The following is a 143,692-nucleotide window of genomic DNA, read 5'->3' on the forward strand; positions in this document are numbered from 1 at the left end:
TTACAGTTCACACGGAGGAGAAGTAGGAGGTGGAGGAGGGGCAAAGTTTACGAGATATATTATGCTAAAGAAAAGAAGAGCCATGGCTCAGGGAGGTGCTGGTTAGAGAGATGCGTTAGTTTGCTGAGGTGATCAGTGCCATCATTAAACCTTCGAGAACAGAGTTGTCATATATTAGTGCAATTTTCATTTCTGATTCACAGTCAATACTGTTTGAGTTGTAAATTCCACCTGCCATTGTCAGACCTACAGTACGTCTTTAGCACTGTTTGTTTGTCTGCAGTGTGCTCCCCTGAGAGTTTTCAATGTGAAACACAAGGTTGTTGAGGCACAGAGCTTTATTTGCAGACTTTTCTTTCATAAATGCCTGCTGACGTAACATTTCTACTCAAGTTATGAATTAGTATTGGCTTTATTTCAGCTTGTCTTTTCAGGATGGAGACTACCTTCCTGTTATCTGCAGCACTGAACAGGCATTGAAATCATGACTGATTTTTTTGAAGGTACATTTTTATGTCGGCTCATAATTTCTTGCATTATACATCTATTTATGGCAGGTTTCAGCCCAGGTGGATTAATGATAGTGTCACATTTTTATGTTGATGTATTGTTTTCAGCCAAACCTAACGAGTTTTTGTTTCATTTTATTTTTTGTTGCTTTTTCATCAAATCATCAGTTACATCTGATAGATAAAATCAGATAATTAACATTTAAATGTAGTTTTTTATTAGTGGGGGAAATGTTATTTTTAATTTGTCTAACGGTTGGTAAAGCATCTACGTTATTGTAATAATATGATGACTTGCTACTCTTTTTCTGTTTGTTAGTACATACCAATAGCAAACATAATTTGTAACAGAGACATCACAACTAATCAAGACTAAAATATATTTATTTCATCTAATTATTGCAGTTTCTTTTTTGTTTACTTATTGATCTCTTGGTATATGAAGCCAAGAAGCTCCAGGCAATCCAGCCGGTTGTGATGAGAGCTGTTAATAGTAGAAATAGCAGATCTCTGTCAGCAGCTGCCCGGGTTCGGAGAATGACATGTTTTTATCTCTGAGCTGTCTTAAATATGTTAAGTAGTTAATGTGGTGTGGAAAAAAACATGTTAGACTCTTCATAGTTGGGCTGACTACAGAACATGGGGATATTTTAGGTAGTGAAGAGTATGAGTTTCATCACGTTTTTAGTCCTTGTGTTCTGGTGACATTTTGTCCGATGCTGTGATCGTTTATCATTGTTGACTTTTTTGAATCCATGTAGAGTAAGAAGCTTGTCAGGCATATCCTCTGTGAGCTCAGTGCTACAGGCAGCTCCAAGTAAAATTACTCTAGATTTTTCATACTACTGAATTTGCATATATTATTGCCACACACTTGCAAATTGCCATACATTGTCACGAACTTCCTTGCCACTTTGTCCTTTTCATAAAAGCTAATAATGTGTTTCAATGGTTTACAATTGGTGAGCTCCTGTTGCCCACTCTCTGCTATTAACGGTATGGATGTTGACCTCTGTGGCCCTTGTATGATGTTTCCTGTAACCGTTGATGAAACATAGATGTTCCTGTCATGGCTTTTTCATCAAGATACTGAAAAATGCTACTGTAAATGTTCTAAGTTGAATGCACTGTGTGTTTAAAAGAAAATACTATAATGGATCAATGATCAGGACATGCCTCCACAAAAAGACAATATAGTATATAGTATATAGTTTAACTATAGTGAAATGGTTATATGATGCATTTTTGGAGTTTTATTTATTTCATACTTGATGATGGCTATAATTTTAACTGGTATGGTGTTGTAATGTAACCATTAAATTTAGCAAGGAATGGTTTAATGGTTAAGGTCGCTTGTACATACACTTGGTCCATATAAAGTATACACCTTAACGTTTATGTTGTAGCATGGTAATTGTGTGTCTGGAAGAAAACAAGTGGATCATTGATCTGAGTTGCTGTTGTTGAATAAATGTTCCTGAACATTTTGACTTGTGAGCCTCAGTTTGTATAGTTTGGAGAAGGCTTGAATCTGTGACTGGAGCCAAACGATGGATGGATACACGGATAGAGCATGGTCTGAAGAATGTTAAAAACATTAAACATATATGGATTTAATACAAATGTTACTGAACTCAATGTGGCACTCTTCCCATTTTTAAAAATATTTTTTATTAATCTCTGCTGCATTAATTCTAATTTACACTCACCTAAAGGATTATTAGGAACACCATACTAATACTGTGTTCGACCCCCTTTCACCTTCAGAACTGCCTTAATTCTTCGTGCATTGATTCAACAAGGTGCTGGAAGCATTCTTTATAAATGTTGGCCCATATTAATAGGATAGCATCTTGCAGTTGATGAAGATTTGTGGGATGCACATCCAGGGCACGAAGCTCCCATTCCACCACATCCCTCTCATTCTGTTTACACCAAATTCTGACTCTACCATCTGAATGTCTCAACAGAAATCGAGACTCATCAGACCAGGCAACATTTTTCCAGTCTTCAGCTGTCCAATTTTGGTGAGCTCGTGCAAATTGTGGCCTCATTTTCATATGTTTAGTGGAGATGAGTGGTACCCGGTGGGGTTTTCTGCTGGTGTAGCCCAGCCGCCTCAAGGTTGTGCGTGTTGTGGCTTCACAAATGCTTTGCTGCATACCTCGGTTGTAATGAGTGGTTATTGGAGTCAAAGTTGATCTTCTATAAGCTAGAATCAGTCAGCCCATTCTCCTCTGACCTCTAGCATCAACAAGGCATTTTCGCTCCCCCAGGACTGCCGCATACTGGATGTTTTTCCTTTTTCAGACCATTCTTTGTAAACCCTAGAAATGATTGTGCGTGAAAATCCCAGTAACTGAGCAGATTGTGAAATACTCAGACCAGCCCATCTGGCACCAACAACCATGCCACACTCAAAGTTGCTTAGATCAGTGGTTCCCAACCTTTTTTCCTTGGCGCCCCCCCTACTTATGTCTAAGAAAAGCTGAGTCCCCCCTCCGAAACCAAAGTTGAGGTAACTTTCCCTTACTTTCTTTTTTAATACAGAGGAGTTATCAGCACTTTTACGTTTCTCCGCCATGTTTCGTTCATAAAATAGTGATGCTGTGGCGGCAGGAAAAACAAGGATGATAGCAGCTAGCAGCTGACTTGATGACAGCAAGGGCCACAGGTTAAGAGGTCCCAGAGGTTTGGCCTACTAAGTAGCCTGCCTACAAGTTTAAGCGAGAACAAAAATATGTAGTTTTTATACAGACTTTTGTATACATTATATATTCTAGTGTATTATCATAATTTGTTTAACATGTGCAAATATATATTTTTTTTACCTCAACCTCAAGCCAGATAAAGACTTGCGCCCCCCCTGTGATCTTTGCCGCCCCCCTTAGGGGTCCCCGGACCCCAGGTTGGGAACCACTGGCTTGGATCACCTTTCTTTCCCATTCTGACATTCAGTTTGGAGTTCAGGAGATTGTCTTGACCAGGACCACACCCCTAAATGCATTGAAGCAGCTGCCATGTGATTGGTTGATTAGATAATTGCATTAATGAGAAATTTAGCAGGTGTTCCTAATTATCCTTTAGGTGAGTGTATATTTTGGCGCAGAATACAACTGATAATGACAGTAAGTAAAGCAAATATTGGGTTGCACACACGTTACTAATTTTTTATCCTCATCCTACATGTACATGCTTTCTTGATTTGCTGCTGTTTTGTTATCAGTTCTATATTCTATATTCTATAACCACAGAAAACTAAAAGCTGCCAACTGTTTTGGTCACTTGCTTCTAGAGGAGACTTCAGTGTTGTGGCATGTTTTGCCAGCAGATGGAGACAAGTCTCTCATTTTAACAACCTCTTATGGGATGGGATTTTTGACTCCTTTCACTGTTAACCCAGTTGTCTTGCTGTATGAGGCTAGTGTTATAGTTCTATATCTCAATAGATGTAAGATTAGATGCTTACATAAAAAAGAAACCGTAGTTTTCATATTGGATGTATTGGCCAGTGGTGGAATGTAACTAAGTACATTTATTGAAGTACTTTACTTATGTACATTTTTGAAGTACTACTTTACCTATACTTGCAATTTGTGCTATTTTATTTTTCTTACATTCCAGAGGGAAACATTGTAGTTTTTACATACTTTTGAGTAGTTTATAAAAAATTATGCCATATTATAGATTACAGTACCAGAAATAGTGAACAACTACAAGGTATGAATGAATAGTATATTTTATTTTAGTTATGTATATATAAGGAATAAAGCATAACAATTTGTCCGACTTTGCTTCTGACAAAAACATTATCATACATGTTTACACGGATTCATTTCATACAATATAATTCATGCAATCAAGTCTTATTTTTGCCTATCCTATACAATACAAATTCATTTGTCGTCTGAACGTCTCCCAAAATAGCATTGTTATGCTATTAGTAAATCCTAGGTTTACTGCCATACGATACTAATCATCACTATGGAAACACTGGTATAAGTGTCTCTTATAGAAATGTAGTATTGTTGTTTCTTCTGTTTTTATTTCTTTGTATATGTTTCTATTTCTTTTTAAAGTATGTTGTATGTTATGTCTGTGTCTTTTGAATGGACCTTGAGTCTGGAATAAAAAAAGTTGATGAATCCATAAAATAGCCCAGCATATCAGCAATAAAATCTGCAATAATATGCTTATTCTGATTTAATAATAACTTTATTTATATAGCACTTTTAAAAAAAGATCAATATATCTCTCTCTGTTGATCAATATATCAACAGAGACCTAAACAGTGGGGCCAAGCAATATTACGACAAAACAAGATGACAAAAGACGCAAAACATAGTAAAGAGAAGACAAAATGAAAAACAAATAAAAAATATGCAAATAAAAAAAGGGTAAAAGCAATAAAATCAATAAGCAAAATAATGAACTGGGTCATTCTGCACAATGAGTATAACCTACTTTTACTTTTAGTATTCTAAGTCTATTTTGGTGCTTTTGTACATGACCCAAGTAAGATTTTGAATGCTGGATATATACTTAGCCAACGGTATCGCACACCATCACACATGTGAACATCAGTCCAATGATAGCTCCGTGATCCTCTGTGTGCCCGCCTCCTGTTCGTCTCTGAGTTGACCTGATTGGATGGTGACAGAGGCTTTTTGTAGCTAAGCTAGTGAAAACACTCCGGAGGTGAAAGTGAGGCAGCGATGAACCGACCAGGTAAAACGATTTCACGTCGGTTTTACAGCACCGTGCAATTAATTTTCACAAATATCTCGGTTAGTTTTAGTCGGCAGCTAACGTGTTTAACGTTATTGTGTGTGTGTGTGTGTGTGTGTGTGTGTGCTGCTGTCGACGCTAGCTAACGTTAGCTTAGCTCCGTGAGCAACAAGTCACGTTAGCTGTTCAGTTAGCAGAGTGAAGTTCAGCACTAAGGACAGCTCCGATTGCGTTGACTCAAAAAATATGAAACCGACTGTACTGCTATCTGTTACTGGTATATAACTACTGCAGTTTTTAATTTATTTGACAATAACGTTATATAAAAGTACACAACAATTAAAGATATAGCCTATGTCTAGCTATCTAATATTTATGACTAGGTTATCTAATATTTTCTCCTTGCCTCTGGGAGGTTTCAGAGGGACTCCTGTATCCAATAACTTCTCTACAAATGTATATTTATATTCATATATTCATATTTATTTACCCACACACTGTAATATTAGGGTGTCCTATATGTTGGTGATATAGTGTTCCTATCTATCTATCTATCTATCTATATATCTATATATATATATATATATATATATATATATATATATATATATATATATATATATATATATACAGTTTTTATTCGCCCTTGCTTCTTTGTAAGGTTTTGGTGGGGCTTCACCATCCATTAGCTTCTCCACAAGGATAACAGAAAATGGATGCTCAGCCTCAGATCTAACAGAGGAGGACATAGACAATCTACGTTTTGAACTTGAAAAGGTGATGCAGCTCTTTTAGGCTATTAATCACAAAAAGTAAATATGTTCAACAGCATCTGCTGCTGACTATTGTCTCTCTATTGATTTAACTGGTTTGTGCTTTTCTAGGTGGAGGAGGAAATTCAGACCTTGCGGCAGGTGCTTTTGGTCAGAGAAAAATATGCCGCAGACATCAAGAGGCAGCTTGGTATGAGCCCGCTCAGTAACATCAAACAGAACCTGTCCAAAGGCTGGCAAGACGTCCAGATCTCAGCCCCGTAAGTGCACTGGCACCCTCATAAACATTGCATATTTCAACTGCCATTTTCATTGTGAGGCAAGGTCTGTTGGATGGCTAAAAACTCCACTACATACCTATATAGTCTTACCTGGCTTAAAACACCCAACCTGTGCTGTGACAGACCTGGTTACATAACCATGGAAAGCACACTGATGCCTGTCTTGCTCTCTGTCTTAAGTCGGGGTCATAACCTGTCAACTTGTGCATGTTCTGCTCTTGTTTCAGATATCTCAGAGCCTCTGCCGCTTTGGAGGACATCAGTCACTCCAACATGTAAGTGTTGGTCATCATGTTGCATCCTATCCTGAAAAACTAAAACACTTGTACAGTACTGCATTTTATAGCGCAGGGGTTTCCCAATGTTTTTTTTATGTGCTCACATGTTAAAGAGGATTGTCTTCTAAGAAACAAGTGATGGGATTTTTCAGGTCAAATAGGATCGGTGCTCTGTTAATAGCCTTACAACCAGACTTAGCATAATTAGCAGTAGTATTGAGAGGCAGGGCTAGCCTGAAGCGTTTGTTTGAAACAGCCTTCTGCAGCCACATGGATCATAGCCATTGACGTATATGAGCCTATTGTTAACTGCTTAATTTATGTTGTGAGTGTGTGTGAATTTCAACCTTTGTACTCTCTGTGTGTACTGTACTGTAAGTGTCATATCCATTCACATCCTGACGTCTGCTACTTCTTTCTACCTGTAGATATATGAGGACACGGGAGGGTCTCTCTCATGCAGGCCAGGTGACATCTTCTGCAATGTCCAATATGGGCGTGACCATCACCAGGAGACTGTCACAGATGAGGTACTCTCAGGATTTGCCCAGATCTTGTCTCTTAATTTCTGAAAAGAAAAAGTGTAATCATTTTCCAAATTTAGTTGTTGAGTAATGAGTCATAACAATAAAACAATTGCTTGAGTTCATAATAAAAACACCAAACTGTGCATGTTAATAATACAGAAGCTACCATTGAGATGCCTGGTAGGAAAAGCTGTCTTTGGCTAATTCAGGAAGGCAGATGGACAGCAGATATCCAACAGAGAGCCACAACAAGTAGGCTACATGTCAGGAGGATGCTGTAAAATGCAAATTGAGGTCACTGTTAACAGGTTGGCAGACTCTAAAAGAAAAACTTATTTCAAATTAATTAAACATTTAAAAAATATCCTAAGACATAAGAACATAAGTACTTTTATTTCCAATTATGTTTTTTTCTTTTCTTTTTATCTCTGTCTTCTTGGATCTGCTCTGTCATCTAAACCCCAGCACCAGAAATCAGACACTGGTTTAATGTATTATGAGTGCAGATGTTAGAACAGTACAGTCACTATAATAACTTTCAGTTATAATAACTGACAATAAATGTCATGAATAAATGCAGTGAGATGACTGGACAGGGCCAACAGCACAACAGGGTTTTGAACATTTAACCACCGTATTTCAGATAAAGCACGGACATATAATTTTAGGTTTCATATTATATCTTTAACAAATGACACAAATAACTTAAGGGATAAAGTGAATAATCTTTTTTTTTTTTTATGGTCAGTACATCCCATGAAAAGAGTAAAACCAACAATAAATATATCCGAATAACAAGTATTATCTTTGTATCCACAGCTTGATATATAGCTTTTTCCTCTGTGCCATAGAGCTCCATTGGCACATGTTCCTTCATTAGCATGAACACATACAAACACTGTTTTTTGTTTAGAATTTTAATTCTGCACACTCTGTCCTAGTGGGCTTGTAGCTACAGACTGAGAAGGGAAAGCGCAAAGTATTGCGACACAAATTAATTGTTTGTTTTGGTCAAAAAAATCAAATAATGCCTGCCTTTTAAAGCTGTAAGCACTTGGTGTCAGCCCTCATTGACTCATCATTGCAGGACACATTTTTAAGTGATTCTCCACCCAAAATCAGTCTTTTAAGTATCAAACATGTACCCACTTTATGGTTGAAAAGTGTCTGTAAACGGTTTGTAATTCCTTCATCCAGAGCGTGGGGAATAATGGATCATACAGCAGAAATAGTTTAGGAAGATTCTGTGGACATTTTGATACTTAATCCACTGTAAAAACTCTTCATTATTATAACTGGATTATTGAAACCCACTGAAAACAACACAAATTCAAAATGACCACTTTAAGCATCCATACAGTGATGGACGTACTGAGGCCTATACCACGGTGTAGAAATACTTAAAAACAATTAATATTCTCAACATTATTTGTTTAAATATATTAGATTAATAATCTGAATCTGCAAAGTAACTGCATCTTTAAAATAAATTGAGTAAAAAGTACAATATTTCCCTCTGAAGTTATTAAAAGAATAAAGTAGCATAAAATGGAAAAACTCAAGTTAAGTGTGATGCTCTCTGAAGGATGACACCATTTTCTTTAAAAGTCTACAGGGGATGAGTGTTGTGAATTAAAACAGATTTTTGGAGGATCACCTTAAGTTTGAAGGCCACCATCTTGTGTTTTTGTTCAGCCAGTAAGCAACTGTAATCCAATCCCACTAGTACATCTGGACATGGGCAGCAGTGGCTGACAAGTCTGTTGTTGTCATCCATGTGGAAACAGAAGTTGGTGTGACGTTGTCTGTGTCTGTTTTTATCTCAACAGAGCTCTGCCTCTTCCGAGCCCACCACGGTAAGACTGTGTGTGTGTGTGTGTGTGTGTGTGTGTGTGTGCGTGCGCGTGCGCCCGTGGTAACTGTTAGACAATCATATAGTACATGAATATGGCATCTTCTGTATGTGACACAAAAGTAGGGGTGAAATAAATACTAAACATGTATTGTTTTGTGATTTTCTCAGTTTTATATCCCTTAAATCAAGTATGTTTAGGGTCACTATTGTGAAAGACATTTTTTAACGTCTTAAAATTAAGTGATAGATTAATCAATAATGCAAATAATTTCTTTTCTGAGCCCTACCAAAAGATATATAAGTTATGACTAAATTATAAGGTTTGTACTATAATGCTTTTGCTGAGTATGATGTTTTAAACTTTACTTGTCACTAATAATGTCCATACTCCATTCTCTCTTCTGCCTCTCCAATGTGACACCCAGCACCCTGAGCCACACCATGAGTGTGCCGACTATGAGGTAAAACATCACTGCCATTCCTATATTTACTGCTGACTGTTGTATTTGTGTGCTTAAGCACAAATGGAGCTCATGTTCAGTTAGATATGAGCAGGGCCACACGGAATCCGCGGCCGCAGAATTACGCAAAACTTTGTGCGGAATTTTCAACAGAATTTTGCGCAGAATTTGTCTTCATATTTCTCTTTACATTTTGTAGACATTCCTCTACGTTCAAGTCTTTTGAGGAAATGGTCGGAAATGTGAAGGTGAGTTTGTCCAAACAGCTGTTCTTACTTTTTAGATTTTTATTATTGAGTATTAATCACGTGTTTCCTGTCTGGATCACACAGGACAAGGTGAGTGGCAGTAGGACAATGGATAATGGAAACACCTCTGGGTTTGAAAGACGATCCTCACGCACATGAGAAAGAACCTTCGCACATATAAAAAAAAATATATATATATATATATTTTTTTTTTTTCAATGTTATTTTACTTCCCTGTCTGTGTGAATGTGTTCACTATTATGTTCTACTGTTGTATTAATACAATATGACTAATAGAATCCATTAAATTTGCAATGGAAAATTATTTTAAACTTAAATGTAAAATAGTATTTTAATATGTGAATATGTAATATTTCTGTATGTTGGATAAATGCAATTTAAGAGTTGTGTATTTGGACATGTGAGTGCAGTAAACCCATTATCTTAAAAGTTTATTTACTTGCAATAGACATTCATTGGCATTAATTGTGACATTTACAAAACTGAATATCACAAACAAGAAGTATTTTTGTACTTTACGATTTTTCAATTAAAGTCAATTGAATAGTGTGTGGTCTTGTGTCGCTGATGGTCACATACATACATTTAATTTACTAAGATTGGTGTTAAATACATTTCATACTGCCATTTTTGAGAGAAAATGTCTCTAAGCCTAGACTACTGTCAGTGGTGGCCTTATTCTATATCAAGCCTTTGGGTGGCGCTAGAGGCTTTGTTTTGTTTAGGATATGGAAACTGTGTCCCAACTACTGCATTGAATCTACTTTTTTTTGCAATCAGAAGCTAATACTCCCAGAAGAAAAAGCACTGAATCTCCCAGACCTAATGTTGGACTATATATCATATGCAGTACAACAACATACGAGTTACATTTCTGTTATCTGATTGTAATCGTGTACAACATTTAGTGCAATTGCAACTATTATTGATATTGTTTATAAACGTTTGACATGTTAAAATATAGGTCGTAAAAAACCAAAACCAAACTGGTAAGCAATAAAAAATGCGTTCCCTGACCGGGAATCGAACCCGGGCCGCGGCGGTGAGAGCGCCGAATCCTAACCACTAGACCACCAGGGAAAGACGTATGCTGTTAACTGTATATTCTTCTTAAACGTGAAAGGAGTGGAGTTTAATGTAAAATGATACTGATATTATAGCTAACCTTCTAGCTATATGAGGATTAAATCCATGGGTGTATGGTTAAAACAGATCCTATTTCCCCTGCAAAACAATAGGTTAGCTAGTTTACGGACTAAGCACAGCAGCCGCTCTGACATACAACAACGTTTTGTGACGTTGCTGGAAGAATAAAGTTAAACGCATAAATACGTACGTCGTATTAAAGCCGTTCCATGTTGCTGATTTAAATGTCACTTTATTAAATGACATTTGTCTCTGTCAGTGTGTCTCTTAAAACTCAGCAGCTATCGTAATGTAAGCTAACCTGTCATACGAAGCTTACGATTATGTCCGTCAGTCTTTGACATCATCTGGTTAATTAAACCCTTTCCAAAGCCTCCTTTTGTCTGATGTCACCCAGTACCCGTCCTTAACTCAGCTGAACAACAGCAGAGCATATCCTCCTCGGGCTGCCACAGTCCCCGCCCCGTGCCACTCGGACCAGACCCTATAAAAGCCGGTACTTCTCCTGTCAGCGGAGTCAGCGACAGCAGCAGTGACCACAGCGGTCGCCACAGAGACTTCATCCACAAATGGGCCATTGTAACAACTAGCACCTCGCCTTTTCAAACCATCCGCACCTTAGAACCGCATCACAATCTTTAAGGTATGTAAGAATAATAAGTAGGCTAATAAGTTTTAATAAGTTTTGTAACATTTAAAGTTATTCTCTTGTGTTTTAAGCATAAAGTAAATGTTTTATCTTACATTTGTCTCACAACACCAATTCATTACAAAATACAAAGGTAGCTTTTTGCATCATAAGTGTGCTGGAATGTTCTTTAGTGATGATACCTGCCGGTTATATTCACTCAGGTGTTTTAAAAAAATGATGAACTGAAAGGCCACATAGACCTAGGCTGTTTTTATAAGTACTACATGCAGTAGCCTAAATACTGGTTAATAGGCCTAGGTAAAAGTATTGCGTTTGTGTCAGCTTCTGTGTTTATCTAAGCTATCAAGTGCACACAGGGTTTTTGTCTGCTCCTTGAAATCCCCAAAGCCATCTGCTGCTCATCTGGTGTTAAGCTTTAAAGCCTTCAGCTGGTTCTCAGGCTGATAACATATTCTACTTTTAAGAGTCTGAAATACATATCAAATATGAAATGCATACAAAATAAATAAATAAATGTTTATTCTTGCACATTTTTGTTGCACCGTGAATATATTCTAGGTTCTTTTGGTGGCTTCTTTTGCATTAAAATATTTGGACAGAGACATCTGTAATTCCCTGGCAGAACACAGTAGTGCGCTGGACGTCTACCAGCGATACAAATATAGGCTACCCTCTGTGGCAAGAGCACAAGCACAATCCAATCCACAATGACTTCCATGGCCACGCAACCAGCTCATGCACTAAGCTATCTAGATTTATCTGGACATGTGGACACACACTCCAATTATTTGAGTGATGAGGAAACCAGATTCAAGGAAGCAGCTGCTTTTGCTTTATCACTCTGCAGTGAATACATGTGGATAGAAATGAAGCACAGAGGACATGAATGTATGCAGCAAAAAAAAAAAAAAACACTGAAAATGGTCATGAGTGACTTGCTGTTCTGTGAATGCTGTCAATGGTAGATGTGTTTTCTCACCGCATGTATCCATAAGACTGGGAAGTATCTTTGTACTGTAATGCTTTTTAAAGCAAGAGAACCATTATAACATTATAACAATACGCACACATTTCAAAAGAAATAAAACTAAATAAGATGGAAAATTGAAGGAAATTAAATGATGGTGAAAACATAACGGAAGTAATTTTCTCATTTATAACCACCTATTTTCCTCTTGTCTCTCCTCCAGGTTTCCATTTTCCATCATTGAGGCGTTTTCCACCTAAGGTCGGAGAAAATGGCAGCAATTCCATCAACTGGCTCCCTCATCGCCACCAATGATTACTATAGAAGTGAGTCAGACTTGGCCTCTATGCATTTATATTGGATTCAATTCAGTGAAGCGCAAGATGGCATCTTTGATTGTTTTTCATTCTGCATCTGACAGCAGTATTTTTATTCTTTCTGTGGAAGCCTGTTTTTATTAAGATATATACAGTGTGTATATAAATACGAGTTTTTCACTAAAAATAAGTGTCTTTATCTCTTTATTCCAGGGCGCCTTGGGTCCAACTCCAGCAACAGCTCCTGTGGCAGTGCTGAGTACACAGGGGAGGTCATTCCACACCATCCAGGTATATAAAAAAAAAGGACAATGTTTAGTTTTAAAAGTGTGAAAAAGTAAAGTTTCCCTTCACCAAACTAAGCTCCTGTCTAAAAATGTATTGTGTTTTTTGCAGGACTTCCAAGGCAAGATTCTGGCCACTGGTGGACTTCATTTTTCTTGGCAAAACCGAACCAGCCCGGCATGCAGAATGGATCTGATACTCAAAAGTGAGTGTTGTAATATATGAACATACATAACCAAGTTAATAGGATGCAGTTACAGTTGGTTCTGTGGCGTAGAACTAACCTTTCGTCGTGTTACAGGAACGGAACCTACACAGTGGCTAACGGCCAGGTGACCTGCATTGCCAGAGAAATGGTTATGAACAGACGACTCAGTGAAAGCAGTGACAATGGAAAGTCTGAAATATCCAACCCTTCACCTACTTCCTCCTAGACTCCACCCCCTGCTACTGCCTCCCCTTCCTGCCACCTGCTGCCCCCTCTCACCTTCCTCACCCTCAGCCTGCCATTCATCACATAGTCCATCACTGGAGATCATGATGTCACTGGTGTTTGTTACCTTAGTCAGTGCTTTTTTATTTTTGCTTGTATGTATAGTATATTTTTATCATGACCAAAAGTTTAAAAAAAAAAAAACAAGTATGTAAAACGTTTTTTCATTTATTTTTCTTGTAACTACACTGTTAATAATAATAAATAGCCTAAGATACTTGCAGTCAGCATTCACAATGTATTTTATTGATCCCACACATCTGTTATTAACCTGGCCGCCAAAAGAAACATAGTATGTGCATTATATTTTCATTATTATAATAAACGTAGTAATATCCTCAGGTGATCCACACAGCAGAGCAGCTGTTTTGTAGCCTGCTTGCTAAACTAATCTGTTTAGCTGATATGATTAGCTTATCGTAGCTCAGTTTACATAATGCTGCACCTTAGCTTGAATGTGGGTCGACAGCTTTTGGGAAAATAAAGGTTAATGGTTTTTATAGAACAATTAAAATACATGTTGTATCCATAGTTTTGGTTCTCCAAATGTATAACTGAACAAGGAAACAGGAGTCAAAGTTAGCTGACCCTTTTACATTAATGCAACACGTTTCTGAAAGCAGATCACTGGTCAGTTACCAGTTACTGCCAGCACAAACCTGCTACTGAGTTTGTCACATCCTTCTAGAATAACTGCACGGCATCACAATAAAGCAGTCCACCTGCTGTTTTTAAATACTCGTTGTTTTAAAAGACACTTTTTAAAGGCCTAAGCACATTGTTGTGTGAGATTCAGTCTGGTAACTTTACAAATGCTGCAAGGAGAAAGCTTTTAATGCTCCTCTGTGTGTTCTTATTGAAATACAACATGTTGCGTTGAAAACTTTTGGACTAACCACTGTGCCGAAAGAAATAAAAGTGGGAAAAAAAATCTTAATTCATCAAATATTATTACTACTACTATTGTTACTGTAGTAGGACCAGGTTTCCAAAGCCAGAGCAATACATGTAAAAGCCAATCTCTTTCATATAATTTATTATCATTTTGGACCTTAAACATATTCTAATTACTGTGATGACAGAGTACTGCTAACTGTTAGAAGGATCGATCACTGCACTGGTTCTCTGAATGGACTTTTCCATGAGGTAATAGGGAACATTTTGCAATGTGCACACTGGTGACTAAGAATAGAACAAACTGGTTACAGACCAGTTCTGTTTTAAGATAACCGTTCTGTTAAAACAGGGGAGTCAAATAGTTACAGTGTATGTGCAGCATTTACAGCAATATACTTGGACAAATGTTTTGGCATTTAAAGGACCAAAGACATGATTCATGTCTTCAGACCTCTACCCATTTATGCCTGCCCTCCTAAGCTGCACTATTTCCGGCAACGTATCAGAGAAGCACTTGGGTCTAAAAATGTCCTGTGATCCTGGCCAAGTAGACTCACTCCTGGGTCACTTATCTGACACGTGAGTTTCCCAGCATGCAGGGCTTTCTTTATTACCTCAGAGGACACTCTGGGTTTCTCTGTGCAATGTTCACAGAACACAGTGAAGAATCCCAAAATGTTTATCTCAAAACAACACAGTTGCAATAACCGAAAAAGCACTAGATAGAGAGGAAAAACATGAGTGAATGTATTTCATGATGCCGCTGAACCTTGCAGAAAAAAGCAGGATTTATACAGTTGAATTACAAAAATGTAGTGCAAAAATTTTAAGAAGTTTGTTTTATTTTTTATTTCAGAGTTGATGATTTGCTTTAGCAATCTGCTATTTGTCATGGTAAGTCAAAGATAGGGTACTTAGTGCAAGGACCATATAAAGACTGAAAAACAATAGAACGAGCTTCTGTGACTTTTAACGGTAACAGTTCTACTTGATGCTAGTGCTGTGTTTGATTTAACTAATTACAGATTGTTTTTTAGAGTAATTGAAATGTTACAATTTCATGAGGACTGTGAATCTCTAGCTTGACAATTATTCAACCAATAGGAAACAGACTTTTTAATGGATTATTTTTAAGTGTGTAATCTACTAGTTGGGTAGCCTGACAAGCCAGACCCACATCAAGATGTTGACCCTGGCTGCAAATTACATTTGCTGCCGCTAGGGTGCATCTAGATTTCTAGGCTACTAGTTGGGCTCTTGCGGTATCCCTTAGGGAAGCAGATTTTTGTATATTAACAACCATTAATTCTAGACAACGCAAAATGTTGTATGCATGCTGATGATTCAACAACATATATGGTAAAATCCACTCTTTAGGAACTAGAAAGTGAATTAACAGAGAGAAACATTTGAGGCTGCAGTTCATAATTGTCATGGGGTGAAGGGTGAAACCTAGGTCCGGTCTGTTATACAAAGTAAAATTAATCACACAATAACCCTTTAGATGAGTATCACAATAACTTGTTGAAAATAGCATCATTAGATTGAAGAGTAGTCCTCAATTTGTCTCAAACGTATCTTGTCATGTGATATGCTACTTCAGTCCACAACAAACAAATATTACTGGGACCACTAAAATTGAACATTCATTAACTATATTCACATTATAGACACCACCGCTGACTATGCCTGTATCCCAATATGGCCACAATTAAGCACACTGACCATACACGGTCCAGACATATACTAGGTTTTGACCTAGTCTTGTTGAATGTTGTTCGGACAAAACAAGACATTTAAGTAAAGGATCTGAATACTTCTTCTACCACTGTTCACCACTAGGCGGCGCTGTGTTTTGGTGCTGGTTTCAGTCAGTTAGGCAGGAAACAAACATGGCTGCCTACGCATAGCTGAGAAGCTGTAGAATTTTATGCATTTACAGCTCCTTGATCATGCAAATAGTTGATTTTCTACAATTTTGTGAAATCGGACATGTTCTATGTGAGGTTTGAATGCACTTAGTGTTTTTTTGGCCTAACTTTGGAGCTTTTTTACATAATGGCAGCGCCGTCAACGAGGCGCATTTGTAGGGTAAGTGGTTTTTCTTGAGCAATCTTTTAAACAAAACATGCTTTTTCTTCCCCGCCGGCGGGTTTTGGGGTTAGGAGGGTTAATGGCATTAATGGACATTTTTTAACATTTAATAGACCGAAACTGTAATCAACTATTTGAGAAAATAATCAGTGGATTAATCAATCATAACAAAACAAGTTCATTCTTAATTAATTAATTAATTAATTAATTCTTTGTTCAATAGACCTTTCTCACAGCAGACATTTTGACTTGTCATTGTAGGAAAAGTGCAGGTGTTACTAATAACAGTAATGATGGCTCTGTTGTGTCCCAGTGCACGCGAGCATGCACAAGACCCTGAAACCAAAGCAGCTAAATGGAATTCAGCCATCATTAATTTGTGCTTTTCCTACTGTGATTGGTTAAAATGTCTTCCATGTAAAAGGCCTAATAAGAAAGTTCCAGTTTGTTTGCAAACTCACCCTTGAAGAAATAAAGGTAAACAATAGTTCTGGATAGTTTATTAGATGATTGGTCTTCACAATGTGGAGTTGAATGTACATTAAAATAACTTTATCTTGAATCATATTTCTTTGTGATCAATGAAACTTATCAATTAACTCATGAAATGCAATGTGCTCAATGAAACTATCCTCAGGCTAGAGTCTTTTCTTTTAAACCTTGATCTGCTGTCATAGTGGAAAATGTTGGCCACCAACAGCATTCCTGCGCATGAATTAGCTCAAAGATAATTTGAGAATCTGGGTCAAAGGCATCAGGTCCACGACTTTGACTTAGTGCTGCCCAGGAAGAGTCCAACCCCCGGACTCCAACAAAACACACTGTACAAGTTTATGCTGCACAGATAAGAGAAGAGCAAAGACAACATTGAATTCTCAGTATTAGCAGACAAAGTGCAATGTCTAATGTAATGTTGTCTGTCTGTCTTCTCAGGTAAAGGGGTTCAAACTGGGCAGGGGCTCTGGTGTCATCCTGTTTTAGATCTATATTTGATCAGCAGCATGAGCAGACAGCGTGAACTGCTAAACATTTGTAAGTTCACGTGTCACTGAGGGACTTTCAGTGTCAACACAAAGTCTCACCATGATCGATTATCTCCGCAGGCCACACTTGTTTATGTGCATTTCTTCCCGGAACAAATTGTAAGTGCAGTTACTGTTTAAGGACTTCTGTGACTTTAGTTAATATTATCCCTACAAAACTTGTTTGTTTTTTAAACTGGACATGAAGCGATAAATATGCTTGTTGAACAGCAACATATTAAGTCTAACAAAGGTTATTATTAACATTACATAATAAATGTGTGCAAAATATTCATTCTAGAAATTGGGACATGGTCAAATGATTGGATCAGTGAGCCCCCTATGGCCTCTCTTTTGTCTAAATAAAAATAGTGAGTAGCAGTGAGGGGAAGTAACTATAGTAAGTATAGTATAGTAATTATATTTACTTAAGTACGGTACTGAAGTTTGAGCTCCTTGTACTTACTTGAGTATTTTCATTTCATGCTACTTTATTTCCACTTCACTCCATTTCAGAGTCCAATATTGTATTTTACTCCGCTGCATTAATTTGACAGCTGCAGCCAGTAGTAAAAATTACTCAATTATATTATATATAATAATGCACAGGGGGCATTTTTCTGTATTTTATTTTTGATATTTATAATATTAATACATCCTGCGAATAATTTACTTAAGCACATTTTAATGCAGGACTTTTACTTGTAATTGAGTATTTTTACAGTGTTGCATTACTACTACTGCTAAAAGACCAAAATCATTATAACCTGTATTTTCAAAATATGTTTCAAGCAAACATTGTAACTGTCTCTGAAAGTGTATAGTTGGGAAATGTTATAGACACATGTAAATAAGAGAATAATAAGGTCACTGCTGTTGTGTTTTCACTGTGTGAGAATATTGACTTTAATCTGCTGGAACACAGTGTCCATTTCATCACATGATAATCTATTTTTGAAGCCAGCTGTAAATCTTCGCAGACCTATGAGCTCAGCCAAAATATTTGACTTCATGTATTCATGTCCACTTCAGGATGAATTATAATAACTTCCTGTAGTGCCATCATTAGTTGGAAATGGTTTGGCTTATGACCCAACACCTGCAAAATAATTTACCTTCACATTAGCATAGGCTTAAAAAAAGTTAGCAGCCGATATTTTCCGTCGCTATCCTTGATCAAGCATTTGTGTTTTTTTAATCATTAATTTATTAGCCGTATTCGGTGGGGAGAAAGCTATGCCTCTCCAGCTTCTCCCATAGGCTATATGTCCTGCACTGACTTGAGTGTTAAGTAAACTGTGCTACATCGTGTCTCCCCCATCTGCAGCACTGTTGTCGGCCAGTGTGTCAGCATGCAGACCGTGACGAAGGACAGTATTAATTAGGTGATCGAGACAAGAAAGTCTCCTATATGGTTCCAGGGCTTTAATTATAGCCTCTTTTCGACCAAGTAGTTACAGGAACGTAGTTATAGGAACAGTCCACTTCTAAACAGTTCTACTACTCCCCCAAAACCAGTTTTGCCATTTGCATTCACACTGGCCAAGTGACCATAGGAACTGACCTTTTGTTATTATAACACAGTCATCTAACCACCACTATGCGGAAAAGGGAAAAGACCCTGCCCTGAAGTAGGAGCTGAAAGATTTACAGGAACTGTCAGAGGAACTTAATAATCCACAAATTGGTCCAGTCGGAACACGAGAAAAAAAGGGTTCTAGGCCTTGATGTTTACCTACACTATTTGGCTGAGGAAGCTAGGGTCTAGTTGTTTTTTTTAACGTTTCTTCATTCGGATCCATTTGCGATCCATTCCATTCTGAATAAACAAACAACGCAGTTTGCATGCTTCGTCCTTGTTGCATTATTCATTAAGATAATTCTAAACAGATTTCTGTAGTTCAAACAACTCGGAATTGTAGTTGAGAACGTCAGTTATAACAGCCCACGTATTAAAAAATTGTCGGGTTTAAATCGGGCTCGGACTCATAATTCCAGTTAATGTGTCAGGCCAGGCCGGGCTCGGACACAACGTGCACGGGCTCGGGTAGGGTCGGGCTTGATTTTTTGGGCCTGATCTAAGCTCTAAAATGGCATGAGAAATAGACCTTGTAAAACTTTATTTAGGCTATGCTTTATGCTATACTTTGTTTATGACTTTTTCAATCCATACATAGTTTTCTCTTTCACTACACTTGCATGTTGTGTGTATTTGTATGGATATGTATGTGATTACTTACTTTGCAAGTAACATGAGTAACGCAAATAAAACCTACACATCCCGTGATCAAACTCACGTGTTTAAAGCGACCAGTGTGAACGCAGCATTAGAGGCAGGCATACAAATTTGTATTACTGCCTTTGTATGCCGTTTTATAATTAACCTGTGTATTGCTTACCTTGCACGGCAGCTGGATTCTCGCAATATCAGGAGATCCCAATCACAATCGTCACGGGCGGCACTAAGCTCTGGACGCAGCGGTGATGTATCCCCAAAATGGTCTCAGGAAGAAACTAGTTTTGGAGGAACATTTGCACCCCGCAAAAGAAAACACCACATACAAAATTAAATGAAGTTAACTGTTCACACAATACAGCAACGTGAGCTATTTAAATTAGCTGGATACATGGTTAAATGTAATTTTCTCCTACCAGGTCACTAGTTATTATAATTCATCCTGAAGTGGACATGAATAGACAAAGTCAAATATTTTGGCTGAGCTCATAGGTCTGGGAAGATTGACAGCTGGCTTCAAAAACAGATACTCATGTGAGAAAATGGACGCTGTGTTCCAGCAGACCAAAGACAATATTTTCACACAGTGAAAACACAACAGCAGTCCGTGTGTACTTCGTCCACAGCAATCGATCCAAAAACGTCCCAGTTAGAGAGTAAATGCGGTAAACATATTCTTTGTAAATATTTACAATCATTTCCCAAAAGAACCAAGCAGGCCTGCCTTGTTGCACGATCCAAATTGTCTTCAAACCTCACCATTTTTAGCGTGTAGCTTGCTAGCTCGAAGTTTGTTGTTGTTTCTCGTAGGGAAGGGATTTTGAGAACGGCAACACACGGGGAGCGGGGCTACGGGCGTAGTTTAGATGTCAAGTCAAGTTTATTTATATAGCATGTTTTAAACAACCAGAGTTGACCAAAGTGCTGTACAAATTGAAGTGCACGGCACAACAAGTAAAATCAAAGCATGTGTGTGACAGCCGTGACTGTGTGTTCAAAATCAACAATGGCGGATGTGATAGACAGATAATTCATCCAATCACCTGCCAGGTATTTTTTGAAAGTGCCTACCCTTTCCCAAACTGTTTCGAGTAGTCTATATTGACGGCGTTCCACTTCCGAGATTGTTCAGGTGCCGCCAGAAATTCCGCCTGATGTCCCTCTTTTTAGGCCGGATGTCCCGCTACCTTCCGCTTTCTTTGTGTTGGCATTCTAAACTCCGGTGGATTTATGAGGACTATGGTTAACTGCTCCTCAGATCTCTGCAGGGTAAATCCAGACAGCTAGCTAAACTATCTGTCCAATCTGAGTTTTCTGTTGTTGCACAACTAAAACAACCTTTGAACGTACACGTTCCACCAAAACAAGTTCCTTCCCGAGGCTATTTAGCAGAGGCACCGTTGCGCCGTCCAGAGCTTAGTGCCGCCCAAGGAGATTGTGATTGGTTTAGAGAAATGCCAATAAACCAGAGCACGTTTTTTTCTCCCATCCCGGAATGCTACTACTACTGCTCCTACGCAGCGCTGTGGAGGAAGGTCTGGCAGTGCGAGACTAGTTTGGAGTGACGGCTTCTCAGATGGTTCTGTGAAACAAACCATCTGGCGCGTCAGGTTAGTGTTTTGCTACCTGTATTGAACCTGCTAAATGGAACTTGTGAGCTCATGGTAACGACATGGGAATATGTGTGCGTTCAGGTGGTTAGGTTGTGAGAACGCCGCTGCTAGACAACGGCAACATTAACGTTACTGTCGGCGTCTAGGAGCCAACCGAGGCTAACAATTTAGCAAGCTAGCGAGCGGGTAACATAATGCAGGATATGCTAGGCATAATGACGGAGGAAAACGATGAGGCCGTTGGGAATATCAACATTTTCCTCAGACATGTTTTAAAAATTACAAAGAATAATTCTATACGACCAAAATTACAATATACTAACTTACCGAAAAATGTCCTTTCATGGCCTCGGCCATTTCTGAAAACGTCAGCAAACACTAGGCCTGCACAATATGAGGGAAATATATGATAATGTTATTGAATATGCGACAAGGATATTATTATTTTATTGCAACAATTTGTGCCTTTCTGTTGCTTTCTGTATTTTGATAAATTACAACAAATTGCTTGTTGAATTAAAAAAACTGAACGGAAATAATTTAAAAATTCTTTTATTTAACAAATTGAATATTGAATTGAACACAAAAGGCACCATTAAAAAAAGAATGATAGTGACATTTTATAGTGTAGTTTTCTACTGATACTTTCTTTCAGCTAACTCAAAAATTGTCTTTGGCGATATGTCCCAGTCTCTCACAATGTGTTTATTGCAATTATTGCAATTGATATCGGGATGATGATAAAAAAAGAACTATTTATTTTGCAGCCCTGGCAAACACATCACAAATCGTGAACTTTGAGCATTCAGAAAATGTTCACTTACGAGGTTGTGAATTACACAACAGGGTATTCTTCAGACAACAATGAGAGCATTGCATTATTCATTTATTGTTATTCTGAAAATGTATTTAATAACTGAAATGTGTATGTCCAGCCCAAACAGATTGCAGCCTTACCCTAAAATAGTTTAAATTCATTTTTTCACTTATCAATCTACACTTAATACTCCATAATGTCAAGGCAAAAACTGTATTTTAGAATTGTTGGCAAATGTAGCTATTTTAAGATAACAATGATCACATTGATAGGTTAAGTATTCAGACCCTTTATGACTGCTTATATTTAGCACAGGTGTCTCCCATTTCTCCTGATGATCTTTGAGATGGTTCCACACCTTGATTGGAGTCCACCTGTGCTGAATTCAATTGATTGGACATGATTAGGAAAGGCACACACCTGTCTATTTAAGGTCTCAAAGCTAACAGCTCATATCAGAACAAATACCAAGCCATGAGGCTGAAGGAGCTGCCTGCAGAGCTCAGAGAAAGGGTCATGTTGAGGCACAGATCTTGGGAAGGTTATGAACAATCTGCTACATTGAAGGTTACCAAGAGCACAGTGGCCTCCAAAAATCATTCTGAAATGAAAGTGGCTTGGAACAACCAGGACTTTTTCTAGAAGTGAGCAATCTGGGAAGGATGTCCCTGGTTAGAGCGGTGACAAAGAACCTGATGGTCACTCTAACTGAGCTCCAGAGATTGTGTGTGTGGAGAAAGTTCCAGAAGAACAACCATCACTGCAACACTCAACTGCAGAGTGGCCAGACAGAAGCGTCTCCTCGGTGAAAGCCTGCTTGGAAGTTCCTGTGGTTTGGCCTCAAGCGTCATGTGTGCAGGGAACCAGGCACTGCTTCTCATCTCTGCAATACCTTCCCAACAGGGACGATGCTGGTGGCAGCATACTTGAATGTCAATGTGATATTTCAGTTTTGTCTGTTTTAATAAATTTGCAAAAAAATCTAAACTCGGATTTTTGCTTTATTTTGGGGCAGTGAGTGTAGATTGATGGAATATTTTACTTTTAAATGATGTAAGCATAAGGCTGCAACATAACAGACTGTGAAGGTCTGAATGCTTTCTGTGTACATATCATTTTCTCCTACTGCTTTCTGCTGTCCTCTTGTGGACAAATAACTTCACTCCTAAAATGCTTTGCTGAAAATGTTTGCCACTAAAATTATCCAATAACATAAGGCATCTTGTCCAAATTACTACACACCTAACCTACTGGCAGCTCTACTAATGAAAGCTGCAGCCCTAAAAAGGCCCTCACATTTCAGTTTAGATCATTGTCCACCAAAACCTTACTGATAATGATTTGATTCTTGAACATGGCCTGGATATAATTGGTTTACATGTCTGAAACCAGGACCTATCAAAAAATGTTACCAGTGACTTGAACACAGCTTTCTAGTCTTCTGGATTCAGTTGCACATCTTACAACCAAAAAACTAAACCGTCAAGAGGTCTAATCCGTGCGTTACTGATGAAAGCAGGCCTGCAAGAGATTGGCGTAATGGCATAAATCAAAACTGGAAGTTAATGAGTTAAATTACAAGCATGCTCTGTCCACAGCCAAAGCAGACTATATTCAGACTATTTTATCAGTAATAATAAACACAATCCTTGATTTCTCTTTGACACTGTAGTCAAACGTACCCAAAAATAGTCAACTGTTAGCAGCTTTTGCTTTGCGGCTCATGATCTTTTTTAGATATCTTTTTTAGATTTCTTTTGCAGAAATATAGATAAATAAGATTGAATAGAAAATGAGTTTCTCATCTCCAGCAACATCTATTGTACAGTACATATGTTGAATCCCAGTTAGTATCTGTCCTTACATATGTTGAGTCTCTCTTAACTTTGTCTAAGCTGATGTCAACTTCAAAACCTCCTGCCTCCTCGACCTCCAACCAGCTAAACTTTTTAAAGATCTCTGGCGTTTTCTTGGACCTAGGATGCTGAATATTGTCAACTTGTCTCTTACGACTGCCATTGTTCCCGCTAGCTTTAAGACTGCGGTGGTTAAACCTCTACTTTAAATGACTGTACACACCACATCTATTGCACATCTGTCCTTCCTGGGAGAGGGATCCTTCCTCACTTGCTCTTCCTGAGGTTTCTTCCATTTTTAAAGAGTTTGTTTGGGGAGTTGTTTTCTAATTGGAAGTGAGGGTCGAAAAGGACAGAGGTGTCATAAACTGTATACAGATTATAAAGCCCCTTGAGGCAAAATTGTGATTGTGATATTGGGCTATATTAATAAAATTGACTTGACTTTTCTTTTTGATTTGACACTGACACAGAAATAAAAGAAAGGAAGCCAGGCCTCAGTTAGATAGCTCATCGCACTATTTTATTCAGTTACTGACATCCCAGGCAAAGAGGAAAGCCTTGCAACTCTGCTGTTGGTAAACCACTGGTGTTTTTTTTCTGGGTTTTTTTTTTCATAGCGTTGATGCAACACTGAAAAAGCGCTATTTCCAAACAAACACAGGTCCCTCATCAGTGATATGTAAGAGGCGGAGAGAATCTCACCTGGACAGTTTTGCATGAAACATACAAATGAAACAGGTTCAACCTTTTCTTTTGTCTTTTTGTTTCACATATAATAATAAATATCCATACCTATAAACACTCGGAAAAAATCAAAATATTAAGTCACAGGTACTGGAAAAAGCTCCACTTTTAAATCACAATGATAAATGTACAAAACAATAGACATCTCATATAAATGTTAATGGTTTTCGTTAAGAGATTTAAATCATTTCAGAAGAAATGAGTGGATAAAAACTAAACTTGGAGATTCAGTATTTCCTGAGGTTTATGGGTTCCCCTTAAAAAGGCCAGGAGAGGGGAATGGCTTTTATGTTACCGAGGAGATATAACAACAGGTCAAAGTGTCCCTTCAGGGTACCAGTCAGGTTAAGGACAAGGAGTTTTACCTGACAATACGGCCGGGATATTAAAAGATTCTGAGCACTTAATGTAGGATTGTATAATAAATGTACCTACACCCCCACCAATCTCCATTTAGGCCACAATAGTATTCATAAGCAGTTGATTAAAGTTGATCCTTAATACATCTTTGCTGGTCCACTTTGAGAAGTTGTGAAGCTCCCTTTTTACTTAAGATTTACCTTTTAAAAAATGCTGGAAGCCACCACAACCCCGAGCCGACCACAACCAGCTGTCACGGCACACTTCATGACCGAGTGACCAAGTAGTCAAAGAAGTCACGTCTGCACGTTGATGCAATGAAACAACAAAAAGGAAAATATCTGGGGAAATGTACACATATTTGGAGTATAGGTGAGGAAAAGATAATATAGCCTGAATAAAACGCAAAACTATTCTGAAAAACTGTACATGTAAACATCACACTTTCACTGAGTCCAAAACCAGAGGGGGGGGGGGATACAAAGCTTCACACAGGTTTACATTACAACCTCCTGCACAGAGCTACAGTCTCGTATCAGTGCAGGAGAGGCAACAATTGAAATAATATAAATAACAATAGAAGAAATACAGACCACCACCAAATGATAAGTTAAAACAAGCAAGGGCTAAAACCACTTTGATTTTTTTTTTTTTATAACAGTGCTGAACCCACAGAAAAAAAGGTTTAAAACATCTTTTTATCACTCTTTGTACAGCTATACAGTACATTTATCTGACCACTTTAGCAATCCACAAGCTACCAGGGCATTTTTAATCAACACCAATAGATTACATTGTCCAGTCAATACAAAGAGAAAATCCATTGGGCATTATTAGAAACAACAACATGACAACAAGTGGTTGTCGTTGATCACAGTAACTCCACAGAAATGTTGCTCAGCGTAGACTTAAGACAGTTTACAAACCTGCAAGCTGATGTTTGGTTGTGAGGATGGGACAGCATGACATCACTGAGTTTGACGTGAAGTGTGAATATCTGCTATGGTTGCAGGGACAAACGAGCATGTTGGAAGAGACGAGGAAGACATGTGAGGACTCAGGTCCCTCGTACATCTATGATTACGTCTGTTTGAGCCCAGAGGGGTGCTTCATCAAACCAACAGTACCAGTTCCAGTCAGTTGGGAAATTCTGTTTCATAAAGGAGGTTGGAGAAGTCTGACCTAAGTCAGGCTTAGCTTCAGCTCAGGCTTCAACAGTATCACAATGAATCTGCCAGACTGAAACATGGTGTTCTCTTAAAGCTTTCCTCTTTACTGCTGCACTGGGAGAGTCTGATGCGCTCAAACAACAAATTTAGGTCACATACTGACATGGAATGCACTTAATTGTGCAATTAAAATCTGAGCTCAAGATGCCTAATCTAACAGATAACTTGAACCTGCAAACACTGATTTTTTGTTTTACCACTTGGGGGCAGCGAGACAAGTTGTGAACACAACATTTAATCTATTTATCATCACATTTTAAGTTGATGTGTTGTTAGCAAAAAGTCTATTTACATATCCAGCCGTTATGAAGCAACATTGTGAGCTGTTTTTCTGTTCACCTGGTGAATGTAAGTCTAATATTCCCTCTTCTTTTAACTCTGTTTTGGTCTCCACCAACTCCCAACAGAAATGTCAGGCTCTTTCGCTGCTAAATGCTCCACTATCATTGAACTATATTCACCAGCTAGTCTCTAATTGTGTCTGTCATCTGTTTTGTGCTGAGCAGAAGTGCACAGTGGGTTTTTAGAGATTTTTCTCTGAAAACAGCTGCCTGCTGAAAATGACTTTTATGAGAGTATTGAGAGTAAACCAAAGCAGCCAGACAGCTCAACAATGAGCTGAAACTCACTATAAAGCTCCCGAAAGCACTGGGGAGCTGCAGATTCAGATGTTTATTCTCTGTGGGTTCATATGAGCAACACTTGATGAAATGAAATAAACCTGACTTGACTTTGACTGCTCACATTAAGTCCAAACCAGCTTTATGAAACAGATTTATCCTGGTTCCATTTGTTAGGCTAATTCGAGACAGGAGTTTTACAAAAAGTCCTGCTTTTCTAAGCCTATTTTATAAAACACCTCTCATATGGACCACTGAGGAGTTCACGATGAGCTCTAACAAGGTTTTCAAAAAGAAGCCATTTGCTTTTTTTTAATAATCATCAATAAAGCAGATTGAGCGCTGCTTATGTCCTTTGTCACAACCAGGTCTTAATATGTTTGAACTGAAACTGATATTCCAAATGAGGTAAAGACAAACTCAAATCACTGTGTTATTTTACCTTAATCCTGAGCTATAAAGTGCTTCCAAACTTGCAATAGAAACTATTATTTAAATGTAAATGTAATGCAGCCCAATCATGACATGAGAATTAAAGAAAAAAAAAGTTAAATTTATCATGTAAATCCAACTCTAGACCGGCCTGGTGGTGGTGGTGAGAAATAGACTGATTTGTGATAAATAACTGATGAATTTGATAAAATTTGTGATAAATACAGAAATATATCTCTTTAAACTTTGACAAATCAATAAGGTGCGAGCCACTTTTAGGCTGCTTGAAGAGTCATTGTCCTTGTTTGGAATGTCTCAGCCTCTGAATTAAATCTTCACAGATTGATGTCGTACAAACTGGGTCACTCCACTTATACACAAACAGAAAATTAACATACTGTCAATACCAACACTTACACCAACCAAAGAAAAGGGAATACAAAACACACACACACACACACACACACACACACTTACACGACATGTTTTTGTGCCAAGTGACTCACCATTAAAAGTGTCTGTTGTGAGTGAGACTGTGCTCTAGATTTGCTTTGAGTACTCTTGTGTGCCCTCAGACCACACACACACACACACACACACACACACACACACACACACACACCATAGCAGACAGCTGGGAGAGTAAACTGTGATGCGATTACATCTTTTTCAAAGATTGTCTCTTGCTTCTTTTCAGACAGTGTGTTTTCAGACATGATGGAGATGAGAGAGAGAATTTGACACAGCTGAGGTCAGACGGGGTGATACAGACAGACGGCGTTTTTTTGTCTGAGCAGTCCACACACACTCACACTACATCCAGTAAAGCCACGTGGATGTTAGGGTTACACCGATGCATGTGAGCTCAATGTGCTCCTTTTTAACTTGGAAAAAAAAACTCACAGGACAATTCCTTCACAAAACGACCCCAAAAAATCACTTTAAAGTAAAATAAATAAATAAGACGTGCAACATTAAGTCTCATTTTTCTGCCAGGTCCCATTTCCTTATCACTACGAATGACTGATCCCAATACATAAAAGTGCCTCAGTTACGAGGTTAGTGATAAAGATCAGTATTCACAAAAAACAACAACATTGAAATTGGCTACAATGCTGCATGGGATATCATTTCAGTTTGTTTTTTTTTACAACTTGACAGTTACAGCGGGAGGAGATTGTGTTAAAGTACTCCACCTTTTTGCCTTAAAACGCTTCAGCAAGTCTGACAGAGTCATTTCAGTAAGCACACCATTACTGATTATCTTCAATATTGCACCTTTTTTCTCTTTTCCAGTAGCACTGCTTATAAACCAAGAGTCTAAACAATATATTAATCTCCTTTTGTTTCCCTGACGTCTGTGACCTCAATTTGCATACCCAGGCTTCTTAAAAGCCTCCTTTCTTTTTAAGTAATGAGGAATATATGAAATATCCATAATAAAATAACTGAAAATAAAGTCACGTTGGGTAATGAGTCTTTGTTTCTTCGTAACCACATGCCTAAGAATCTGGAAACCACTCCAACAGAGCAGGACCGAGGTATAGTTTTGACGGATCTGTCAAACTTTTCAGATGAAAACTGTCAAACACTGTCCCATTTTTCCCTTCTCTACATTTAGTAGCTGTAAATCAACAAGTCAGTGGATTTAGCAGCGATTCATCTGCAGACTTTTAGAAAGCAATACTCCAAATTTTTCCAGAGACAGAAGTGAATTTGGAGAGTTGTCGTTTAGACGACCAAATCAAAAGATGCCACTGTACAGCATAGTTTACACTTGAGTAAAAATAGAAACAAATTAATGACACGAAATCACTGCTATTTAACTACTAATTTGCCCAAACATCTGCATAAACGAGCCAATGTGGCATTATGGTCACAGCTAGTTTAGGGTTCTAGTTCTCCCCTGTGCACCAATGCAGATCATTCTTCCACATAGATCATCGCTTCCTGAGACGAATGGAGGTTGAAGTGGTAAAATGAACTGAATGGGATGAATGGCTACAGATGACAGGGCACTAAGGTCAAAGTGAACCAAATGCATAAAGAAACATTTTTTCAGCCTGTGATATGTTCTGGCCTGTCCATACATACATAAACACGTGGGAATAAGTAAAGGTACCGTACCTACATTACCCACAGTGCACTGCAGTAGGCCTATCACTCATGGACATTTGTGTCTTTGCGCAAAGTCTGGCCCTGATGTGATTGACGAGGGCGACAGAGATGGACAGGCTAGGAGAAGGTTTGGCTTGGACTCAGTTCTGCTGCAGGATCAGGTTTTCCAGCTCGTCTGCTGAGCGCAGCAGGAAGGCAGCAGACTCCCGGTATCCTGCGATCAGCTGCCTCACCGCCGTGACCTCCGGAGGGCTGAGCTGAGCCGAAGCTCCACCACCGCCGCCTCCCTGACCGTGACTGTTGGAGCTGGAGGACGGGGTGATTGCCTTCATACTCAGATCTGTGGGACCTGCAGACACAACCGTGATGCTTTAAGGAAAACATACAATAGAGGAGAAACACGAGGGGAAATGAAGAAAGGCCCTGGAAGCATCTTTGACCTGAGAAATATATTTATGCATTTTTCAAACTACGTAAATACCTTGGAACTAGCAGAAAAAGAATAGTATTTCAGAGATGCGTCAAAGAGCTCGTTCTCTTGAAGAAAAGGAAATTCCTGTACACCGATTTTGCAATTACTGATTTAACCCTCCTGTTGTCCTCGGGTCAAATTTGACCAGTTTTCAAAGTTTCTATACCACACATTTTGGGTTTCTTTCAACCTAATTTCCCAAAAAACAACACGGATAGTTCCATTCAACGCTCTTCGCAAGTGAAATGAAGGATCAGTTCACTACTTTTATTGAATTTTGGATGTTTTATTCAATTTTATAGCATTTGAAAAAGAACTATTGAAATGGTTCTAAACTTCAACATACAGTACGTTCCCCTGATGTTAACTATTATTCAAAATAATTCATAATTGCAGCATTTTCACTCAAAAGTTAGATAAGTTTCATATAAAAGAAGTTTATTGACTAATAGTTTCCAAAGAAAAAAGTGTGGGGACAACAAGTCGGCAGGAAGACAACACAAGGGTTAAAAAAAATCTTAAAAGATCAGTTCACCCACATTAGGATTATTATTAATATCTAAGGCTACGTACTATGGGAAACCCACATACATTTATCAGAAAGAAAACAGTCAAATGTGGATTGTAGGGTTAATATTGCAGTTTTCAAGATATCCCGTAGAGGGCGCTAAAGGCCTGTAGAAGTGGTCGATATCCAGCTAGGGGTCAAAGGGGAAAATTAAAAAACAGAGAGGAAAAAAGAACGAGCGGCTTATATGCAGTCTATGTCCGTAATGCACGAAAAGATTGTGTGGCAGGGAACAATTTTAAAATGGCAACAGCTCTGGGAGCAAGAAAACAAAGGAAGGCATCTATTCTCAATTTCTAGGAAAGTAACTGACTCAGTTAATGTTTGTAAAAGAGGGGAAGGTAGACGTAAGGAAGAGGTTATTATTTCTAGAATGAGGATTGGTCACACATTCCTGAACAGCACTTTATTTATTTTAGGTAAACATCAGAGTGGTTTGTGTTCATGTCAGGAACCTGAGACAGTGCATCATGTTTTGATTTCTTGTCGAAATTATGACCGACAAAGACTAGATCTACTCAGAGAATTGCGAGAAATTGGTTTGGAAGAAGTATCTCTGAAGAGTATTTTAGAAGTAGGATCAAGTGGGAGGGGAAAACGTTGTTTGTTTAAATTTTTAATAGACACTGGACTGTATAACAGGATATAATGCACTGAGGTGTTAGTTCCATAGATGGCAGCAATGCAACTTTTTGGATGCCGTAAAATCCCAAAGAAGAAGAAGAAGAATGCACGAAAAGTTGTTTTATTTCTTAAAGGTTGATGTTAAAGTTAATTAGGACAGAATCCGTGTTTCAGTATTCTGTGGAACAAGAAGATTACGGAGGACTAGGATTTGATCTGTTTTGATGACTATTCTCCAGTGAGTGTATTTTATTTTTCTGTGCTAGCTTAAACTGCGTAGGCTACTTCGTGTTTATCTAAATGACTGTGACTAGAAGAAAAAAAACAATTGGAGAAACATGTAGCATGTAGGCTTATTAGAAATCCAGCACTGTAGGAATTACGGTGTGTAAGTAAGTAAGTGTGAAGTTTTATATCTTCAGAGACGTTTGAACTTTGTTCTGGTCTTGTGAACATTTAAAATGAGTAACGTGAGTGACAAAGTGCTATGAGATAACTGCAAACTGTCTGCATATTGTGAAAAGAAAATTGACATTCATTTTTATTTTAACTAGGCCTATTTGATATGCAGGTTTTTTTTTTGTATGGTCGATTTATGGTCGAACCCACAGCAGTTCTAGGCAAGACCCGCCCTTTTCTTAACATTCGCGCACTACGATTGGCCAGGCGTTCATGCTCGTACAAGGTAATGGAACCCGATTTTTTTCAGGTCCTATCCCCTGACCAATCGGCAATCTGACCTTAACTACTCAAGGTCAGAGCTAACCTCAACCAATCGGGCTGCTTCGCGGGGTGGATCTTGCCAAGAAACCAGGTGGGATCCATAATAACGCGGAAGGCCAATTTATGCATCTGCGTAAAATCAATGCCGTGGGTATGGATGTAGGTACGTGGAGATACGGACCCTACGCCGTAGCCTGACGTGCACCTCTCAAAAAATGTAACTACACGTTGTGGCGACGCATGCCGCTCGGCCGTGGCTTGGCAGCATTGCATTTCCCCCCTACTCATTTCAAGGTTCACCTTCTCAATAAACAACATGAAGTCAAGGAGAGGGTTAACTTTTCCTGCTACAGATTTCCCACCGTGGTCAGAAAGCTCATGGGAGACACTTTGGGACCCCCTCAAAAACGAGATGGTACATCTCAAGGGGTTTATCCTAATAAACAGAATTTGAAACAAACTTTGTTTCTCTCACTATGCCTTTAGAGTCGGTACTCGCACCGAAGCTAATCATCGTCACTCTCTCCATCGCTCTACCACACACTCCCCACGCACACACATGCCGGCCTTGCTATTGACCCTGCACACCAACGCACAGGTATAAACTTCAGGCCACTTGCGTAGGCTACGGTGAAAGCTCTGCGTGGAGCCTCCGCAGAAGCATAAACAGGGTGATGTTTTAGCAGGTAACACCATCTTACTTTTATGATGTTAACATGCTACCTTTTGCCAATTAGGACTAAAAACACAGTCCCTAGTTTTGCAGGTATTTGGTCATAAACCAAAGTATTATTGGATAAGTTAAAACTTTGACCCCATGATGGCGCTATAGTAAAAGTTAAAGGATCACTAAAGTCAGTACGATACATCATCTGGGAACTTCCAATGTCTGTACAAAATGTAGTACCAATCCATCTGGTTGATGTTGAGATATTTTACTGAAAACAATTTGACCTGCTGGTGGCGCTAAATGAAAAGTCAGAGGATCACCAAAGTCGTTGGGATTCATCATCTGGGCACCATGAATGTCTGTACAAAACGTTATGGCAACACATCCAATAGTTGCTGTGATATTTCAGTGTGGCCCAGACCAGCCAACATACTGACAACCCTACAGCAATTATCCCTGGTATTTTGGATAATCCACCAACTTAATTTCTATTCACCTACATTGTACCAAGGTGGGAACCCATATTAAGGTGGATACTTAAATGAGAAAACATATTGTGTTTTTGAACCAGCCCTTTAGTTACGGGAGCAGTGTGTTGAATGTCCTTTTACAGTCTTTTGTCAAGCCTGATGATTTGTTTGATAAAAGCTCCTCACCGTTGGTTTGTGCAGCACCAGAGTTCTGCTGGTTGCTGCCGACTGTCCCGTATCCCCGCAGGTTGTAGTTGAGGCCTCCGTTGGTGTAGAGCTGGTCTTGGGCGAAAGCTGCGCTGGAGATGGTGAACCCGGACGGGGCCACAGAGGCCGGGTCCTTCGAGTTGGTCTTGTCAACAGAGGAAGGTTCATCCTGTGAGAAAATAAATGTTTTCAATTTTGGGGAGAATATTGCCGTTTCTGTTGTGCAGTTCAGCGTTAATGATGCATAGCCATCCTAGCACATTCCCAAATCCCTGCTGGGCAAATTCACAAACACCAACTGCCAAGACATTTACCGGTTGGTAGACATCGAGCCGCATCCTCTTGGCAGCATTTCGGGTTTCGTTCTCACAGGCAGCAGCGAGGATGTTCTCAGCCATGGCAGAGGTGAGGTGAGGAGGTGTTGGTCGTATCTGGCAGGAGGGGTCGGAGAGATTTGTTGCACATTAGGAATGTGATGCACTAGATTTATTGAGATGTTGTATGCTGAATGAATACAGATTGCATTTTAGCTGGGGGCACTTCGTACCTCAAAACCGCCCTTTTTCATGCGGCGGCAGGATTTGAGGTAGGTGCGGATGCGCTTGCGGGAGCGCTCCTGGAACTCTGGGAACTGGCGGCTACAGGACTCGATGATGGCCTGGATCTTCTCCTTGGGCTGTTTGGAGATGGGCACCATGCGGTCCAGATTTTCATCAACGAACAGACGCACAAACATCTGACAGAGGCAGAGAGAGAGGGGGGAGGGGAGAGAATGGATGTAGAGCAGAAAAATGGAGTGGGGGATCCGGATAGAGGGGTGTGAGAGTCGAAAACAAAAGAGAGGAAAAGGGAAGGCAGGGGATGGGGGAGCATCAGAGGTAGAGTGGAAGAACGGAGGATAAAGAGAGAGGGGGAGGTGATGAAAACCGGAGCAATGGAAACCATTGCACATATTCAGGACAATATTTCTATATATATACTCACTCATCGATGCATTTTTTGCAACTTTACTGTGTTTATTTTCAGAAATGCACAGATAGTGATTTTCACAGAATAAATAGTGTACTTGCCTATATTAAATGTAGATATAGGAATTCTTTAATATTTCTAAGTACAATATCTACGCTGGCTGATATCCAGCAGTACTCTATTGTATTCTCTCTATAAGAATTTAATTATATTAACAGTTAGACAAGTTACTTACATTGAAGGCTTTGAGTCTCTCAGGGTCCATACCCTCAGCGTCATTGATCTTGTCACTGTCATCGTGGTCGTCATGATCGTCATCGTCGTCGTCAATGATCTGTGCCCGACCAGAGGTCAAGTCCTCTGCGCTCATGCTCAGTTCAGTTTTTACAGAGTCATAGCTTCCCGAACTGTAAGGAGGGGACTAAAAACACACAGAAATACACAGAAACACCATTATTATACTGTAGATCATACCGACACGAGAGCTGTTCTTCTTAACTGCTCATTAAGAAAGACAAAGTTGGTACCACAAGAGAAAGATAAAGTGCAATGTATTTGAAGTTATGATTAACCAAATCAAGTTTATATTCTTACCTTGTTGGTGTACTCTGTTTTGATGGAGTACTTCCTGTTGGGGTCTGCGGGGTAAGAGTTTGGTGGCGAGCTGCCCGCCTGCAGCAGTCTGTCGCTCAGATTGACCGGCTGCTGATCCTCTGAGGAGGACGAGGGTGAGGTGGTGCTAAAGTCCAGGGGAGCGCTCAGCCCGTTCTCTGTCACCTCCCTGTAAGGGGCCCCACCATCTGGGGGGTTCCCACCCACAGCCAGCACCTCCGGGGAGGTCAGGGCCGGCAGCCCGTTGGCACTGCCGCTCTCTGAGGAGTCGTCATCTGGCAGAGGGGAAGGAACAGAAGAGATGAGCTGTGCGGATGTTTGTCATCACTTTTCATTAATGTGGCTTTGTTTACTACGTACATAGACACTATTTCTGTATCGGGTAACTACAGAGTGGGTGTGTGACGACAGGGGCATCGGACTTCCTGCCTCATGTTGTGCTTTCTGAAACTGTTACGGAAGTGGGTATTGGGGTCAACTGTCAAGATAAATAAAAGTTAGGGTAGAAGGGGGGAGTCTTCTGAATTTTGAGGATGAGGAGGGAGGGACTGCTGGGGGGAAGGAGCCTTCACTTCCTGGTGTGTGCAAATTACAGCTCTTTAACCCTATGACTGTCTATGACCGTGTGCTGATCTCACTGATGATTTCTACATGTGTCAACTATGTTCACAAGAGCAGAGTAATTCTCCACGCCATTGATTTGCCCTATTTCCAGAATCCCAGCATTTTCTATAGTGCTGCCTAATCTGTGAAGGTTAATATCGGCCTTTGTCCTACTTCTCTAAACCCTATACCTTGAGAGAGAGGGGTGCATGGGTTGGGGACTGTGGTGGTGTGTCCCACCCCCCTGTAAGAGTGGATTTATTTGGATTAGTCCACTAAGAACGAGGCAAGCTGTTTCCTGTTTAACACCAATCTGTACCATTCTCACGTACAGTAATCAATACACCTTTAAATTCCAGAGGTGAATACAACTAAAAACAAACAAAGCCACATCATGCCAATAACAACCAGTATGTCTTACCGTCCTCTTCTTTAATGGCAGCTGTTGGGTTGCTGACCCTCTCTCCGTTAGGTGGACTGCGCTCAGGCATGGGGGGCGGCTCAGCTGCCACCCATGTAGGCTCAACGCCATTCATGTCCTCGCTGCTCATCGAACTGTCATCCTGAGGGGAGAAAGGAAGAGACTGTGAGACGGCGAGAGAAACCTGGATGTGCAGAGGGAGAGGGCTGCTGAGTGTCAGGAGAAAGATCTTTAAGTGTCCCATTTGTCCCGTAGAGAGAAAGAGGGGGAGAAGAAGAAGAGACTATCTTTATGTCTCTTTGCATCTCAGGTTCACACTTTTTTTTTAAAGTTTATCTTACAGCGATACTGATGCAATTGGTGCAGTTGTTCCTGCAGGCCACAAAAAAATGACTTCTTTAAGCTTTGTCAATGGTAGAGATGAGAAAATCAAGTGTGTACCTTCCAAAAGTTAGTGTTTTTAGCATGACATTCCCTCTTTGTGCTTCCAGACAGTAATTCCTTTTTGAGCTATGGCCGAGGGATAACAACAAAGTCTCATATTAGCTTCAGCTGAACTTTAAGATTGCTTTTTACATTGAATTAGCTTTTTTGAAGTGTGGATAGAAGGAACAATTACAGCAACCAGTAAAACTTTTAATATACTTTAATGACTTGAAAAACATATAAACCTACCCTTTTAATGTACATTTTCTTGATTTAACTCATAATAAAACATGCTGAAGTCTGGCAGTAGACTGTTAAATAATGTGTTTCTTGGAGCTCTGCTATTTTTAACTCTGTCACGTATAGCCCTAAAGATGCTTGTTAGAGCGTTACACAAATATGAGTAAACCATGAGGGTAAGGATTAGCAAAGGAGAACAGAATAATCTCCCAAACTATTCAAAGGCTGTCCTGAGCTGTGGCTCCAAACTACATTATACCATCTGCTAACAGCCACATTTCAGGGCGACCCAGGCCTGTTTACTTCATGCTAACATAAATGGTGACTTCTCTTCTCTCAGCTGGCAGAAACGGGAGCAAAACTACAACTGTGCAACGGGAACAGAGCGGAAATATCATCATCACGTCCTCTCATTCAAGCCACATGAGCAAACAAATAGGCCTAAACTCCCGGGGCTATGCATCCATCCCTCTGTAAAGGGTTTGAGGAGGACCAAAATGCTCAGTGACAGGTCCATTAGGTACCAAGTGTAGCATCAAAGAGGGAGAGAGACACGAGAGGGAGAGAGTCTCTAATTACACCATTTCTAAGTAGTTGGAAATGTATCATTAATGGCTATGCTTTAAGAAGATATATAATTCATAAATTCTGGGGATTTACTTTTAAAAAAATGAGACCCAATAGAGTTTTAGAAAGAATTAAGTTGAAGCACTTTACTTCTAGAATAAACTTACTAGACATTATTAGAATAAACATTAACGTCCCATCAATTAAGACAACAAACATAAACATAAGCTATATCTTCAGAAGTTGATGTAACATTTTTGCGAAGAGCTGAAACGATCTATCTATTAACTGTTTAGGTCCAAACTTTTTCAGTTGCTCCAACTTCTCAATTATGAGGATTTGATGCTCTTTTTTTTGGTCTTGTACTGTATGTGACAGTAAACTAAATACTTTGGGGTTTTTGACTTTTGTACGGACAAAACAAGCAATCTGGAGATGTCCCTTTGGTTTTAGGAAATGTTGATTGGCATTTTTTTTTCATTTAAGGAACAACAATCATTAGTAGCAGAGTTTATTTTAGTGGTATTTTTAGAACTAGTTCTGTATCCAATCCAAAGGACCTTACTGAGGTGCATAACAGTGAGTATGTTTACATGCAAACCAATATTCCACTATTATTCCGAATATGACAATATTCCGAATTTGATACAGGTCATGTAAACAGCATATTCTGGTTGGATATTTCGAATAAGGCCTTTTTATATATCATTTTCCGATTAAGACGTGGGATATTTCGGTATTATTCGGGTTTTAGAGGCATTCTTTGGACGTGTATACAGCGCATTCGGAATATGCGTCTCAAGTCTAGGTTTTTACTGCAGGCTTATGGTCAGCTCTGTGCGTTGCTATGGTTGCTGTACACAAACCAACCAGCCAACAGTTTGCAAGGATGCAGACCTGATAAGAAGGAGAAACACAGCTACTTTTAAACATTATCAAAGACTTGGATGTCAACATGTTTTTGGATATGCGCACACATCGCTATGCCGACCTTTTGAAGAAGCTGGTTGAAGGAATGAAAGAGGGACGCTGTGTTCGCACGGTCCCACTTGTAAACTTTGAAAAAATCGTATTTTGCACGGCTGCATGTAAACGGGAATATTAGTGGAATATTCACTTTCATTAGCCATGTAAACAGCTTAGTCGGAATATCGCCTTTTTTGGAATAAGGGCAAAAAACAGAATAGTATGTACATGTAAATGTCAGTGAGAATGTTTGGTTGAAAAGGAATTAAAAAAACTAATCTGAGGCATGTTTTACATCACCATAGGTAGTTTGTTTCTTTACCATATGTCAAAGAGAGAAGCAGGTTGTACTGTTACAATTACCAAAGTTCTGCAGAACAACAAACAGACTAGATACATATTTGCAAATTCTCTGCTGATCTGCTTTTGTCAACAGAACAAACCTGCTGCATTTTGAACCAACTGCTGATTTGAAGTGTTCTCTAAACCAGCACAGCAGCGATATGGAACAAATCACTACAAGTCTCCTACAACACATGAAATAACCCTCTGTGATGGTTCATTATTAAATTATTGTCCCTGTTCATTCTCAGTCTGCACACAGATGTGACCAACACTCTGAGCGGTTGTTAAATTGTACTCACCTACAAATCACAGTCTGGGTCATTGTTCCAGATAATCCTAATTATGCGCGAGTGAGGTTCTACATTATCATCATCAAGTAGCGCTCCCTGCACTTTAGTGGCAGTGGTTTCTGAGTGTCTCTGTCACAGCCACACATGGGAGTGGTCTCGCACATGACGTCACTCTGTGCAGAAGATTTACTAATCCTCATTTCACAGTGAGCTCCTCCTCCCAGCAGGAGGACTGCTCTGAATGTTTAATATTGAATGAAAAGTGAAGAGAAAGGATGTCTTATTCTGCTCCACAGCCTCGATGAGACGAAAAAAGAACACATCCAGAGGATTTGTGCAGTCAATACAAATGCAATTATAGTGAAAAGGAGATGTTAATAGTGGTTGATTTTCTAATTATGCCATCAGGACACCTTGTATCTGTGCCTACGCTTTACAAATATTCACAGTCCACTTGGAGAAAAGAGGCACTTACCCTTTCAGTGGCAGTCATGCACTGCAGTTTCATTTGTTTCAGGTAGGTGGCAGTAAGAGGCATGTTGTAATCAATGAGGTCTGGGACCAGTGAGGTGGGTCTGTCATTTTCTGACAAAGAAAGCAAAAAAACAAACAAGACAAATTATAAAATATAGAAGCAAGCAGATTAATCAAGTTAAAACTAATCTTCGGTGAATCTATTTTATCTACCGTAGCAGTGGCCAGACTTTTGACTGCTGGTATATAACTTAAGTACATTTACTCAAGTATTGCACTTAAGTACAATTGTGAGGAACTTTGCTTGAGTATTTCCATTTTAAACTACTTGATACTTCTACTCCACCACAATTCAGAGAGAAATATTGTACTTTTGACTCACTACATTTATCTGAGTGCTTTAGTTATTAGTTTCTTTTCAGATTAAACTAAAAATCACACCCATAGTTTTAATTGGCAACATTAAAAGCATGCCGAATTAGCTAATAGCAGTTCCTCTTTGATATGTATTCATGGATATACACACAACTATTACTGGATTACTTTTATTGATACGGAAGAAAACTTAAAAACATGACAATTCTCAGGCAAGTTCTGGAGTAATAAGGACCATCTTTTCTTCTATGATTTCTGAAGAGATTTATGGATGTTTATTTGAGAAAATTATATACTCAGAAAGCTTAAGTCACACACTGTTTCTGAAATAAGTGTATAATGTCTGTGTGCTCAGAACTTGACTGAGCTATGACTCAGAGGAAGTGCCATTTCTGGCACAAAATTGTCGGCCAAATCAGCAGGCCATACTGCAATAAATAACTTCCTGTTGGTTTTTAGAGCATGGGCACGCGCCTGTCCATCAAACACTCCTCACAGTTTGAAAACCTCTGCTCTATAATAACTATGAGTATACTGCAAAAGGTTGAAATCCAAGCAGTAGCCTCTGCTATACGTATGTAACATCTGAACGCAAACAAAGTGCAGCAGTCTCCACACCGGCCACTAGAGGGACTCTGTGATCATTTACAATCCCAGAGATGTGGTCCTCTTGAGTCTTTGTTACAGCATGTTGGTGATGAATATATATATATATATACAATATGTTTTTATTAATGATTTGATATTGATTAATGATGTTTCAATATCAAAACTCTTCCAAGTACAAATGCCTAAAATCATCAGCTCACATTTAGTGTCTGATAGGACAACTGAGAACTCACCTTTATCTTGTGTGATAAACCAAATCATTTTTTTTTTAATCTTATGATGAAATGATGAATGCAGAAAATCCTACAACAGTAACGTATGGCCATTGTAGTAGAAGATGGATTGATTTACACCATCCCAGCATGCATTGCAACATAGTAATTAACCCTTGTCCATGTCAGTATGTCAAAGGATCTACGCATTATCTACACCTAAAGGTTGAGCTCAAAAATAGCCTTTCAGTTAATGATGTCTCCAGAATTAGCGAGCCCTCCATAGGTCGGATGTGTGCCATTACCTTTGAACTCTGCAGTGCTGGGGTTGATGTGCATCCTCTTCTGGCACTCTCCACAGCTCATTAGGAACCGAGTCACCGCCTCTCTGGGCAGGAAGGCGTAGGTCTCTGCTATCTGTGCCGGGGGGAGTGAGCAGAGGAGACTGGGTTACGGCAACAAAAATGGAAGCAGTTATGGCTCAGGCTGTGAACTCAAACTGTGTGTGCAGGTGTTTGTTTTTTTTTGTACGGTGCATGTGTGAAAGTTAGCGGTCAGTGATTATGTGTTATCTGGATGTGGCATGAGGAGGAATCCTCCCTCTAGACAATCTCTCGTGTCTTTGGATGACCTTATTCCAACTGTTTGTATTTCTGCTTTGATAATCTAAAACACAAGTGGTGTTTGTCATCTTTCTCTTCCTGCTCTCTCAGGTGCAGTTGACTCATATCTGCATCCCTTTCTCATGCTCAGCCTTCCTTCTCTGTTTGTCTCCGATGCAGTGCCACCCTCCCCTCCTCACCCCCGCTGGCGTTTCCCTGTAAAATGCGACCTTCACGTGACCATGGAGAGGCAGCAGGGTGCCCACCCCCACCGGCCCACCATCACCACTGCCACATCTCCCCCATCCCCTTTGCCCCCCACCCCTCATGGCCCCTTAAGGCAGCTGAGAGGGAAAGGCCACCCAGAGGAGCGTGCACCTCCCAGAAGGCCACAGTGACAGTTCCATATTATGCCCTGCCCCAGTGATGCTGCCTCCTCAAAAGGGTACACTCTATGAGACATGACAGGACCTCTCTACAGGGCAGGAGGAAGTGGCTCTATGATTATTTTTTTTCCAATCCTGAGGGGTGGGGGGTACCAGAGTCCTGCTAACCCCCCCAACACTGCACTAAAGCTGCATACAAAGCCCCTCATTCTGTCAGGACACCCGACCCGAGACCACACCTCGGTTTGCAACGTAAACTCATATTTTGCCTTTGTTCCCAAGACATCCATAATGGGACACAATAAAAACGCTCGAGCCCCAGAAGTACTTTGTTTTTCTGGTAAAGGTGGTCACTTGTTCACTTGGTGACTCCTGATGCTAAACATTATACATGGGGGGCCCAATTCTTTCAAATAAAATAATCCTGTTGGGATTGTTTAAACTCACTCCGGCTGTGGGACACTTTTCACACAAAGGAAAAGGTGATATAGTCTGCATGCAGTAATTGGAACGCTTCCAAAAATGTTTGGATTCATGCAAGGTCTTTATCAGGTAAACATCCAAATCATTAAATTTGGTACACACTTTCATGTTTCCCTCAGAATAAATTGGCAGTCCCTCAACCTTTCATCTAGCGCCAACATCAGGTAAAAGTTTGAATTTATCAAAACCTTTAGGAAATACTTACAAAACTAACATTTCCATCATCCTCAGATGTACCATTTTGCCAATTAGCTAGCTAGTTATCATGCTACCCCCCTAAACAAAGGTGGTGAACAAGATAAACATATATATCAGAATGCTGATTGTTACTATGAGCATGGTATCATGCTGATGTTAGCATTTAGCTCAAAGCACCAGTGTCCCAGTGCAGTGCTCGAAGTGGGCCGGCCACCTACATTTTAGTGTTTGGTGTACCGTGACTTTTTCTTGCATACTGGCACTCCTCACAAACTGCAGCTACTCTTTTTTGCCCTCTCCATATCAGGTTCTCTGGCCCTAAATAAACTTTATAACCCAGGGGGCACTGGGGGCACTATGTGACGCATTATTATGGATCGCACATAACTTCTAGGCAAGTCCCGCCCTACGAAGCAGCTCAATTGGTTGGGGTTAGGCATTGACCTTGAGTGGTTAAGGTTAGGATAGCCGATTGGTCAGGGGATAGGACCTGAACAAACTGGGTAACGTTACCTTGCGTAAGCATGAATGCCTGGCCAATAGTAGTGTGTGATTGCTATTGAAGGGCGGGTCTTGCCTAGAAGTTGCATGGGTTCCATAATAATGCCTATGTGACGCTCACTTGTTCTCATTCTTGCCTGCCTGCTTTTTCTCAATCAATACAAACAGAACACAAACAGAGTCAGAAGATGACACAACAGAACTTAGAAAGTTAAATCCTTAATTACTAAATGCAGGCCCAGGAAGCAAATATGAGTGTCCTAGGACGGCGAAGGAGCCGCCCTACTCTGCCTCTGATTGGCTAGCACTCATTGCCTCGTTGGTTGGCTTGGTTAGGTTTAGGCACGAGGAGTGAGATTGGTTAGGGTTAGCGTAAGAATACTAGGGTAAGCTAATCAAAGGCAGAGTAGGGCGGGACATTCCTTTGCCATCCTGGGAAACACAAATTTGTGCCTGGGAGCAGCAAGCTAACATTAGAGCCACCCCTATTAGCGAAGAGCCTGTTGGTGTATCGTTAGCATTAGCAAAACCACCTGTGGCTGTTACCGCAGCCACTTACGACATTACGACAATTTGAGTATTAAATAATTTTATTTTCTATCATTTTTAAATACATTTTAGCTGTCAACATCAGCAATATATCTGAGTATCTTTAATTCACTGTAGACATTCAGAATGTGCTAAAGACAACCTTCCTTCCTTTGTAGAGCTACTGTGAGCAGTGCTAGCAGGGTTAGCTGCACCCTACAGGTACCTGGTTGGATTTACCCACCGCTTTGTAGGTCTTCTTTTGGCCTGCATGTTTGGGTGCTCTCCCGGGGTCTGCACCCATCTCCACATGCATGGCATAGATGATGTCAAAGAAGTCTTCCACAACAGCTACACGCTTCAGGGAGGAGTTGTCTTGGGCCGAATTCCCATCTGAACACTGAAACACAGACAGAGACTGGAGTTTAGTTTAATGTCCCACCTCGGGCTTACAGAGATGCGTATCATCTATTGCAGCTGCAAATGGAGCTTCCTCCATCCATGTGATGTGAGCAGGATATTTAAGGCATGTGAGACAAGACATCATACACACTGCACAAGGTGTCCTAACCAGTACTGAAACAACCAGCCTTATTTTGTCCAGCAGTCATTCAGTCTTTAAAAGTCTCTCGGGTGGAGAAGTCTCGGCCCAGCTGGGTCGGCAGCCATCACCTCATCTCTGCAATGTTTAAAAATAACACAATCATCGACACTGTACAAGACCAACACTCCCCCCTACCACCACTTCTGGCAGCCATCCTGCCTCCTGTACTGCTGACCCTGTCGCCATAGAAACTGCCACTGATTTCTCTTGGGCAGGTGTGCTGGGCAAAGGGTCATGTGACACGCCATAGAAGTGGGATCGCCAGGACAACGCTCTCCATCCGCAGCACACCACATGGGGCTTTCCTCTCTTTTCTGCCTCCATCTTTTCTTCCAAATAACTCTCTCATCCCCTCATTCCCACCTTACTAACAGTCAAAACACTTTGCATTTCCACTAGATCTTATTATAATACATCTGCACTTGCTGATGTTTGTTTTCAAAGTCCCCCAGCAAGCATAAAATGGGAACAAAAAATGATTCTGGGCAGTTAATTATTTTTATTTTTTTTTTCCATGAGTCCAGCTCTTCCATGCAGATGTGAGACAAGCTCTGACATTTTCTGGAGATTGGATTCTAGGTGGGGAGTGATCTTTTTTTGTTTGAGTGAGAGGAGGTTCCAAAGTTCAAAAAGTTGTCCCCCCTGGCATTGAAGAATCACACTTTTGTCCCCCTCCTCTCCTTGACATTTCTGCACAGTTCCTGGGATCTGACATTTCATTTTCTCGTTGTCCCCCTAATGCGTCCTCTCTCCTGCCTCAATGTCTTCATCCCCTATCTTTCCGTCCCATCTTTCCGTCCCATCTTTCTTTCTTTCTTTCTTCTCCCCTCCTCCTCTTCATGCTCCTGCTCTCCCAAGTGCGAGGTAACGATCGTTGCCATGGCAACTAAAACCAGCTCACAGAGCGGGTTTGTTTTAATCCGGCCCTCTCTCCCTCTTTCCCTCTCTCTTTCTAGCCACTCTCCCCTGTCAGCATGAGCTAAATGTAATGATAATAAATGAAATAATAGCGATCCTCCAGCTCATCATCACAGCTGTAATCTATCGCACTTGGAGGTATCATCATCATTCCCCTGGTGACATCACCACCGCTGCTGCTGCTGCTGCTGCTGCTGCTTGGGACAATGGTGTCAGGTCCATTCACGCTGGATTTAGATAATCTCATACAACTGTGGGGTGTGCAGTGCACCCACACCGCTGCTGCATCCTCCACTGAATTCTACCCCAACAAACACTGGATATTCTGCTGGGAATGTGTTCTCCGACCTGGAATTCAACCTAAAGACACACACATAGGCTACATCATATTGGAAACCACCAGTTGTCTGAATCTTAAACCAATATTGCCAATGCTTTTTTGTTGGGTAACTAACCATTGTTAATCAAAATCCTGAAAAACGTGATGTCTTCAACGTTTTATTTGATCTGGTCAACAGTCCAAAAACCCAAAGATATTCATTAATGACAAAGAAAAGCAGCAAATCTTTGAGAAGCTGGAACCAGAAAATGGTTGTAAGTTTGGTTGAAAATGATTTCTTTATTTGTTTGGTCTATAAAGTGCCTATCACAATATCCTAAAGCCCAGGATGACATCTTCAAATGTCTTTTTTTGTTCGACCAAGAGTCCAAAACCTAAAGATATTCAGTTTACAATGATATATTTTGCATTTTTGCGGTAAAAAAGATTAACCGATTAGTAAGATAATAATTGGCCATTTTCTTTCCAGCTCTACTTTTGGAGCTAGATCTTGAAAGTACCCAAAGATCTTGCAGGCAAGGCTTCATTTCTTTCACTAGCCACCACACCAACCCTGCTACCTGAAGGCCTTCTCGTGCTCCTCTGCTACGAAAAGCTCTTTAGTTTCCAAACACAAGTCAACAGGGAGTTAAACATTCACCTCTGAACATGACATGCTCTGAGTGTGTGTGTATTCATGAGCGCTGTGTGTGTTTAACTGCAGCACATGTCTGCTGGGCAGAGCTTGTAGCTGAAGCATCTCAGAGGAGAACAGCTGTTGAACAGCGCTGTAGATATTTGGTCTCATCAGAGCAGCGTGCCGTTTTTAAAGAGCAAAGGAGACATGTCAGCATCCTTAATCGCCAACAACACTGCAAAACTCCTCATCCTCCTTCTCTTTCTCGCTATCTTTCTAATCCCGTAGGACTTTGCTTTCCCCAGTCACTGTACAACCAGCCCCCATCCCCTACTCGCTCTCTCCCCGTCCCGCACCAAACCGCTCTGTTGCTAGGAGACTGGAGGGGTTGAGTCGGCTGCCCCCACCCCCGCTGGCAGTCTCACACACACACACACACACACACACACACACACACACACACACACACACACTGTAACAGAGAGGGGAGAGAGGAGCAGTCCTGCACACAGGCAGGTCAGGAGGAGGAGGTGATGGAGACGGAGGAGGAGGGGAGGTTCACGGGAAGCAGCTGGGTCACAAAGACAAGAAAGAAAAGATGCGCCGCACGAGAAATTAGCTCCACGGTGAACAGTAGCAAAAATCTCAAATGCACAAAAGGAGCTTTAACTTTTAAAGTCAAGCAACGTAAACATGAAGGTGGTGTTTTCTTCTATCTTGTAAGGTGGCTGCACAATAAGTTGTGTCAGGTACTTTCTATATTTGTGTGTGTGTGTGTGTGTGTGTGTGTGTGTGTGTGTGTGTGTGTGTGTCCAGCAAGTAGGGAGTAAAGATGGCTGTGTCAACACTACTTATGACTCAGATTATCTCACTGCAGATGTGACAACAGGTCATCTTTAAAGCCCCGTCTCTCCCCCCCTGTAAATCTATCAACTGGCTAATGGACACATAAGTGGAACAATCCTTGTTTCTTGTGTGTGTGTGTGTGTGTGTGTGTGTGTGTGTGTGTGTGTGTGTGTGTGTGTGTGTGTGTGTGTGTGTGTGTGCGTGCAAGATTCATATGACAGAAAAGCTGCAAGAGACTATTACCTCCACAGTGCCCTAAATGTTTTTTATAAAACCTGTCCCCTTCTATTTCTTTTCTTTTTACCATCATCCTCCTCTCTCCTCTCAATTCATGAAGCACTGTCATTAAGTCCACATTAGGTTCTCTACCCCTTGTGTCCGACGTCCATATTTGTATGTGTGTGTGTGTGTGTGTGTGTGTGTGTGTGTGTGTGTTTCTCTCCTGGCCGCTCCCATGATGAACATTATTTGATAGAGTGTGTGACATCCCCAATATCCCAGCGAGCCAGAGAAACAGACAGTCTCGCCATCCCCGGCCGCCTGGCACTGTTGACGTTCCAGTCACTGACTCAAAATGGTATGTAAATGACTGGCACATACATCATCACAGAGTCCATTTTCAGGCTATTATCAAACTGTCCCAGTTCGTGTTGGCCTTGCAAAGGTATTAAAAATGACAGTAGCGGTGTGGTAGGAAGATTATTGCCGTCTTAAAGACTGTGTGTGTGTGTGTGTGTGTGTGTGTGTGTTTGTGTGTGTGTGTGGAGCAGAACTCAGACTATCTCCCACACAGGGGGGGAGGCCCCTGGGCCAGTTAAAAATGGTGTTAATTTCTCCTCCTATGGGAAAGCAAAGAACGGTCTCTCCATGGCAACAGAGAGGGTGCTGAAGGGAGGAAAAACAGAGCATGCGATCAGCGACCCCCTCTTTGTACGAGCACACACAAAAACTACCACAAACGTGCAATATGGTTTTCATCGACCATTTACAGTATGTCACAGTAACACAACGTCTAAACACGCACTGAAATAAACTCATTTCTTTATGAATCTCAGTTTGACTAACAAAGAAGTGTTCTCCAGCCTCAAACCGACACATTTCCACCCCTTGAGTTCAAAAGTCAATCACCACCACATATACACAGGTAAATTCTGCTTCCATCTGTGGCGAAACAACTACACAGGTGATTCTTGTTTGGGGCATTTGCTATATGAACCCACGAGTGTGAGCCCATGTGTTGCCTCTAATAAGCGCTGCCAGAGAGGGACGAAACAAAAAACCGCGGGACAAAAGCTCAGGACATTCTCTATGCAAAAATAGCATAAATGCAAATGCTGTTGAATAATACGGCAGTATTCTTTTGACTCTGTGGCCCTTCCACAAAAGAGGAGCTCTCAGGGGAAATGTGGACTAATTAATCAGATAATAATGATGTTCCTTGCCTCATCTGACGGTGAAGCACAAACATTTAGGGCCCATTTTCCAAGACACAGATTAGGAATAGTGGTTTCTAATTTCTACACCAGGAGAGGACGTCCCAAGACAAACCTTTTGTTTGTTAATTGATAGCCTTATCAAATCCTCTATTCAGAAAACCTATTTCTGTGGCAACCCTGTTTAATTTCATCCTGTCACTTTAAGGCCGATTATTTTCTCCATTCCAATCATTTTGTTGATAAAATGTCAGAATATACTGATAAATGCTCCTTATAACTTCCCGAGGCCCGAGGTGACATCTTCAAATTCCTTATATTTCTGCTCAAACCCCAAAGTTATTTAGTTTACTATCATGTATGGCAAAGAAAAGCAGCAAATCTTCACATTTGAGAAGCTGGAACTAATAAATGTTGGTAGTTTTGCTTGAAAATATGGCGGAAATTATTATTATTATCGATAAGTTGATTGAAAGAAAACTATCTGCAACTATTCTGATAGACAATTAATTGTTTTGAGTCATTTTCTTTCATGAAAAAAATGCCAAATTACTCAGCTTCTTAAAATGTGAATATTTCCTGTTATCCTTTGTCTTCTGAAGTAGGTAGGTATATTGAATGTATTTGGGCTTTGGACTGTTGGTCAGATAAAACAAGACATTTTAAGCTTTAACATGTTTTTCTGACATTTTATAGATAAAATTGAGAAAATAAACGACAGATTGATCGATAATAAATTGTTAGATTCAGCCCTAGTTGTCGATACATTTTCTGCTGATCGACTGTTAGTCGATTCAGCTTGGGGACACTTAGCCTATTTATTTTCGGTCTGACAGATTGTAAATAATAGTTTTGGACTAATCATACTAGTTAACATATAAAGGTTTACACAAGCTGCTGTTGATTCGCAGTTTGTGACAGTTCCTCTATAAAGCATGATTCAACTTAACTTTAGCATCATGTGAAGTGTTTCAGAACAGTTACATTCATACGTGTGTGTGTGTGTGTGTGTGTGTGTGTGTGTGTGTGTGTGTGTGTGTGTGTGTGTGTGTGTGTGTGTGTGCGTGCGTGCGTGCGTGCGTGCATGCGTGTGTGTCCACCAAAACCTAGTTCTGAGAGACGAACAGAGATATTTACAGATTTCAGTTGGCATGGCAACAAAAAGCAACAGCTCGCAGTACTTCAACATTTTCTGTACAATGCTCAAGTCCGCCGGAAAGAAAATGCACGCGGCGTTTAAGCGTTTTTTTTTTTAAACTGGCTGCACTCTGACTCCCCTCGTCTCATTAAAGTATGTGCGCTCAGATAGTGTGCAATTCTGTGGTGCATCTCTGTGTCTGTTTCTGGTCCTGTTCCCCTCCTCCTCTGTAGTGTCCTCTAATCAAGACATAATTAGAGCTAAACAAGGTTGCGTCTCCACACTGAGGGCTGCTGGATTCTCTGAGCACTGAGTTGTGCAGAAAGAGGGCGAGACAGCACAAGCAGGGAGATCAGAGATGGACAGAAAACACAGAACATAATTCTGCGCCTGGCTTGAAAAGAAGGCATCTACACTGAGTGTGTGTGCTACTGTGCCCTGCCTTTCTGTCCCGTCACACACTAAGCAGCCTTGTATGCTTCACTGACACATAGAAGAGACCTTCTCTGTCTGCACATCAGCCACCATCATCCCTACCCCCACCCAGCCTCCCGTCATTTAGCCCCATGCCTGCCCTATACAGAAACTTGGCACACCCTGGGAGCAGCTGCAGCAGGGCTTCCAATGCTGGAGCTCCAGAGACACGCCCCCGGCCCTGCAGCCGTACGAGGAAGCAGTGACCATTGTGTCACAGTGTGTGTGTGTGTGTGTGTGTGTGTGTGTGTGTGTGTGTGTGTGTGTGTGTGTGTGTGTGTGTCTGTCTGTCTGTCTGTCTGTGTGTACACGTGTGTGTGCGCGCGTGTGCGTGCGCGTGTGTTTGTATGTCTGCTCATGTGTGTGTCACTTTTCCACTGGCCCAGGACGGCCTATTTATAAAGCCCACAAACAGTGAATCAAAAACTTTGCTTTCTAAAACAGTCAAATGCATTTCAATAGGTTGATTTGTTGCCTCTGACTCATCATTTGAAGCCGCTTGTGTTGGCTGATGTTTTATTTGTTGTTTAAATATCTCAAGTGGAGCTGAGTCAGGGGGATGCTTTGCCCTGCCTTATGATATTGGCTACGAAGTGTGTGCTCACCACACTTTATCAGCAAGACTTTCTCAGCCTCTCCAAAACCCAAAACAGACCTCAGAGAATTATTTCATATTAGATGGGCCTCACAGAAAAATCAGGCTCACCTGGAGGATGTTATATAGATACATATACCAGACAAGAGGACATATGAGAATGTATATAAACAAGAAATGACAAGAGCCACAGACAAAAGCTAATTCAACAACACATTTCCTGCACCTGCAGAGACAGATCACACCTGTCCTCTTGCCCAGAGGGAAACATAATATTGAGTGGATATTAGAGGAGTTTTGTAAAGGCAGTTGGCTTAAATCTAAATTGCGCATTCACACAGGTATAACACCTGTGGGGGCGGGGGGGGATCAGTGCTATTCAAACCTAAATCAAAGCATTCAGCCTGTAATCTTTTCTAATATATCCTCTAGTTTGTTAACAGAAAATGTGCTTCTGCTCTTTGAGGTCCAGAGAGACTCTGTCCCAGCAGGGCAGGTGGGGGGAGAATATTCCCTTAAGGCGCTTATTTAAAATGGTGGTTGTCTCCTTTCTAGCACAGCAGGCCCAAACACCATACAGACATGGTGAGAGCTACTGGGGCACTGCTGACAGTTCACCATGTACGTGTTTATCTTGGAGAAAAGAAGAATATGTGATTTAACCCCTGACACACCTGCAGCCTCAGTTATGTACAGTGTGTAATGGTGACCTGACTTCCTTTACACTCAATAACTATCTCACCCCCAGACATGTAGAGACATCCAGAGACATGTAGAAGTGAAGTCTGAGCACTGACTGTGGGCTTATGTCGCTATCAGTCCCGGGCAGACCCTTTTGTTTCTGCCACAGCCCCTCACGTGGTCACCAATTACGCGCAGCTCCATCAAATGCAGATATTAAATAAAAAATATATATATATGTTTCTCTTGCAAACACAGCCTTAAACGGGGTTATGAGGCTTAATGTCTTAGCGCACATAATAAAATGCGGCAGAGGCAGACTATCCTGGACTACACAGGTGTTGCCAGAGCAACGAGTGCCTGCCAATCGATCCGCATCCTGCCCAGGACCAGGACAATGAAAAGTGCGGTGCAAACAGTGGGACTCAGACTGTCTGCCACACAATGATATTTTTATTTAAAAAAGACAGATATTTTAACGTTTTAACCCCTATCTTTGCTCTCTCAAAGGAAGACGAATTAATTTAGCCAACGCACGCGACACAGTCCGGTTTGCTCGGTTTAGATGGGACAGTGAGGGCGCGTGTCATTTGATGAATCGCTGACAATCAAACCTGCTGAGCGCACATGCAGAGAGGTGAATCAGACATGATCTAAGTTGGCGTTAATGGCCTGTAGTCCATCTCGGAGCACACACCGGAATAGGCTACCCTGACATACCCGACCCACGAACATGCCGTTGCATCCAAGCGCGGGCGAACACAGCATCACCGTATCGGGCAACAGGGAGACCTGAACAGCACGGATCTAACTAAATGTTGTCAATAGTCAATTATCTCGTGCTTTGCACCCGGGAGCGTGCCGCTGACAGGACTTCAACCTCACTGGCGAGATGGCTATGCATGATAGCCTACCTTTTCAAATCGCGATTGCCAGGAGGCACCCGCGTTGCTATGGCAGCAAGGGATGAGAGTAGGGCTGTTCTGGTTGGGATGTGGACAAAGTGAAGCTTTATCAGGAAAGACGAGGGCGAGCCGGGACGACAAAAGATTATAAGTTGTAATTTTATTCATGTGGCAGGTGCATGTGTGCAGCCTGAAATAATGATAACTTACAGGCTGCAACTGGACATCTCGTGCGCGTGTACACGCACCTTGTCTCTCTGTGTCACACACACACACACACACACACACACACACACACACACACACACACACACACACACAGAGCCTACACACGCGCGCGCACACCAACACACAAACACACACACGCACACACACTTTACCGTTGTCTTGACCGGGACATATAGGACGGGTTTCCCCGGAGCTCCTTTCTTGTTGTGCTCTCCCAACACGTTGGTCCCGACCTGAAATCCTTTAGACTTCACCCAAAATTTGAATTTGGCGTTGATGTGGCTGTTGTCGATATAAACGCCATCCATCTCGTCGTTCTGCAACAGTGTCTGCATGATTTTGTTATATTTTCGCCGGGTGACGGTCTTTGTTTTACCGGAGTCTCCATAAGTCCGGAGACACCAGTCCTGAAATTCACTGAACATCTCCGCCTCCAACACGACCGGACTCCGGCTCCTTTTGGGCGCATCCACGCACGCCTTTTTCGTTGCCATCTCTCTCTCTCTCTCTCTCTCTCTCTCTCTCTCTCTCTCTCTCTCTCTCTCTCTCTCTCTCTCTCTCTCTCTCTCTCTATCTTTCTGTCTGAAGCCGTTCAAACAGCCCAGGCTAATAAAGACTTGACCGGGTTGATTCTCCTCCTGTGGTCCCCGCTGTCCCGTGTCAAGAAGGCTTGGTTCTGGTTTTGGGACGCTGCCTCTCCGTGGTTTCCCAGCAAAAGTGACCCGGACGGTAGCACACCTGTTTGCAGCGGAGCAGTGCTGTCCCGAACCGCAGCGGTGAAAAATGTCACTTCCTCACATCATCCGCTGAGGAGCAGAGAGGGGGGCTGTCCTACAGTACGCTGAGCGGGCATCTCCCACCTGTGCGTAAAACGCTCTTCACTAAAGGGTAGGCTATGAAAAAAACCACAGTCCTCGCTAAACAACAAAGAACACAGACAAAAGCGTGGAAACAAACGTCGCTCTCAGTTCCTATCGACCTACTTTCTAACAGCCAACCCTATTTTCGGATACGGGTTGCTCAACCCTTTAAAAAAAAAAGCGCAAAGATGCTCACATTGTGCTCCTGTGGCCACATATCAACATGCGCCACCTGGGAATGTTTCTGCTCTTCACACCTGTTGTGTTGTGTTGAATGTGATTCAAGCTTGCACTGTCTGCTCTTTCTATCCCGTAAAAACACATATCTGCATTACACTGTAACTGGCTTAATTTGCAGCAAAGCCTGCGGTTTACAAGTAACGTTATGTAGCCCAGACGCAGTGAGAAAATGTCCGATTTGGAGACGAGGAAGGTGAAAGAGGGTGGGGGCAAAAACGTTTGATATTATCTGAAGAATATGCTCATTACACAATTTCCTTTTAAATCGGAAACACTTTTTTGCAGATACAAGCAGCATTTTGATGTGGCCCAATACATGTGGTTACAGTCACGAGGCAAACAACCTCTGAAAAACACAAACAATATCGTTACAGCACAATATCCTCATATAACAGTTTACAGACCTACTTATTGTGTAGCATGTCCACCACACACACACACACACACACACACACACACACACACACACACACACACACACAAATTGTAACTCTTCTGTGTAAATGGCAATTTGGCAAAAAACCGGATTTGTGTCCTGTGGGGTGTCATGTTTGTGTCATGTGGCGCGCGTGTGTGTGTGTGTGTGTGTGTGTGTGTGTGTGTGTGTGTGTGTGTGTGTGTGTGTGTGTGTGTGTGAATCCTCCTGGCCTGTGCATTATAGGCCCATGCTGGCGGTGGTGACTGCTGCTGTTGCCATGACAGCAGCGCAGCAGTGTCTCCGGCCATGCAGAGGGTGAGTGGGATGCCCCGTCCTCATCTCTCCATCCTGACTCAGACAACGGCATGCTGGACAGAAAAAAAACCCCACCCCGACTAAATGACGAACAGATCGACTGAATTCTGTGTGTGTGTGTGTGTGTGTGTGTGTGTGTGTGTGTGTGTGTGTGTGTGTGTGTGTGTGTGTCTGTGTGTGTGGTGAATGGCCAAAGCCTTTGCATGCTATTTCATTTCATTTCATCATTTGATCTCGTGTCTACTCTCAGGACTGGCCTGCATGCAGGATGAGCTCCAGGACTTCCCCATCCATCCCTCAGGGAAGGAAACATCTCAACACATGCTCTTATTCTGAAAGGTTTGGTTTACAACAAACAAAAAGCTACAAATTATAAACCAGTAGTGGAAAGTACATTTACTTACTTACTGTACAATTTTGAGGTACTTGTACTTAACATAAATACTGCCATTTTGCTACTTTATACTTGTACTAGATTTCAGAGGGTAGTTTTACACTTTATACTCCGCTACATTTATCTTCAGATATCATGTTACTTTGCAGATGTTGATTTTACAAACAAAACATATGATCAGCTTATCACATATGAAGCATTATTATAAATAATTATATATTATATATATAATTATATAAATAATAGTTATTATAAATTAAACCAGCCAACAGAAATCAGTTAAAATTAGTTGCATCTCGACTAGCAGGTTCCCCATCTTTTTGGCTAGTAATGCCTTCAAATTTAGCCATGTTTAATTGTGACTCCTCATGAACTTAATATGGTCATACTAACCTTATTTTGTTATACTACATCACCTGACTTCCTCCTTATAGAGGCAGCCCTGCACGTCCTGGCTCAAAATTACGTGGGTTATACTAATTATAGTGCATTATTTCTCTTAGGTATAAATGCGAACAGTGAATAAGAAGACCTGCTGAATAATAATAATTTTAACACTGGGTCATAACAGCGAATTGGTAAAGTTAACCCAGTATGTGTACATTTTTAACCGAGTGATTTCTTCATATTGGCTTTGTCATATTAGAAGGGATTTTAGAGATCTGAGGAGATGGAAGTATCCAGTATGATGTGTTATAGTTTTAGAGAAAATCAAGAAAATATAAACACATTTCTGCAACAGATTTTTTTTTTTAAATGACTGCCTTAAATCACCTGGTGACTCCTCAGAATTATCGTGGGATCCCTTGAGGGATCCCAACCCCAGCTACAATATCATATAACACTCTCAGGGGCTATTATCTGCCTAATCAGTACTTTGACTTTATGATCTATATATATATATATATATATATATATACATACACAGGACTCAGATGGCTCTCCTGTAATGCACCGATCCCTGAGATCATCTCTCAGTGCCGCCATCCGTGTGGTTCAGCTGTCAGACCTGTAGGCAGGGTCACGCCTCCTCACTCTTAATGAGGCAAAACTGCTGTAATTACGCTCACAATCCCCCACTGAGCGCTTTTCTTTCTTTTCACCATGAGGTGGACAACTTCTGTCCTGGAGGGCCACAGCAAGGACTGTCTCGCATTGAGATAACTCCCCCCTCAAAAATAAAACCCCTCACTTAAAAACAGGCCTGATGACGGCGGCGTCACACCCATCTGCATGCACTCTGACCTGCACCCCACTCATCTCTGCAATAGTGGTAGAAGAGGTATTCCGATCCTTTTCTTAAAGGGGCATTTAACTGATTTTACAAGTGATGATACTACTCAGCCTGAGAAATGGCTTATGTGATTTTGTTTTGTTTGTGAAGTAGGAGATCATTCTGTTGCCCCTGGTTCCAGAAATATAAGTCCCATTAAATTTCCCCATAGACAATGTTATGAGACTCACCATTGGATAACTTCTACAGTATGAAACTTTCTCAAAAATATCTGGTTCTTTGTTAAAAAAGCAAATAAGGTACAAAGGAAGAAGATAACTACGCCTCCCAAGGTGCATTTCGACAAGAAGTATCCGATCACAGAGCTTAAAATTCTGTCACGTGGTCATAATGTAAACCTATGGTCGTCACATTATCTGGTAAAGTTTAATGAAAGAAGCCATTGAGTTGCATTATGGGTAATCTAGGATCCAGTGTACATGGAGTTTGAGCTATACTGAGGACTAAAAGTCTGGATATCTTGGCTCGATTTAGAAGTTAGTTTTTTTTTTGTATCTGTCTCTTGTAAGTCCCCCATCTTTATGGAATCTCAATACTAAATTGCTGGAGTGCCCCTTTAAGTAGAAGTTGTAATACAACAGTGTAAAAACCATTACTGTTACAAGTAAAAGCATTCAGAATCTACTTAAAGTATTAAAAGTAAAATTACTTAAAGACCTGTTTGAGAGTTTTACATTATTATAGATATATTTCTGGATTATTATGCAAATCCTGTTGTTCAAGATCATCAAACTTAGCTTTTGTTTATTTTTGTGTTGTGTTGTGTATTCTTTGGCTAAGAAATATTTAATTTTAGTACTTTACTTTTTACTTCTATTTATATATTTTTTGTATTTGTATTATGCATTTTAGTTCAAAAGTTGAATTGAAACCAATGGATCATATTATACCTGTTCATCATATGTTTTGATTGAAACATAATCTGCAAAGCAACTATAGGCCTAGAAGTACAATATTTGCCCCTAAAATGTAGTGGAATAGAAGTATAAAGTAGCACAAAATGTAAATACTCAATACTCATGTATCAATACTTGAGTAAATGTACTTCAGTATTAAGTTAAGTTAATTTCGACCACTGATGGGATCACTGAGTAGCCACACTCAAAGTTTTTTCCTCGGGGGTATTTACAATTACACTGCGAACAAAAAGGATGTCTGCAGATCTATTAGCTGTAAAGAGAAAATACTGTAAACAAACAAAATCACTCTCGGAGGAGGTGAAACAACCTAAACAGAGCTTAAGGGTATACACAGTAAACAGAGAGACAGACAGTGACGCAGTGCTGTGAGACTGAATAGGAGTATGAGAGACAGACAGTGGTGGTGAATCAGTCTCAGTTAGAGTGACAAATTTACCCTCCTCAGCCTGGTGTTGCTCTCAGAGAGTGATAAAGTCTCAGTGACAATTTGATCAGTACTGCCTCCTGATGGCGGAGCTGAAAACTGTGCCTCCTTTGTGTGACCCATCCTGAACTGGACTGGTCGAGACCACAACATCAGTAACATACCTCTTTGTTTCAGGTAACTGCGTGATTTGTTTGTCTCAGTTGTAATATTTATATTGAAATATTCTCACATATGGCACAGTATGCCACCTTGTAGATTAAAGGGTCAGTTCACTCAAATCAAATAATTTTCCACTTACCACTAGTGATATCTAGTCATGAAAATCATTTAGTTTGTATCTTATTAAAAGTGAATTGAATTAGTATTATTGTAATATTTATTATTTTAGTATTTTTTTTTAGTGCCTTTAGCACTAAAAAACAGACATTTTAAAGGCTCAATATAGACGAATAATAAGACGAAAAACTCTACTTGAGACTAATGCACATGAGAAATATAGATGATAAAAATGTAATAATGAAACCAATGAACTAGATAAAAATAGATGTATCTATTTAACTTTCAGTTCACAAGGCATTTATGGAGCTGTCTGATATCCATCCATACAGTTCAATAATATAACAATACATTCATATGTAAGTCTCTAAATGTGATGATTAAGTGTCATGTATTCTGGTTCTGCAGGCCAAATAAGAAAATTGGAAAAATGTTACTCTAAAAATGTTTCTTTTCTTCTTCTTTTTCTTTATTATTATTATTATTATTTATTGCAATCTGATTGTTAAAAATGTATTGTAATTGTTATTCATTTGACCAAACCTGTACTGTAGGCCTATCTTTTAAACAGAACCCATAATTATATGATGGTGACAGGCATACATTTAAGGGCTTAAATTTAATCCTTAACCGGCCAAATCAAGCACATACATGGTGCAAGTGGTGTCCCAAACCTTTACAGGACTCCATCATAGCCTAGTTTATTTTCAATAAGGAATAATAGTCGTATTGCTAATTCTCAATTAAGATGAAAGAAAGTGTTATATGACTTCTGGAACATATGTAAGATCCACAAGAAGAAAACAAAACATATATCCAGGACATCCAGGAAAATCCCATAAGAACTAAGATTTTTAAAAATGTATAGGAAGCCTATATGATTTCATTGGAAAAGATGAAAAACCTATAGGACCTTTCAACAGGAGACATATGTTGTTTCTTGTTCTTTTTTGTGTGATTTGGGTGAACTCACCCTTTCAGACAAACATGACAGTGGTTTGTTCTCTTCATACACTGATGTTCGATGTGTGATGAGATGTAGCTGTATCAAAGAGAGAGGGAGCATGCTGACTGCATATGTATTATCTATTATATCAACTGTCTCTTTGTCTGCTCAGTCAGCCACAATACCGACCAGCCAGAAGTTGCATTGAGTCTGGCATGGTGAGGGGCTGCAGTGCGACGTGAACACACACTGACAGCCGTATGGGACCATGAGCCATGAAGGCAGAGAGCTGTGGGTCAGAGCCCGGGGTGGCTACAGGCCATCGGGACAGCACAGCCAAGAGGCAAGCCAGGAGACGACAGAATGGGCACAGTCGCCATGGAAACACAAGCGGCCCAGGCAAATCATGGCAACTGGTAACTAAGTAACAGGAAACGACGGGCCATAGAGGGCGATGAGTCTGGTTAATCATGAAGAGAGGGGGGGAGGGAGGGACAATGACAGAGAGATAAGGGCCATAGTTCTGGCTCACTGCAGACCCCTCTCCTCCAAAGTGTGCAAGCTCATTCCCTCTCCACGTGAACTCGATTGACACTGGATTAGTGTCAGTGTGAGCTGGAGAGGCAGCCTCCACCCTTCTCTCAGCAAAATGTTTTTTGTCAATCCATGAGGGGGTGTAAATGAGCGCACACTACAAGGAGAGGAGCCGGAGAGCAGCCAATAAACTAAGCTTTTGTGTGTGTGTGTGTGTGTGTGTGTGTGTGTGTGTGTTGATGTTAAAGTTGCTATGATCAATATTTTTAGAACAAGACTGTATTAATTGACAACGTGAAAGGAGACTCTGATAGTAACACACTACAGGGAATCATTATCTCAATCGGCTTTACGGAGCTTTATAATCTCTTTGCACGTGACGTCACACTCCACTCGCGCGAATTATGAACGCCATGATGGACGGCGGAAGAACTATGCTGTAGACGGACGGCAAGCTAAACCCGTACGTTTTTGTATGTGTTTGTGTTCTCACATTCACAATCTGCAGAGTAATCCTCACCAACACAAGCATGTGTATGTATTGCCTTTCTGTTTTAAATGAGTGATAAATAAAATTCTCCTCAACCAGCTAGCTAGCTGCCGTGCTAACCAGCTGTTCCTGCTAACAGGTCCAACCCGATGATGACCCACATAACTAACATCGGTTATTCACTGACCTAGCCACATATCCAAAAAAGAAAGCCGTTCCCTTGATCATTTAACTTAACACACATACAAAAAATATCGGTTAAATTAAAGATGACATAGCACAGAAAGGCCAAAAAAACTAGTTAAATGCGGGTCTGCGGAGCTCCTACCCTGGCTAGCTGACGAGCTAGCTGCAGCTAGCTTTGGACTGCTCGCTAGCTGTTGCCCATCGCGTCGTAATATCCACCAGTCAAATCTTAACATAGGCTACACAGCGAATATAATCACAGATGAGAAGATGGCTAGATGTTACAATTATGTGTGGTTACTACTGATCATAGACACTCCGTGATTTACTGCATGGATTAACGTGTGATAGATAATTAATGACTGCACTTCTCAGAGTTGGGATGCGTTCAGGCATCCATTAGAAAGTTGCATTGGCATACCCAGTGAACAACGGTATGTGGGTAGCCACGACCGACCATGTCCTCTAAAAACATGGGCTACGTGTTATATAGCTAAATATTTACTTAAGTAAAGAATAGATGTATAGCTGTACAAAATAAACCCTAGATTGATGTCTTTTCTTTGCGGTACCTCCCCCCGCCGTTAGCGTAGCATCACGTACCTGTAACCCAGCCAGCTACAAAGAACTGGTAAGCATCCAGACTTTTAAAAGCTTTGAGATCAGCACCAGTATATGGGGATACCCCGTTTACCACATAGTGGTACAGGTCATGTGGACTGAAGTCGGCGGACTCGGCGATTTAATGAGGTCCGTGAAAACGGAGGGAGGAAGAATTAAGGGTCGGTATCCAATCCCGCTATCTCCAACTTCTCCAAATACTGCTCTTTGTGAGCACCTACCAGATGCCCTACCTCGACCGATAACAGCACGACAACTTGTTGTTCGATAGAATAAGCCATAAAGCTATAAATACAGTTTATTTAGTGTTATGTATTTCAAACTGATTGAAACTATGAAACTTTCTGCTCGTCTACTACACTGTTTAGCTTGTTATTGCCGGTGATTTTGCCGTCCATCATGGCGTTGTCACGTGGTCGTGGTCACGTGTTTGCAAAGGGTCTATAGTGAGGTTCAGCTTATTGTTAGCTGTTCGACCCACAATTTTACTGTTTTGTATCACTCTCATTGCTCTCATAGCGTCATTTTCAGCCGCAGTAAGCAGCTGTTTTCAGAAAGAAAGCTCTAAAAACTAGCTGGTGAACATATTGGAACATTTAGCAGCTAAAGAGCCAGATATTTCCCTGAGGAGTTGGTGGAGACCAAAAACAGAGCTAAAAGAGAATGGAATATTGGACTTGATGAGAACAGATAGATTTGGATCTCTCTTCTACATTTAGTGGACAAATTTGAGCGTCCTTACAGCATTGGTCAAATCTGACATATTTATTGAAAAATGCAATTAGCCACATTGATTTGAACATGCAACATACTGTAGGAGACTGGTGTGTGTGTGTGTGTGTGTGTGTGTGTGTGTGTGTGTGTGTGTGTGCTCTAAACAACAAACACTAAACATTTCAAACGCTGCAATCATCCTTTGTTGTTTCGTGTAGATTTCAACTTGCAAATTTCATCATCAACCAAAGAGGGGGGAGCAGAGAACATGTACGTCCAGCCAGCTAGCTTGGTCTGCATTTTGGCTGCATTTGGCTTTTCTTCTTTTTTTATCAGCAGTGTTTTAGTCTGCAAGTTGTTGAACTGACTCTGCAGGTGATAGAGGAGCTGATTATTACCAACCCTTCATCTGCATATTATATATTGCAGTAAACCTGCCTTAATAAGGATTTTTAATGAATCTCTGCACGCTAAAGAAGGATACAAGCTACTACAATTTGTGTACAGCTTCAATCATTTTCTGTATTTGGAGAGCAAATTATCTGGATATTATTTTGTGAATTGTGGGTGTGCTGGACAAAATTGAAATAGCTTCAAATTAAATGTGATAAATATATTGAAGTAGAAGTTAATGCATATAACCTACCTCAGTATGTTATAACCAGATTCCTACACAACTATCATAGAGAAGTTGCATGTCTGTCAGCCCAACACGTCTTGAACACATTCTCTGCGGTCTAAGGGGCTCGAGGGGCCCAGAGGAAGCCTGTTACCTCTACACAAAGGCAGATTGTATTTGTGACCCCGGTGACCTAACCACTGCTCATAACTAAAGCTTTATCTCTGACATAACATCTGCTTATTAAACCGGCAGGCACGAACAAGTTAAGTGGCAACAAATTGCGCTAGTCAAGCCAAGTCAAGTCCAAGTTTCTAGAAAGCCCACTCCTATCATCAGCAGATCCAAACATGACCCTTTACCTGATCTGTTCATTCACAAATAGCTGATTTGCATGAAGCTGCTGGATCACCCACTCCCTCTCACATGCTTTAGCTCTGTCAGTGCCACCTGTGTTTGTGGCCTCAATCATATACGGCCTCGACAACTGTAATGGGCTCACTGTGGAGAGGCACAAACACTCCCTGCTGCCAAACACTCTACAGCTCTTATTCTACTCTCCCTATTGGTGGTGACGTGCTTATAGTAGCCCCCCCGCTGCTGCACTGACATCCACTTTGCCACGGCTGTGTGACACATCTGATTGCACCTGTCAGGCTCTGTCTTTTAAGCCTTATCCCCTAAATGCTCTCGCTGACCTTTGCCTCTGTTTTCTTCCCCTTTCCAGACTTTTCTTCCTTGTTTTCAGACCACTTGTTAGTCCACTTCTCTGTCACATGACACTCCAAAGTGGTTTAGTTAAGACCTATTTAGCCTTTAGAGCCTTAGATGTTGATATATTAAATCACTAAAATTGTAATAATCATTGATTGCATTTAATAGTTTGTGCTATCTGCTAGTATTGTTTTTTATTCGCAAAAAGAGCACGTGTTTGCAAGTCACTGTTCTCAGAGAACACATCTTCACAGTACGACTGCTGACATGTCATTTAAACTCTTGAATTAAATTAAGTTAAAGCATAAGGCTGGCTTTCTTACAGTCAACAAATCCCACGGCCAAAACCAACAATGTGTCAGTTTTCTCAGTGACTTTATTTTTGTTTTCTTTCCAGATGGAGCAAGCAGCAGTTAATAATATTATGAGAAAGAATTTTACAATTTGGGGGATAGGATGGGATTTTTACAGTATAAAATACTTTTCAAGACTTTAAACATCACACACACAACTAAAACAAAGCTGCATACTGTATAGATGAATGGCTGAGTAGTTCAATTGTTCTCATAAGCCTCTAGCAGTTAAAGTTTTTCAAAATGATACTCATTCATAAAAGTGTCAGCTAAATAGCCTCATCATCCACGTTTCCGTTTTCTTCCCCTTTTCAGACTTTTCTTCCACTTGCTATTCTTCCTTCTATGCCCACACTGCATTGACTCTCGTGAAAGTGTACATTTTTCTTCTTACCTTGATATTACATGTTTTATGTAATACTGTGTTGCTATTTTATGTTTTCATCCAATTTGTATGATGAGGCAGGTGCAGCAGTCACATCTTGCACACTGGGGGCAAGGCCAATAATTAGCAAGTGAATCATAACTTCAGAGATTCAAATGAAATCAAATGGCTTATGAAAAAGAAAGTGCTGTGTTGTTTTAGGTTTGGGGTGATATGTTCCCTACCCAGAGTTATTAATTTACAGAACTGGCTAAACTATGTCTGTCTCATTGAGTAATGTAATCGTCTAGCACCCGAGAGTTTACAATCCTAAACTAATGCCATAATGAGATTAACTGAATATTTGCAACAGAGGATTGGCTCTTGCCATTTATCCCACTTGAAGAAGTGCCTTCTTGACACATTAGACTTTGTTACACCAGTCATTCCAGCTTTTGACAAGTGGAATTTATGGTGGGTTTCTTTCCTCCTTTTGTAAGCATGGTTACAATTGAGATTCCTCAATTCCTTTGTCTGACCTCCTAACCCAGCACATGATGAAACTATAAAGAAAACAAATTATCGATTTCTGTTTTAACTTTTTATAAGAACACACACCTATATTCACACATTCTTCACCATTACACAATCACTGATCGTTGGCCACATGAAGAAAAGTGAACATTTTGATTACGCTGCCCTTTGGGAGGATGGGCTGGTGGAGGGGTGGTTGGACAAACAAAGCCTTACCCTGACCTCTGTGACCCTGCTGTAGGCTACCACCAGAGTGGATCTACACTCACTCCAGATGGTGTCACAGAGGCCCAGAGTTATCTTCATAATGACATCATAAAAGGCATTCAGGGACAATTTGTTGTTTTAGTATTAAAGAAATATTTCACACTGTAAGATAATTTTCACATCAAGGGTTATACAACTCAGTATTACTCCATAAATAAATACTGATACCATGAACATCAGCTCCCCCCATGGACACACAAACATCAGGGTTCAGCCTTTGTGCTTGTGTCTCTAACCATTCACTTACATTTATTCCTGAGCTTGAACATAAATTCAGACACATACATTAAACCCTGGACCTCCTCAGTGACTCTTAGTACCATCCTCTCTATAGCACACATATGACAGAAAAAAGGCTGGAAATTATTTCAGTCATGCAAACCAAGTTCCAAGGCACACAATGTTACTTGGACCCTTAATGGTTAACATTATACTTTAAGACAGTTATGTCATTGATTTATACATGAACATCTCACTCCACAAGACACCACTTTGTCACACCTGACCAGTCATCTTTTATCAGTGTTTGTGCTATAACCTGTAAATTGTGCTATAAAATGTTTATGTCTAATACAGAACTGAAAAAGGATAAAGCTTTCTATTACTATGCTTGTAGTTTTGCAGCGAGTGAAATACACTGAAAACAGCAGTTGGCCTTTTGAGGTTTTTACTGAAAGTGATTGTAAAACTATTATTATAGGACAATAATGGGGATTAGAAATCAGAAAAATGAAATACCATCCAAACGAATTAGACCAAAGGAATTATAGTACAGTAACAACATAAATGCCAGAAGAAACAAAGTATCATCAGTGAACGACTATATGAACGTATGTTTGGTCACAGATCTGACAAAATGGAGGATGTAACAATGTCAATTAAACTGTTGTGGGTGCGTTCCGATCGCCTAGTAGTTCTCTGCGAAGTGGACTGCACAGGGTATTCAGCAATGTTAAGTAAGATTCCAAATCATAGGGAGCTCAAAGGAAAGTGTGTGTAGGAAAGAACTGGACAACGGTTCACAAGCAGGATTACCCATCAGTCACTGATCCTCGCTAAAAATGACACTGTACATCTTGTAAAATAATCAAATCACATTTATTCACAAGTTACGTAAACACCTTGGATGTTGCTGCTGTGGAAATTTTACACTACTGAAATAATATAGCCTATTGAAACAAAAACGGATAGTGTCATTCCAGTGAGGCTAATGGGTCATCTATCTTGCTTGTCAACTTCTGGTGATGTGATGAGCCGTTGATCAGTTCTTCCCTACACAGTTCACAGTTCCCTTTGAACTGAACATGTTTTCTCCCTACAGTTTGGAATCTTACTTGACATGGCTGAAAACACTTTGCAGGGAACTGCGTGATTGGAACGCACCCTGTAACTGCTATTGAACTCTGCCAGTAGTGGTTGCTACAAGCAAGATAATGCTCAACCTAAACCAACTGCTTTCGGCAGAATAGACTTGCACAATCTTGTATGTTCAGGTTCCTTCACATGTCAAATACTCTATGTGTTCATCCTGCAGACACACTGGCAACCCATTTTTTCGCCATTTGAGTCAAGAACTATTTATCTCAACATTGTAACATATTGTTGAGTTTACTGTATCATCAGTCAATTAATGAATGAATCAATCAATGAACCAGGACAGTTTGGCCCATTTACCCAGTCTGTATCTCATGCTAATTGCCAGCAAACTACCGGTTGGCTAAGGCCAGGTGATTCGATGGTTGACTAGCAAGAATAACAAAAAGACGCAACTGGTCTGATTGGGGCGTCTTCAACAAAAATGGCAGTGCACCTCGCGTTTTTGGTGTAGCCAGACCCTCCTTCAGTGCGCTTTGGTTTGGAGGAGGGTCTGGCAAAGCGAGACTAATAGGCTACCAACTCTGTGCCAGTGTTTTGGTTTTAAATTAGGGTGACCCAATTTCCCGGGACTAAAACCGGGACACTTTGCGCGTGACCATAGTGCTCGTGCATGCACACGCTTTTTAACGTGAACATGTGCCAGCCCAGGTCAGATAGACACAGACAGATTAGACATAATTTTGCCAACAGCACACATAGGCCTACTGCTCACAACATAATGGGGTATCTCAGTTAATATTCATGAATTTTATTGGTATGTAGCCTACATATCTAAAAAATAATAGGCTATTAAAAGACACTGAGTAAGTTTTGTGTGGGACCAACTTTATTTTTCAGAATTAAAGCATTCTTTTGGAAAATGCACCCACTGAACTTGTGAAAAACTTTGTGAAAAGGTATTTTTCATTGCATGGCACTAAACAAATTATTTGGAACTGCTGCCACAGGCTTGAACTAAAGTTATGGTAACACTACATGAATTATGAATTCATGCATGAATTAATTCATGATTTGTGCATTACTTCATTCATTTATGTCTTATGAATCATCAGGAATTGACATGAGTTCATAGCCTCTCATTCATGACCTCATGCATGAACAACACATCAACAAAAGCTTAAGGTAAGGTGGCTACATCATTATGCACAAGTTGTGTTCAAATCAGAATTTACGCAGTGATGACCACATTTTTTTGCAGAAAAATAATCATGATCATGCAATCATAATTCATAATGATGTGCCCACATACCTAATGCTTTAGTTGTGTTGTTCATGTATGAGGTCAAGAATTCCTGATGATTCATGGGATATTAAGGAATGCAGTAACTGTGGGTTAACTCTCAACGGTTCTCATGGGCTTTATTTAAGTCCTAGCGTGAAAAAGCTTAACGTGGTTAATGTACCTAAACAACGATCAGCTACAATTTCTCTCTCATATTGCTCCTCATAACCACTGAAAACTGTCAAAAAAAATCTAATCCAAAGTCCAATTATTATGGACGTTATCTGACATTAAGCGTTTCTGCTTCATTAAGGCTATTGTAAGGAAAAAGCTTAATGTGGTTTAATGTACCTAAAGAACGATCAATGATCACCACATTTCTCTCTCATATTGCTCCTCATAACCGAGCAATATGAGAGAGAAATGTGGTAATTATTGATCGTTGTTTAGCTAGGTACATTAAACCACATTAAGCTTTTTCACGTTTTAGAATGTCAACCATTTCCACCCAGCGGCTCGCGTCCGCTGACTTTCCAGCGGACCTGGAGGGACTGGTCAAGACAGATAAGAAGAGGCATTGTAACAATGTTTACAAATATAGCCTACATTGTAACGCTGGCTGCACAGATTATGCAGACCGCTACGATTGACTGACACACACACACATTGTTAAAATCATACGCTGGACGCTTTATTAGTCTTTCTACATGGGTTTAGTTAATGATAGGGTTATAATAAGACCACGTTGGCTATGTAATCACTGACAACCGGGACAATGTCATAGTGGTTGGTGTAAACCGGGACATTTAGCGTCCCGACAGGCTTTTGTCTCGATTCGGGACTCGCAATTTAAAATCGGTACTGTCCCGGTCAAACCGGGACGTCTGGTCAACCTATTTTAAATGTAAATCCAAATACCAGGCTAATACCCAGTAATATACCCAGGCTGAAACTGTTCAAATTTAGTTTGAGTCACCTTATTTGACATAATAATATCTTTAATTACAGAGTTCCTTTCAAAACAAAGTAATAACGTGCTTTACAGTATAAGTAGTCTACATAAATGAGGCCTACACAGGCCTCAGTGTCATTTTGTTTGACGGGCTTCAGTCGTACTTCCACAAAATGGCCAACATAGACGCCATATTGGCTGCGGGGTAGCTCTTTTATCAGTCCTTTCTTTTGGCAGTTAGACAACGCTGTCAGTTTTTATCATGGGTCCGCGTCACCGTTAAAGTTTTACCGTGATAAACTCGCCTTGTGGATCGTTCAGTGCTGCAACACAGGCCACCTGTTGGCCTGATAGAGCGCCATTACATTGTTTCAACGGAACACAAAGTACGGTAGATAAGCCGCAGGACTCAGGAAACAGGTCTTACAAACAAACGACTAGCTACAGTCGTTGCGACACAGGCTGCCATAATTGCGTGTTTATAAAAACGTTATCTCTTAATGCATTCATGGTTTAACGATAACAGCAAGCTAAAAACAGCTTTCCTTTACTATTCAGTTTTCAAATGTTACCATATCACCCATTAAACTAGCTAACGTTAGCTAGCTAGTATAACCGAAACAAACCACAACTCGCCAACAAACCAAAGATCACCGAATCTTAGCTCAACGTTATAACAAGACATTCGTGTGGCTAACGTTATAGCTAGCTAGTAATACGTTTGTAACGTTGTCCCTTGACGAAAAAGGTCTCTACTCCTGAACGAACTCAAATGAAGGTTGACTCTACTATTATGTTTATGTCTAATTGTCTATCACGATAATATACTCAACGATATATTCATTTTAGAGGTATAGCTAGCTAATTCAACATTTCACGGTGATAGCCTTGCCGACAAACTGGAAATCGGATATGGTTGTTTTGCCTGACGTGTGGGCTAGCATTATATTATTAATTTATTATTGATCAACATGCTAATGTTGAGGGGGTGGGGTAATAGCTATGTTGAACTATACAGTAATTTATTTTAAGAAATAAATTGAGAATTGAGTTCGTTTATGCAGCAATTTTTTTTTTTCGACCAACTGAAAATCGGCGAGATAACCGTTATGTAGCTAACTATGTGTACTTGTAATGCGGCGATATCATTATATTTGACTAATAATTAAGCCGCCTGTGCTCATTTTGGGATGGGTGGAGATCTCGCGGCTAACTTAGCAGTCCTACTACGGGACAGCCTCCTACATCGTTCGCCCAATGGATCATTACGCAGACGTCACAAGGGCCGGTTTGCCTATGTAAAAAAAAAAAAAGTGCTTTAGGAGGAAGCGAAGAGTCAGGAGGAACATCTATAAGGGAACCGGCGAGGTAAGTTACCCACGATCTGTCTGTTGTGTAACATTATACACAAAACCAGCCGTTTATATTCTATTGACACCCTTCTCCTATAGAGGTGGTTTACGGATGATTCGCACAGGGTCATATTGCCTTTTTATTGTCCTGGTTGTTTTAAATCCAACCCTCTGCCGGCTCACAACACAAAGACCGGCTCATACAGACCCACCGCGATAACAGCAGATTGGATCGTGAGCCGGGGAGATTTTGACTTAAAATAGTGATTGCAATTGACTTCAATTCGTTTATTTATACCGGTTGCTGTAATAACGTGCGTATTCGCGGATAGTCAGCTGTAATTACATTCCCTTCAACGGCCGTTTGAATGTTTAAATCATAGTCATTTTAGCTTTTGCTTCAACGTAACGTTACAACATAAAGATCGCTCCCCCTCATGTGAAACCAGGCTGTAACGTTAGCCTCTGCACCATGCATGTAATGTTGTTGTTAATGTAAACCCTGACTATAAAAATGGACATGTCGCTCGGCGTGCTAGTAACTGTACCACTCGTGGTGCATTGTATTTTTTTTTTTCCTGCAAGTAAAGTAACGTAACATGATCTGATGTTAAAGCTCAAATTTCCTTGTCAGCGAAAGTTGTGCACTGGGGGACATTCGCGGCAAAAAAAAAAAAGAACAACGCGAGATTTCATTAACGCTTTCTATACATTATGGAGGAAGGGGAGGAGAGAAAGCAGCAGCGTGGCTCAAGTGTGCTGTAGCACGCAGCTACAGCTCAGCTTTGTGTTGTAATGTGCACATGTCAAGAAAACAGTCATATATAACCAAAAGACGCAAATGTGAAGATTATTTGACATAAAAACTACTTGTCTTTATCCTCGACAGTCAGACAATAGGGGATTAAAACCCACCCACTGGCCCAGTCTCACCCACCACCCCCACCCCTGGAAGTCAGCCATGGGCAGCTCTGGCAATACTGACAGACATGTTTTTATAATACATGAGTATAATATTATAAATTACAACATTAGCTGTAAATTATGTAATGATAAATTAAATACCCCCCCCCATTAAGCGATCAATGCATTAAGGCAATCCTGATCTTGAAAAACACTCAAACAAATCCATCATTTATACAATTTTATATGTGTTCTTCCCACTTTCTATTGCAACTGCTGCACAGTAATTTGTGTAATTTGGATCAAATTGCCAATGCTGCCATTAGTGGACGATCTGCTCTACCTCCTGAGCCACAGTCGCTCGACAGTCAAAATGTTCTGATTTTATGTTTGGTGTGTAGATGAAAATATGAAATAATTGTAAACTTTTTATTTCCTAGAGAGCTGCAAGATGGCAAGTGCAGCGATTGTGCCTCCAGACTACATCCAAGATAAAAGCAGCCGCCTTTATGTGGTGACCTGGTTCAACAACCTGCTGAAGACAAACTTCACCGATGTGGGGCAGCTGGGTTCAGGTGATTCATGAGCAGATATAATGCAGTGCAATGGTACAGTGGTACTTTTGTAACTTGTAACTAACTTTTATTAACGTCTAACTAATTATTATATTTGGAGTTTGGTTTCACACCTACATGTCTGATCATACTTTTAGGGCGTTTTCACACCTGAAAGTCCGGACCAAGGTTTATGTTTTTGTTACATTGTATACATTTGATCCGGTAAGTTTTGGTTTCACACTGCAGTTATGCAAGCGCACTAAAGATGTATATGTGACAAAACTACGTCCTGCGTCTCCAGATACTTATAATTGATTGGTTTGTAGACGGGCTTCCCCGTCCTCTTGTATCCTCTCTCTGTGTCTAAGTTTTTCCAACTGACTGCTGCTCTACCCATGCTGCCGCGGCTCTTTTTGTTTTGTTGTGATGTTGAGAAGCGAGACACGGGAACTTTCTTTCTGGAGCATTTATTCAAAGACAAACGGAAACCTACACTGTACATTTACTACCACTTAACAAATAAACTGCTGATGTATTCTCTGCTCTGATAGCCGACAGCTGTCTGCTCTGAGCGCATTCACCGTCATTCTCTCTCATGTAGCCTACACACTAAGCACTGAGCTATTCCTTAAAGGAGCTTCCCCGGTCTTGTAACACAAGGAGAGCCTGCCAGAGCTTCTTGTATTTGTTCCGAAAGTCCGAACCATCCAAAAAATGCTTTCACACTATAAACGAACCGGACCATGGTTCAGTTTGGTCCGGACCGAGACCACCTCATTTTATCGGACCAAAATTTGGTCTTTTGATCCGGACCGTGGTCCGGGGGAGGTTTCACACCTGTAATTTTGGTTTGTACCAAATCAGGTAGGTGTGAAAACGCCCTTAGATATCAACCTAATTTGACTGTATTTTTACCTGTGTTTTAGCCCCTGGTAAGTAACCGTTAATTACCTGCTTAATCAAGTCAACTCAATTTTATCATAGCCCAATATCCAAAATTGGCCTCAGTGGGCTTTAAAATCATTACAGCATTTTTCATTTTTTTTCATTTTTTCATTTATTATACACTACAGGAAAAATGTAAAAGTAACAATAAGTTACAATATAAACGGACCTGACTCAGTTTAAAAACTGGTTTGCAGCAGGTTCCTGTTCTGCAGAAACATAAAACATTGAACATAGTTACGGCACATGAGGACAGAAACATTTGTACAGGACGTTAGCATGGGCGAAACACATAAAACAACAATACATGAACAATCAATGTGTGCAAGTGTAACTGTTGAGAAGGAACAGTTTGTATGCCTTTTTGAAATATGTGATGGATGGTAGTGTTCTGATGTGATGAGGAATGTCATTCCAAATTTTGGTGTATGTATGAAAAAAGGATTTCTGACCATAGTTGTTTTTGTATGGGGGGACTGGAATGAATGCCTGTGAAACTGACCTAGTAATGCGTACTGGTCTCATATTGTGTGTCGGGAGAAGTGCAGCAAGTTTTGGCAAAGTGCTGTTTTGATTCTGAAAATAAAATGCAATAGCATGGCTGCTTATGTAGTTCTGGTAAGTCAGAGCATTTGAGTGTGTGAGTGCAATGCAATGGTGAGACCACTTTGGGAGATTACTGTGGATCTTGAGAGCACGATTGTATAGTCGTGCTATTGGTTTAGTAATTTAAGAGACCAGATTGGAAGACAGTAGGACATTGTTGAAAACACAATTGCATGTAGGTAGGTTTCAGAAACAGAAAAGGAAAAATATGATCTAGTCTTGTTATACACATAAAGTTTCTGATTTAGCTTTTTTGTTAAGTTAGAAATGTGTTCCCGGTATGTAAGATGTGAATCAAGTAGCACACCAAGATATTTGTAAGTCTTTGTGATGACAAGATCTTGGTTTGCAGAGGTAATAGAATCAGTAAAAGAAAGACTTTTTCTGGGTGAGTGAAAATGCATACATTCAGTTTTCTTTACATTGATGGTCAGATGGTTCTCTGGTCATGTAAGAACTGAAGATCAGATGATAATTTGGAGTTTATGACATCAGGATTTGAGTCAGAGAGAAAAAGTCACAGTATCATCATATGACAAGCATATGACACAGTGTTTCCTCTATGTTGATAGCATAGTGGCGGTCCGCCACGGTAAAATTTCCAGCGCCACGGTATCAGAAATAGGGCAGACGCACAACAGGGTTTCCGTTATGTACACCGCGCACCACCGCTCCTTCAGCTGTTAATGAAAAGTCATAAACTCGTAGCGCCGTCTCCTCTACTGAACTCAAGCAACTGTCATCCGCTCTCTCTCCCTCTAGGGTGAGCAGAGCAACTGGAACAGTGACAGGACGTCATCACTTGCAAAGTTATGGCAACCAAATAAACAACAGGGCGAGTACTACTTCACTCAATAAGTGATAAACAGCGACGAAAGCCGCAACATGAAATCCGCACTCACGCCCGTGAAATATGACAGCTACAGTTTATTGTTTATTGGAAAATAGCATTGTGGACACTGAAGTTGATGAATTTACTGTTTATCAGACCCCAGATGAGACAAGAAGCTAACGTTAGCCACGCTGCTGTGACAGCCCCTCTGCCTCTGACTCGCCGCTGCAGGAGACTGTGTGTATTCCTCCGACACGCAGCGCTGTAGTAACGTTACTGATTTAAAACCGTTTTCCAGGTTAGTGGGGGTGCATACCGCTCAAAACCAACATGAAAAATGTAGCTAGTAATGTTCACTCAGCGTTTTGTTTTGTTGTTAAACTGTGTGTAAAATGAGCGGTGACGTTAAATCACCCTACGGTACCATCTATTTTCTGGATGGTTTCAAGGTAACGGTCGGTAGCTTACATTAGCAGATAAGCCCGTACTCTGACGTCCAACCCCCCCCCCCCCCCCCACCACCACTGAAAAAAATTCTAGAGGAAACACTGTGACACCCTCTGTCCTTTGTCCCTCGTACTTGAATAAAGAAAAACTCTCCCTTTCAAAAAAAATCTTTACATGGTGAAATAAATTGAAGAAACCTCAGGGAGAGAGTGTGTACAGAGCGGCTGCTGCTGCTTCACATTTAAGTTTTGCACTGGCAAACCAGCAGGAGGCTTTGGCGGCGTGAAGCTGCTAGAGGAAATACAATGGTTTTGTCACTTAATTACATTGAGAGAGTCAGTAGGGCATCAGTATTATATATTGCAGGAAAGAACATCCACAGTGAGCTGTTAGACGAGGAGCCGTGTGGAAAAAATGCCTGCACCACACCAGCACGGCTTGAATGGTCATGGTTGCTCACAGCATAGCATGCTGTAATATCCTCACTGCTGTTGAAAAACAGCAGAACACAAGAGTGATCGTCCCTCCATTTGCACAAACAACACTGAACTGTCTTTTTTTTCTGTATGATCCTACAGGTGCATGTCACTGTCAGATCATGGACTTGGTTATTCCTGGCTCTGTTGATATGACCAAGGTGAAGTTTGATGCGCAAGGTGAGGATGACTGTAAGCACAATTTCCATCTCCTCCATGAGGCCTTCAGGGAGAGCGGTATCAGAAAGGTATGTTCCTTTTCTCGAGTAGAGTAGCATTACAATTTCTGTAGAGGTGCTGGTAAGCAGAGGTTAGCTGCTTCCTCCTATTTGAAATCTTTATGCTTAGCTAAGATAGCCACATGCTCTCTCTACTACTATATTTAGTGGAGAGATATGAGAGTGGTATCGATCTTCTCATCTAAATTTTGACAAGAAGACGTGTTGTTTTGTTTTCCCCTGATGTTCAATATGTAAGTTTTATTAATTTCACAATCTTGTCACATCTTCTTTGTCTTGCTTTTAGACTTTTCCAGTTGATGAGATTATAAAAGGGGATTCTCAAAGCAATTTTGAGACCCTGAGGTGGTTAAAAGTTTTCTACATGGCAAATGCGAAAAGTGAAGGATACGACCCTGTGAAAGCTCGGGAGAGTCAGGATATCAGCCCTATTGTGGTACCTCCCCAATTGCATAAAGGTAACTTAAGATTTTCTTTCACTGTGATTATAAAATAGGGCAGTTCATTGTGTGTTGTTCTTCACATTTGCAGTAATTGTGCAGTAATAATGTTTTTCTCTCACTTTGTCAGGGATATCTAAATTGGAATCAGACACGGAGGAGAAGGGCACTGTAGTGACAAAATTTCCTTTCACTGAGAAGTGGAAGGGAATTCATGAATGGGCTGACCAGAGTACTCTTGGAGAGCAATATACTTTCTGCCGCTCTTGTGACAGAAACCTGAAGACATTTTCGAAAGGCCTTATTGAACTCAGGCGACATGCGGAAACAAACAAACACAAGAAAAAGGCTAAAATTTACAGGAGCCAACATTCTGAGCCGCTGCCCTGTAGCGACGCAGCCATTCAGTTTATTCACAAACACTGCAACAGTGGCTCTCCTAAAGGGAAACATGTGTCTAGACATTTAGCACGCAGTAAACTGGGGCTGCAGTACCCCAAAGACATCACATCTGTTTGCCAACACACTCCTTACTGTGTATACATTTATGGAGGGGTAACCCTGGGAAAGGATGCCACTGTCTCTGTGGTCCTTGTTGGGTTTTTTGATGTCGAAGCCTCCAGGCACTGCATCCGATTTCTGGACGCTCTTGCAGGGGATCAAACACCAGCAGCAGTGGTGGAGACCTTGAAGAAATTTGGGTTACACACCGATAATCTTGCTGCTGTTTATTCTGATGGTAAAGGTGCGGCCTCAGAGCAGATCTACACACAGCTCAGGGAACTCAACCCAAACATAGTAGCCTTAGGTGGGCTGTACGCCGTCGCTGATGCTGCTTGTCATGCTGGGGTTAATAAGCTCTCCAATCAGGCTCAAGAGTTGATCGTTGATATCCATGCCCACTACTCTTCCTGCTCTACCAAGAATGACGAGCTCAAGGCTCTTTTTGGCTCAGACATCAGTGCAGACAGTCCATCGTTTCATCTCAACACCAGCTGCCTTAAGTTCTGCCTGCTTGTCACGAAAATCTTGGAAATATGGACAGATCTCATAATGTACTTTAAGTCTTGCGACAAGGATGATGACAAAGCCAAGTCAATCTGCTCCCAGCTGCACGATCCCAAAGTCAGGGCAACATTTATGTTCCTGGAGCACGCCCTCAAGCCTCTGCACAGTTTCCAAAGGCATCTGCAAACACAGCAGGGAGCTGCTCGAGCGAATATGCTGCTCATCCTAGAAGACGCCAGTAGCCTCCTATGCACCTACACCTCCTACTTCCTTCACCCTGAAGCTGCTGTTCGCTTTCTCAAAGAACACGATACCCAAATCCTAAAAGACAAGAAATTCCTCCTGTCGAGCCCTGAACTCAATCTGGGCGGGAAAGCTGTGGAAGATTTCCTGAATGAGTCTGAGGCTACAGAGGCACTGCCACTGTTTAAAGAGCAGGTGTTGTCTTTCTATGTCACACTCGCAGGTTGCATTGCACAGGAGCTGCCTCTTAATGACAATGTGCTAAGGAGCATAGCTCAGCTGCTGAACCCCCAGAGCAGCCAAAAGGTGACTGGGGAAGAGGTTGGGGAGCTTGGGACCAAGCTGCAAATCTGCAGCTCCCCTGAGGAGGTCAACCAGCTCACAAGTGAATTCCTTGAGTATCAGCGGGCTGAGGAGGGAGAGAAGGACAACTCGGCAGTGGTTTTACTAGAGAAACACTGGGCCAGTGTGCTAAAGGACACCAAGCCGACTTCAATCTTCAGAAAGCTTGTTTTGACCCTGTTGTCTCTCCCCTGCCCTCCACTCAAGGCCCAGCAGGTTTTTACTCAGGTATGTAAACCGAGGAGCTGTATCAACATCTTTTGTCGGTGTTTAGTTTTTGCGTGTTTAATACATTTTGTGCACTTTCTGTATTTCCTGTCTCAGGCCCTGGAGAATGAAGATGCTGCACTGTTCTCTGAGAGTGAAGCCCTAACAGAAAGCGATTATGATGTCACGTCTGACAGCGTCCTCTCTGACAGCACCTTGGTTCACACTGAAGGTAAAGTAAGAGGTAGAATTTATATCGCTGAATTACTGAAGACGCTCCTCTGAGGTCAATAAGGTCTGCTGACCAGCTGCTCTTTGTTGTCCCTAGAACGCGGCTCAAAGATAGGGGAAATCGAGCATTTTCAGTCGTGGCCCCAAGGCTGGGGAATGAATTGCCTCTGCATGTCAGATTGGCCCCCAGCCTTCACATTTTTAAATCACGACTTAAAACTCACTTTTATTCATTGGCCTTTAAACCTGCTTGAGAGTTGTATTCTGCATTTTCATTTTTCAGTTTGTTACTTGTTTTAAATGTTCGTTTTTGTTACTGTGTTTATAATCTGTCCTAAATCATATTAATGTCCAGCACTTTGGTCGACCTGGTTGTTTTAAATGTGCTTTACAAATAAAGTTGGATTGGATTGGATTGGAATTAAAAAAAAAAAAAAACAGAATTTGAAGTAGAGTGAGACCTCTTCCTGCAGCTCTCCCTCTCCCCTCTCTGTCTAGCCCCTTCCATTGGGACCAGCATGCACCGACTTCATACAGTAACATTTATAATCATTCATTTCATCCAGATGGCATGATGTTATAAAGCGCTGATTCTATGGGAATTCTTTTTTTAAAATGTTTGTAAAGCCCTTAAACATATTATGAATTGAGGCTCTAGTAAGCTCTAAACATTAAAGCGTAACTCTCACCAAAATGCAACCTAGGGTCTTTTTGTGAATGTACCCCCTAGTCAAACTTTCGATTAAAAGCATATTTAGGACGGAATCGCCACTTTTAAGATTTACCGTATTTTCGTTTTTCAGTCAAATGGCCTTTTGAATGGGAGTTCTAGGGGCACTTTTATGCTAGCCTCAAAATAGCTATTAAACACTAAGAAGGCTCGACACAACATGAAACTTTGCTCGAAGTATGACCAGGGGCTCTACACCTTAACAAAAGCATTGACAACATTGTTTGTGTACACAGAGTTTACTAAAAAGAAAGGTTTTGAGCAACTCACGTTAGCAGTTGTTGTTTACACTATCCACCATTTTCCCAGTCAAAAATAGGCAATCTCCGAATGTGAATGAACGGACTCCATAGGAGGAAATGTCATTCCTATATGAGGCTCCTTTTTCAACTACAATCAATCAGTCAATACTGTGTTTCACTAATGACAAAACAACAAATTATCCGTGCATTTATATGGAACTAAGCTTTAGGAGCTTTCCATCTTTACTCTCCTCCCTCGACTATTTTTGACTGGCTCGATGGACGGCGACCGGAAGAACAGCTACAGTGAGTTGCTCAAAACCTTTCTTTTTAGTAAACTCTGTGTTCTCCCTCGCTGTAAGGGGGTTACAGCGAGGGAGAACTAATCACTCAACGAAATCCCGACTGTTTGCTGTCCTGGCTCCCAAATGGTGGAATGAGCTCCCTATTGACGCCAGGATGGCCGAAAGCCTACGCATCTTGCATATATATTTCTTGAAGCTGCACTTTCATATGGCTCTTTGTAGTTTTGCTTATTTAAAGCTAATGTACTTGCACTTACTACTTGTTGTCTGGAGTTTGCACCTTCAGGGTTGAAAGCACTTAATTGGAAGTCGCTTTGGATAGAAGCGTCAGCTAAATGACATGTAATGTAATGTAATAATCCCACATATTATTTACACATCTTATTTTATAGAACTGAATGGCCTTAATGTGACAGTGAAGCCATGTGAAGTCCGCCTAACAAAGATACATCGTAAGTAAAACTATTTTTTTCCTTTTTTATTTGCAGAATTTGCACTATTTTACAAAAAATACTTATCATGTCATTATAAAAGTGTAACTTTTATCTCATAGATGCATTTTGTAAAATTAAGAGAATCTTACTGGAGCTTAAGAAAAATAAAATATTATTCAAGTCTTATATTTTTTTGTAATGCGCATCAGATTCAGGATCCCGTCACCCTCTAGATTTACAGATACAGTTATCATATTTCTGATGATATCAACACTAAAACTTCAATAATTTCTGTTTCCTTCCAAAGAATATGCCAATACACCTGGAGCGAATGGTGCCCTGTTGCAAGAGGTAAAAGATTTTCATAAAAGAAGAAATATGGTTAAAAAAAAAGCTGGATTTTTAATGACAAATAGGACTCGGTTGGGCTGAATTTAAATGCAACTGTAATGTCTATTATTTGACCATAAATACTGTCAGCTATACAAAAAAAACTACACTGAAACCAGAACAACACAGAAAAAATGAATGTTTGTTGCGTTGCATATTTGGCTATATATATATATATATATATATGGCTTTTTCTCTCTCATCTACTAACAGTCTTTTCCATTTACTTTCGCTTTATTCTTTATGGCCAACATAATCACTGGTATGATGAGTTGCAGTTTACCCCTATATGAAGGTGTGTCTGTGTGTGTGTGTGTGTATATATGTGTGTTTTGGTGTACATTTGCACGTGCATGATATTTGAGTGTGTAATGAGAGTGTGTTGTCTCTCAGATGACCAGTAGGGGATGTTATGGCTGGGAGAGCAGCTTGCGCCAGAAGCCACAGGCCCGTACAGTGTTTCAGGCTGGTGCTAGCACCTGGTCCAACCCCGTAGGTGTTGATAATGGTCTGAAGTCCAAAGATGAGGTGGTAGGTATACTCAAGTATACTACCAGAATACCACAGGGCCATGACTCTGGCCTCTGAAAGAAGTAGTCAATGGTTTACGCTACACCATGTCAGCATCCTGCACAATGACAAACATGAGTATCTGATTGCATGATTACAACCAGGGTTGGAGCATGATAGCATTTGATGAAATCTGAATCCTTTTGAATAAGGCTAGAGGTCTAAAACACCACATGGAGCCTATAAATTAACTTAGATCAGTTCATTGTTACATTTTGTTCCATTTGACATAAAATGAAAGCACATCTGTTCTGTGAGACGACTGAGTGACTGACATCAAAAACACGTCCTGAGTGGATTGCCCTTTCAACTCTAACAAATGAAAAAACTGGAACCTGCTATCACAATCCAATTCCCACCTCTAACGCACCTTCATTTCAGATTTATCATTTGCTTTGTCCTCCTGGTGCCAAGTTAAATAATGAGGCATTAAGTGGGATAACACATCTGTCTAATCATTGTGTTGGCTCCCATGATTCAATTCAATTTAGATAATTTAGCTTGAAATCTCAGTTGAAAAGACGTTTTCTTGGCTTTTTATTTCCCCAGTTTAAAAAGTCATTATATTTCAGTATTTTATACTGATGAAGGGCTCAATTGCTTCTTGTTTTTAACAAATTCTTTCCTCCAAGTCGCCCAAAATGAACTAAAAACAAATATGTAATTGATTGGTCATAAATTGATGTTTGTACCATCAAATCAAATGCAGTTATTAATGTCTTTGTTTTTTACATACACAGATCTTCACCTAAACTACTTTTCATCTTTGACTTAAAAGTTTAAGCTCTGTTTTAAATGTGTTTGACTCTCAGGCAGAAGAGACCTCACCATTCAGTAAACCGACACCAAGAGCACGGCGGAAACATACCTACCAGGTAACACAACAGTTACAGGAAAAAGCCCACAATACAGTTGTTATCAAAGTCTGCTGATCAGACATCATGTGATAGAAAATATCTATGTGATTATCTTCTTTTAGATAAAAAAAAATATATATATCATTTGAATTATCATCTTTTCTTGTACTCTTGTGACGTCTGCAGGATGGGAAAGGGTTTCTGACAGGGGAGCTGGTGTGGGGGAAAGTGAAGGGCTTTTCCTGGTGGCCTGGGATGGTAATGCCTTGGAAAACCAAGTCATCTCCCCCGGGAATGCGGAAGGTGGAGTGGTTCGGAGACGGGATGTTCTCAGAGGTTAGAAGCACTCAAAATGTGCATGAGCTGCAGAAACACTTCACATCTGTTGAATTGGATTTCTCATCACCATTTCTTTCTGTTGCAGATCTATACGGAGGGTCTGCTGAAGTTCAGTGCCTTCACTAAGTGCTTCTGCAAAAATTCCTTTGCCAGCTTGCCAACCTACAAGGAAGCCATCTTTCAGATCATCGAGGTAAAAAGCAAAACTGTCAACAACATCCATCAAAGCATTTAGTACCACTTCCTGTTTCTTAATGTCTGTTGTCTTTCATGTGCAGTTTCTCTTACACATCCTCTTGGTAACCTTTGTTTTGTTAGTTGTTGTTGTTGTTAGTTTTCATGGTGACGTCAGTGGGGCCGTAAACAATAACAAACAGCAAAAAAAGTTTTGGTCAGTTTAATTTGCCCGTTGAAAACGTGCCTGTTTGGAACGGGCCGATTGCTTGGCCTGTGGTATTGCTGCTTGTAGAATTCATCAAAACCAAATTGTACCCAAAAATGACTTACAGAAGGACCCCAAACCAGTTCATATGCAACTCCACTGTATAGCATACTACTGACTTACAGTGTACTTCTACATCAGAGGAAGACATTGTACTTCTATGTTTACCTGACAGAGAACGGGGCAGATTCAGAATGTAATTACAAAATATCACAATGAAAATGTAGAGTAATCAGACAGTTGCATCATGGACTCATGGCAGTGTGCTACCCATTCGGCCCATTATGAGAGCTGATCAGCACTTATCTGCGTTCATCAACCACCAGAACCCCTGTGTGTGTGTGTGTGTGTGTGTGTGTGTGTGTGTGTGTGTGTGTGTGTGTGTGTGTGTGTGTGTGTGTGTGTGTGTGTGTGTGTGTGTGTGTGTGTGTGCGCGCGCAGAGAGAGGGGGCAAAAACCTTTTAGTTTTGTCTTTTTGAGAAAAGAGGTGTTTAATTTAATTTCCATACTGGTTTAGTGGCTTGACGGTTAACGTTGAAGTATGGATTTGATTTGCGGGGGTATTTTGCCGACGGTAATGTTATAAGTGTTTTAAGATAGCAGTAGGCTACACTTAATTAACTGGATCCAGGGTGAGTCTAATGAAAACGGCTGTCTTCGGCCGATCGAGGCTCCAAGATTATGTTCTGCCTCTGTTTAGAAGTGAATGTACAGCTCCCAGCAACTTAATACAATATAGTGTCTGGTTTTTGTTTGATATTTAGGCTTTTAGATGGAAACGATCTGAAGAGAAAACGCAAAAGTGGCGTTGCGTTATCACTTTTTATTCCGCGTTTAGACGAGCGTTTTGGGGGGGAAATCTGTGTGCATATGGTGACGCAAAAGTGTGTGAAATTTGATGTAGTATCCACACCACGTGGCTAGGTGGTAGTGTGAAGCACTGCCACACAACACCAAGTCCGCACGCCTGCGTAGAACCTTCCTTCTACTTCTCTCCTTAGTAGCGCGAAGCAAACAACAAAAGCTGACAATTTTGTCTGGACAGACGAAGAGGTGGAGTTATTGCTCCAAACAATGCCGACACACAGCACACACACACACACAAGGCGCACACACGAGTAGCACACACACACGTCACACATGCGGCACACACACACACACACACACACACACACTTGCACAGTGCATTTTTACCCTTTAGACCAGGGGTGTCAAACTCAGTTTCCCAGAGGGCCAGACTGGAAAATGAGAATCACATCAAGGGCCAGACATGTAGAGATTATTGATGTTTATTTAAGAAAAAAAGTAAAATATTTGACTGTATTATTGCATGTCTCATATACTGTAGTCTTCTCACTTACATTTTGGGCCTCATAAAGCCCCAAAGAAGTTTGGCAAAAAGGTTTGTCAGCCAGCGACAAATACGTTGAGAAAAGCACCAAAAAAGTTGGATAAAGGCTGAAAAAAATGTCAAAATTGTCTGAAAAAGTGACAGAAACATCAGAAAGTGACAAAAACATCGTAAAAAGCGCCAAAAAGTAAAGCAAAATATTGAGTAAAGCATCCAAAACGTTAAAACAAAGTGCTTAAAGCATTATAAAAAGCGCATAAACCGCCGGAAAAGGCGTTTTTTAAGATTTCCACTCTGGAGGGTGGTTTCACTTTAAACCCCAAAAACGTCAAATACTCAACACAACAGTTGTGATGTTCCTGTCAACTCTCCGCTCGTGCTCCAGGAACGTGAAGAAAAGTTTGCTTGTTATATCCAGCAATCATGTTACCTTAGAAGCAGCAATAAGTGAACCGCAGTCCCAGCCTGTAAACCCCCCCACCCCCGCTGCTGTCCAGAGCATGTCAACAGTCTGCTGCGTGCCGCACCAGCCGCTTATTTTTCGGCCGTTTAGTTTTACTTTTAATATCCAATATCCAATGCTGTCCAAATTGCTCCAAAATCCAAACCCCAAGTTCATTGGATAGATTGGATGAACGGTTCATGAGATATTTCAAAGACAGACGCAGAGACGTATATACATACATACACACACACACACACACACACACACACACACACACACAGATGCGTCCCGCTTTATTAGATAGATGGAGGAAGAAGTCTGTTCTCATCCCATCAATACTGACATAAGTGGTCATTTGTACCATTTTTCTATATAATTATGGTGAAAAGGCCCAGGTTCACTCATTCACAAATCTCCTTCTGTCTGTAATGGGATCTTATCAGTTTATTGAGAGGAACGTGTTAACTCATTGCCAGGAAATGTTTGTAATCTTCAGTTGGCAGGTGAGCGATGTGGGAAGTCTTTTGCTGAAGCGGAAGGAAATAAAGAAAAAGAGCTGAAGCTGATGCTGGAATGGGCTTCTGAAGGATTTCTGCCTACAGGACCTGAAGGATTCGTACCTCCTGGTAGGAGCACATTTATGCATATTTACTTATTTATTAATTACTAGATTTAAAGAAATCCTCAGGGAGTAGACTGGTACAGACAGTGTTGTTGTATGTATTAAGAATTTCTCTTGATTCCCTCTTTCCTGGTCTTAAAGATGCTGCAGTACATCAGGATTCTTCTGACTCGACCATGTCTGACTGCCAGCCTCCGGCAAAAAGGAAATATGTTTTTAAAAACAAGCCAAATCCACCCGTAATAATAACCTATAACAGAGGTACTTATCATTTTTGTCTACATTTAGTCCACAGACACGACATCAAAAACTCAAAGACTAGATTCAGTCGTAAGTTTTATGTTATTATTATTATTTGTGATGTGTTTTTAATATTTTACTTTACAGAATCAATAAGAGAAAAGGTCAAAGAGAAAGGAAAAACAATTGAAGGTAAGTTTTGTGAGAGCGCATTGAAGAAGTTTATGATTTTAAACCTTTGATACAAACATAAAACGCTTCATTTTAGAGTAACTGTTTGTTATTTCAGATTTTTGTCTGTCTTGTGGATCAACTGAGATTGACGTGCCGCACCCGTTGTTTGAAGGTGGTCTTTGTCTAAGATGCAAGGTAATCTGATAAACCGACGGTCTATCTCTGTCTACTGCATGTGGTCTGCTTTCCTTCATCCCAGCCCAGTTTGTGAATGTCTAACCTCCATCCGAAACACAGCTGCCTGTAACATCCCAAACGCTGCAAGACAACCATGTCACTGTTTACAGGGGAACTTCACAGAGACGCTGTTTCGCTATGATGAAGATGGCTACCAGTCGTATTGCACCGTGTGCTGCGCCGGCTTAGAGGTGATTCTGTGTGGCAACGCCAGCTGCTGCAGGTAAACACTGCTCAGGTGTTATATTGGTGTTTATTGTTAATCACTGTAACCTCTGTAACTGGGATTTCTTTCATATTTCAAACCATGACACACAAAACTAGATTAACAATTCAAAACAAAAGAAATAAGGCAGATATCTGAAACACTTGAAACACCCTCCTGAAGATGTTCTATTTTGATTTCCCATCACCATACAGTCCCATCTGAATAGCATCAGGTGGATCAATGGTTTTGATCTACCTGAGTAGATCAAAGTACGCCGAATTAGCTATTAGCAGTTCCGGTTTGTAATGTGCAAACTAGACACTGGATTACTTTGATACTGAAGAAAACTTGTCATTCTCGGGCACGAGAAGTGCGAGTTGGAGTTATAGTTATAGAAGTGGAGTTATAAAAAGTGTTTTCATATAATTTCTAAGTGGGGTTATGGACGTTTATTGGTGATGGACATCAGAAATAATGATATTCATATGGTGTGTAAGTCACACTGAATATAAAGAGAATATAAACAGTGTATTTCATCTGTGTGTTCAGATTTTACTGAGTTATGACTCAGAGAAGGAGTACGATCTTTTGAACATATAGCAGCAATCGGATGCTGCCTGTTTTGAATAATTGTTAGTTTGGCAGTTGTCCTTACCTGAAAATTCTCCTGGTGGTCCTGATGTGTGTTTTTGTCCACATTCTGTAAATTTCAACCTACTAAATGACTAAGAAGTAGCAGTGATAGTCAGTGAAGGCTGGTCACTCTCTGTTACCTACATTCGGATGACTCATGCTAACAGCTCTACTTTTTTTTTGTGTCTGCACAGTTATCATTTTCTTATTCACATGCATGTACTTGGGTGTTTTCTGTTTCTCCCAGATGTTTTTGTAAGGACTGTCTGGAAATCCTGGTGGGACTGGGAACCTTTGACAAGCTGAAAGATGTCGATCCATGGAGCTGCTACATGTGCAAGCCGTCGCAGTGCAATGGAAACCTCAAACTCAGACCAGACTGGAGCATCAAGGTTCAGGACTTCTTTGCCAACAACAGCGCCATGGCGTTTGTATGTACCACACTTTATTCTCTCACTTTATTTAGAATATTTTACACTGACAGAAATTAAATAAAAATAAAACCCCTCCCTCTCTCCTCCCAAACCAGTCTCTACAACCTATTAAATTGAATAATTATTCAACTTTTATTCTTGTATTTGTATATTATTCTTTTTTAGCCTGTTTTATTTTCATCATGACCGTTTTTAATCGCTCTTTAATGTTTCATGTAAAGCACTTTGAATTGCCTTGTTGCTGAAAGGTGCTGTAGAAATAAAGTTGCCTTGCCTTACAACCTCAGCCTTTCAGTCAGTCCCCAGGGCATAGAAACCACTGTTGTGCCTGCTTGTCTCACAGGAAGTGTAACGTCAACAGCACCGCGACCGCTTTCGCCTCGCCATTAATACCATATCACAGTGCTCCGCGTGTGTGTGCGTGTGTGTGTGTGTGTCGGAGCTCCGCTCTCTGTCAACTTGCAGAGAGGACAGATAAGCTTGCGCTTATTGATTTTACGTGAACCAATACTCTGTAATACCGACGTGAATCGGTCGGTACCGGTAAAAGTACAGGGTTCGGTACCCAACCCTAGTGTACTGTGAAGTTGTATGTGAGTAAAGCTGCATATTAATCCTCATCTTTGTTTTAGAAGATGTATGTTTGTTAAAGTAAGGCATTGATTTATTGTAGTAATGGCAGAGGTTAGCAGATTAAATATAGGCTACTATCAGATGAGAACATTAATAGGGCTGCAACTAACAATTATTTTCATTATCGCGGCTGCACTGAAAGTTGTGTATTTATTTTTTATAACAGGAGCCTCACAGAGTTTACCCCTCCATCACTGCTGATCTGCGCAGACCAATCAGGGTGCTCTCGCTTTTTGACGGCATTGCAACAGGTTGGTTCATCATTTTCAATCTTGTTTTTTAGACAAACTCATCCAGTCTCTGTGATTCGTTTGTCCATGCATACTACTGAAGAGAAGCCTTTTACAAGTCTCAGTTACACCTGAACAAAATTACAATTTTAATGGGGAAACAGTAGTGGAGTTTATACTGCATAACGTGCATTCTTCTAATCAGTAACATGTCTGTAACTAATGTGGCATCGTGGCAGGATACCTGGTGCTCAAAGACCTGGGCTTCAAGATTGAGCGCTATATTGCTTCAGAGATTTGTGAGGATTCGATCGCTGTGGGGATGATCAAGCACGAGGGACAGATCGAATATGTCAACGATGTTCGTACCATCACGAGGAAACATGTGAGTGCAAGCAAGCTGGAGTACATTTAGTGCTGTTGATTATCTGAGTGTGCCACACCAACCACTGAAAACAGAGCCAAACTCGCCTTTAAAAACACACCTTGAGGGCGTCCGGGTAGCTCACCTGCTAGAGTGCGCGCCCATACATAGAGGTTTTTTCCTCGACGCAGTTGCTACGGGTTCAACTCCGACCTGCGGCCCTTCGCTGCATGTCATTCCCCCTCTCTCACCCATTTCACATTTTCAGCCAAATAAAGGCATAAAAATGCCCAAAAAATAAAAAAACAAAAAACACACCTTGAATTTGAGTTTGTGTAGTATGTGTCACACAAAAGATGCTAAAAACAATATAAACATATGAACTTAAGTTCTGTAATTGTGTGTTGCAGCTGGCTGAATGGGGTCCATTTGATCTTCTGATTGGAGGCAGCCCGTGTAACGACCTGTCCATGGTCAACCCTCTTCGAAAAGGATTATTTGGTATGCAGCTTCCAAACTTCTGTTAAGGGCATTTTGGTAGCTGTGCATTCTGAATAATAAACAAGTTGTTACTGATAAAATACTGGATAAAATCATGTTTGAGGATCCTCTACACACATAAACCCTTGAATCTACCTGTTTATCTCTTTCTGTTTGTCCTGAAGAGGGCACTGGAAGGCTCTTTTTTGAGTTCTACCGCCTTCTGACCCTGTTGAAGCCTAAGGAGGATGACAACCGTCCGTTCTTCTGGTTGTTTGAGAACGTGGTTTTCATGAGCGCCCACGACAAGTCAGATATCTGCCGATTCCTTGAGGTGATTACATTTGATTACCGGTAAAGTATCCCCTTAGCCCCGATGGCAGGAAACAGACTGCATTAGGCTTTATTGCTCATCATTTGCGTTCTCCCTTTTTTTTCTCAGTGTAATCCGATTCTTATCGATGCAGTGAAAGTTAGTCCTGCTCACAGAGCGCGCTACTTTTGGGGAAACCTCCCTGGCATGAACAGGTACTGTACATACTAATACGCAATCATATTCCCTTTCTTAATGCGTATTGCACACTGGAAAACAAAAATGTATTACTTGGAAAGATGTTTTCAGTTTCCATGCCTGTCTGCGTCTTCTCTTTAGACCTCTCGCTACAGCTCTAGATGACAAAGTGGCCCTCCAGGACTGTTTGGAAGTAGGACGCGTTGCAAAGGTAGAAGCATTTAGTTTGCTGTGTGTAAGATAGATTACACTAATGTCACTAATGGAAGCTACAGTAGCTAGTAAGCTAATAGTCTCATACTGGGCAAATGTCACTTTGAGCAAAAACGTGTAGATTTTTAACCTTACTTTTTTTTGTCTTTTGGTAAATAACTCTTAATGATGGAGGGCATCATTTAGAATTATTGTTATATACTGGTGAGAAGTACCGAAGAAATTATGATATTATATATAGTTCTGGTTTTCTATCATACTTTGTCCAGTTTGAAACGGGTATTAAATTGCTGTTTACGTGGTATTAAAGAGGTCTTAAAAAGTCTAAAATGTATTTTGGTGAACCCTGCAGAAATTCTAAAAATGAATCTTAAAATGGTTTAACACCCAGATTCTGATTTGTCGTCTCTTCCTGCAGTTTGACAAAGTCCGCACCATCACCACAAAGTCCAACTCTATTAGGCAGGGGAAGATGGGGCCACTTCCTGTCAGCATGAACGGCAAGGAGGACTACCTGTGGTGCACCGAAATGGAGCAGTAAGCATTTCTGGTTGTTTCTCTTGCAGGCCACTTCTGGGTCTTGACCATGTAACACATATTAGATGATAAGATATTTTTTTTGTAACATTTTTCACGTGGTTGACTCTTTTAGAATCTTTGGCTTCCCCAAACACTACACGGACGTGAACAACATGGGCCGGAATCAGAGGCAGAAAGTCCTGGGTCGCTCCTGGAGTGTCCCTGTTATTCGCCACCTCTTCGCCCCGCTGAAGGATTATTTTGAATGTGAACAAGGACTGTGAACCGAACAGCAGCGGTAAACCTACTGCCTTATCTCCGCCCTGCATTACTAGGTAGTTCAAAGTCTCCCGTCTTTTTCTGAAAAACCTAGTTTAGTATTTACTACTTTGACTTTTACAAGTGTTAACTCATGATCTCCTTTTATCCTGTGAGTTGTCAGTCATCCACGATCCACTATCACCAGCAGGCACAGACACTTTTTTTTTCTCTTGTTAGTTTTGCTCCAGGTTTCCTTTGATTAATGATGACGGTGCTGTGATCAAACAATAATGTTGCTCAAAACATTGGCCTGAATCATGAAGCGACATTAGACGGTTAGCCAGCTATCTTTGGGCTTAATCACCAGGCAGATTCACCTTTATTTGGGGTAACTCACCATGGCAACCTGCTCCATTACTGAGCTCAGTGGAAAATAGAGTCATACCTACAGGATCCCGACATGAAACACTGAGTTTCCAATGAAGCGCTAAAGTTGCAATAGAGATCCTTTTATAGATCAGTAGAATCACTTTGCCAAGTATGATCATTATAATTAATGTCTGCTTTGTCAGCAGGAAGAGCTTTACTTTATATGTTTTTAAGTATAGCATCTATCCCTAATAGTTTGTTGTTTGTTGTATTTATAGCCTTGCTTTTCCTATTTGGATAGTATTCCGAATATTTCTACAACTTCCTAATCCATTCTCATTCTTCGATAATGACATATTAATACATAGAGTATACATTGATAACCAGCCTCATGATGCCGGTTATTCAGGATCACCAATGTTCAACTCAAAGAGAGCCGTTGAACTTGCTTCATGATTCAGGCCTCAGGATCTCTACCTCAACACTGAGTTACTGGTTAAAAATCTGCATTTACACTTTTTTTTATTTAATTTATGAATATGAAATCTTGTGATTTGTATATTATATTGTTTTATAGCACAATCTTAGCAGGGATTTAAAGAAGCAGTGTGTGGGATTTAGGGGGGGTTTATTTGGCAGAAATGGAATATAATATTTACAATTAGGGTTTTCATTAGTGACCTGAAATCAGTCACCTGAAACTAAAGGCGCGTGTTCCCGTTAGCTTAAAATGAGCCCTTCATATCGACATAGGGAGCTTCTAACAGTCGGTTATTTGAACCCTGCTACAACGCGACGTTGTAGTGAATAAATATGAGGCCAAACGCAACAGTAATCTACTTTGTAATCCACTAAACATAAAGACGAGACTCACCTTATAAGTAACGAGATGTAACCAGTTTCGTTCGGTGACTACATTCTAGCATCTACCCTCACGCTTGGAAAGGGAGGGGTGAGTGCAGGGGTATTCACCAAGGGGGTAAGCAAGCCTCCACAAAGCGTATACCTCCTAATGAGACATTTTGATGCTAACAAGCCATCACCTGCCGTTAGCATCCCATTGACTGCCATTCATTTTGGCGTCACTTTGACAGCGAATAATTTTACATCTGGAGCGTTTAAAGACTATTTGTCCATTGTTTATTTCTAAAGAAACACGACAATGCATAAAAGGCTCCATTACCTTGTATCTCACGTTATGGATCCGTAGTAGACGTTTTTGTAAAAATAGGCTAACGATTGGGTCATAACTGTGCGACTTTCTGTCGCATAGTAGACAAATTATTTTACAAATTACAAATTATTAGTCAGGAGAAGCTCACAGGCAGTTTCGACTCACATTAGCTGTTGAAGTTTAATTACTAATGTTAACTAGCATTTTAGTGATCAATAATTAGCCTGTGCCTATGTTATCTCCTTACATATACCTACGCTCTCCGTCTCTGCAAGATTGGGAATGATTGAGATTTCTCTTGGCACAGCTACCAGAAGACTTCCAACTTTCAGACATGTTGCTCACGTCACATTTACATCTTCGAGCTCAGTTGGAGGCTGCACAGTAACGCTCAGCCATCACCGGAAAAGTGCTTCTAATAGACTTCACTGGTCTCAGTGGAAGTCTACGGCGTCGCTTTGTCCATTTCTTTAACTGTCTATGGTAGTCACTTGGTTGCAATCTGCAACCACTGGATGCCACTAAATCCTACACACTGTTCCTTTAAGTCCTTTAAGTCTGATCTAAACATGTTCATCACTATCTGTGATGGTTTTTACTAGCTACATTTTTTAAATCTGCTTTTTAATACGTTTTTATCCAAATTACATTTATCTCACTGTAGTGCACCAGTGATTTTGTCCAAACTTACCTCACTGGTTTTGCATTGGTGCTAACATTTTATCTATTTTAAGGACTGCTATTTATACCAAAAATGTTTTCTCTCTACTCATTGAGAACAAACTGTTGTGAATATTTTTAAATTTTCAACTGGAGTGTCTTCACTATTACTGTAATAAGGACCAGGCTGCAGGGGTCTGACTTAAACATAATGAGCAGTGTCTTCTAACATAGGAGACCTTAAAGGATCATTATGATGGTTTTACACATTTCCTCCCCTAAATAACAAACGTGTGTACACTATAAAACAAAAAAAGCCAACTATATTTCACAGCGCACTATAAGTTCTAGCCAACCATGCTGCTTTTGTTTAAGTAATAACGTTTAAGAGCTTTTATTATTTCTTTATTTTCTAAAGACAAGACAAACACGTATCTTTGTCAGGGTCAAACAATGTAAGATACTATTAAACCATATATACACTGTACACACAGTAATGATTTTCTTTAGTTTTGGTTAGTTTTATTTTTTATTTTTGAAGCAATGTATGACAAATAAAGAAAGCCCCGATGAAGAGTGGGGAATGTAAAAAATATGACAATAAATAAATAGAATTTAAGAAAAAATAAAAACAGAAATAAAAAAAAATAGAAACAATCAAATAATAAAAATCTTTTTTTAATTAGAACAAAAAATGAAAAAAATCATGGGAGGGAAAAAAAACTGAAGATGAGAAATCAGCATCTAATTCAATTATTAAAAAAGGTGAATAATCAATACCATCACTGGGGATATATTGAGGCATCCAGTAAATCCAAAATATTTCACCGTCCCCAGCAGGTGGCGTTAATGACCACAGCTTTTAAAAATGCAGATCACCATTTTTTAATCAGGTAGCCATTTGATAAAGGCTTTTAAACTTTTAGACTTATTAACGAAGCAGCAAGCCTTGAACTTGTTGTAGACAGCAGCCCGCCTGTGTTTCAGGACCACAGGCTTTGTGTCTCACTGTCCGATCCAACTGGTGCTTCCTTAAAGGCAGAATGAGTAGGATTTCTCCGTTGCTACTTTTCTGAACTGAGTCCGCACACAAGATAAAGCTCCCGTGAGCATATCTTTTTTTAATGGTAATTAAATATATGTTCATGGGAACATTATCTAGAGTGCAGACTCTATTTTCCGTCTTTTATCAGCCAAACAATTAATTGATTAATTAAGAAATAAATGGCAGATTAATGTTTATGTAGCGTACACACAAAAACCACTGATACGGCCCTTAAAATCTTTGAGAAATGAACCATTAGTTTGCATGAGTGTCATATCTGTGCTTTTGTTTTCTAAATGTTTGATTTTTTTTTATTTTTTTTTTTAAATGAAAACTTTTATATTCTTTTAAAACATCAATAGTACTGTTCAGGTGTCTCGCCTGTGTTTTTATTGTTCAAAGTATCATGTTAGCTTTACTAATAGTTAAGATATTGGTGCTGCCTTCAGTATGAATCACTGTTAGTTTCCCTGTGTTCGACACCACATCACTGTACTGTATCTGTTGACTGCATGTTGTGCAGTTGCACACAGACATGCACGATGGGCAGGCCTACGGCGATGTGCTCGACACCGTTACCTCTTTGATTGTTTGTTTGGGACTTTTGATTCCTTGTGGTGCTACGCTAACGGTGCTAACCTTGCATGTAAAGTTTGGTTTTGTCTTCTTTTTTTTTTTTACCTCTGCCTTTAATTGGCAGCAGCTAAAAGTGAACTTTAGTTGTTGGCTGTTGTTATGCCGTGTGTGGATTGTTATTTTTTTTTTTTTTATGAAATGTGATGTAGGGAAGTATTAGTGTGATGTAAAGCTCTACTCCCTGGTGAAAAGAACAAATGACATGTCAGGACAATTAATACAAGTTTAAGTGGGATTAAACTTGGGAAGTGTTCAGTTATGCCTGATTACAACAGGAATAATTATGCCTGATTACAGGCATTATTGAACAGCTATTACCTGTTTTTACCGCCCACATGTTTTTTGTTTAATTTTCATCAGGTCCTTACTAATTTAGCCCCAAAAAAATCTGTTTCCTGAGCTGAAACTATTTTTGACTTGTTTTATTGTTAAATTTAGGAGTATGTTGTACCCTGGACCTTTTTTTTTTTTTTTTTTTTTTAATCATTATGTTCATGTAGATTATTCCAACTTAATGTAGATAATTAGGAAATGAAGTTTCAGATCACATGGAGTTTAGTGGTGCTGCAACATCAGGTGATGGAAATAAAATCTGAGCTGCATAACCTCTGCTTTTTCTTAAAAATATTAAGTCATTATACATGGTAAAACTGAAAGCACCTTTATTCCACCAAAAGAGGTCAACATTGTTCTCCACACATCATTTGGGATCTGATGCTGGGAGAGAATCAGTGGCTTTATGTTGAGCTCATCTGCCTCCTGTGGACCTACATCCTGTCCCAACTGCAGATGGGTGTGTGTATTGATCAAGTGTCCTGGTGTCCATTTGACAGCCTGTGGACTACTTTATTCCCTTGTAGACCTGTTGAACTGATTCCAGACAGTGTTACTATAATACTGCAGACCGCTCATGAATGCTTCGCTTCTGACTGTGTGTGCACCTATTAGCGGCTGGTTGTAAAGCCCACCTGAACAGCTCTTTCAGGTACAGAGGGGCTGCATGATGCACAGATTCAAAGATCACTGTCTGTACAGTACATTTGCAGACGCTTGCATTGGTGGAAGAAGTACTCGGACATTTTACTGGAGTAAAAATAGCAAAACAACAGTGTAAAAATACTTTGTTACAAGTAAAAACACTACATTCAAATTCATAGTTTAGCATCAAATTGCACATGCAATTAAAATGCAAAAAGTATATATGAATCATATATTATATCACTGGATTATAAATCATTAGTGATGCATTAATGTGTAAACATCACTAATGTTGCAGCTGGTAAAGATGGAGCTCATTTAATGATTAATACTGCTGGGTAGCTTATAATGATACAACATAATTTATTATTAGTTGACTTATATTTTGTCCATCCATCCATCCATCTTTGTCCGCTTATCTGGGGTCGGGTCGCCGGGGGCAGCAGCGGACCCCAAACTTCCCTTTCCCGAGCCACATTAACCAGCTCTGGCTGGGGGATCCCGAGGCGTTCCCAGGCCAGGTTGGAGATATAGTCCCTCCACCTAGTCCTGGGTCTTCCCCGAGGCCTCCTCCCAGCTGGACGTGCCTGGAACACCTCCCTAAGGAGACGTCCAGGGGGGCATCCTTACCAGATGTCCAAACCGCCTCAACTGGCTCCTTTCGACGCAAAGGAGCAGCGGCTCTACTCTGAGTTCCTCACGGATGACTGAGCTTCTCACCTTACCTCTAAGGGAGACGTCAGCCACCCTCATGAGGAAACCCATTTCCTGCCGCTTGTAAATTTTGTATTAATCTGAATCTGTAGAGTAACTGAACAGAAGTAAAGAGTACAATATTTCTCTCTGAAATGTAGTGTAGAATAAGTATAACGTTGCATTGAAATGCAACATGGAAATACTCAAGTAAAGTACAAATAAGGAGAGCAATTGAGGGCAAGCAGAAGAAGTTGGGGCACAAAGCTCACATTAGTAAGTACTTATTTTAAGGTGGAATTTACCCGTTTCCTGATTTTCGTGCAAACCTTAGTCCTAGTCATAATAATATGTCATGTAGTTGGAATTTGTCATGCTCTTTATTAAAAAATTAAATAAAAAAAAGCTATAAAGAGTGAAAGGTCACTTGGGAACTGATGATATTTCCCAGGGTTTCAGTCTCCTTTGCATCTGAGAAGGAGTGGGACTCTCGTTGGTTGCTTTTATGTCCAGTTTTGTTGCTCCAGGCACTTCCTTCCCCTCCTGAACAAGTCGCATCACATCCGCAAAGGAAAGCTGCTTGGCTTCTGTCTCTGCAGTCTGGTTTGGACTGACGTCAGAGTCTGAAAGTGTCCTCTGGTCCAGCTGCTCAACACCACAGGCCATCGGAGTCGCACGAGCCCACTGTTGGTAGCTGCTCCGGTCTATGGGCTCCACAAACCTGGCGAGGACGGATAAGGATCATAGACAGTATATAAGGATAAGGATAAGGATCCCAAGGTTTGGATGTCAAAATCTGTTTGTAAACTTAACTAAAGCTGTGAGATTAAAAAAAAAAAAAGTACAATATTTGCCTCTGACATGTAGTGGAGTAGAAGTACAAAGTAGCATGAAAAGAAAAGACTCCAGTACCGTAAAATTGTTCCTGTAACGTACTTAGTTACATTCACATGTATGCTACATACCTGTTATAAAAGAAGAGTTTCAGGTCCAGCAGTTTGGTTTCCTCCCTGCTGTTGTTGAACTTGTTTAAATCCTTCAGACCGTCCTGAAACCGCAGATCAGCCTCGAAGTCATAAGACTCAAACCTCACGAAAACAGACTCCATCTCAACTCTGATTTCATTTAATTTATCTGACTATTATCTCATCTAAACCATCTAAACCAAAACATCAGAGAGCAGAGAAGCACTTCCGGCATTGTTCTTATTTGGCATCAACAAATGTTGCCAAAGAAGGAACACAACTGACAGAAAGAGCAGAGCTGCAGGTGTAGCGCCCCCTCAGGTCAGAGGTAGTACTGTAACGCATCTCAACCTTCATGTCCAATAGTGTGGTCCGTGGTAAGAGAAGTATTCAGATCTAAAGTAGTAATACATAGCCTACTACAGTGAAAACAGACTCTGTTACAAGTCCTGCATTCAGTAGATATTCAAACGTACTTTTTCTGCTAAATTACCAGTTTGAGAGTGTATTAATTATTGTGTTAAATATTACTGGATTTTTATCACAGATGTGCATGTAAAGTTGGAGCTGGTCATGGAGAAGCACATTTATATATATATATATATATATATATATATATATATATGTATATATATATATATATATATATATATATACTGTTAGGTAGTTTATTTGTATATACTGTTAGGTAGTTTATTTGAAATAATAAGCATCGTCATTGAAATTGTATTTAAAATATTTTGGTTTAAATTTCTACATAAAGCATTGGCCTTTTATTATAGTCCTGTGTATATGTCGAATGATCTACAGTTCTACAAAACCAGAAATATGACATAGTTCATGTAGTCAGTCAGTTATTTTGTAAACAGTACTGTATATGAGAGGTAAATTTTTTGCCAGTGACAATACAATATGACTATATATATATATATATATATATATATATATATATATATATATATATATATTGTCATATTATATATATAATAAATAAATGACATAAAACCAGTTGACTATAGTGTATCTGGGACCCCGGGGTGGTTGGCCGCTTTGCCTGAATGGTAGTCCATCCTTTTTATTGTAGATTTACAATATGTTTTAAAAAATATGTTGTAAAACAGGAAATGCATTTCCTCCTTAAAGTTTTTTTTAAGACTTTCATGCTAATATGCAGTTATCGTTCCCATTGTATTTCTGTAAACACACTTTGAAGTAATTCATCATTATTCATGAATATTTCATTTGTCTGATGATTTTTTTTTTACCTTTGTCAGGAAAGTTGTTTACTGTGCTATTTTCTGTTTTTGACATTTTCATTAAACCTGTGAAACTGGGTTTGTGTGTGTGTGTGTGTGTGTGTGTGTGTGTGTGTGTGTGTGTGTGTGTGTGTGTGTGCGTAATAGAAGAGGGTGAAAATGTGTGTTGAGAAGAAATGTGACACCGTGTGATTGTGTGACTCGGTCCTTGACAACAGCCGGCCAGACGCCACCGAGAGGAGACAAAGTATTTTAGCTGATCGGCTCCAAAAAAAATCTGAGCTTCCATCGCACACTACAAATCAACATTTAATAATGGTGTTAATAATATATCAATACATTTAGGCAATCACAAAGTTACAAAACAAAGATCTAAACTTGTAACTTGATGAGCTGGCTGCAGTTTTTCAGTGACGGTGAATAATAATCATAATAATAATACATTTTATTTGGAGGCACCATTCAAAACACCCAAGGTCACATTACATTAGATAAAAACATAATAAAACAGCAAGACAGGCAATGACAAAGACAAGACACGATGGAACAAGTGAAAGTGAAGTCACAAAAACAGAGAGAGAGAGAGAGAGAGAGAGAGAGAGAGAGGGAGAGGATCACACTCCTGACAGGCGAGGAAATCTTATCTTATTAACTTCTTAGCAGTTACTTTTTCTTTTTTGAGCATGTGACGTAACAGCTGATTACTGCAGAGTAAACGCGTTTCTGCAGCTTAAAAATAATCAGATTTCAGGGTGAGGTGTGACTGAAGCTATATAAATAAGATCACGACACATCCTGTTATTCAGATCTGTTTATTCAATAAATGCATTTAAATGAAGAGGAGACATTCCTCGTATGTGTAAATGTACTTGGCAAGTAAAGGAAATAATAAATATTAATAAAACAGTTTGTTCTCTACGAAATTCTACAAAGATAATATGAAGTTAATTTGCAGTTTACAATATAAGTACAAAATCAAGTTTAAAGTTGTAAATATGAATTAAGCTTTGCAACATTGTAGCTTTTTGTAATTGAAATCCACAGTTAGCCCATCTGTAAAAGGAGATTGAGTGTTATAAAATGTACCAAAAGAAAACATAAGGACTAAGCTAAAAAGTGAAAAACATCCCACGTACAGTGTACCAGTCGTCCCAGTTCAACCATCCTGCAGTAAAGCAGGCTTACATTTGAAGATTACATTTTTAAATTCCCTTCCCAGTCTCTGTGCGCTCTCAGCTGTCCAGAAGCATCAGTACGTTCTCCGCCCGGTCACTCGCAGTTGGATTCTGCAGCCACGCTCACTGGAGGCGAGTATCTGTGCCGGTGGAGTTTGCTCTGGTGTGACATTTGTCTCTGGGTGGAGCGAGATGGCCGAGCGAAGCAGAAGGTCAAAGTGCTGCTGGAGCTGCAGTCGTAGTTTCCATCCTGGACAGAGAAAGAAAAGAGAGAGCACCAAGATGAGACAGAAATATTAAAGAGTCGATAATGCTTACTGTTTTTTCGGAGCTCACTGGGTCTGCAACTTTCTTTTTTAGAGTAACGGAGTAATCATTTAGTCTAGAATATGTCAGAAAAAAATGAAAAATGCCCCTCACACTTTTCCAGACCCCAATGTGACATCTTCAGATCACTTCTTTTGTCTGACCCACAATCTAAAACCCCAAAACATTCCATTCATAATGATACAAAACTGAAACAAGCGGCAAATCCTCACATTTTAGAGGCCATAACCAGCAGACGTTTTGTATTTATGCTTAATAGATAACTCAAAATTGTAATTGTTAACCCGTTAATTGACTATTCATTGCAGCACTAGAGCTCATGCTCACTTTTAAATTATTAAACTTGACGTTAAAACCATCTCGCCTCTGTGTACTGTGTAAAATTAGTTTTCTGGGAAATTCAAATAGAAATGGTAATATGTGCAAAAGGATTATTATGAGCTTCATTTCCTTGTGTTACTTGGCAATAAATCCTTTTCTGGTTCTGATTCATCAAATTAGCACTGATGGTGTTTCTGTTATTTGGTCCACTTCTTCACACATGGTGAATCAGCAGCAGGTGTATTTGTTTTTTGTTTTTTAAAGATTTTTTTGGGGCATTTCAGCCTTTAATGGAAAGAACAGCTAGATATGAAAGGGGGAGAGAGAGGGGGATGACATGCAGGAAAATCGTCTCGGTCGGACTCAAACCCTGAACCCTCTGCGTCGAGGAACACACCTCTACATACGTGCGCCTGCTCTAACAACTGAGCTAACCTGGCCACGAGCAGCAGGTGTATTTTGATCAGATATCAGACAGACATATTATTTGTTACACTCACCTCTGCTGTGACGGTACTCGGGCTGTGTCGGACACCGTGGTTCAGACTGCTGGCCTTCTCCTCTCTCTGCTTCATGAACCTCTGGTTGACGATCCTCGTCACGCTGTCGCTCCTGTGCAGCGGTGCAGCAGCAGGCCTCGTTGGAACGCGTTCCAGGTTCTTCATAATGTTCTTAGTCTTCTGCCCTGACCCCGGTACCGGTACCGGTTTCTCTGCCCGGCCGCTCACCCTGCGCAGGAACTCTGTGACCATGCCGTAACGGTGGGTGCCTGCAGGTTTGCTTGGAGGCTTGGCGCTGCTCACAGAGCTGTGGCTCTGTCCTGCACCGGCTCTGTGACTGGTTTGTCGGGTCCATGTGAGGCCGGTGTGGCTCTGGTGGTTCAGGTTCCACAGTGCTCGATCTCTCGAGGTGGATGTAGATGAGGAGGAGGAGCTCAAATTGGTGGATGAGGGGGGAGACAATGCTCCGGATGCAGAGTGTCTCCGGTAGAGTTTAGGCGAGGAGGTGGAGGGTCTGGGCCTCTCAACTCTGCCTGACACCCCGTCCAGTGAGGTGGAGATGTGGTGAGAGCGAGCGGAGACCAGGGAGGTGCTCAGGACCCGGGATGGACTGCTTCTCACAGCGACTGAGCCATCTGTCTGCAGACCAACACTCACCATCTGTGGCTTCGTGTGGGTCTGAGTCCCTGAACAGGCCACGTCCACCCAGCGCTGCTGTAATCTCCCTCTCCTCTCCTGTGAACTGCCGTGAACCGTCTGCCGCCAGCTGGCCGTCATTTCCTTCATGTCGTCGCTGAGGTTCGCAGCTGAGCCCAGACAGAGCGGAGAGAGGGAGGTTGGCGGTGTGCACCAGGGCGAGCCAGAGTTGACAGACTCTCTGTCTGCGACAGGGCTTTGCTTCAGCTGAGCCAGCTGGACTCTGCGAGCTGATGGGGGGCTGTAGTAGATGCGGAAGGCCGACTTCTCCGGGGAAGTGTGGCTTCTCTCCATGGACATCTGCTCAAAGTCCAGATCAGGGAAGCTAAGCGGCATGATTAGATGGTCCCACGTCTTAACGGGGTCCTCTTGGTCCAGCTGGGCAGCCTCTTGGCTCAGATAGCACCAGTTCTTCCTCTTACAGCCGTGAGGAGAAAACTGTCGCCAAAGTCCTTTCACTTTTGAGCTGCACTTTCTGTGAAAACAGTTAAGTGATACATGAATTATGACCTCAGTGACTTCAGGAACAAGATGGGCGAGATGTAAACGCTTGAAAAACACTCACCTGTCAACTTCATTATGAAAGAGACCACTGACAGCACACTAAGGAAAGGGAGAAAAACACATATTAGCCAAATAATGGTTGCTGAACTTGTAAATCATGTCAATGTCGGATGTTAGATCCACAACTTTGGTCCAGACTGAAATATCTCATGAACTATCAGATGGATTGACATGACATTTTGTAAAGACTTTCATGGTCCCCTGACAATGAATCCTACTGACTTTGGCGATCCTCTGAGTTAATCTAGCACCACCATCAGGTCAACATTTCAGTTTATTAGATACTTTGGTTTATGACTAAACTAAAGGCATTCCCATCAGCCTCAGCTGTACTTTTGTTTACTTCTGTGTGTTTACCGCTAATGAGCTAATGTTAGCATGCCAACATGCTAAACTAATATGGTTAACATGCAGCATTCACATCATATGGGATGGATGGTAGAAATAGGAAAGATTTCTATGTTTACAACTTCAGAGTTGGCTGTGAGAGGATTAAAATACTGTACATTGACATTATAACATCTGGTTTAATTTCACTGAATGAGTATTTGGCTTATGCAAGGCTTCTATATTTGTTTAGTTTTCTGACACTTCAGTGTTAGAACTTTAAGAAAAAAAGTTTGGATGCTGACGGAAACGCTACCTACAAGTCAAAAACTTGTAATTATGTTAACTCTGATACGATGCGTCAGCATATTAGTACGGTCATCGTGAGTGTGTCAGCATGCTGACGTTAGCATTTAGCTCAAAGCATCGCTGTGTTAGTACAGCCTCATAGAGCCTGTTACTCTTATTTTATCATTGGCATACTAACTGTGACCCAGAAGAAAGCAGGGATTAAAGTCTAGTCAGTGAAATAAGGAGAAGGGAAAAAAAAAACCATAAAAGCAGGGATCTTTAGTCATGCTGTTAAAAGGACATGCCAACAATTCATTGGCAACAACTCAAATGTTAGATTACATTTCTTATCTGATGTGCATTAAAAAGCTCTATTTGCATTTGACCGAGCAGGTGAAAACAGTACGTTTTGAAGATCTTATCATGCACCAGGTCTGGACAACGCAGACAATCAGTTGAGTGTTTTAATGCAGCAGATTTGAGCATGCCTGTCCTGTTTGGCTGCAGCCCCTACAAGAGATTAGCCTAAATACTGTGGCATGAGTCTATTCATGATGCCTGTTTAACTGAGCGTCAGGAAGACATGTGGCCAAGGAGACGGATCATCAGCAGGACTTCCCGCTGTATCATCCAGCCTCACACACAGCAGGAGAGACACATGCCTGAAGGGTAAACATCACCGTTACCTCAGCTGCCTTGCCCTGGGTGGTCTTGGCCTCACTGTTGAATTCAATCTGCTCATCCCGAAGCTCTGCACCGAGATCTTGCAACAACCCCTGCAGCATACACATGGTTTTGTCTTTACCCTGAATAAAAAAAGTCCACATATTTTTAGATATATTCGAAAACAAAACAGACAAAATTTGCTGATTTGAGTATGAAAAACTTAAATTTTACCTCTTTTGTCTCCACCTCGCGTCCTTTAACGTGACACCACTGATGGAGGATCCACAGAATCTGCAAGGACAGTCGCATTTTTGGGTCCCTGCAGCTGCGGATGAGGTCCGATTGGAAGCAAGTTGCGTGTCTCACTTGTTCTTCTCCCTCCTTAACCTCTGAGGTGTGGAGGTCTTCTACACTCTCCTGCTTACTTGGTGACTCTTTGAGATTAAGATCTTTACTGTCTCCAGAGAGAAAGGAGAAAGTGCAGAAATCCCCAACATGTCCATCCTTGTGAACGGAGAGTTTGCCTAGATCTTCTTCTGTTAGGAACGTCTCCACCCTCCCAATTAAAGCCAACAGCATGGCCTGTAGAAGCTCCAAAGCCTCATTCAAAAGCCCTGGTGAGAATATTTGCTGTGCCTTGCCATCCAAGTCCACCTCTGTCAGAGAGGTAAAAGCACATGAGGTAGATGAGTGGTGGCCAGTGTTTGGTGGAGTCGTCAGAAGCTGGATAGCTGAACTTAAAATGCAGGAATGATCTCTGAGAGCTAGAAGAGTTTCATAGTCTTTCACCGTCATTCCTTTAAGACCTCTGTCAGGTTTTTGGTTGTTATCACTCTCATGACTGTCTAAAGGGTCCCACTCACCACCCACAGGACCCTCTCGACTATGACAAGCAGTAATCGTGCCGTCAGTCTGTGATGAAGTCTCAACATCACTTTTACCTTCCACTGCTGCCTCGTCCTGACCCTGCTTGTACGTTGTGCATGCTATTTTAAAACTTCCCTCTCTGTCCTTCACCGGTGTGCCAGCTGACAGATTTTCCTCCAACACATCCCGGTTCTCTTCTTCCTCCTCCTCCCCTCCTCCTCTTCCCGTTTTCTCTTTCAGGTCGCTCATTTCTGCTCGCAGTCCACGGTTCTCCACCTCCAGTTCAACGATGCGCCGGCTCAGGAGTGTGGCCTCCTCTTCCACCAGTTTCAGGTGAACTTTGACCCCTGCCTCCCTGGCGTGGGCGGAGTTTTGTTTGCTCTCAAGTGATTGGATGTCGCCGTAGGCTGAGTGGTATTTGGCCAGCTCTTCGCGCATGCCTTCGCTCTCTGATACCAACTTGGTGAGCTTCTTGCACATGAGAGCTAATTCCTCTTTGGCAAAGTGGAGTTGGCACCTGAGATCTCCACTGTCATCCTTTGGGCAAACAAAAAAATTCAACAATGAATATCATTCGGACTAGGATGATGAATAAGTAAACTGCAACATGCAATTTTTCATCGGCGCAGCAGTTACTAACGTAACAAACCTCGATCTGTTGCGAGAGCCTTTTCTCAGCTCTACTGGCTGTTGATCGGAGGCTTTTCTTCTTCAGAGTGCTCTGAGGGATACAAACATGGCAAAGAGGTTTATGAAGGGAGCAATACATACAAAACCAGATCCAACTGAGCAACTTGTCATTGGTGAGACATTTTAAAAAGCCATGTGAATTATTTTAGAGGTCTTAATTTCTTACATCAACACTCAAACAAACACCTTTTGAGACATCCTTATCTGCCTTCTGAAATTGTGATATCACAATACTGTATAGAGACCTCGCTGAAGTCCAAAGCTCAGTGTGATACTTCCATTTCCATGTCCAAATACAGATAAAGGAACAGTTCTACATTTTATGCAGAGAGTTTAATAAAAAAGATGGATACCACTCTCACATGTCTGTTCAGTGTGAAGCTACCGCTAGGAGACAATCACTCAGTTGCAGGAAACTAAATCCGCCCGCCAGCACCTCTAAAGCTCACTAATTAAATTAAATTAAATCTGGTTTGTTTAATATATCAACTTGTGGTTTTACAAAGTCGTCTGACGGACTATTTTTTGGCTGAGCGCAGCAACTTCCTGGAGTCTTGTTGACCACAAACTCAGTTTTCGTACTATTTAAACAATGTGTTTTATTAAGCTTTAGATGTGCTGGTAGGTAGATTTTTGTTACCTTTGGACAGAGCCAGACTAGCTTTTTCGTTTATCGGTGTTTTAAGCCCCCAACGTCTCCTTCCAGGCAGCGCTGCCTGGAAAGCACTAGGATTAGGCAATGGTTATGGTTATGGTTATGGTTAGGTTTAAGATTAGGTGCCTTGAAGTCAACAGACGCAGGGTTAGGGTTAGGGTTAGGTGCGTTGAAGTTAACGGTCACAGCGTTGCCTGGAAGGAGACGTTGGGGGCTTGAAACACCATCGAGCAGCTGTTTCCCTCTGCTTCCAGGCTTTATCTCCATATTGAACAGACAGACATGAGAGTTGTATTAATCTTCTCATCTAACTCTCCTTAAGAAAGTGAATGAGTATATAGTTGTTGTATTATAGTTAAACTATTCCTTTAAATAAATATAATTTAAACTGTTCATCATGGCCCTGTGCTACTTCCAGAGATGCCTAAAATGCTAAAAAAAAAAAAAAAAAAAAAAAAAAAACTGTCCATGGTGTGATTTGATCCAAATTTTTACTCAGGTCCGAGTCCTTCCCTTCTCTACATGAGTGAGTGGTAGTGTTTATTTGTAAGTCTGAGCATGAGAGGAATGTAAGCTTCTGTCTGGCAGCATTGTCTCGCTCCTAGACACAAGACAGGATGTCACAGTGTTAATAATAGTCATCTTTTACAGGCTAGAAGTGGCTAACATAACGAGTTGGTCACAGTGTTTTCAATTCAAGGTCAGTGGGCCTGGAGGCCATGACCTAAAATGTGGTTAAAGTAAGTAATGATATGCATGATGGAGATAAACGTTTTGCATTTCTTGAACTGCAAAATTGCCATCATTTGTGTTGCATTTCAAAATAAAAAGTGCAGTTATAGTCTTTACTTCTGATTTCGTCATTGTTCAGGCATGTGCAGTTACATTGTGACCTATCACCTGACAGTATCAAATTACCATTCAAAGTCCCACAAACAGGGTTACAGACAGTCCAGTTGCAGTGTGAGTCTCTGAAATGTCCATCCTCCTTCACATCCATCTAGACTGTGTTTTGTGCCCCTAGATTGGGTAATCCAAGTGGATTTTCCTGCTGGGATCAAAGGGACTAGCAGCTGTCTCTGATGAGTGGGACAGACTGAGCTCATGCCAAAGCACCGAATCCTGGATTAAACCAAGCACGTGTCACTGAAGTGCACGACTGTTATCTCAGGAGCCATCGAGGCAAGAGGGGCCGCAAGAATAAAAGGTGGACTGGAAATTCAATTGAACTGTCAGGGTGTGGTAGCCACCCTTTCATAAAAGCATGTACAGGGATAGTTGTAGGTCAGTATGCCAGCGCACAAACACCAATTTGAATGCCATAATACAAGCTGATCCAGATTTAGCCTCTAGCTTAATAGGAGCAGAAAGGAAGAAAGCGAGTCTATTTTTGTAACCTCTCTCTCCCTTTTCTCTGTGAGGATATCAGCTGTGCCTAGAGTTTAGGCTTCAGCATGCCAGGCTGCTTCACCCTGCTCCGGCACCAGGCAGCTGCTGGCCGTACCCTCCTCTCATATCATTGATCTGCACCCGGGTCATGTGTCACCTGACATCAGGGTGACTGAGGGATGAGGGGGACAACTGGCTGGGATGGGTGCAGCTGTGTAGCAGCAGAAATGGAGAGGAGGATTCCTGACTAGAGAGCTGGAGGCTCATGAAGGGCGTTTATGTTTATGCAGCAGTGTATGTTTCTGTCAAGATTTTGGCTGAATATCTTCACCCAATAAACAAATGTATTTGAGATCCCCTCCTGTGATTGGAGGGGGGGCTTTAATGTCGTACCTCTCTGACTTTCTCCACCTCAGCCTGTAACACCTGCTTGGCCACTTCCAGTTCCTGGGTCTTCTCACGCAGTGCCTCATTTTCCCACTCCAACTGGGAATTCTTCTTCTGCACCCCCTCCAGCTCGTTGTACAGTCGGAGGGACACACTCTTTGCAACCTGTAAACAAAGCCAACAGCAGGTTAGTGTATCTCCAATCATGGTCTGATTATGAGACTATGGGCCCCTAGGAAGGGACATGTAAAGGCTCCTCACCCCTCCTACATAAGAAAAATACACAGGTCTTTTTGCATCTCTTTGTGGTAATTTTAATGTATATTTGTGGTTGTTGTGTGTCTCTTTGTGATCATTTTGCAGCTCTTTGAGGTAGTTTTGCATCTTGAATGTGGACATTTTGTGTCTCTTTGTGGTCATTTTGCAGCTCTTTCATGTAGTTTTACAACTCTTTGTAATCATTTTGGACCTCTTTGTAGTCCTTTGATCGACTTGCCAACAAGAAATGTTAATAGTCACTTCCAACAGAGGCTCTGGAGCTCTGGCTCCAATCAGAAAAAAGTGATTTAAAGAAAATCTTCTGGCCCTGATTTTATTTCCTTTCCAGATTTGAAAAAAAGAGAAAGGAAATGCTTGTGACAGGAATTCACCATAGGAGTGTGTCAGAGGGTGAGGGTGAGGCTGTTGGGAATCCTACACCACCACCACGCTCACCCCGGCTCAAAGAAACACAGTCTGGCTGCCACCACAGACGCTCATTTAACAACAGAGTTTTTGACCTTTCGATAACGATTACTGTGCTTTTATGTTTTCTTCTGATGGAAAACAACTCACCACATAATTACAACATGGTGGAACAAAAATATAAACAGGATGCATGATAAAGACATTTCCAACTAATGAAATTGTTGTGGTTCTGACGAACAGAAGGAAGTATTTTACAGCACAGTGAACAGTCGTGAGTCAGGCTGCTGTCAACTGATTACAGTCCTTTAGTGCGTATAAGCACCACTAAAACAAGAAATAGCTTTGTGGGAATAACAGATTGATGTTGCCAACTGGAATAGCAGTGATTCCGTCAAAAGCCAATTTGGGGGAATTTACTGTTTGTTGGTGCTGGGAGAGTTTTAACAAGACCACATGATGACGAAGGAGGAGGAGTAACTGAAATGATTTCTGACCATAATATCGTGCTCCAAGCCCCGGACCAGCTCCCCGTCCACCTGCCCCGTCTGAGCCACTCGGATGCTGCGGCGCTCGGCCTTGCGGAGGCGGTACTGTAGGATGCGACACGTCTTGTTGGCCTGCTCCAGCTGCAGCCGCAGTTCCTGCAGCTGGAACACCTCCTCCTCCTGGAACATGTCACGCATTTCCAGCATCTCACAGCGAAGCTCCTCCACCTCATCCTGGGACAAACAACACCCAAACACAACTACTTTAAATTTTGCTTTTTGTTTATATATTCAACTATCCTTTTGTGTAATTAATTGATATGTAATAAACATTATTTGTTGAGTATAAGGAAAATAAGTACAATGTTTTTTTATTATTGCCCCTTAAGCTCACTTCCTTATGAGCTGCCATGGTAAAAAAAAAAAAGAAAAAAGAAAAAAAAAGAAACCAAGAAACTTCTCCAATTACATTGCTTATTATTGGATTGTACCTTTTAGTTGAAACCATTCTGAGTCAAAGTTAGGGAAGTCCTTGTGACTGGTCGATAGTATGGTTCAGTAATCCCCTTGACTCCTTATTTACGTTTATTAGGGGAAGATGTCATATACCAAATACATAAAAATGTGCATTTCCAATTATGGTTATGATTACAGCTTGAAAGAATGAGGTGCCCGCACTCAGCTAATTCTTCCATACGTTTATTGTGCTGCAACATTTCGACCCTGCTGGGTCTTCCTCAGGCAAATGGTATACAACAGTAGCTCAAGCATATACATAGGGCAGTTCATTTAAACTTTTGTTTAAGTTGTATCCAGCTCCTTTTTGCCCTGCACCTTACCGGTGGGGATGTGCACACTACCACTACTGCTCTATATGATTACAGCTTCCAATTGTTTTAAGCATTGGAATCCGGACTTGAAAGATTGTGTTTAATTTGTATTCATTTTATTGTTGACCTGTCTCTCCCCGTTTGATCATTGATGATGTCACAGTGACATCATCAGGGTTGTCTCAGTTTGGGTTTGAGAATTGAAGATTTTAACACACTGGAGATGGCTGTGTTACAAACTGAAGGATTGTGAAAGATGCTGTCCAGTTGCATTATGGGAAATGTAGAATCCAGTGATTTTGGACTAATAGCATTTCAGCCTCTGCTGCTTCGATTTTAAACTTTGTTTTTCAAATCTTTCTCGTGTTAGTGCCACAACTTTATAGAAGTGCAAAACTAAATTGCTGGAGTATCCCTTTAAATACCAAAAAGCAAAAAGCACCTCCAACTGGACCTTCTGACTGGTTTCATTTACACTTTTTAAACACATCATTCATTCTTCTTACTGTAAAAACATTTATATAATGCTTAATTGATATAGTGAATACCAGGGGCAAACGGATAGTGTTGATGTTTGTTTGTCATGTTTTTCACGAGTTTTCACATTGTGCTTGTCTTCCATTTTCCGGTTTTAATTCAATATAACATGGAAAATGCTACTGATGGTGCCACACATCATATGTGCCACTCGTGACTGTTGATTCTTGCATGAGAGCTTCCCCTCACTAATGAAGACTGACAAGAGCATTTACTGAAAATCGGCTCTGGTGTTCAGAGTCTAGAGACCTCTTATAACAAAAGAAGCGACACACAGACTTAGAAAACAAATATGTTCATATAAAATATCAAACTAAATGAAACAAATCTGATTAAAAAATAAACTTACTTTCAAATACTCGTTCTCTGACCTCAAATCTTCCACCTCCCTGACAAGATCTTCGGTTGTCTCTCCCATCATGAGATCCATAAACGACCCCGAAGAGTTAAACAAACTGAGACCCTGTCCAGCAGCATCAGGCTGGAGAGCGCAGGGATCCCTCGGTACCTTTACGCACGGTTTCCCGTCGCCTTTCCTCTCACTGTCCGGGCTCAAAAAAGCTTCCCCGTCAATCCAGCTTAAATAATTGTCGCTGCTCGCGAGGTTGTGCTTATTGTTGTTGCCCTCCGAGGGGCAGTCGGATATTTCTGAGCTGCTGTCTGAGGAGGAGAGTTTCCCTGACAGGCAGCCGGAGTCTTTGCTCAGGTCCTCTGAAGTGTTGCTGGCATCGGACAGTTTCCTCTGCGCGCCGGGGCACTCCACCGTGGCGCTTGATGACACTTTTACCGGTCGTTTCCCCTGCAGTCCCGCCGATTTGACCTCCTTCCCAGAGTCGCACTGACCTGACTGAGAGCCACTTTGGGCATTTGTAGAAGCCAGATCTTTCTTCTTCTTCTGGGCAGAAACCTGCTGCTGCGACCTGGGTTGTTTCTGGCTCCGGAGCGCAGTCTTTGCGCACTTGTCTCCGTCTCTGTTCATCACGACTCTCGTTCTCTTCTTCTTCTTCTTCTTCTAAGTGGAAAAAAATTTTCAGTTCAAGATGATCATGATGTGTCCACCAATATGTTGAAAGGGCTTAAAGTCCGCAGCTCACAGCTCACTGAAAGACATCCGACTGCTTGTTCTCCATCCCGAAGACTGAAACTTTGCCAACATGCCAGAGAAGCAAGGCAGAAAGTGACCAGCAGACTTTTAACGCAGCTTGTTAATGACTTCCGGTCCTCAGTTCCAAAATAAAACCCTCTCATTTACATTTGACGACAATGTTCTGCAATGTCTTTCTTTTTCCTTATCATCAAAGTAAACTAGGCTATTTGTTTTCCACATTTTCCATCTATTCCACACAAAAACAATCTAATTTGATGAAGACAAAACGATTCGAATCATCCCATGGCTTGCAATTGATTGTGCTAAAATGGCAACAATTAAGTAAAATTAGTAGACTTTTCTGTTTATTTCTTAACTTCAAATACCAATCGTTCTACCTCTACCTTTAATCTCCCCATCGAGGCGAGCAAGCTAGACAATTTGAGATTTTATTTTTTTTAAAAGCATCACTTACTGTGACTTTTGGTGACTTGACACCGTTAAGGTGACGTTGCAGCCCTTTTTTTTTTTTTTTACCTCATATTTATTAGACTAATATAAAACAGTCAAAACCCGTTTATTCTCTGTACGTGAAACCGATCCTGGAGGCAACATGTTAAATATTTACATGCATTGTCACTTCAAATGGGATTCTTATAAGGTTTTAGATATTTGCCATGTATATTTCAAATTTAATCTTGAAATACAGCTGTACATTTTGAGGTCAATTGATCACAGCTACAAAGCTGCCACCTTGTGGACTTATAATGAAGTTTCAGCTAATTCATCAGTCAACATCCAACTATTTGTAGTAGGCCCACAGTAAGATCAACCATGGGTGTCTAATAATAGCCTACCTCAAACAAACAAACCACATAATCTTGTGAATGGAGCGTGTGGGTCATCACATATATTAAATGTCTCTCTGTTGTCTCAGGTGGAGATTTTAAATGTTTAATGTAATTCATTTAGGCAACAACCATCATCAAACCGGTTCATTCAAAGACGTATTCCTTGAGACGCTCATCGCTCTTCTGGTCATTGTTGTCTTAAGATCCTGACCGCTCATTGGACACGAGAGAAGGTGTGTCGAGAAACACGGGAACTCGTGATTGCTCAACGAGATGTTCATCAAGCTGGTTTTATACGTTTGCACCTTTTGTATGCATCTGATCCTTTATAATACTGTGAAGAATGTTGAGCCACATTTTTTTGTATACGAATTTAGTTAAATAATAAAAAAAATTAAATAAAAAAAAAGATGTTCATCAAGACATACATCATAGAAAATAGTAGGGAACCTACACATGAATTGAGAAAATTGGGGTGTTAGCCTAGTATAAGTAGGCCTAGCTTATCACTTTCTAATAGCACCCTTTGGGAAGTTATTTGAGTTGCAACTAATGGCTTTTTTAATTTTAAATAAAATGTGTCATCGATACATTTGAGGAGTTTTTACGTCCACTCAGCCTTTATTAAAGTCCCGTGTGGACTGTTTAACGTCATATTATTGAATCTGTGTTGTAAACATGGATGTATTGGTTGTAAACAGCAGCTGAACTAAACATCCGCTCTTTGAGTTCTATTTCTAGACCTCACCTTACTGCGCTGTGATTGGCTGCCGGACCTGTCAGTCACGATGTCCTTGCCGCCCATTTCCGCCCTGCTTGAGAAGCAGCTCACTTTTCGATTGTTTATGTCAGTTGAGCATTCATTTGACCTTAATTCACAGGTATATTGAATTTAATTGTGTTTAAATCTTCGTGTCATTGTCTACGTTGATAACGTCAGCTTTTCTCTGCTGCCCACCCTCTAGCTAAAGGTTTAACTTAGCAGCAGCGATGCTAACGGCTGGTTAGCTAGTCAGAGCTAACTAATATCTGAAGCTCTTTGAGGAGCAGAGCTGCTGACAGCGAGCTAGAAACCTGCTTTTTATTTTATTCATAGCATGTACGTGATAATGTTTGTGTGCCCCTGCTTAGTGTAACGAGTCCGTGCTGTTGCAGGTAGTGTGTTTGGCTGTCTGTGATGCTTGGAGCGAGGCTGGGCTGCAGGGAAAGGCCGATGGTGGAAACATGACTTCTGAGTAACGCCCAGTTACTTTCTCTGCTCAGTATGAACAGCGAGGAAGAATTTTACGACGCTGAGACAGGTGAAACACGCTGACAGATGTCTAATATAGTAAAATAGGCATGCTTCTTGTGCCAGGTGTCTTTCCTTTCTTCCCTCACCCTCCTCTTGTCTCCATCAGGGCTGGAGTCAGATGATTCCTGTGAGGTCAGTTTTAAAGATGCCCTGGTGTTTGACAGTAAGCAGGTGACTGACGGCGGCGCCAAACAGGAGAATGGAGTGTGGGAGCGCAGGTGAGCAATCATGCAGAAGTGTGGTATGTGCATGTTACCACACGACCATATTTCCCCTTTGGTGAGGGGCTTTAGGGGTTCATTAGGCATGTACTCGCATGTGGAAGCGGACAGGGTCAGTTTAACCACATTTTTATGATGTTAGCTAGTGAGCACCTCCTCTGCAGAATATTTGGAGTTACTGTTGGTATAGCTAGTCAACTTTTCAACTAGTTTCAACTTTAAACTTTTCAACTTGAAAGACATCAGATTTTTGATGCGTAACACTGTTTGAATTTTCTGATTTCACCTCTTTTTAATCATAATTGTCCAAATGTGTACCAGGAAAACCCTGCCGGCTGAAATGATTTCCAGGAACAATTACAGTGTTTGGAATATATTGAAGAAATGCATCGGCATGGTGAGTCCTACCTGCTTCCAATTTAATCTGAACATCAGGTTTGCTTCAAACAAGCTGTTGCGTCAGATTGTGGGTCTAGTGTGACATGTTTTTTTTTTTCGTTTTTTTTATTAAAAAACTTGCATGGTTTAGCTTTCATTGTGCCGCTACTAGATTAGTCATGTCTGAACTCTTTGCGCTTCTCTCTGCGCAGCTGGCTATAATTGGCTTGGAAATTGCATTTGTTTTGCAGCCATCTGAAAGAACCAGAATAGCTTAAATGAACATCAGAATACAATGAATATAAAACACATGTTCTACAGTTTAAAGGCAGAGCATATTTGTTTCGGAAAGTTAAATAATGATGCATGAGTTGCTTGAGTAAGATATTTTGTACAACAGTGTCACACTTTGAATCTGATCTGCTATAAAGCTTGCCTGCTTATTTATTTATTTATTTATTTATTTATTTATTTATTTACTTATTTGGTCTTTTCATGTGCTTTTACAGGAGCTGTCCAAAATAGCAATGCCGGTTGTCTTTAACGAGCCACTGAGCTTTCTCCAGAGAATGTCGGAGTACATGGAGCACACTCACCTCATCCACAAAGCCTGCACTTTGTCTGACTCAATAGACCGCATGCAGGTAGAGTTAACTCTGAAGATTAGATAGATTTTTAGCTTATTTTTATTTCTCTTTTAAATACATTTCTTCTGTCTGCATTGTTCGAACACACCCGGACAGATTACAGATGTAATCGATCTTAGTCTGATTTAAGGCTGCAGCTAACAATCATTTCCTTTATCGAGTAGTTGGTCCTTAAAATGTCAGAAAATTACCCATAAAGTTTTCTATAAACCAATGACACATCTTCAAATACCTTGTTTTGTCCGACCAACAGTCCAAAACTAAAGATATTAGATTTTTCTTTCACATAAGAAAAAGAAATTCTGCCAATCATCGCATTTCCGAAGCTAGAACAAGGAAATGTTTGGTGTTTAAGCTTAAAAAAATGACTTAAATTTCAGTCGATCAACAGATTATTAGTTGCAGCTCTACTCTGATTCCCTTCATGTCTCTGTGACAGGTTGTTGCGGCGTTTGCTGTTTCGTCTGTAGCATCTCAATGGGAAAGGACTGGAAAGCCATTTAATCCTTTACTGGGGGAGACATATGAACTCATAAGGTATTGGAGAAGCCCGTTGACTTATAGAAGCTTAAGTGCATAGAAAAGTTTTTTTTGTGTTGTTGACCCAAACATACATGAACTAAAAAGTTTTCTATTGGTTTAAAGAGAGGAAGAAGGATACAGATTGATCTCGGAGCAGGTGAGCCACCACCCCCCTGTCAGTGCCTTCCATGCCCAGTCTCTGAAACAAGAGTTTGAGTTTCACGGCTCCATTTACCCAAAACTCAAGTTCTGGGGCAAAAGTGTGGAGGCCGAGCCCAAAGGCACTATGACACTGGAGCTACTGAAGTGAGTATTTGTGTCATTTATTTGTTATTCGATCTGTTTTGTTGCGGTCTTCTCATCAATCTTCTCTGGGAATTTCTTATAGATATAAAGAAGCGTACACATGGACAAACCCAATGTGTTGTGTGCATAACATCATCCTGGGAAAGCTCTGGATTGAGCAATATGGAACCGTGGAGATAGTCAACCATAGGTATAGTGACAAGTCCTTACCTGCAAGATTTAAACTGGTTGGATGATTGATTATTTATTTTTTTATTTATTTTTTATTTATCAGCACTGGAGATAAGTGTGTGTTGAACTTCAAACCATGTGGCATGTTTGGGAAAGAGCTGCACAAAGTCGAAGGTCATATTCAAGACAAAAGGTAAGAGCACAATCACAACAACAACACTGTAAATAGTCAGCGGTTGTGATTAATTCTCTCTGAACTGAATTAGATTTCCTTTGCTGTGATACTAGTAAGAAGAAGCGGCGAGTGATCTATGGAAAGTGGACAGAGTGCATGTACAGCGTGGACCCCAAGGTTTACGAAACATACAAGAAGTCAGAAAAGAAGTCGGGGGGAGACTCAAAAAAGCTGAAACAGGTGAGTGATGCAGAGATTTACAATTGGTTTTGGTTTTAGTTTGCATTCTGCTTTGACTGACATCTTCCACTGAGATGAAATGCTGCTTAGTTTGTTCTCACGTTTGTCTTTGACATGTTTTATCTGTCTTACCACGTGATGTAATCTGTGACTCATCACTCTAAATTCTTTTCTCAAATGGTATCTTTTCCTTTTTTACAATAACATGCAGTGGCATTAGTAGAAGGTAAGGTAAAAGTGTATTTGATATCTGTAGTGTGCTACTGCTGTTGTCTAGTTCGAGTTATGTTCAAAGTGTAGTGTATGACTAGATCATTGCCAGCACTTATCCATGATGTCTTGCAATGACATGCATTGTTGCTTGAGAGACGTGTTGAATTAGTGGCAACTGTAGTTCTGTGAATCACCTGTTTGCACATGAACTGTTAAGTACTGTAAGCTTCAGCTTGTTAGTCCACATCTGGTGTGTGTGTGTGTGTGTGTGTGTGTGTGTGTGTGTGTGTGTGTGTGTGTGTGTGTGTGTGTGTGTGTGTGTGTGTGTGTGTGTGTGTGTGTGTGTGTGTGTGTGTGTAGGGATATAGTTGTGAAGCTGGGGATGCAGAAGAAATGCCAGAAGTTCAAGAGACTGTGACTGTGATACCAGGAAGTGCCTTACTGTGGAGGATAACGCCGCGGCCTGCTCACTCAACACAGGTAAATATCAAACACACACACAGGCTCAGACATACTTTCCACATTTGGCGTCCAAGGCACAGAAAATAGGCTAAACCGTTAAAGCTGTTCTGTGGACTTTTCTTGTAAACAAGGTTTCTGTTTGTTTGTCACCAAAAACTCGTGTTTATCATTGAGGCCTGACAAACATGCCAAGTGTGGTCCCTTGCTCATAACATGTTACCATGTTTACTAGCTTGCAGTCTACTTCTTCACTACTTTTTGATTACGCATGGCTACAGTTTTCTCTGAAGGGAATTTTCCTTATGAAAAAATAGTTCCTCTGACAAAGTGGAATAACAAAAATAATAACGACACAGATTCTGGAAAGACTCGTCATTTATTACAAATGTGAATCTTTTTCATCTTGTGAACAATACAAACAAAATTCATCTTCATTCTTTTGGGGTGGAGGCAGAGACCGATATCTCAAACCTGGACAAATAATGTAAAACTATCTGCATGGCTTGATACCTCTAGAGGTAAATGAGAAAAAGTTTTTTCATAATTTGAGTGAACCAACCCTTTAATCAAGAGTGGGTATTGATTTATTTTATTTGCAGTCACATACATTAATAGAAGGCCCATTATATATAATATATATTTATATATATATATAAATAAATAAATGTTTTTATTTTTAGATGTATAACTTCACCAGCTTTGCCATGACACTAAACGAACTGGAGCCCGGCATGGAGAGACTACTGGCACCAACAGACTGCCGGCTGAGGCCCGACATCAGAGCCATGGAGATTGGAGACATTGGTAACACCAACCTCACATAAACATGCAGAGAGAAGCCCAAACTGTCAGGACCCTCCTGATTCTGTAATGGCTCCTTTATTCATATTTTGTGTTTTTTATAGACTTATCGAGTACAGAGAAGGAGCGGTTAGAGGAGAAACAAAGGGCCTCATGCAGGGAACGCTCCATGGATGAGGAGGAGTGGTCAACCAGGTGAGTGTTGGTTACAAATTTCGAGGTGTATTTCCAAGAGCTTTCAAATAAAGACCCTCTTAGACATGCACATCATTACATAAATCTGATGCCAATTTAACATGCCGGTCTCCTGTTGGAATTTTACATAAAAGTCACAACGCCACTCCTAATGTGTCAGACCGAGTAATATTTCTGCATAATTTAAAGGCTGCAGCTCACAACAATTAACATTTGTGTACATTTACATTCATACATTAACACAAATAGGATCATACACACACAATACACTATTGTAAACACCTATACCACTCTTTAGAGGCGGATCTCTCTATTTCAATATTCTATATGTTAACCTGTATCCACAACCACCTTCCTATCTGTATGTCATTCCTGCGTCTTTGTTGTTGCCAAGAAAAAGCTGGATACAACATACGTTCCTGGTAGATTTCTTTGTAACGTGAAGTCGTGAACGCTGTATTTCTATTGTTTACATCACAGTAGTTGTCACAAAAGATAAAATAGTTGCCGCCGTGATAACTTTCCAGAACTGTCTTATCAGTATTATAAACCGTTTAGTGTTTTGTCGTCTGATAAGCCTTTGTACGCATGAATCTGTTCCTCAAACTGGATCTGAACTGGTCTGAATGCCCGCTAAACGGCTTGTTGTTCAAGCTTGGGGGCGCTTGTACATAATAAAACCGACGGCATACTTCACTGTGTTAAAAACGTTAAATTAAGTAATAGATGAGCACATTTATTAAAGACTTATGTAAGTTAAGTTTTTTGTTTTTTTTTCCTTCTGTGAATGTCCTGTCAAGTCATTTTTTTCTGAATTGACAAAAAAAAATCCCTTTAGCACATCGATAAAGCCAGCAAAGTTACGTACACCATGTCTGAAAACTCATGAGTGTCTCCTGATTCTTGGATTTCTGCTATGTTAAATACATAATTAGAAAGACTACACTTCTCACATCATCAGTTTACCCGGAATAAAACTACTACTTAGCAGCCTTGTCTCATAATGCTCCAAAGCCTGTTTCCCTGCTAAGAGCAGAAAAAGCTCCACTGATCATTAAAGCTCACGTTGTCCACTTCCTTGCCAATAAATCAGATTCTGATGTTATGTAATATTTCCTGTAACAGTGTAATTAAAGCTATAACGCGTAGTTTGTCTCCCCCATGAGGAGTTCTAAGTAATAACAAAGCTGTCGGCGCGTCCGCATAACACAAGCCTTCTGTGATCGCGCACCTCCTACACGCAGTTGCTAGTAGCCAAGGAGGATTAAAAAAAAAAAAAACACGATGGACTGTTCAAAAGAGGTAATTATCTTCACTCGAGTTTCTGCACGTGAAAGTTGCCGTAAGACACTAGTTTCTAAACATAGCCACACTGAGAAATACAGAGAGCGTTTTGTGGGGCTGATAGGCATTAGGCAATGGCTTGACTGTAACGGACGTTCATTAATATCCAAAAGTTACTCACTAAAGCTTTAAAAATAAATCCTGCATGTGTTATGTCTCTCCAGGTGGTTTCAGCTGGGAACAAACCCTCACACAGGAGCTGAGGACTGGCTGTACACAGGTGGATACTTTGACAGGAATTACACTGACTGTCCCAACATTTATTGACATTGGAGGAGGTGCTCAATGGAAGATCTCCTCCTCTCTGATAGGATTCACTTTATTTCTCAGCATCTAAGATTTTGTGTCTTTGTGATGTCCAGACGCTCACTGGTACTGTGTCTTTGCTTGAATCCATAAAAAGCTGATATCAGAATGTTATCAAACCGTTTATCAGATTAATACTGACTGTGCACTTGGTCCACAGGAGAAATGTGATATTAAGGAGAATTTTAGAGTTTACTTATTTGTAAATGTTGACATAAACATCTTCTGTCTTTATATGCCCTAATCATGACAATAATAGTCCCCATATATGTTACTCACCTGTCGAGGGTTTTTAAACCTGTGTGTGTGGTGCCCATCCTGCTGCTGCAGGACAGAAAGCTCTGACTTCTAGAGGATATATTCTCAGTTTTAGTTCAGGTACCCAACCCTAATCTTACCCACAGACGTACCACACACTTCTTGTCCAGTTGCATTTAAATATCAGGGGTTATTTAAACACATCTGCTACTTTTTATATGTAACCTATTTGAATATTAGATGTGTATTTTCGTTAGCTGTAAACATCCCTAAAATGTCACGTGTGATAGATTTTCTGTGGATAGACTTACAGTAGAGATGAAAGCTGCTTATAACCATGTTTACCTTCACAGTAAACACATTGTTGGTACATTATGTTGTCCGCTGTAACATAGATAATGTGTATAATAATTGGTGCATGCATGTCCACCAAAATGGTTATTTACACAAGTTTAAAGCCATAAAAACCTTTTCAGCACTAAGTATAATACTGTAAATGGCTTGACATAAAACGTTAAAGCGAAAGGATACAGCGCGTTTTGGTTTAAATTCTGACACTATAAGAAACCTGTTGGTGGGATATTCTGAGCCATACAATCAAAACAATATTAATGAAAAGTTCATATTAATGGATTTTGTAACTCCTATTATTATTCTTTGTCTTACTTAAGACAAAGTAGCTGTAAACAGGAAATATAATGTTGCCATAGAGTCAGTTAGTTAGCTAGCTGTGTTTTTCGTTGTTACTTGTATTTGTTTATTTTGCAAATTGGCACCATTAAAAAAAAAAAATTGCCAAATTAGCTATTAGCAGTTCCTGTTTGCGATGTACCCATAAAATGTACAAACAACTATCACTGGATGACTTTGTTACTGAAGAAAAGTTAAAAACATGATTCTCAGGAAAGTTCTTGCATTAAACGGAGCATCTTTAATTTTTATGATTTTATAAGCAGATGTTTGGACGTTTGTTTGCGAGATAATGATATCTCCGGGAAGTGCAAGTCGCACCAAATCTAAAATGTGTGTTATAGTCTATATTTTTGACCGAGTTATGACTCCGGGAAGGAGTAGGAATTTTGAGGCAAATTGCGGCTCACATCTCTCCCTCCGCCTGCCGAGGCATTGTTCTAAAACCTCTTGTTTAAAGAGAGAGCTGCTACATACTGACTCCTGTTTATAGCCGTTTGTCTTCACACATGGACAAGTAACTGTTTCCAGAGGTTCCAGTTTGATGCCCAGAGACATTTTTCCATCAACGAAAGCGGTTTTCGGACACAGCAGCAGCAAAAAAAGACAGAACGCTGTAGCCATCATAAACCTATGCAAACTGATCCATCTGGTCTGCCCTCGTGAAATGTGAAGAATGAAAATAAAACACTTAACTCTTTAGCTTGTAGCCAATGTGTGCTTCAGACACTACAGAGGCAGCCGTTAATGAGTGTTGTGTGCTGATGTTAGAACACTTACATATAGACAGCAGATGTTAGTATGTTCCTTTGTGTTTCAAAGCACTAAAGTTGCATCAACGTGCACATTTGAACGCTCACAATCCAATGCACATATTGTACAGTGAAAATATATTCTACATCATGTCTTCCCCCAGCTGCTCTCGAATTTACTCTGAATTTAAAGCACTTTGCGAGGCCTGCAGACACTCAAAGGTGCAGGTTCGCTCTGATGGTTCTCACATACTTTACCCTCTTGTTTCATCTAGCATTTATTTGAAAATGTTTAGATTGTATTTTGTTTAGTTTTTCCTCATACTGTTATCCATACACAACCATATGCATACATGGCATATTTGAGAAATAAATGATGCACTATTGAAATTACCAGCCCTGTCGTTGTTTGAACCATCACTTTAACCACATCTTATGACATTGTGTGTTATTTATACCAGTGGTGCCCAGATAATAGGCCAGAGATGATTTATAGGATTTGAAAGAAAATAAAATAAACATTTTAATATTTTTTCTGACTTTTTTCTAAACTTTGCTGATTTCTTGTGAAAAAACTGAAAACCTTAACCTCTCAGGCCTCTAAAATAAGACAAGATTTAACCTGAGAGAAATTGCTGTGCCACAGTATCTAAGTTAGAAGAGGGCAGATAAAAAGAGTGCAAGCACTACACAAAAGACTAAGATAAGTGCAAATAAGGTGCAATCCGAATATACACAATTTCTACAATGCTAAAAAACTGGTTGCCAGTATGGCTGATAAATATGGTAGAGTTGCATATCGATATGTTTGTACAGCGTCAAATCTGATGTAGTGTAAAACGTTCAAGAGTGAATTGTTAATAGCTTCTAACTGATTTATAACGTACTTAATTTATAAACCATTAATAAAGCTATTTGTTACAATAAACTGGGAATGTTGTGCCATCTCTACCGAACGTGCGCATGGAGGTTTAAAGCCCTCATTATTGACACACGGTTGGACCAATCGCAGTGAAGCACCGGCGCCAGCTAGCCAATCACGAGCATCTTTAGTGTGTTTGCCTGTTCTCCGACTGAACGGTATTTCAGTGAGTACATGTAAGTACGAACATCTTTTTTTCCTTCTATATATATATATATACATATCGAATTTGATACAACAAAACCAGGTGTGTGTTTACTCCACGTGTGTGGAATGTAAAACTGCAGCTCCGTCGTGACCACGCCGAACTGAAAACACAGCTGGCTGCAGGATGCAGAGTCATCCGTGGCTACTGCTCCAGTAGCAGGTTCATTATGGGGGCACTGGGATGAGCTTTGTTCCGGTCCTATGTTCTGTTTCAAATCTGTTTCTTTATTATATCATCTGGTAAAATTGTGATTGGCGTGTCAGTCTAGGAGAACCTTACCATCCCCTGAAAGAAAATAACAAAATAATAGCTTTACATTAAATAGACTAGTGGAAGAAACATGTCCAGAATGAATGTCCAAGGAAGAACTACCATTTTAAATGTATTTGAATTAATCTACTGCTGGATAATATGTTCATTAGTAAATTCATGAGTGGAGTGACACAGCAGGAAAAAACACCTCATATCTCCTGCAGTCTAATATATATATATATATATATATATATATATATATATATATATATATATATATATATGTATATATATATATATGTATATATATATATGTATATATATATATATATATATATATATATATATATATATATATATATATATATATATATATATATATATATATATATATATATATATATATTACTTATTTCATAGTATTTATTTGTTTATTCTGTTTTTTTGTTACTTGACTTTGCAGTACTTTTTTTTTTTATTTTCTTTTGCACCAAAACACCAAGGCCAATTCCTTGTATGTGAAAACCAACTTGGCAATAAACCTGATTCTGATGACCTTTATGACTATTTATGACCCATATGTTTCTATGTAGTGAGGCCTGTCTGAGGCTTTCCTCCTCTTTGTACCCCCTGCAGCAGTCTGTCCTCTTCATCATGGCTTCTGGAGCTTTGTTCCCCAGCATGGTGTCTGGGTCTCGCGGCTCCTCCAGCAAGTACCTGGTGGAGTTTCGGGCCGGTAAGATGACCATGAAGGGCAGCACGGTGACCCCTGACAAGCGCAAAGGCCAGGTTTACATACAGCAGACCGACGACTCGCTCATCCACCTCTGCTGGAAGGATCGGACCACCGGGAACGTGGATGATGTAGGGGACACCTCCTGCATGTTATACAGGCTCCACCTGTGTTTGACTTTTTAACATTAACACCTTTTCATGTCCTGATTTAGGACCTGATCATCTTCCCTGATGACTGTGAGTTCAAACGGGTGAACCAGTGCACCACCGGACGAGTCTATGTGCTGAAGTTCAAAGCTGGCTCCAAAAGACTCTTCTTCTGGATGCAGGTATGCAGCACACACTTTGGTTTTCACTTGTTAAAAAGACAATGAGAAAGGTAAATGTACAAGAGATAAACCTGTATTATGCAGGTAATGACACTGTTGCAGATAGATTGTTCACAACAGTGTCTTTTTAAAGGAGTTGGGAGTCAAGTTAGTTATTCGGTTCATAAAAGGTTCATGCAATCAGTAGCTTTTTTCTTATCTCTGGTCAGGCCCGGCATCTTTCCACATTATGCAGTCTGCCCTCAGGGATACATCCTGTGCTCTTTGCAAGGTCACTCAGCTTTCATGATTAACACATGAAAGACAGAAATACTAAAACAGAAGTTTGGATGCAAATGGTTTAACAAAGAGACTGAAGCAAAAACTGTTATAACCATAATTTTTCTAACAACTGCCATTTCATACATTCACACAAGAAAAAAAGCATATAAGAAGTTGTATTGCGGCAGGCTTTTTTTCAGAAATTATGGAATAGATAAGGCTGGTCATAATTTTAAATTTTTTTTATTGAATGATGAATTGATCCTACTTACAAGTATTGCCTATGTAGCCAAAGCCTCATGTGGTTTATCCCTCTGTGCCACAGAGCTCCATTGTTGTCCAAAAACTATTAAAAACACATCAATGAGCCACACTGTTGCACTGAGTGACATGTGCCTTCATCACAACGAGGGCATTGTAGTTTATTTTGAGTCAATCCCACGTACACTCTCCTGCTGCTTTAAATATTCACTAGAGCACCAAATGTGTATTAATCCACAGCTGAAAATAGTCCCCAGCAAATGCGCAACTTACTCCTGTTTGTGTAGCTTTTCCTAACTTAATGAAATTTACATTTTTAAAAGGAGCGTTTAGGGTTTCCGAGTTGTGCCAGCCCTATCCTTTAAACACTTGAAAGTCTAACCAACTCTTGCATCTTTCCAATTTATTTTCAATTCAAATCAACAGAGACAAGATTATTATTATTAATATTATTATTATATTAACACACAATTATATCAATGCCTAATGTAGAAAAACTACTGAATAAACATAGTGTAAACATCAGTGAACATCAGTCTGAGTATTGTTTTTCTGATCTCAGGAGCCAAAGAGTGACAAGGATGAGGAGCACTGCCGTAAAGTGAACGAGTATCTCAACAACCCTCCCATGCCCGGTGCTCTGGGTAGTGGCGGCAGCGGAGGGCACGATCTGTCTGCTCTGGGGGGTAACAGATGCTCACATAACTGTTTTCCTGTAATGTGCAAGAACCTGAAATATTGCCATCATAAAACATCTAAAAACTGAATTTAATCCTGATGCTGGATGTCACCTGTTATTTTTCTTATGTAAAGGGGAGGGCGGTCTGCAGAGCCTTCTGGGTAACATGAGCCACAACCAGCTCATGCAGCTCATTGGACCAACTGGACTGGGGGGGATCGGTATGTACCTATAAAGAGGATAATATCTTGGTAAATGCAGTTTGATGCTCTCAGGAGGAGAATAACGGGGCTGTTTCTTTCTGAATAACAGGTGGTCTCGGGGCACTTGCTGGCCCAGGATTGGCCAACCTCCTGGGCAGCAGCAGCAGCAGCAGCAGTGTTCCTGCAGCCAGTAACTCCTCCACAAGGTATCTTTTTCCTGTTTAACATCCAAGAAAGATATACTGTTTTTTGACAGTTTCTGTTGTCTAAAACAGCTTCTGGCTCTGTACCTTGTATTTTTGGGCCTACTTGGTTGTTTGGTGGCATCATATTTTTATTACTGCTGATAAACAAACAAAGGAGATGTGATTTTGCGAAGAAATATGAGTGGCAGCTGTGACAGACAGGAGGATGAAGAGCATAACAAAATCAACTGACGGAGGTCTCCCGGATAGCTCAGTTGGTAGAGCGGGCGCCCATATATAGAGGTTTACTCCTTGATGCAGTGGGCCCGGCTTCGACTCCGTCCTGCGGCCCTTTGCTGCATGTCATTCCCCCTCTCTCTCCCGTTTCTTCAGCTGTCCTGTCCGTAAAGGCCTAAAAATGCCCAAACATAATCTAAAAAAATAAATAAATAAACTGTCGGAAACATGAACAGTAAATCAGGTTTTAGTGTCAGTACATGATAATCAAAGATTGAACGCATCTTTATAGACTTACCATTTTAAACCTTTAAATCTTTAACAACTACATTGGGAAAAATCTTGAGCTTGAAGGTTGATTATTGACTTTGGAAATAGCTTAAAAACAAATATTAGCAAAAGGTCCACTTATAGTATATATTTTTTGAGCTTTAAGCTAATGGAGAAAGCTTTCAGCTGAAAACTCCAGAAGATTTCCAGTAAGTATAATTTTTTTGGTCTATGGTGAAACAGCAAATTCCAGTTCCTTCACACACAGTCACATCTAAGGCTGCAACTAACATTTTTTTCCGTTATCGATTAATCTGCTGATTATTTCTCAATATGTTAAAGCCAACAGTCCAAAATTCAAAGATATTCAGTTTACTATTGTATAAGACAAAAGAAATCTGCAAATCATCACATTTAAGAAGCTATAACCAAGGAATGTTTCGTGTTTTTGCTTTAAAAAATGACTTAAACGGTTAAGTTTCTGTAAATCAATGAACCAATTATTTGTTGCAGGCCTACTCTGATACTAGTTGAGGGACTAAAACCAGAGTATGTTCAGCATTTTTGCCTAAAAAAGGAAAAATAGCTGCTGATTAACTTTCTGTTGATCATCTAAACTATCGATTGGCTTATGTCACAACTCTAGTTAGATTAATAAATCAGAATACACAGCGTTTGCTCTTTCCTCTCAGTCCGTCCACAGCTGTCACCCCCACCTCCACCTCTGCTGCCAGTCGGCTCGGCTCCACCCAGGTGCCCACCACCCCCATCACTCCCTCCGCCACCACAGTGGCCTCGCCGACAGCCACCACCCCCTCCACCCCTGCCGTGTCATCTGTGGCAGCGGGGGCAACCAACCCCACACAGCCCATCCAGCTGAGAGACCTGCAGAGCATCCTGGCCACCATGAACGTGCCCGCCAGCGGACAGGGAGGTGAGCAACAGACGCTCCTCACAACTGAGGCTTGACAAAAATTTGAATTAACCACCAGAGGGAAAATATATAATTAGGCCTAATTAATGTAATTCCACAAGTAACTATGCAGCAAATAATTACCATTGTGAACGCAGCAGTCTCTGTAATAGTGTGTAATTTGAACATGATAAATTAAATGTGTCGCAGAAGCAGGAACCCCCTGCAAATACTGCAATCTGTCTCTGTTTTCAATTTTATTTAACTGTACCACACATCCTGCTTCATGGATACTGTTTATCACCCTCACCTTGCCCAGAGATTCACATTTAAAACTAGAGAATACTGAAGGAGTAGAAAAGGATAAACCCTACTGTACACAGACAGACACAGTTAGAGACCAGCCGGGCAACATAGTTCAGCATTTAGCAGCTAAAGAGCCAGATATTTCCCTCAGGAGTTGGTGGAGACCAAAAACAGAGCTAAAACAGATTGATTATTGGAGTTACATTTATCCTATATTCACCTTCTTGGGCTTTGGGAGTTATAAATGAACTACTACAACTATTATTTCTAGTCATAGTTCCATTATCTTTATTGTGGCTGTAATTGCCACCGTTCATCATACCCCCAACCGGCATAGGCAGACAACCGCCCACCAAGAGCCTGGGTCTGTCCGAGGTTTCTCCCTAAAAGGAAGTTTTACTCACCCCTGTCGCACTAAATGCTTGCTCTTGTGGGAATTACTGGAATTGTTGCGTCTTTGTAAATTATAGTGTGGTCTAGACCTACTCTATCTGTAAAATGTCTTGAGATAACTCTTGTTATGATTTGATACTATAAATAAAAATTTTAATTGAATTGAATAAATTACATTTGTCACTATTTTCTCACACTTTATAGAGAAAATAATAATTTTTAGAGATATGTTCTCACAGAACAGCGACCCTACAAACATATGCTGTAGATTAAACTACCCAACAGTATATTAACAAGTTAAAATTAGCTCAACCTTAAAGCTACATTGTGTAAGAATTTCTCCCATCTAGCGGTGAAATTGTATATTACAACCCCCCCATTCCGAGCGCGTTCTAACTCCTGCGGTGGCCGAACCCGAAATTAGCTCTTAGTATCTCCATCGTTTACACGCTTCTGTTCTAGCTGTCTGTGTTACAACTGCATGACGTGAGTTGTCTGCCAGGGAAATCACAACATAATGCACAACCATGCTATAGTTAGCCAAGCAACTATGAAACTTCAAATTTACACAAATAGGCAGAATTACCTGTCGAGAAGAAAGCAGGCAACTTTGGCATCCCTTTTAAAATCCTTGCTCCTTATGAACTCTTTCCATCTTGGAAAGCCACTCCAATATTAACTTTGGTCTTGTTGCTTTGCCTGTCGCGTTGTCGTTTTAATTCTCTTTTTAACTTCCTTGGCAACTCCGTTACATGTCCTAGAGAATAGGTGTGATCCTCCATCTTCAACGGGCTTTCAAATCTGCCGGCAGTCGCGAGTAATCTTCTCCCCTTCCCTGGCATTCGTCACAGTGCCACTGAGAGGGCGAAAGGCGGAGGTATGTCCCTCTTTGGCTAATGTATTTTAAAGATGGAGGCGCAACATGGTGGCCGTCATTCAAGCGACTCGCTCGTATGTATTCTGAATGATTCCGAATGGCAGATTCTACGCGTACGAGAATACTTTGATTAGTTGGTGGAAGTAATTATACATGATTGAGCACATATTTGTGAAAGAACAAAGGGGGTTTTGCTAAGAATTAACTCAAAAAAGTACACAATGTAGGTTTAAACATCTTCAGCAGTCAAATACAACATACATATGCAGCAATAATATTCATCCAGAATCATAAAATACTGACAGGGAACATTTTACTACACAATGAGTACTTTTACTTTTGATACTTTTTGAAAGTACATTTTGCTAATAATACTTACATACTTTCACTCAAGTAAGGTTTGGAATACAGAACTTTTATTGGAGTATTTTCACAGTGTTGTATTAGTACTTTTACTTAAGTAAAATATCTGAGTACTTCTTCCACTACTGTATATGTTTGTGAATTTCCATGACTTGAGAGCTGTGATTTTCCTACTGCAGTTAAATGCATCAGTGGCTAGTACTTGAGTTAAAGACAGTCAAACATTCAAATTCCTGCTCATCGTCTAAAGGGCATAAACCCCATCGGATAGATTTTAGTGTACTGTAGGAAAATGTGCATGTTTTTCAACTAACCAGTCAGTTGTGGTGTTTGTTACCTGCAGTGGACCTCGCCAGCGTCCTAACACCTGAGATCATGGCTCCCATCCTTGTCAACCCTGAGGTGCAGCAGAGGTTGATGCCTTACCTGCCATCTGGAGAGTCCCTGCCTCAGAGCACAGAGGAGCTCAACAACACGCTCAGCTCGCCTCAGTTTCAACAGGTGAAGTGTGCCGCTGAACGCCCTCTGTGGTTTACAATCAGATTGTAACTCAATACAATCTTTCTTAATTCTGAGAAAGTTTATATTTAAATTCAATATGAAAATGTTGTTTTTCTGTTTCCTCATTTTGCCATTGAACACCAGCCTTGTATTTTAAGAGATATGGATGTATATAGATTGTTTTTGAGATAATTTAACATATTCCCTCTAATGTGCTCAGTTGGTAGATCAGGCGCCCATATGTAGGGGTTTGCTCCTCGGCGCAGCAGGCCCGGGTTCGGCTCCGACCTGTGGCCCTTTGCTGCGTGTCGTTCCCCCTCTCTCTCCCTTTTCATTTCTTCAGCTGTCCTGTCAATAAAGGCCTAAAAATGCCCCCCCAAAAAAAAAGGATTCTGGTCACTATGAGTCTCTCTCTCTCTCTCTCTCTCTCTCTCTCTCTGTGTCTCTTGTTGGTATTTAGCATCTTGTTGTACTGTATTTGTCCTTATTCCTGGTGTTTATTGTCTCTCCTCAGGCAATGAGCATGTTCAGCAGCGCCCTGGCGTCCGGGCAGTTAGGGCCTCTGATGAACCAGTTTGGTTTGCCTGCAGAAGCTGTGGATGCAGCTAACAAAGGAGGTCAGTGTCACATCAAGCAGAGAAAACTGTAACTAACTGAAAATGGGTTTTTTTATGACTTTTTTAAATATTTTTATGACATACTATACTATGACTTTTTGAAATATTTTCTATAACATACTATACTATGACTTTATATATTTGTACGACTTTTTATGACATGCTATACTATGACATTTTTATGACATACTGTACTATGATGTTTTAACATTTTTATGACATACTATACTATGACTTTTTTATGACATACTATACTATGACTTTTTATGACATACTATGACTTTTATAACATACTATACTATGATTTTTTTATAACATATATATACTATGACTTTTTCATGACATACTATACTATTACTTTTTATGACTTTTATGACATGCTATACTATGACCTTTTTATGATATACTATGACTTTTTATATTTTTCTGACATACTATACTATGACCTTTTTTATGACATACTATACTATGATTTTTTATAACATACTCATAATAATAATAATAATAATAATAATAATAATTCATACTTTATTAATCCCGCAAGGGAAAATTACACTATGCACTATTTTTATAACATACTATACTATGACTTTTTTATGACATACTATACTATGATTTTTTATGACTTTTATGACATACTATACTATGACTTGTTTTCGACATACGTATAGTATGACTTTTTTTATCACTTTTTTCGACATACTACACTACGACTTTTTTATCACTTTTTTCGACATACTATACTATGACTTTTTTATCACTTTTTTCAACATACTATACTATGGATGTTTTATCACTTTTTTCAACATACTATAATACTATGACTTTTTTTCGACATACTATACTATGACGTTTTTATCACTTTTTTATCACTTTTTTCGACATACTATACTATGATGTTTTTATCACTTTTTTCAACATACTATACTATGACTTTTTTATCACTTTTTTTTGACATACTATGCTATGACTTTTTTATCACTTTTTTCAACATACTATACTATGACTTTTCTTTCGACATACTATACTATGACTCTTTTTCGACATACTAAACTGACTTTTTTATCACTTTTTTTCGACATACTATACTATGACTTTTTTATCACTTTTTTCAACATACTATACTATGAATGTTTTATCACTTTTTTCAACATACTATAATACTACGACTTTTTTATCACTTTTTTCGACATACTATACTATGACGTTTTTATCACTTTTTTCAACATACTATACTATGACTTTTTTATCACTTTTTTTCGACATACTATACTATGACTTTTTTATCACTTTTTTTTGACATACTATGCTATGACTTTTTTATCACTTTTTTTCAACATACTATACTATGACTTTTCTTTCGACATACTATACTATGACTCTTTTTCAACATACTAAACTGACTTTTTTATCACTTTTTTTAGACATACTATGCTATGACTTTTTTATCACTTTTTTTCAACATACTATACTATGACTTTTCTTTCGACATACTATACTATGACTCTTTTTCAACATACTAAACTGACTTTTTTATCACTTTTTTTAGACGTACTATACTATGACTTTTTATCACTTTTTCAACACAACTTTTTTATCACTTTTTTCGACATACTATACTAGGACTTTTTTATCACTTTTTTGACTTTCTATACTATGACTTTTTTTCAACATACTATACTATTACTTTTTTTATCACTTTTTTCGACTTACTATACTATGACTTTTTTTCGACATACTATACTATTACTTTTTTTTATCACTGTTTTCGACATACTATACTATGAGTTTTTTATCACTTTTTTCGACACACTATACTATGACTTTTTTCGACACACTATACTATGACTTTTTTGTCACTTTTTTCGACATACTACACTATGACTTTTTTTCGACATACTATGACTTTTTTCGACATACTATACTTATGACTAGGACGTTTTTATCACATTTTTCGACATACTAAACTATGACTTTTTTTATCACTTTTTTTAAACTATGACTTTTTTATCACTTTTTTTGAACATACTATATATACTATGACCTTTTTATCCCTTTTTCGACATACTATAGTATGACTTTTTTTTCGACACACTATACTATGACCTTTTATCACTTTTTCGACATACTGTACTAGGACTTTTTTTCAACATACTATACTATGATTTTTTTATCACTTTTTTTCGACATGCTATGCTATGACTTTTTTATCACTTTTTTTCAACATACTATACCATCACTTTTTTTTGACATACCATACCTGTGACCTTTTTATCACTTTTTTCGACATACTATACTAGGACTTTTTTTCTACATACTATACTAGGACTTTTTTATCACATTTTTCGACATACTATACTATGACTTTTTTTCTATATACTATATTATGACTTTTTTATCACTTTTTTTCAACATACTATACTATGACTTTTCTTTCGACATACTATACTATGACTCTTTTTCGACATTTATCACTTTTTTTAGACGTACTATACTATGACTTTTTTATCACTTTTTCGACACGACTTTTTTATCACTTTTTTCGACATACTATACTAGGACTTTTTTATCACTTTTTTCGACATAGGCTACTATACTATGACTTTTTTATAACTTTTTTTCGACATACTATGCTATGACTTTTTTATCACTTTTTTTCAACATACTATACTATGACTTTTTTTCAACATACTATACTAGGACGTTTTTATCACATTTTTCGACATACTATAATATGACTCTTTTTCGACATACTATACTATGACTTTTTTATCACTTTTTTTCGACATGCTATGCTATTAATTTTTTTATCACTTTTTTTCGACATACTATACTATGATTTTTTTATCACTTTTTTTCGACATGCTATGCTATGACTTTTTTATCACTTTTTTTCGACATACTATAATATGACTCTTTTTCGACATACTATACTATGATTTTTTTTATCACTTTTTTTCGACATGCTATACTATGACTTTTTTTCTATATACTATATTATGACTTTTTTATCACTTTTTTTCAACATACTATGCTATGACTTTTTTATCACTTTTTTTCAACATACTATACTATGACTTTTTTTCAACATACTATACTAGGACGTTTTTATCACATTTTTCGACATACTATAATATGACTCTTTTTCGACATACTATACTATGATTTTTTTATCACTTTTTTTCGACATGCTATGCTATGACTTTTGTATCACTTTTTTTCGACATACTATACTATGACTTTCTTTCGATACACTATACTATGACCTTTTATCACTTTTTCGACATACTGTACTAGGACTTTTTTTCAACATACTATACTATGACTTTTTTTCAACATACTATACTAGGACGTTTTTATCACATTTTTCGACATACCATAATATGACTCTTTTTCGACATACTATACTATGATTTTTTTATCACTTTTTTTCGACATGCTATGCTATGACTTTTGTATCACTTTTTTTCGACATACTATACTATGACTTTCTTTCGATACACTATACTATGACCTTTTATCACTTTTTCGACATACTGTACTAGGACTTTTTTTCAACATACTATACTATGACTTTTTTATCACTTTTTTTCAACATACTATACTATGACTTTTTTTAGACATACTATACTATGACTTTTTTTCAACATACTATACTAGGACGTTTTTATCACATTTTTCGACATACTATAATATGACTCTTTTTCGACATACTATACTATGATTTTTTTATCACTTTTTTTCGACATGCTATGCTATGACTTTTTTATCACTTTTTTTCGACATACTATACTATGACTTTCTTTCGATACACTATACTATGACTTTTTTTATCACTTTTTTTCAACATACTATACCATCACTTTTTTTTGACATACCATACCTGTGACCTTTTTATCACTTTTTTCGACATACTATACTAGGACTTTTTTATCACATTTTTCGACATACTATACTATGACTTTTTTTCTATATACTATATTATGACTTTTTTATCACTTTTTTTCAACATACTATACTATTACTTTTTTTATCACTTTTTTCGACTTACTATAATATGACTTTTTTTCGACATACTATACTATTACTTTTTTTTATCACTGTTTTCGACATACTATACTATGAGTTTTTTATCACTTTTTTCGACATACTATACTATGACTTTTTTCGACACACTATACTATGACTTTTTTATCACTTTTTTTCGACATGCTATGCTAGACTTTTGTATCACTTTTTTTCGACATACTATACTATGACTTTCTTTCGATACACTATACTATGACTTTTTTATCACTTTTTTCGACATACTATACTATGACTTTTTTATCACTTTTTTTGACACACTATACTATGACTTTTTTGTCACTTTTTTCGACATACTATACTATGACCTTTTTAATCACTTTTTTCGACATACTTTAACATTACTTTTTTATCACTTTTTTCGACATACTTTAACATTACTTTTTTATCACTTTTTTCGACATACTATACTATGACTTTTTATCACTTTTTCCGACATACTATACTATGACCTTTTTATCACTTTTTTCGACATACTTTAACATTACTTTTTTATCACTTTTTTTCGACACATTATGACTTTTTTTATCACTTTTTTCGACATACTATACTATGACTTTTGTATCATTTTTTTTCAACATACTATATATACTATGACCTTTTTATCACTTTTTCGACATACTATACTATGACTTTTTTTATCACTTTTTTCGACATACTATACCATCACTTTTTTTTGACATACCATACCTGTGACCTTTTTATCACTTTTTTCGACATACTATACTAGGACTTTTTTTCTACATACTATACTAGGACTTTTTTATCACATTTTTTTCGACATACTATACTAGGACTTTTTTTCTATATACTATATTATGACTTTTTTATAACTTTTTTTCGACATACTATACTATGACTTTTTTATCACTTTTTTTCGACATACTATACTAGGACTTTTTTTCTATATACTATATTATGACTTTTTTATAACTTTTTTTCGACATACTATACTATGACTTTTTTATCACTTTTTTTCGACATACTATACTAGGACTTTTTTTCTACATACTATACTAGGACTTTTTTATCACATTTTTCGACATACTATACTAGGACTTTTTTTCTATATACTATATTATGACTTTTTTATAACTTTTTTTCGACATACTATACTATTACTTTTTTTATCACTTTTTTTGACAAATTATACTATTACTTTTTTTATCACTTTTTTCGACTTACTATACTATGACTTTTTTTTGACATACTATACTATGACTTTTTTATGACTTTTTTCGACTTACTATAGTATGACTTTTTTTCGACATACTATACTATTACTTTTTTTATCACTGTTTTCGACATACTATACTATTACTTTTTTTATCACTGTTTTCGACATACTATGCTATGAGTTTTTATCACTGTTTTCGACATACTACACTATGACTTTTTTTCCACATACTATGACGTTTTTTTCGACATACTATACTATGACCTTTTTATCACTTTTTCTACAAACTATACTATGACTTTTTATCACTTTTTTCAACATACTATACTATGACTTTCTTATCACTTTTTTCAACATACTATACTATGACTTTTTTATCACTTTCTTCAACATACTATAACATTACTTTTTTATCACTTTTTTTCGACACATTATGACTTTTTTTATCACTTTTTTCGACATACTATACTATGACTTTTGTATCATTTTTTTTCAACATACTATATATACTATGACCTTTTTATCACTTTTTCGACATACTATACTATGACTTTTTTTATCACTTTTTTCGACATACTATACCATCACTTTTTTTTGACATACCATACCTGTGACCTTTTTATCACTTTTTTCGACATACTATACTAGGACTTTTTTTCTACATACTATACTAGGACTTTTTTATCACATTTTTTTCGACATACTATACTAGGACTTTTTTTCTATATACTATATTATGACTTTTTTATAACTTTTTTTCGACATACTATACTATGACTTTTTTATCACTTTTTTTCGACATACTATACTAGGACTTTTTTTCTATATACTATATTATGACTTTTTTATAACTTTTTTTCGACATACTATACTATGACTTTTTTATCACTTTTTTTCGACATACTATACTAGGACTTTTTTTCTACATACTATACTAGGACTTTTTTTCTACATACTATACTAGGACTTTTTTATCACATTTTTCGACATACTATACTAGGACTTTTTTTCTATATACTATATTATGACTTTTTTATAACTTTTTTTCGACATACTATACTATTACTTTTTTTATCACTTTTTTTGACAAATTATACTATTACTTTTTTTATCACTTTTTTCGACTTACTATACTATGACTTTTTTTTGACATACTATACTATGACTTTTTTATGACTTTTTTCGACTTACTATAGTATGACTTTTTTTCGACATACTATACTATTACTTTTTTTATCACTGTTTTCGACATACTATACTATTACTTTTTTTATCACTGTTTTCGACATACTATGCAATAAAGTTTTTATCACTGTTTTCGACATACTACACTATGACTTTTTTTCCACATACTATGACGTTTTTTTCGACATACTATACTATGACCTTTTTATCACTTTTTCTACAAACTATACTATGACTTTTTATCACTTTTTTCAACATACTATACTATGACTTTCTTATCACTTTTTTCAACATACTATACTATGACTTTTTTATCACTTTCTTCAACATACTATAACATTACTTTTTTATCACTTTTTTTCGACACATTATGACTTTTTTTATCACTTTTTTCCGACATAATATACTATGATGTTTTTATCACTTTTTCGACATACTATACTATGATGTTTTTATCACTTTTTTCGACATACTATACTATGACTTTTTTATCACGGTTTCGACACATTATGACTTTATTATCACTTTTTTTCAACATACTATATATACTATGACCTTTTTATCACTTTTTTTCTACATACTATACTATGACTTTTTTTCGACATACTATACTATGACTTTTTTATCACTTTTTTCGACATACTATACTATGACTTTTTTATCACTTTTTTCGACATACTATAACATTACTTTTTTATCACTTTTTTTGACGCCACTTTTTTATCTCTTTTTGTCAACATACTATATATACTATGACCTTTTTATCACTTTTTCGACATACTATACTATGACTTTTTTTCGACACTATACTGACTTTTTATCACTTTTTTTGACACACTATACTATGACTTTTTATCACTTTTTTCTACATACTATACTATGACTTTTTTTCAACATACTTTACTAGGACTTTTTTATCACATTTTTCAATATACTATACTATGACTTTTTTATCACATTTTTATATTTTTATGACATACTATACTATGACTTTTTTTATTTTTATGACATACTATACTATGACTTTTTTAATATTTTTATGATACACTATACTATGATCTTTTTTTATCATTTTATTACATACTATACTATAACTTTTTATATTTTGTGACATACTATACTATTACTTTTTCATGATATACAATACTATGACTTTTTATATTTTTATGACATACTATACTATGCATTTTTCATATTTTTATGACACCATACTATGATTTTTTTGGGGCATTGTTTTTTAGGCCTTTATTTACATAGGACAGCTGAGGACAGAGAGGGGGAATGACATGCAGCAAAGGGCAGCAAAGGGCCGCAGGGCCGAGTCGAACCTGCTTTGAGGAGTAAACCTCTACATATTGGCGCATGCTCTGCTAGGTGAGCTATCTAGGCGCCCATACTATGAGTTTTCATGACTTACTAATAACTTTATGTTTTTATGACATACTATACTATGAACTTTTTTTCATATTTTTATTACATACTATACTATGACCCTTTTTATTACATACTATACTATGACTTTTTTGATGACATACCATACTCTGACTTTTTATATTTGTATGACAGACTATACTATGATTTTGACATTTTATAACATACTATACTATGACTTTCGTTTTATACTTTGACATACTATGACTTTTTATTACATACTATACTGTGACTTGTTTATATTTTTATGACAAACTATACTATGACTTTTTTTTATATTTTTTTGACAAACTATACTATGACTTTTTTTATATTTTTATGACATACTATGTTTACAAAATATAATGAAAACAGTTCTTTTTTGCAGCACCAATTTCTTAACATTTCCATCACTGCAGATGTCGAGGCTTTTGCCAAAGCCATGGAGACAGAGACAAAGTCGGACCAGGATGGAGACTCCAAAGACAAGAAAGACGATGATGAAGACATGAGTCTGGACTAAGAACTGTTAAAGTTTATTATTTAAGTTATTTATTTAGCTGCTTCAGCTGTTTTGTAACTATTAAACATTAAGGTTAAAGATTATGGTTAATATAGTAGAAACTGTCACTAAGACTCCTCTCCCTCGCTGATTGTGCCATGTTCATCCTCCAACAGTGTGTTGAATTAAAACAAACTGATTGAACATGTATTTTACCTGCATGAGAGCTAGTCTGAGCTGTCCTAACACAAGGGAACAGTAATATGATGAGAAACACGCTCGACTGTCTCCGTCTCCAGTTTTGTGACCGATTACTTCACTTCACTTACTGATACTGATACTGATTTGAGGAGATGAAACGGCGTCATATAAATTGATTGTTGACTCAAAAAAACAAAACTGATGACTTTTCAGTTTCGGAATATATATTCGAAAAACATTCATTTTACAGTATGAAAAAAACACTGAATATTTATTTGACACCAACAATACAAGATCTATATGGATTTTTATCATAATACATTTTTCACAACTGCAGACAATAAACAGTTTGATTAGGTTTCCCAGACAAGAACAACTTCGACATTTAAAAAATCTCTACAGCAGCAAGACTCATAAAAGTCAACATTAAATATCACTTATGATAAGATGGTTAACCATTTCGCTGCCACTGTAGTTTCAGGCACTTTTTTCTCCATATTTGTACACCTAAATCAGAAGAGTTACTACACAACAAGTACTACAGTCAGGTTAATACTGTCTGGTACTTGTTATCTGTGAAAGCACAATCAGTTACCTTCCACTGACTTACAATGGGACTACAGGTGATTTCAGTGATGATAGCTACAGTAACAACTTTTAAACATCTCTTTGGGTTAGATTTTATAAGCCATTCAAAGATATGAGAAAGAAAAATTCCTGAGAACTGAAAAATACAACAACTAGCCTGACAAGGAATAAATTCCAGTGCAGTGTTTTAAAAGAAAAATATCATATCCCTGGTTAAGGACATGAAAGATTAAAAAAAAACATTTATTATAAATAATATGCCATCACAATCCTGTTTCTGTCTGGACACACAGCTGCCACAAGAGTCTGATACAACATTGTTTTTTTGGACAAAAATAAAAGGTCACTTCCATCCTTCTCTAACAACAAACTAAAATCATGTTTTCCACCAACAATCTACAGTATCATGTATGAGTCAAATGGCTAAAAACACTTCAATGTCACAGTGGGTTTAAAAAGGCATTTACAAAATCAACAGTATGGTTCTTTGTCATTCATAATAAATAGAATACAGACTGTGTATAGTAGTAAGAAAGGTGCAGGAGAAAAGTATTCCACAAACATCACAGCGTATGTTTCATTTAAATAGAATACAAGGACGTACCAAAAGAAATCGGTCACAGAAAACCAAAATAAAAGCACAATTAACGTGCTCATAAAACATCTCTAACATAGAGTTCATGACTGCATCGACATCAGAACGTCACACGTACAAAAACACATTCAGAGAGCATGCCATTAAGTCTTAAAATATGTGAGTGTAAACTAGTTATCCTCAATATACAGTGAGTAAGACTTAAGTCACAACTGACTGACTGAAAATAAATACTACCAGAATTATTTGTTTCAAATACCACAGTGTATAAACTGGTCGATCCACCACCACACACAGTCCTTTACCTTACCACACTCACACTTGCTGATGTTATTAATGAAACCAGAAAATGTCAGACATCACCATGTCCAGTCTAACCCTGCTGCACCAGCCTGCGATAGTGCGGCATGACTTTGCTCTCGGGGAGGTAAAGTCCCATCTCCAAGGCAACCAGCACCGGGAACTCCAGAGGAATCAACTCCCGTCTGTTGATACGGAAACGCTCTTCCAGCTTCTGCTTGTCCACAGGCAGAAAAACAGAAGAATACATATTACGATGTAGTAAGAGTCTAAAAATGTAAACAAAAAATATATAACATGCAGATGATCATACGCCCTAAAAATTAAGTATGCCCTGTTTGATGCCCATGCATCCAAAAGAAATGTTTATTTTTTCCATAGTGACCATGATGACTTTATTTATGACATACTATATTATGACTTTTTATATTTTTAGAGAGGGGGTTGTAGCCGATTCTGTGGTCTGGCACAGACCAGTGGTCACTGCCACTAGGGGCGCTAAAGACACTGGTCACGACCAGCTCCTCACTGGTCTGCCCTGTGGTCCCTGTGGTCTGTGAAGCGGCTTTAGTATTTTCTCCCCTTTCCTGTCGTTTTGGCAGCACTGTTAGCTGGATAAATGTCAGTACTATACTATAACTTTTTATATTTTATGACTTTTTTATGGCATACTTTACTATGAATTTTTATATTTTCATGACATCCTATACTATGACTTTTTTATATTTTTATGACATACTATACTATGACTTTTTATATTTTTATGACATACTATACTATGACTTCATGACATACTATTCTATGACTTACTATACTATCACTTTTTATATTTTTATGACATACTATACTATGACTTTTTTTATACTTTTGACATACTATACAATGACTTTTTTATGACATACTATACTATTACATTTTACATTTTTATGGCATAATATACTATGACTTTTTTATATTTTTATGACATACTAAATTATGACTTTTTTATAAAGTACTATACTATGACGTTTTATGCTTTTATGACATACAATAGTTTGACCTTTAATATTTTATTACATACTATAATATGACCCTTTTTATGACTTTCTATGACTTTTCTTTGTATTTTTATGACATACTATACTATGACTTTTTATTTTTTAGGACATACTATACTGACTTTTTTATGAAATTTTTATGACATACTATACTATGGCTTTTTTATTAAATACTATGACTTTTTTTATATTTTTAATGACATACTAAATGATGACTTTAATATTTTTATGACATACTAAATTATAACTTTTTATAAAGTACTATACTATGACTTTTTATGCTTTTATGACATACAATAGTTTGACCTTTTTTAATATTTTATTACATACTATAATATGACCTTTTTATGACTTTTATAAAGTACTATACTATGACTTTTTATGGCATACTTTATTATGAATTTTTATATTTTTATGACATACTATACTATGACTTTTTATGACATACTATTCTGAGGTTTTTATACTTTTGACATACTATACTATGACTTTTATGACATACTATATGACTTTTTATGACATACTATTTTATGACTTTCTATGACATTTTTATGACATACTATTTTATGACTTTTATAAAGTACTATAGTATGACTTTTTATGACATACTATATTATGACTTTTTATATTTTTATGACATACTATACTTTGACTTTTTTATAACATACTATGACTTTATTTTTTATGACATACTATGACTTTTATTAATTTTTTATGACATACTATACTATGACTTTTTTATATTTTATGACATACAATACTATGACTTTTTAATATTTTATGACATACAATACTAATACTTTTTATGGCATACTTTACTATGTATTTTTATATTTTTATGACATACTATACTATGACTTTTTTATTAAATACTATACTATGACTTTTTAATATTTTATGATATACAATACTATGACTTTTTTAAATATTTTTATGACATACTATAATATGACTTTTATGACATACTATACTATGACTTTTTATTGTTTTATGACATACTATACTATGACTTTTTATGACATACTATGACTTTATTTTTTATGACATACTGTACTATCACTTTTTAATGACATTTTTATGACATACTATACTATGCCTTTTTTAAATACTATACTATGACTTTTTTATATTTTATGACATACTAAATTATGACTTTTTATAACGTACTATACTATGATGTTTTATATTTTCATGACATACAATACTATGACTTTATGGCATACTTTACTATGAATTTTTTTATTTTATGACATACCATAACTTTTTTCATGACATACTACTATACTATGACTTTCTACTGACATACTATACTCAGTTACAATATGACTTTTTTGACATTTGAATGCCATACTATGACTTTTTTATGACTTACTGTACTATGACTTTTGACTGACTTTTAATGAAACGCTATATTATGAAAGTATTTGATATTTTGTATATTCCTTTTTTTTGACATACTGTGAAAATTTTTATGAATTTGTTTATGGCATATGTTTACTAATTAAGACTTTATAATTTACAATGCAGCTAAATTAATGCAAACTAGCCCATGTTAAAGTTATAATCCTTGAGATTTTAATGAAATCTGTTTTGTTACTATTAGTGGTTGCCATTTTGTTAGGCAATAGCCATTGAATGCAGGTACATTCTGTACTTCTCTACATAATAGCATTCCCACGTGGGATTTAAACAGTTTGGGACTCACAGGACACAATGCATGTAAGAAATCCAGGTTTACTGTTTTTAATTTTCATCACCCTCCCAATGCCGAATCAGAGCTGAATTAAGTCACTGCTAATGCAAATGTAGTGTAGTACGTAGTGTGTATAATCAATGTTTAAATGGAAACATTGTTAAAATGTAAGCAGCAGCTGAGTTAGGAGGAGCTACAGTTCTTCAACATTAACCAGTTTAATAATTCAGCTTTTTTCTTTAACAAGAGCATGTTTTTGTTTCCAATGCTGAATATGGTGCATCAGAAGAATAATGTTTGGTAAATATTGCATACTATATTATACTGTATTGTATTATGTTTATCAGTTATACCGTTTTTGAAAATTATACACTACTATATTATTTCAAAAATATTTCTATATAAACACAGACAAACACAACGTAATGATTAGGTATAATTACTCAATCATAAATATTATTCTAATGTACACTGTTTACATATACATTGCTGACTTTTCTGCTATTAATTACACCACTAGGCCACTTTTGCCTTGTAATTTTGAGTTCAATTGCTTTTGTATAGTAGGACTGTGCAATTAATTGAATTTTATTCGTGATTACAATTTCGGCTCCTAACGATCACAAAAACACAGCACCCTCCTTCCAGTATTTTAAAAAATGTCATGAAGTCGTAATTATACGACTCTGCAGAGCTGTCTGCTCCACGAACTCAAGAGAACAGTCATCCGCTCTCTCTCCCCTTTGAGGGTGAGCAACTGGGACAGTGACAGGACGTCATCACTCCCAAAGTCATGGCAACCAAATAAACAGCAGCGCGAGTCCAGCAGTTTCTCCTCAGGCAGAGTGACAAACAGCGACAAAAGCCTCGACGGCCGATTTACCATGAAAACTCTGTGAATTACGAAAGCTACAGTCGCTTGGAAAATAGCGTTATGGGCACTGACTTTGATGAATTTACTGTTTATCAGGCCCCAGGTAAGACAAGAAGCTAACATGCATGAGGGTTACAGGCCAATGTGTCCTGCATTGTTTTTACGTTTCTCCAGTGAGATCTGTTTCTGTGGAAACTTTACTTACATCGATGAGTTGTTTGACTTCTGGCTTCCGCAGATCGCTGCTGATCTTTGCTGCCAGCAGCACACACGCCGCCGCCACCAGCTTCCTGTTATGCTTGTTGAGGCGTCCCTTCAGCACCAGCTTCTCAAAGTAAACAAAAGCCATCGCTATGGTGACCGGCTGTAGACCGCAGTCTTCGCTCATGGCCCCCATCTCCCTCTTCAGGCTAGTGGAGAGAAGTCACAGTTACTGATTGGCTTCCTAAGAAAGAGTGCACTGTGTTTGAACCAGATTAACAACCACAAGGAATTGTGGAGAGAGGTACAACAAGTTTCAGCCTTCAAAAGGCTGTTAGAGGACATTCCAAGGGGGGGTGTAATCTATCTGTACCTTCTTATCTTGCTCAAAGTCAGCTTGATGTGAGGAAACTTCTCCTTGAAAGTCTCATTCATGTCCTTCTTCAGATCAGATGGTTTCACATACTCGACGACAGTCGTCTGCAGAGATGAAAAACAAATCAGCATGTCAGTACAGAAGTGACTTGTGTCAGCATGAATTACAGCTGCAATAAAGTTTTACAGTTGCGTATATGAACTGCCTCGGTAGGTAATAACCGTTTCACACACACACACTCATACTAGAGGTTACCGTCTTGTGACATGATCTACTCCGCAGCAATAAAAGTCATGTGAATGGGACATAATGGGTGTATTTTACTCCAACAGTGCTGGAGGTTGATTTAGAAGTGGAGATCTGCTTAATTTTACAGATGTCATCAGAACAATTTCAATCTCAAATTAAAAATGGCCCTGTCCCTAGTTTCTGAAACTAATAAGGACAGTCCATGTAAGAGAGGTGCATTTACAACAAGCACTAAAGAAACCAGCATGGCTACGTTGGTTCTGATTTTTTTTTTTTTTTTTTTTTTTTACATGTATGTCAGCAGTAAAATATATCAATGAAACTAGATATCGTCTTAGATTTTGGATATCGTAATATGACACAAAAGTTGTCTTTCCTGGTTTTAAAGACTGCATTACAGTAAAGTGATGTCATTTTCTGAACTTACCAGACTGTTCTCACAGTTCTATCATTTGCCTTTACCCAGTTAATCATTATATCCACATTACTGATGATTATTTATCACAAATCTCATTGTGTAAATATTTGTAAAGCACCAATTGTCAGACCTACAATATTGTCGCAAAATCGAGATCGTGATATCCCATTTTCTCCATATCACCCAGCCCTAACCACATAGAATGCAATTTATTATTTTGGTTCACTGATAGTATGATGGAAACCCAGATGGGACGGTGTGGCCTAGAATTATTTATTATCATATTACATTTTTTAGTGCTTTCCATATGGAATAACCAATGACAAATGACTAATTCATTTAAGTTTTTGCTAAAATCTTCACTTACCCATTATAAGTCGATTAGCTTCCTAGTTACTTTAGCTTGCAGTACTGACAGTGTTTGCTACAGGTCTGATTATGCTGAAACTCAGCCTCAAACACGCACAATCCAATTAGTTTACAGGTGTGTTAAGGTCTCCCAAAAGCCCATAATCAGATACAAAAACATTTTAGTCGAACTTTGAAAGGAATTATTTTAAATATAAAGTCGCATTACTACATGTAACATCCTCTCCTTACATCCACCAGCTCTGCTGTTACTTTCCCTGTCTGCAGTCTTTGTCACGCGCATCTACCTGAAGCTACCAGGAGAAACCAAGTTACTATAATCCCTTATCCGGACTATGAAAATCTAGTTTTCTCGTTGTTAATAAATGAGCTTATTGGAGAAAGCCGTCTGTATCCTGAATATTTAACTGCATGTAAACAAACAAACTCTCACCACGTATGATGCAAATATCAGAACTCTCTTATGTCTCCCACAGGGCCACTGAGGGTCACTGAGCAGGTTAGGATCGTACTCTACCACCTCCTCTATACCTGAAAAAACACAAACAAACGGAGTGTGCAACAACAATAACTAATTGAGGTCAGTTAAACAGTAAAGAAGCAGATGTGTGTCTGTTGGTGTAAATTGGAGCCATACATTGGTCCTGTGCCACGCTGCTGTTCACACGAGCCGGGGTAAAGTTCCTCTGCCCATTGCCACGGAAACGGGACTGAGGGGTGAGAGCCGTACCGTTCTCTGGAGCACTGCCACTCTTCTGTCTCACCAAGGCGTTGGTCGGATAAAGGAGTTGAGCGTATGACACCACCTGAGGAGGGAAAATAAGACGGTCAACAACCTTAAAATCAAGCAGATTTATCTGAGTAATGACAGTACTTCTCTTCATCATGGTACTATACTGCATGTCACACAGACATCATTTACCTTGCCATAGTCTGCAAGCTCCACACCTTCCAGGGAAGGAAGCAGGTCAGCAGCCACCACAGAAGACAGCCTCTGTCTCTGAGTCTCCAGCTTAGGATCACTGTTCAGAAAGAGTCACAGACATTTTGTCATTTTCACCGCACAATGAACTCACACTGCCCCTTTCTGATGAACGATGAATCACACAGGATGATGAAAACATAAAAGCGATTGGTGGGTGTTCTCTGCTTGGGATGGTGCTTTCTTTGTACCTGAGGTGAGCCCTCTCTCCATAGGGCAGCACTGAGAAAGCAGCATATAGCGACCGCTTGGCACAAATCAGCACGATCCTGCAAGACACAGCAAGTACAGGCAGACAAAACAGATGGTGTGTCAGTCTACAAGCCACAGCCACAGAGTCACTGCTACTGAACAGCTACTGTACTCAAGATATTCATCATCGCTGGAGCTGCACTGACAATCAGTCACTGAGCCACTTCTATGTTGATCTGAGTCACTACCGAAGCTGAACAGCTATTAATGGCCCCATATTGACCTGGTATTAAAATCTGATCTGAGTAATATGATCACAAAGGAACAGCTCTAGGTACAGGTGTGAATGCACCCAGGGCTCATTGAGGACACATTCACCCGATTCCACCTACCATTAACATCCTTCCTGAGTGATCAGATCACACGTGGACAGGTGAAAACTTTCTAAGGACGCATTGAGATCGGCTCTCAAAAACCACATTTGGAGGTGGTTTGAACCACGGAGTCTCCACATTATAATATCAGTGAGAACGGGAATGATCCTATTAAAGACCGCCTACTCAACTTTGAGCGGAACTACGTACTCATTCAAAGTATTGAGATCCAAACACTCACATTCGGAGGTGGTCTGGGCCACATCTGTCCACATTCAGTCCACATTACAGCAGTGTGCACGCATTAAGGACCTTCTACTCAACTGTGAGAGGAACAACGTACTCATTCAAAGTATATCACGTCACTGAAACCACAGAGTGAATTGAAAAGCAAATTAACCGATAATGAAAAAAGTCTTTGATTGCTCTTCAGCCCTCGAGATAAGCATCTGATTCTCCCAAAAATATATAACCACCAATATTTTAAAAACAAAGAAGGTTGTAGCTAGCTAGCTATAGAAGTGCTGTTCTGAAGAAGAAAAAAAACATTTTGTCTGCCAACAATAAAGTTGCGATTGTATCTCCTAATTAAGGTAGCTGAAAATAGGATATATTTTTTATCATTAATAAATTATCAAGACTGTTAGTAGTAGTAGAT

General features: G+C 39.4%; 10 protein-coding genes and 1 non-coding gene across 23 annotated transcripts in view; 6 read left to right on the top strand and 5 right to left on the bottom strand.

The window, feature by feature from the left end:
* The window catches only part of dnajc5aa (DnaJ (Hsp40) homolog, subfamily C, member 5aa), a 4,846-nt gene extending 2,850 nt beyond the window's left edge, over window positions 1–1,996 (top strand). For all 4 annotated transcript variants that reach the window (XM_031290429.2, XM_031290433.2, XM_031290432.2 and 1 more), the window contains exon 5: window positions 1–1,996. This exon is cut by the window's left edge. The gene's annotated coding sequence lies outside the window, so the exon portion shown is untranslated.
* A 3,104-nt stretch (window positions 1,997–5,100) lies between these two features.
* Window positions 5,101–10,230, top strand: LOC116043609 (tumor protein D54-like). Of its 2 annotated transcripts, XM_031290426.2 has the most exons (9): window positions 5,101–5,237; window positions 5,899–6,014; window positions 6,122–6,270; window positions 6,519–6,566; window positions 6,998–7,099; window positions 8,926–8,952; window positions 9,377–9,412; window positions 9,612–9,660; window positions 9,745–10,230. In XM_031290426.2, the coding sequence occupies exons 1-9, from the start codon at window positions 5,225–5,227 to the stop codon at window positions 9,817–9,819; spliced, it is 615 nt and encodes a 204-aa protein (XP_031146286.1). In that variant the 5' UTR covers window positions 5,101–5,224; the 3' UTR covers window positions 9,820–10,230. The 2 variants fall into 2 exon arrangements, with proteins under 2 accessions (XP_031146286.1, XP_031146287.1); XM_031290427.2 differs by lacking the exon at window positions 9,612–9,660 and having other exon boundaries at window positions 9,745–9,845.
* A 459-nt stretch (window positions 10,231–10,689) lies between these two features.
* Window positions 10,690–10,761, bottom strand: trnae-cuc. Its single transcript has one exon. It is a non-coding gene; the product is annotated as a tRNA-Glu (tRNA).
* A 472-nt stretch (window positions 10,762–11,233) lies between these two features.
* Window positions 11,234–13,702, top strand: ppdpfa (pancreatic progenitor cell differentiation and proliferation factor a). Its single transcript, XM_031290446.2, has 5 exons — window positions 11,234–11,470; window positions 12,670–12,772; window positions 12,977–13,054; window positions 13,160–13,253; window positions 13,350–13,702. The coding sequence occupies exons 2-5, from the start codon at window positions 12,718–12,720 to the stop codon at window positions 13,480–13,482; spliced, it is 360 nt and encodes a 119-aa protein (XP_031146306.1). The 5' UTR covers window positions 11,234–11,470; window positions 12,670–12,717; the 3' UTR covers window positions 13,483–13,702.
* A 10,875-nt stretch (window positions 13,703–24,577) lies between these two features.
* On the bottom strand, window positions 24,578–53,039 carry nol4la (nucleolar protein 4-like a). Of its 2 annotated transcripts, XR_004103505.2 has the most exons (12): window positions 52,054–52,395; window positions 43,368–43,523; window positions 40,731–40,842; window positions 39,231–39,340; window positions 35,922–36,063; window positions 34,880–35,172; window positions 34,521–34,706; window positions 33,864–34,052; window positions 33,631–33,747; window positions 33,296–33,485; window positions 28,042–29,931; window positions 24,578–27,936 (listed from the first exon to the last, which is right to left on the bottom strand). XR_004103505.2 is itself a non-coding variant. In XM_031290380.2 (11 exons), the coding sequence occupies exons 1-11, from the start codon at window positions 52,393–52,395 to the stop codon at window positions 29,723–29,725; spliced, it is 2,046 nt and encodes a 681-aa protein (XP_031146240.1). In that variant the 5' UTR covers window positions 52,396–53,039; the 3' UTR covers window positions 24,578–29,722. The 2 variants fall into 2 exon arrangements, 1 of the variants encoding a protein (XP_031146240.1); XM_031290380.2 differs by having other exon boundaries at window positions 24,578–29,931; window positions 52,054–53,039.
* Window positions 53,040–67,832: 14,793 nt separating this feature from the next.
* On the top strand, window positions 67,833–88,965 carry dnmt3ba (DNA (cytosine-5-)-methyltransferase 3 beta, duplicate a). Of its 3 annotated transcripts, none has more exons than XM_031290371.2 (26): window positions 67,833–68,306; window positions 69,634–69,768; window positions 73,159–73,304; window positions 73,582–73,753; window positions 73,866–75,556; window positions 75,653–75,767; window positions 77,436–77,495; window positions 77,785–77,828; window positions 78,261–78,402; window positions 79,254–79,312; window positions 79,481–79,630; window positions 79,719–79,826; window positions 82,368–82,497; window positions 82,635–82,754; window positions 82,881–82,925; window positions 83,023–83,102; window positions 83,255–83,367; window positions 84,233–84,416; window positions 85,219–85,303; window positions 85,522–85,667; window positions 86,057–86,147; window positions 86,312–86,460; window positions 86,569–86,654; window positions 86,779–86,848; window positions 87,269–87,387; window positions 87,503–88,965. In XM_031290371.2, the coding sequence occupies exons 2-26, from the start codon at window positions 69,645–69,647 to the stop codon at window positions 87,651–87,653; spliced, it is 4,380 nt and encodes a 1,459-aa protein (XP_031146231.2). In that variant the 5' UTR covers window positions 67,833–68,306; window positions 69,634–69,644; the 3' UTR covers window positions 87,654–88,965. The 3 variants fall into 3 exon arrangements, with proteins under 3 accessions (XP_031146231.2, XP_031146229.2, XP_031146232.2); XM_031290369.2 differs by having other exon boundaries at window positions 78,261–78,398; window positions 79,250–79,312; XM_031290372.2 differs by lacking the exon at window positions 78,261–78,402 and having other exon boundaries at window positions 79,250–79,312.
* Window positions 88,966–92,109: 3,144 nt separating this feature from the next.
* Window positions 92,110–94,411, bottom strand: LOC116043617. Its single transcript, XM_031290444.2, has 2 exons — window positions 94,151–94,411; window positions 92,110–93,906 (listed from the first exon to the last, which is right to left on the bottom strand). The coding sequence occupies exons 1-2, from the start codon at window positions 94,291–94,293 to the stop codon at window positions 93,609–93,611; spliced, it is 441 nt and encodes a 146-aa protein (XP_031146304.1). The 5' UTR covers window positions 94,294–94,411; the 3' UTR covers window positions 92,110–93,608.
* Window positions 94,412–96,292: 1,881 nt separating this feature from the next.
* LOC116043620 lies at window positions 96,293–107,957 on the bottom strand. Its single transcript, XM_036008484.1, has 9 exons — window positions 107,150–107,957; window positions 105,443–105,667; window positions 104,268–104,426; window positions 101,790–101,861; window positions 100,505–101,677; window positions 100,294–100,413; window positions 98,991–99,028; window positions 97,730–98,900; window positions 96,293–96,831 (listed from the first exon to the last, which is right to left on the bottom strand). The coding sequence occupies exons 1-9, from the start codon at window positions 107,777–107,779 to the stop codon at window positions 96,676–96,678; spliced, it is 3,744 nt and encodes a 1,247-aa protein (XP_035864377.1). The 5' UTR covers window positions 107,780–107,957; the 3' UTR covers window positions 96,293–96,675.
* A 1,400-nt stretch (window positions 107,958–109,357) lies between these two features.
* Window positions 109,358–118,106, top strand: LOC116043596 (oxysterol-binding protein-related protein 2-like). 3 transcript variants are annotated; one of them, XM_031290407.2, is made up of 14 exons: window positions 109,358–109,619; window positions 109,894–110,039; window positions 110,139–110,250; window positions 110,575–110,650; window positions 111,141–111,275; window positions 111,718–111,815; window positions 111,924–112,106; window positions 112,189–112,296; window positions 112,381–112,470; window positions 112,566–112,692; window positions 113,266–113,385; window positions 114,048–114,171; window positions 114,273–114,363; window positions 115,872–118,106. In XM_031290407.2, the coding sequence occupies exons 2-14, from the start codon at window positions 110,003–110,005 to the stop codon at window positions 115,972–115,974; spliced, it is 1,404 nt and encodes a 467-aa protein (XP_031146267.1). In that variant the 5' UTR covers window positions 109,358–109,619; window positions 109,894–110,002; the 3' UTR covers window positions 115,975–118,106. The 3 variants fall into 3 exon arrangements, with proteins under 3 accessions (XP_031146267.1, XP_031146269.1, XP_031146268.1); XM_031290409.2 differs by having other exon boundaries at window positions 109,429–109,585; window positions 115,872–115,974; XM_031290408.2 differs by having other exon boundaries at window positions 109,519–109,619; window positions 109,870–110,039; window positions 115,872–115,974.
* Window positions 118,107–118,707: 601 nt separating this feature from the next.
* LOC116043601 (proteasomal ubiquitin receptor ADRM1-like) lies at window positions 118,708–134,866 on the top strand. 3 transcript variants are annotated; one of them, XM_031290416.2, is made up of 10 exons: window positions 118,708–118,811; window positions 119,732–119,959; window positions 120,043–120,159; window positions 121,244–121,367; window positions 121,495–121,581; window positions 121,673–121,769; window positions 122,948–123,189; window positions 125,451–125,608; window positions 126,123–126,225; window positions 134,503–134,866. In XM_031290416.2, exons 2-10 carry the CDS (start codon window positions 119,750–119,752, stop codon window positions 134,604–134,606), a joined length of 1,242 nt encoding a protein of 413 aa, XP_031146276.2. In that variant the 5' UTR covers window positions 118,708–118,811; window positions 119,732–119,749; the 3' UTR covers window positions 134,607–134,866. The 3 variants fall into 3 exon arrangements, with proteins under 3 accessions (XP_031146276.2, XP_035864384.1, XP_035864385.1); XM_036008491.1 differs by having other exon boundaries at window positions 118,740–118,811; window positions 119,735–119,959; XM_036008492.1 differs by having other exon boundaries at window positions 118,757–118,811; window positions 119,689–119,959.
* Window positions 134,867–135,564: 698 nt separating this feature from the next.
* The window catches only part of LOC116043593 (CDK5 and ABL1 enzyme substrate 2-like), a 10,425-nt gene continuing 2,297 nt past the window's right edge, over window positions 135,565–143,692 (bottom strand). The window contains exons 3-9 of one of the 2 annotated variants that reach the window (XM_031290399.2): window positions 142,660–142,737; window positions 142,409–142,508; window positions 142,124–142,292; window positions 141,920–142,017; window positions 140,448–140,554; window positions 140,079–140,283; window positions 135,565–136,483 (exon numbers count right to left, since the gene is read on the bottom strand). In XM_031290399.2, the coding sequence (XP_031146259.1) occupies window positions 136,343–136,483; window positions 140,079–140,283; window positions 140,448–140,554; window positions 141,920–142,017; window positions 142,124–142,292; window positions 142,409–142,508; window positions 142,660–142,737 (898 nt within the window). In that variant the 3' untranslated portion in view covers window positions 135,565–136,342. The remainder of the gene's footprint in view (window positions 136,484–140,078; window positions 140,284–140,447; window positions 140,555–141,919; window positions 142,018–142,123; window positions 142,293–142,408; window positions 142,509–142,659; window positions 142,738–143,692) is intronic. The other variant, XM_031290400.2, reaches the window with a different exon arrangement.

The sequence above is a fragment of the Sander lucioperca genome, chromosome 12 (genome assembly GCF_008315115.2).
Source record: "Sander lucioperca isolate FBNREF2018 chromosome 12, SLUC_FBN_1.2, whole genome shotgun sequence".
In the NCBI taxonomy this organism is placed as follows: domain Eukaryota; kingdom Metazoa; phylum Chordata; class Actinopteri; order Perciformes; family Percidae; genus Sander; species Sander lucioperca.

Bases quoted from the DNA above. Each gene is read 5' to 3' on its own strand.
- LOC116043620 (XM_036008484.1), bottom strand. From the start codon at position 107,779: ATGAACAGAGACGGAGACAAGTGCGCAAAGACTGCGCTCCGGAGCCAG. The intron at 101,678-101,789 runs GTTTGTTACGTT...GTTTGCCCAAAG, and splicing joins GGCTCTCGCAACAGATCGAG to GATGACAGTGGAGATCTCAG. The intron at 98,901-98,990 runs GTGAGTGTTTTT...CTGTTTTCACAG, and splicing joins TTTCATAATGAAGTTGACAG to AAAGTGCAGCTCAAAAGTGA.
- dnmt3ba (XM_031290371.2), top strand. From the start codon at position 69,645: ATGGCAAGTGCAGCGATTGTGCCTCCAGACTACATCCAAGATAAAAGC. The intron at 79,631-79,718 runs GTTAGAAGCACT...TTTCTGTTGCAG, and splicing joins GAGACGGGATGTTCTCAGAG to ATCTATACGGAGGGTCTGCT. The intron at 82,926-83,022 runs GTAAGTTTTGTG...TTGTTATTTCAG, and splicing joins GAAAGGAAAAACAATTGAAG to ATTTTTGTCTGTCTTGTGGA.
- LOC116043601 (XM_031290416.2), top strand. From the start codon at position 119,750: ATGGCTTCTGGAGCTTTGTTCCCCAGCATGGTGTCTGGGTCTCGCGGC. The intron at 121,582-121,672 runs GTATGTACCTAT...TCTGAATAACAG, and splicing joins AACTGGACTGGGGGGGATCG to GTGGTCTCGGGGCACTTGCT. The intron at 121,770-122,947 runs GTATCTTTTTCC...CTTTCCTCTCAG, and splicing joins GCCAGTAACTCCTCCACAAG to TCCGTCCACAGCTGTCACCC.
- LOC116043609 (XM_031290426.2), top strand. The intron at 7,100-8,925 runs GTACTCTCAGGA...TTATCTCAACAG, and splicing joins AGGAGACTGTCACAGATGAG to AGCTCTGCCTCTTCCGAGCC. The intron at 9,661-9,744 runs GTGAGTTTGTCC...TGGATCACACAG, and splicing joins AAATGGTCGGAAATGTGAAG to GACAAGGTGAGTGGCAGTAG.
- LOC116043596 (XM_031290407.2), top strand. From the start codon at position 110,003: ATGAACAGCGAGGAAGAATTTTACGACGCTGAGACAG. The intron at 110,040-110,138 runs GTGAAACACGCT...TGTCTCCATCAG, and splicing joins ATTTTACGACGCTGAGACAG to GGCTGGAGTCAGATGATTCC. The intron at 111,816-111,923 runs GTATTGGAGAAG...ATTGGTTTAAAG, and splicing joins GAGACATATGAACTCATAAG to AGAGGAAGAAGGATACAGAT.
- nol4la (XM_031290380.2), bottom strand. From the start codon at position 52,395: ATGGCAACGAAAAAGGCGTGCGTGGATGCGCCCAAAAGGAGCCGGAGT. The intron at 35,173-35,921 runs GTAAGACATACT...CCCCTCTGCCAG, and splicing joins TGCCATTAAAGAAGAGGACG to ATGACGACTCCTCAGAGAGC. The intron at 29,932-33,295 runs GTGAGGAGCTTT...TTGTGTCTGCAG, and splicing joins TGGTGCTGCACAAACCAACG to GTCCCACAGATCTGAGTATG.
- LOC116043617 (XM_031290444.2), bottom strand. From the start codon at position 94,293: ATGGAGTCTGTTTTCGTGAGGTTTGAGTCTTATGACTTCGAGGCTGAT. The intron at 93,907-94,150 runs GTATGTAGCATA...CGTCCTCGCCAG, and splicing joins AAACTCTTCTTTTATAACAG to GTTTGTGGAGCCCATAGACC.
- ppdpfa (XM_031290446.2), top strand. From the start codon at position 12,718: ATGGCAGCAATTCCATCAACTGGCTCCCTCATCGCCACCAATGATTAC. The intron at 12,773-12,976 runs GTGAGTCAGACT...TCTTTATTCCAG, and splicing joins CACCAATGATTACTATAGAA to GGCGCCTTGGGTCCAACTCC. The intron at 13,055-13,159 runs GTATATAAAAAA...TGTTTTTTGCAG, and splicing joins GGTCATTCCACACCATCCAG to GACTTCCAAGGCAAGATTCT.